Consider the following 144179-nt stretch of genomic DNA (forward strand, 5'->3'; position numbering starts at 1 on the left):
TGGATGACCATCAAATGGAGAATGGCTGAATAAGTTAGGGTATATGAATGTTATGGAATATTATTGTTCTATAAGAAATGATAAACAGGAAGATTTCAGAGAGGCCTGGAGAGACTTACATGAACTGATGCTAAGTGACATGAGCAGAGCCAAAAGATCATTATACATAGCAACAAGAAGACTATATGATGATCAATTCTGATGGATGGGGCTCTCTTCAACAATGAGATGATTCAAACCAGTTCCAATTATTCAGTGATGAAGAGAGCCATATATACTCAGAGATAGGACTATGGGAACTGAGTGGGAGAGTACAACATAGCATCTTCACTTTTTCTGTTGATGTTTGCTTGCATTTTGTTTTCTTTCTCAGGTTTTTTTCCCTTCTTTACTTGATTTTTCTTGTTCACCAAGGTAACTGTATAAATATATAAATATACATATATATATAGATATAGATATTGGATTTAACATGTATTTTAGCATATTTAATATGTATTAGACTACCTGCCATCTACAGAAGGGAATGGGGGGAAGGAGGAAAAAATTTGGAACAGAAAGTTTTGCAATGCTAAAAAATTACCCATGAATATGTTTTGTAAATAAAAAGCTTTAATAACATTAAAAAAAAAAAAAAGAACAGGGAAGGAAAAAAAAAAGAATAAGTCAAAATACCATGAAAATTAAAGTGTAGAAGGAGATAATACAGCATTCACTACAATTCAACTATGTGCAGGCAAATACTTGGGCCAGTAATTACTAGTCTTTTGGGGAGGTAGCACCCTTTGGTTGGATGATTATGACCCTCCTTTCTTTTAAAAATGTTGCAAGACTCATCTTTATTGTAAAATCACAATGAAATTAGATTAATTTTGCTTTGAATATGTTGCAAGAATTTCATGCTCAGGGTGATCATGTTGATGGTATAAAAAATGAAAGAAAACATGAAATTATTGCAGTAAATTTTTTCCAAATGGGGATCCCTACCTCTTCCTGATCAATCAACAAACATTTATTAAGCACCTACTGTGTACCAGGTATTTTATTAAGTGCTGGGAATAGAAAACCAAAGAATCAAGCAATCCTGATTCTGAAGGAACTCATTTTTTTTTTTTAGAGGGAGACAGCATCCAATTCAATCCAATAAATATTCATAAAGTACCTTTTATGTGCCAGGTATTATGCTTAGTGCTGAAAATATAATTAATAAAAAGTATCTGTTCTCAAGGAGTTTACAATTTAGTGGGGGAAGACAACATACAAAAGGAGATGGGAAAACAGGGAACTCTGGAGAATACCAGGGAGTTAATGGTAGGGGGGACTCTTAGTCTGTGAAGCTAAACCAGGCATGATGGCAGAAGCAAAATGGAGTGAGGCTGAGAGGTCAGTTTCTGCACTCTCTAAAGGGCAATGTTGGAAGACTTTAGCATTTCACAGTCCAGTCCCTCAGTTAGAAGGGAGAGGAAGCTGAAGGAAATGGTACCCATTAAGGTCATTATGGTGATAAGTTAAGATGTGGTGAGCTTATCCTAGGAAGAGAAACTTCTTCTGTGGAGTTGAAACAAGGCAGAGCAGCAGATGCAGAATGGAATGAATCACTAATCAAACTGTTTGGACTATTCCATGTCAAACAAGATATTTGATTTTTTTTTTTTCACCAGACTAATCCAGAACAAACCAAAATACTATCCAAGTTATGGAATGGAGGGTGATGACATAGCATATATTATATAGACAAGTGTGTAACATGTATGCATGTAATAAATACAAAATACATACAAAAATACATACAAAGAGCAAATATGAACAGAATAAATATAAAAATAAATAAATTCATTCAATAGCCAAATCTTGTCAATGTATTGTTACCATCTCTCTTATATGACCATCTCTCTTATATGAACTCTCAGTATTTCTACTTCATTCTAGAGCATTTACTATCCCTTTGAATTATACTGTTCAGACTCTCCCACAATTCACCCTTCAACTCTTAACCCAGAGCAACACTTTTGAAGAGGTCTTGTTTTATAGTAAGTGAAATCAGGAAGGGACTTTACTAGTCCTCTCACCCAAAAATGAAGGAACTGAGGCCCTGGGGTTTAAACAATTTGTACAAGGTTATACAGATAATTTGAAGCAGAGCTGAGATTCAAGCTTGGGACTCTTGATCTAGAGAGAGTGTCTCTCTGCAGAAAAATTGAAATATTTCAATTATTGAGGAACTTTGAGAGATATCCAGCTATCAAAATAGAATGATGTAAGATTCACCTCTCAATAAATTAAGTTCTGAAAAGGTTTTGCAATTGTCAATGCTGAAAAATTACACACATATATATATCTTGTAAATAAAAAACGGTAATAATAAAAAAACAAATTAAGTTCTGATAAACTATTTACTCATACTGAGTCTCATTTTCTCCTGGATCTCACTGACCTCACAGAGTTGTAAATAATAAACCAAATAATTGATTTGAAGCAAATCCAGGTTGATTGGAAATCATGTCAATATGAAAAGGTAATTTTGAATGGGAAGAGAAAACATAAGACGATTCCCCCTTATCTCTAGTTCTGATTCTTCACAGTGGCTGAGCATGTCTTTTCCTCCCCCTCTGGGCAGAAAGCTCCAAGTACATTATTTTAGTGCTTCTGCTTGTCTCTGAAGGTATGGGGTCAAAAGCCTGCCCTTACCAAATATCTGAGCTTGGGTTACAGCTTCCAGGGTATATTATGTTACTCTTTTGTTTAATTTGCATTCTGCTGAGGCAGCATCACTTGTCTCAGAATGTGAAATAATTTTACATAAGAAAACGTGGAGCTAATTAAAAGATATTATGAAATTTCTCCAAAGTAGGGAAGCATGACTATTCTAGGGTTTATGTGGATTCTGTTTCAAATTCTGAAAGACTAAGAAATTCCCCAAATTTGAAGCCCATTTGTCCTCTCCCAACCTTTTCTTCTCTTTCCTTTAGATTTTATCTATATTTGGCTACTGGACCCAGATGACACTAGAGGAGATGAAGTAGATGACCTCTTACAGGTCTCCTTCACTTAAATGCAATTCAATTGTATATCATGGCATCACTTCCCTGATGTCATGGTCTTTTTCAAGAAGGAAGGACAAACAACCCCTGTGAGTAGGACCAAATAATATAACTTTCTAACATAACTTTCTTCTCCCTCCCTCCCTCTCTTCCTTTCTTCATTCTTTCCCTCCTTCTCTCTCTCTCTCTCTCTCCTGCCTTCCTTCCCTTTTGTCTTCCCTTCCTCCTCCTTTTCTTTCCTTTCCTTCCTTCCTTTTTATTTTTCCTTTCCCCTCCTTTCCCCTTCTCTCCCTTCTCCTCCCCTTCCTTCCCCTCCCCTCCCTTCCCCTCCTTCCCCTCCCCTCCCCTTCCTTCCCCTCTCCTCTCCTTCTCTTCCCTCCCCTTCCCTTTTCTCCCTCCCTCTTTCCCTCCTCCCTCTTTCCCTTCCCTTCCTTCTTCCTTTCCTCCCTCCCTCTTTCCCTTCCTTCCTTCCTTCCTTCCTTCCTTCCTTCCTTCCTTCCTTCCTTCCTTCCTTCCTTCCTTCTTTTTTTTTTTTTCTTGACTAGATTTCTTTCCTAAAGATCATGCCTTAAAACCCAAAAGGAATAGCACTTTATTTTGTTTTGGGTCAGAAATCTTGGCTTAAAAAGGCCAAGATCTCCTATTGCATCCTGAGCCATTTCCAGTCATTATATCTACCCACTGGAACTGGATGGCTCCAGAGGAAAAAAATGAGGCTAGGGACTTTATACAGCCCTGCCTCATTTAAATCCAATTCACTTGTATGTCATGGCATCACCTCCCTGATATCATGGTCATCTTCTAGAACAAAGAACAACTTCTTTACTGAACTCATTCTACCTTTTCCTTGTTTTTCCTTTAAGTACTAATGGATCTCACTTTCCTCTGGAACAATCTGAATCCAGTGGTTCTCCACAGGCTTAAGGTAGGTTATAAACTCTCTGAGGGCAGTGACTATGTCTCATCTATTTTTATCTCTTCCTCAGTGAAAATACTTAAGTGGTAAATGAACAACTGACAATTGCTAGTGTTTTTGCAATCTTCAGTTTACAAAACACTTTCTTTACAACAGTCCTGTGAGTTAAGCCCTGCAAATGTCATTATCCTCATTTTGCCGATGAAAAAAATGAGATTCAGAGAAGTTGAGTTCTGTCAAGATTTTCTCCTACAACTAATAAGTGTCAGAGTTTGCACTGAAATTCTGGTTTTATGATTTCAAAAATAGTATTCTTACTAACATCTTTTAAATGAATGATCTTTCTTCTCTGACCCAGTGAAAATATGATGATGATTAAGTTAGAAGCTTAAATATTGTCATGAAAGAAACAAGCTTAGAAAAAACAATATGTTACCTGGACTTTGTAAGTGCCTAAATATTTTAACCATTAATTTTGATTTTCAAAACTTGTCTCTTATATTAGTGCCCAAATTCCTTACAAGGCTGCTAATGTCATCTCATTCATTACATAAACAGATAAATTGTATTAAGCAGCTTCTGGAAATCAAATTTATAAACTGGGTAATGGGAATTATTTGGCAAAAAGGAGGCATTATTTAATTTAAAATGTGATAATGATAAATTTCTTGGAAATAATACTACAGAAAGACAGAATCAGATAATTGCTTTAGAAAAGAAGACATCTTTTAAATTTTTTTTTTTCAGGGACATTGAAAGATTCTCCTGTTTAAAATTATTTCATCTGCTGACTTGATTAAGGGATGAATGTGAATTTCAAAAATAACAAAAAGTTGATGCATTTCCCTGGAAAGTTGATCTGTTTAGAGTAACTACTTGGTGTTAGGATGTGGCTAAAAGGCAAACCTAGAGTACAGGAGGGGTAACATATTAAGCCATATACATTCTTAAGAATTTAATCAAGAATTCTTTTCTTAGTTGGAAAGAACTGGAAGATTTTCAAGAAAGGGAAAAGTATTGGGGACAATACAGAGAATAGTGCACTGTTCAGAAGTATAATCTGACTAGCACAAATTGCTGGAAAATAGCTGAGAGATTACCTACTCCTACCTTCTTATTTTAGAGATGGAAAAATTGAGATGCAAGGAGAAAGTAATTTACCTGAAGCGATTCAACTAATTAATAATAGGACCAGAACCATAATCCTGGTCTCCTCAATCCCAGTGCAGTGCTCTTTCTTATACTCCATGATGTCACTAGTCTCCTGGATTACAGAATTTTCTAAAAGTAGAGGTATAGGCTCTGTAAATAAATTCTGCCCAATTCAGAAATGTTATTAGGGTCATCCCAATCAAAGGAGACATTCTTTATAGTCACAAAGGAATTACAAGTAGGGAGTTTTGATATCTAAACATATCTTATAAAAAAACTAAAAGTACAGAACACAAGCCTTACAGAGTTTTAAAAAATAAAACCTCCTGTTTCCCAACTATCTGGGGAGGTAGTATAATGTACTAGAAATTATGCTGCATGGAGAATCAGGAACCTTGGGTTCCAGTCAAAGTTCTGCTCCTTATTACCTGTGCAAACATTGGTAAGTCACATAGAATCAATGAATTTTAGTATCCCCATCTGCCAAATGAAGGAATTGATTAAAACATCATAATGCACTCCCATGAACCCTGGTACTGAAGGTGGGTACTTAGTAAATAAAAGAATTAATGACAAAAGTGAGAAGGCCCTTGTAACAGAGAAGGTCAGAGCTAGAAACAGATTTAGAGATAGAAGGAATCTTACAGGTCCAACCCTATCATTATATAGATGAGGAAACCAAGGCCACAAAGATGGGCATGTGGGGTGGTCAATAATTTAACAACTGTAAAAAGTATCACATATTCCTTCAAGATTTAGCTATTTATGTAAAAATAAGTAAACATCCATCTCATTAGTATAAAAATTTGAATTCATTTTTAACAAATGGAAAAATTATGTGTATACCAAAGAATTGTTTTAAAATAAATTTCTTTATGATTTATTATCTGTAAATATTTGGTTTGCACCCCTATTTATATATCTATATTGTTGTTGTATAAAAATTCCTTGGGGGGAAAAAAGTTGTGAGTGGAAAATGTTTAAGAAGATCTGTTCTAGGCATGTTGCCAGATAGAATATATAGAACAGTGAATATTAGAGCTGGGAAGGGACTTCAAGACCAGTCTTTAAGTCAGGAGGAGCTGAGTTCAAATCTGACTTCAGACATTTAACACTTCCTAGCTGTGTGACCCTGGGCAAGTCACTTAACCCCAATTGCCCAGCAAAACAAAAAAACAGAAAAAACCTCCAAAAAACAACAAAAAAGATATGGTTCTTGAAATAAACTTTGGAGATAGCTTGGGATTCTTTTTAAACAGTGATGAGGAAAAGGGAGTGGATGCTTTCCAAGCACATGGAATAATTTGTAAAAGAGATAGAGCTTGGAATGTCATGGGTTAAGAATAGTAAACAAGCCAATTTGGCTGGAACACTGAGCAGAGTAAAGGAAATTCATATGAAATGAAGATGTAAAGCCTATCAATGAATTTAATTTCCAAATGACAGAGTTTTGTTTTCTCCTAGAGGCAAGAGGAAGCCATTGGCTTCTTGAGCAGAGTAGTTACATGGTCAAGCTGGGCTATAGGAATATCAATTTGATAACTACTATGTAGAGAATGGATTGGAGAGAAGAGAGGCTCGAGGTAGAGAGATCAGTTAGAAAATCATTGCAATGATTTAGACAAGAAATGATAAAGGAAATAGGAGGGTGGCCATATGAATAGAGAAAGGTCTGATTTGAGATACATTACTGAGGTAGACTAGGCATGATAGCAACTGATTGCATGTAGGGAATAAGAGAAAGGGCTAAAGAAAACTGAAATTGCAGAATTCTATGAATACATTTTCTGGATCGTGTCTGCTACTCTATATTTTTCTTATCCCCTGCTTTTATTAAAATATACCTGTCTTATTCCCTGTTTAGGTCTTTCAGGCCTAACATTCCACGATACAGTTGATGTTGCTTCTTTCTGAATGTTCACCAGCAAATATACTCATAAACTTTCCCAAACAGGGATTTTTATGAAAACTTCAACAAAATAGTCAGAGGAATTTGGGAGGAAAGTTTATTGAAGGTTTCTGGGAACTAGCTCATCTACTTTGCTAGACCTACTGTGAGACTTTCTTTAAATTTTGCCTTCAGATTTCAATTATTCTGAATTCATGATTAATTGAAAGGGCTGAAGTCAAATGAGTTTGTCCATTGCACATTAAGTTCAAAATTATATGAGGTTATGGAGTCTCATACAACTCCCAGAAAGATTTATGCTGTATTAATGTTGAGATAAGGAATAGAAAATTGGGATGTTCAAATTTTGAAGTCCAATTCCTGGCTTCAAAGAACCTTGTCTTAATGCATGAAAATGAAACTCCACCCTGTATTCCTTCTGTTCTCTCTTTGTACCCTCTGCATTCACTAAGCATTAGTTCTATGTTGGCTTTTGAAGGAACATGTTGTTTGATTTGAATAACATGGAAATACACTACTGCTGGTAATTAGCCAACATATCAAAGAAAGCCAGGCATTCCATCTGTGGGGACTGAAGCTCAGGGATGGTGGAAAACTACAGAATGCATTACGTTACTCTTGCTTAGATTCAGTAAATTAAAACACACACACACACACAAACACACACACACACACACACACACACACACACACACACACACACACACCATGACAACTCTGCAAGGGAGTCATAGGGAAAATGAAGAGAAAATTTGAAAGGTTATTACTTCAATATTTTGAAAGATTGATGACTTTATCTGAGTTCAATGCTCCTGTCTCCTATTCAGATTTCAACTCCCCACCCTGGATATATTAGCAAATGATGTTCATGAGCTTATGTGACCTCCAAAATTCATTTTCTAGTGGTCAACCCCCTTGTGCTGAGTCCATGGTAGCTCTGCTGCCATATATAAATAGCAGGGTCATCTCCACGCCAAGATCTTGAACAAGGAATGTTCACCTAAGGTAAAATTCAGGAAACATTCTTAAGGAAGTTGTTTGTAGTCAAAATACATGAAAGATATTTTCACAAAATGACATTTAATAAGAGAGACAGAGAGAGACAGAGAGAGAGAGAGAGAGAGAGAGACAGAGAGAGACAGAAAGTTTTAGAGTTTTGTGGATAAGTTAAATTTTGAAGGAACTTTAAGGACCATCTACTCTAACACTGTTATTTTACAGAAAGGGAAAACTGAGGCCCAGATAAAGGAAAGAATTTGCTCAAAATCACACAAAATGGTAGTAAATCTGAGATGAGAATTGAGGAATGTCCTCAAACCTATCAAACTGAACATTTTGCTCTTTACACAAACAGATGAAAAAGAAACAGAAAGACTGAAACATTTGGCTTTTGCTAAAAACAGAAATACCTGTAAACAATTCCTTTTTTAAGTGCATGGGTGGGAGAAGTTGATAAGGATTAGTTTATTTTCATTTTACAAGTATTACATATTATTACACATAATTACATAATTCACATATTACATAAATCACATATGCAGAAAGGATATGACCTATGAACACATAATCAATATTTGAAGGGCTACTGTAGGACAGAACACTAATACCCTATTGGAATTGGTGGAAATTGGTCTGGCTATCCTGGGAAACAATTTGGAATTGTGAGAAAAGTCCTTAAAATTGCCACACGCCTTGATCTGTGGATTGCAATGCTGGGCACATTATCTAAAAATGTCAGACATAAAGACAGATCCCATATATGCTGAAATATCCAAAGCAGAACTTTTTGTGGCAGCAACAAACTAGAAACAAAGTGAATGGTAATCATTGGGAAATAGCTGAACAATTTTTTGAATAGAATTTGGTGGAATAGTACTATACTATAATAAACAAGATAAATACAGAAACTTGGAAAGACTTGTAGTAATTGATCAAAGTAAGATAAGCAGAACCAGAGAATTTATGTATATATATATATATATATACACACACATAATAACTGCATTAATATAACTGAAAATAATACTAAAAGACAACTGAACTAAAATTAAATAAGATGAAAAATCTTGCATCCAGAGGGCAAATGATAAAACACATTTTCTTCCTCATGTTAGAGAGGTGGGACATTATAGATGTAGAATGCCACATACATAGCCAGATATGGTTTACTGTGTTGGTGGTTGTGCATAATAATTTATCTTATTACAAGGGGGAATCCAATGATATATAAATATATACATATATTATATGTATATGAAAATTATTATGTTAATAAAACCAAACAGAGCCACAAAATTTTTTAAAATTCATGAGATTGAGGATTTAAGGTGAAAAGGAGATTGCTAACCTTATCTATTCTAATGGAAGAATTCAGAGACTTAGCAATTACAATGCTTTAATTGAATAAATAATAATGTATCAGACATTCTTATAGGGTCTGCTTTGAATGTCTAGGTTTAAAATTCAGAAGCTATAATGATTTCTGCTTCGAAAAGAGGTAAGATACATGCTACAGGATTTGGAAAGATTAAAAAATCTTATCATTTCTCTATGTGACCTTTTGTCAAAGATTATGGGAATGAGGGAAGTTGGCAGATTAAGAAGATAATTGTTCTTCATCAATATGAAGGAGAAAAAAAGACTTAGTTATTAACCTATTGCATAAATTAGTAAAATCTGCACTCATGTCAATGCTATTATTTTTAATTCTTAGTTCTGCTAATTTGGAAAATATATTGAAGTATAATTTGTGTGTCTAGTTAGTAGCCAATTCACATAAGATAACACAGATGTATTAATTAAAAGGTTTTTGAAGAAAAAAGAGCTTAAAAAGCAAAGGGTATGGGGTAAGACCCATTATTCTATCAAGAAAGAGTTTCTAAAGGGACAGCTAGATGGCATAGTGGATAGATTTCCAACGCTGAAGCCAGGAGGACCTGAGTTTAAATCTGCCCTCAGACACTTAACACTTACCAGCTGTGTGAGCCTGGGCAAGAAAATAATTTCACACACGGAACTGCACAATACATATATACATATATACATATACAACATATATATGTGTATGTATATATATATATAAACACATATATATATACATATATATATGTATAAATACAATACATACTGCATAGTATATACTATATACCAAATAGAACCTAACATCTTTCTCTTTGAACCTGTTTCTTTTCAGTTTGATGTTGTCTCTGGGTCTTTCACTTACCTGTTATTTTCAATCACCTATCAAGGCCTATTGATTCTGCCTCTCTAAGAGCTCTCTCATCTGTTCTTTTCTTTTTATTCCCAATTGCCACTACTCTAACGTTACCTGGCTGGACTATTGTAAAAACCTTCTAACAAATCTCTCTATTCACATTCTCTCCTTCATCCATCCTTTTATACAATTGTTGACATATTAATCTTTATGTACAGAGTTATATATATATATATACATATATATACATATATATAATATTCATCTCTTCAAAACCTTGTAATGTCTACCTGTTACCTCCTAGGTATATTTAGACATCACTTCCTAGGAACATTTCTAACTTGTCAGCCTATAATTTGATATTTTCCATGGTCTAGTGCCTCTTTAAACTTCCAGCATCATTGGACTCCCCAAAGTCATTGTACATGACTTGAACTTCTTTGTCTCTATATGAATAGAGCATCTCTGCTGACTGTTTCCTATGCTTGAAGTATGAACCTCTTCACTTCTTCTACTTATTTAATTCTCCTCTATCCTATCTTATCCCAATCCAAATATCACCTTTCCTGTCAAATGTGTTCTTCATCTTGGACCTCACATGGTGTTTTGCTATGACCTTTATTATGCATTTATTTTGTATTATTCACACTCAATAAAGCAAGTATTTATTAAATATTGCTATACTAGACATTGTGCTGAGACTGAGGATCCAAGGAAAAAATGACACACTCTTTATCCTTAAGGAGCCCACATTTGAGCAGGAAAAACTATATTTATATATGTAAACACATGTGATTTAGGGCCATTTCCCCCTCTATGGCATGCTTGTTAATTTTTAACAATCAACTCGGGAAGTGGGATGTGAGAAGGATATTCTCTTTAAACTTTTAAGTTTAATCTGCATTATTATGTTTTCTCCATCACTTCCTTAAGTCCAATCAATCAACAATACATTTATTGACAATTTAACAATGGGCTTTCTCCAGAAGCCTCCAGTTCTTCTCCTTATAATTCCAAATTGTTTTCAGAATGGTTGAACCAATTCCATAGTCTGCCAGCATTTCTGTTTTCTCACAGCCCTTCCAACACTAATTCCCTCTTTTGATGTCTTTGGTCATTTTCCAGGTGTGAAGTGAAATATTAGAATAGTATTAATTTGCATTTTTCTTATTACTGGTGATTTGGACCAATATTTTCTATGATTAACAGTTTGAAATTTCTCTTTTGATAATTTCTTATATCCTTTGACTTTTTTTTTACTGAAAAATAACATTTAGATTGTCCTTTATTATTGCAGTGAATATAATAATTCCTTATTATACTTTCCAAAGCATTTAAAAACATTATCTTATTTAGTGCTTATGATAATACTTTGTGGTGGGTAGACAGGTATAGCACAGTAAAGCAATTTGCCTGGGGTTGAATTGTTATTTTGGAGGACTAGAGTTTTGATCTCCTAATTCTGAATGTATTCCTTAGACCATGCCATCTTCCTTAAATGAAAATATATAATGATTTTAAAATAGAAATGAATGTGCTTTTACATCCCATAATTAAAATCATCTAGATAATTTAGGTTTAAAGTGATAATAGTGAAAATGACTTAGTTTGATCTGTGCTTGGATAGTGCCAATTGATCTTTCTCTTAAAATTTAGAGTTCAGTATCTTCATTTTAACATGGAAGAAACAAACCAAGAAAAGTGAAGTCACAGAACTGGAAGCTTTGTATTGGGGCTTGGAATGAGGAGGCTGTAAGGGGAATTGAGGAAGGCTAATTACTTAAAGGCAAAGCAGATCTGATTTGAATGAGATTCATTTTTGTGGGAAAGGTCCCCTCCCAGTGGCTAATATGAAGGAATAACTTTGTATTGCAGGATTATTTTTAACTGAAGAGGAGATGGAAAGAAAAAAAAAAGAGGAAGAGAAGGAGAAAGTGACAGTGGTTGATAATAATAAATTTGATATTCATATAATTCTTCAATGTTTACAAATCAAATCACTTCACATGCATTCTCTCATTTGCTCTTCTCAACAATACCATGATGTGCAAATTGAAGGTATATGTCTATTTTATAAATAAAACTGAGATGTAGAGGTCAAATGTTCTTTACATAGTCACAATAAATGGAAAGAGTGCTAACACTACAAAAATAATATCAATTGCCAAATGGGTGATATTATGGCCAATAAGGGAAACCACTTTCCTCAGTATCCTTCCTTTGTTTCTCCTCCCTCCATTTTTAAGTCCTGAGGCAAAGCCCCAGTTAATTCCCCACTAATAAACTTCTGCTTATTATCTAATAAGAATGCTACTAGAGTCAATGAAATCATAAAAATAGAATTCTAGGCAAGTCAAGGACAAAGAGGTAGATAGTTCATTGGTCTTACAATATCACAGATTATCACAATCCATTGAAAAGAAGTCAAGATAATTTTTTCTGTGTGTTTCTGCTACGGGGAAGTGTTTTTTGGACATGCTGTCCTTCAGTCTATTTGGATTTCAGCTTCTTCCTCTTCTTTCTTTCTTCTTCATTCCTTTCTTTCTTCTTTCTTTCTTCCTTTCTTTCTTCCTTCCTTCCTTCCTTCCTTCCTTCCTTCCTTCCTTCCTTCTTCCTTCCTTCCTTCCTTCCTTCCTTTCTTTCTTTCTTTCTTTCTTTCTTTCTTTCTTTTTTCTTTCTTTCTTTCTTTCTTTCTTCTTTCTTTCTTTTTCCTTCCTTCCTTCCTTCTTCCTCCTCCTCCTCCTCCTTTTCTTCTTCTTCTTCTTCTTCTTCTTCTTCTTCTTCTTCTTCTTCTTCTTCTTCTTCTTCTTCTGTCCTCCTCTTCTTTCTTCTTGTTCATGTTCTTCCTCCTTCTGCTCCTCCTCCATCAAAAGTTGTGAAATAGGAGAGTAGAGGAAGGATAGAAAATCAAAGGGTCATAGAATTAAAAGAGACCTTGGACTTCATTTAGCACAATCCCGCTTCCTTACTTCTGTTCCCTGATTTTATAGCTAAAGATTATTAGGCCCATATAGGCTACATATCTTTTTCCAGGTAATATCAGAACTTAGTGTCAGAGATTAGATTCCAATAAAGGAATGGTGACAAGATCACAGGGTTTCAATGAGGAATTGATTGACATTGTGGAAAAAAGGGCAAGGCTGCATCATCCAATATGTCCTTCAGCTTTTTTATTGCTTCCTGTCCTTTTCCTTCATATGTCTATAGGAGCCAGGCAAACAAACAGAAGCTAGAGAAGATAAAATCCAACCACAAGTTTTTGATGCAAGTAGTCAGAGTGATGGGAAAATACCACATAAAACTTTCAGAGTTTTTGAGTGAATATCTTAAGAAAAATTTCTCAGAATATATTTTTCTGCTTTAGGAACTCACAGCAGAAAGAGAACTAGATATAGCACTAAATATAAACTCAAATCCTAACCTTGATACTAATTGATATTATGGCTAGTAAATTAATTTAGGTCTCAGTTTCTTAATTGTCAAATTATAAATACTACCAGTATTACCAACTTCAGAGAGTAATTGTGCAGATCAAATAAGATAATTTGTAAAATTCTTTGCAAATTTTAAATTACTCCATATGACAATTATAAGTAGCAAAATGGATAGAGTTCTGGGTCTGGAATCAGGAAGACTTGAATTCAAATCCTGCTATAAATACTAACAGTTTAACCCTGGCCAAGACACTTAATTCTTCTCTGCCTCAGTTTCCTTAACTGCAAAATGGGAGAAATGATATAGTACCTATTTCACAGTGTTTTTATGAGATATTATTTGTAAAACACTTAATGACTTCTTGCTCACTTCCTCCCCCTATTATTATTATTATTATTAATGATTTTCCTAAAGCTTAGGTCTGGCCATGCTACCTTTTACTCAATAACCTTTAGTTGCATCTCCAGAATCATATATAAAATCTTCTGCTTGGCATTCAAAGCCCTTTATAATCTGGCCACCTCTATCTTTCCAATCTTCTTATATCTTTGCCCTATTTTTCCTCACCTCCAACTTACTTTTCAATTCAATGACCCTGGTCCCTTTTGCTATTTCTCAAACAACAAACTACATTTCCCAACTGGACATTTTCACTGGTTATTCTCCATGCCTGTAATATTGTTTCCCTCTTCATCTCTGCCTCTTTGTTTCTCTGGTTTCTTTCAAATACCAGCTAAAATCTCACCTTCTCTCCTAATTTCTAATTTCTATCCCCCCATAAACATAATTCTTCTGTTAAATATTTCCATTTATCCTCTATATATGTCTTGTTTGTACATGTTTATTTGCATATTATTTCCACCATTAGAGTGTTAACTCCTTGAGAAAAAGGATTGTCTTTTGCTTTTATACTTCTAGAGTTTAGTATCGTGTCTGGCATATAGTAGATACTTAATAAAAATTTATTGACTGAATGACTATTATTATATAAATTGAATTATAACATATACTTGTCTGTAACCAGATACATGCATTTCTTGAAGCTACTTTTTTTTGGGGGGGTAGGGGCTTATTATGAAGAATGCTAATAAGTGTGGAAGACAGGATTTGAATATTTCTATTCTTTGACACTAAATCTAGTATTACCACTATACCAGGTTAAAAAGAAAAAAAAAGTCCCTTTTCTTATTAGTACATTTATTTAGAAGTGATCAAGAAAAAAACCCTTTTATTTCTTTACACTTTCCAACTTTTTTTAATTCCAAAAAAGCCAGTGGAATTTAATGGCTTTGCATGTTTGTTTGCTTATTGTGATTTAAGAATGGACAGAGCAGTTGTTTCAGTTCTGTTGTCTTCAGCTTCAACTGGTCTTCTCAGTCATCAGAGGCATGCTTTGTTCTTGCCATGTGTGAAAACGTTGATTCACAGCAGGGTTTACACTGCACGAGACCCATCTGAAACAGAGGTGCAGTTTTTCTGAGTTTTGTATAACAGCTGCTTTATAGCCACCATTTCGGTGAGAATGAAAAAAAAATTGTATAAAATCCCCGAAAAACCGTAACCATTTACCTGATTAGCACAGTGACAGAATTTAGAAGAAAATGCTTTATAAACCTTTAGATAGTGTCAAAATGGGAACTACCATATTGTTGTTATTTTGTTCAAAATGGAAAACTACTTGTTTGGATGACTGTGGGGAAAGGCCTAGAAAAGTGTTTCTCATATATAATGTTCTTAATAAATATTTGTTGAATAAATTGAAAAAAAAAAGGATATAGGCAGGAAGCAGAGGTCCCCTCAATAGTTATCTGGACAGAATTCATAACTTTCTTGGAAATGTAGAGAATCCTTAACACAGAGATTCTTAACCTGGATACAGAGACTCTTAAACAATCAGTAGAAACATTTCCAATTGAACTTGGAGCTTCTAATATCTTGATACTTGTATTTCCATTGGTTCCCTTGTGATTCTATATGTATTTTATATGATGCATTTAAAAACATTATCTGGAGAAGTCTAGAGATTTCACCAGGCTTCCAAAGGAATTCATGACACAACAATGATTAAGAACTCCCGCACTAACCATAGTCTGTGTCTTTGCTTTTACCCTAGCTGAACTCAGTATTTGTTAGATGACTAACTTTAAAGACTTCAAGGGTCTTGGAAACTTGTCAGTGCCTTATATAAGCACAAGATATGTTCTCAGAGAAATAGGTGAACAAAGAAATATGCTTTTCTCTTTTTGGAACTCTATCTTTGACATCATGCTCTAAAATATCAAATAAAAGCATCTATACTTTAGGTTAAATATTAGAACATCATTTTAGCAGGGAAAAGTGCCTGTTCCATGACTGAATCTTTAACTTGGGGATCAACATGGTATAAAGGACATAGCATTATGTCTGGATCCAGAAGATCTGGATTTGAATTTCATCACTTCAACTGTCTGGGACTCAGTTTCTTTATTTTGAGAGAGGCTGGATTAAATGATAACAAAAATTGCTTAAACTCAGTCCCATGAAACACGGAACCAGCTAACTCTTGGTGTGTGTGTGTGTGTGTGTGTGTGTGTGTGTGTGTGTGTGTGTGTGTGTGTCTTTCCGGCAGCTGTCTTTGCTCAGACCCCCCGGAGCCCCCGCCCCCTTTCCCAGGCTCACTGTGCAGGAGAAGCACCGGGCCTCCAGTTACTAGTGTGCGCCCTCCTACTCTCCAAGCTTGTGGTCCTCGTCTGTGCAAGCCCGCCGAGTCCCGGAGGCAGCTGTCCTGGCAAGCTAGGAGGCGGCCGCGGGTGCCCCCGACTTTAAAACTCTGGCTGAGGCTTCAACTCATACTTGGGGGCGGGGGAGGTGAGGGTGGAGAGGGTGTGTGTTTGTTGGGGGGGGTAGGGAGGGACGGAGAGAGGGGGGTGGGGAGAGAGGGAAGAAAAGGAATATTTGCAGAGCGGCGAAGAAATGAGCAACTTCTTCTGAAGGTTTCATATGACGACTTCAGCGCCCTCCTGGGTTGATTCTGGACTAAGAAAGCCGGCACATATCCGTCTTCTCCGGTTGTCTCTAATAACATCTGGATCCCAAGGGCATTGGTGCACAGCGGAGCCCCCAGGAGCTCCGCAGCCTACTATCAGGGGCAAATCCCTTTAGATCAGGGCATTTTCCCACCTTCCTCTGACTTTTTGCCCATCGGCTGATTTGGGTTCATGGAGCTCAGGTTGTGGTTCCTCTTCGGACTTACAGTAACCTCCACCGCAGGTAACTGGACTTAGAGGAGTTACTCTCCTTTCCTTCTTACCTCCCTCAGTGCATACACTGGGACAGCAACCCCCAACCCTTGAATCACCTCGGGTAGCCTGGGTTCATCGGTGGGAATGAGACCTGGCTGCGAAGGGTTGGGAGAGAGGACCCGGTGTGGAGGTCTCTTGGGTGTCTCGAGCGGGACTGAAAACGATTTTGTTCGGTTTCAGTCTACTAGGCTAATGCAGCCCTCCAGAAACTCCTTGAGGTGGGAGAGGGAGATCGAAAGGGAGAGGGGATAGACAACTGCTTTCCCACCGACTCTGAAGCCGAGAACCAGACGGCTCCCTAAAATCTCCTGGAGAGAACCCCTCCCCCGTGCGACCAAACCTTGGAAACTTTGTCAAAAAACCAGGGTCAGCGGGCAAATTGGTGGTTCTGGGAGCTGTCCCTGCGCTGAGCCGGGGTGCATAAGGGTTGGGGTGGTTTTGTTTCCTTTCATTCAGGTGGGGGCAGAGAACTCCCTGGAGAAGTGGATGGGTTAAGACCCCCGGAGGGGGCGAGGTTGCTGGGAGAAAGAAGAGGGCATGGGATAGGAACCTCTAGGGGAATAGGGTGAGGGGAGAAAGACAGAAAGGAGTTAGTACAGGATGGGTTTCGGGATGAAGGAAGAAAGAAAAGAGGAGAGACAGAGAGACAGACAGAAACAAAGATACACAGAGAGACAGAAATGGAGGGGGAGAGAGAGAGAGAGAGAGAGAGAGAGAGAGAGAGAGAGAGAGAGAGAGAGAGAGAGAGAGAGAGAGAAAGGGAGAAGGAGAAGATCCCTAAAAGGAAGATACTGAGAAAGTGTAGTGCACTGGATCATAGAGTGGAATCCCCAGGCGGGGGACAAAGATGTTTCTGGGAGAGTGGAAGAGAGCAGGTCGTAGAATGGCTTTCCCCTCTGTGGTAGTGAAAGCCTCAATCTGAGAGCAGCTCTGCAGCTTTTTTTCTGTCCTGCAGGGTTCTTGCCTCCGACAGTTCCTCGATTGGAGCCAGGGGCAGCTGGAGGGGGTGGGGGCCCCAGGATTCCCGCAGCCCGGGAGAGAGATGGAGAAGAGAACGAAGCAGTGGCAACGGTCAGGGAGCTGAGCCAGACTGGGGCCGGGCAGGGGAAGGCCTCCGGTCAGCCCAGGGATCCCAGGCAGACATCCGTGGGAGCAGGAGGGAATCCTGCACGCAAGAGAGAAAAGCGCTGCACTTGCTACACTTACAAGGACAAAGAATGTGTGTACTATTGCCACCTGGACATCATCTGGATCAATACACCAGAGTAAGCCAGTTGTCCTGAGTGGGGCTTAGATGGGGGCTGCGGGTTTGGAGAACAAAGTGGGAACTGTTTGAAGGATTGGGGAGCAAAGACTGAGGGCCTAGGCTTCAAGTTCCCCTGTGCACGCCTTCCTCCCTCCCCCCATTGTTTGAAACATAGAAACAATTACTTGTCTCCCTTCCTCTTGTCTAGATCTCACTAGAAACCCTGCACTCTCTTCTACATAGGTCTCCTTCTAGGGCCTGAATTACCTACTCCTACAATGAATCTGTCTTACCTCAGATCATTAGACTATTGTGCCTTTCCAACAGCCCTTAGCTGTCTGTCAGGGACAAACTCACAGGGAGCCCAGAAAATACCTCTCGCTATAGTTGGAAGCTTAGTCTCTTTCCTTATTCATTTGGGAGGCCCCTGGATAGCAGAGGAGAAATTCAATCTCTAAGTTTCTGGTCCAGTGGAAGGGTGAGACTTGCCTTCAAGTGAAATGCAACTGAGCAGGAGGGGGTTAGATACCTGATAAGTCCCTCTAAGCCTCTTTTCTGAGAAAGAGGAAGTCCTGAAAGCTATCTCCTGTCCCAAAGGGTAAGTGGTACCTTCACCACTCTTGACCCTGGGGAAGCTCAAATGGTTTTTGAATTCTTTGAAAGGCAGCCTGCCATCCAGTGCATGTAGCACAATCAGTACTGGTGGCCTGGAAGCCAGGGAATGAATCTGAGTTAGCCAGCAGCATTCTGGATCTCTAAGTATGTGTTACACAATCCGGATATAGTTCCATTAGAGCATCTGAAATGCCTGATATCCAGACAAATCATCTTTCTTCAAGAATGCTTTTGCTTATATATAATAAGATCATTGATTTAGAATTTAGAGATCTTAGAAATCACCTATGTCAATTTAATTTAATAGACAAGGAAATTGAGACCAGAGAGATGAAGTGATCTTTTCCATGTCACAGATTAAGTAAGTAGCAGAGTTTGAATTTAAAATCATGTCTTATGACTTCAAATAATCCTTTTCATTACACACACCATTCTGTCTTCTGAATTTCAAATAAGGGAGTCACCAACTAGGCAATTCCCATATGGTTCATTCATCCAACAATCACCTATGTGCCAGATACTGCTGATACAAAGATAAAGGTGAAACAATACTTTGTTCTTAAGGAATTTATACACTATTGGGGAGAAGTATCGAATACTTAGAAAACTAAATGCAAAATAGATATAATGTAATTCCCACAGGGAGGAAGCTAGTGCCTGGGAGGAGAGCAACATACTATGACTAATATCAGAGAAGTTGGAAATTGTCAATGGTGGAATCTCAGAGTTTGTCTCAGTCTTTCTTTTTTTGATATTGTAGTGGGAGAAAACTTTTTAGAATCAGAAGTCTTGGCTTTGAATACCATCTCTATGTGATTGATAAATCTTTTGGGGTATAAAATGAGGAGTTTGGAATTAAGTCCAAGATTCAGTCAAGTACTAACATTCTATGATTCTATTTTTCCTGTCAACACTCATTGTATTTTCCTAGAATTCCAGCTATTGAATACCTAGCTAAATTGCCTTATATGTGTCTTTCATGGTTGTGGCATGGGGAAACCTGTTTATTGTTCTGCAGTTCTGCAATAAGTTTGCTTATTGTTCATAATATAACTTTACCAGGCCATGAATATTATTGATAAACTCATATTGTACCTAAGAAAACTAAGGAATGAAGATTTGTAGGTGACTCATCCTACCTCTTAATTCTCTATTTCTGAGCATAATTATTGTGCTGCACTATCTCTTCTATGTAAAAACAGTTGTTTGTCCTTCCTTTTAGAAAAGGACCATGACATCAGGAAGGTGATATGTAATTGAGTTGAATTTCAGTGATTGTGGGCTATGCAAAGTCACGAGATTCATTTTCTCCACCAGAGTCATCTGGGTCCAGTTAGCAAGATAAAGATCAGAATGACTAGAGCTGACTCTGAATGCAGTGGAGACCTTGGTTTTTTAAAGCTAAGGCCTTTAAGGAGTCTCATGTTTATTGAGGCATTGCCCAGTCAGTGATTAAGGTTAGATAAGAAATGAAGCAGAGGAAAAGGGGCACTAGTGGGTCCCAATGACTTTATTCCACTGGCCCTTCCTTTAATGTGTGTGAGTATGTATTGATGGGAATGGCAGTACTTAGAATCTAGGTCTAGCTTTGCAGAAATATAATGTTCTGTATACATGGTATTTATCTGAATCTTCTTGGCATTTTCATTTCCTCTATTTAGCTAATTATCTTTGAAATCCCACCTTTTGCAAGAAATCTTTCCTTTTCCCTCTTAATTCAAGTGCCTTTTCTCTAATACTATCTTCAATTTATACTATATACATAAATATGTATATGTATATCTGGTTTATACATAGTAGTTTGTATATAATGTGCAATCAATTATTTTTTGCACAATATCTCCTCCATTAGATTGTAAATTCCTTAAACGTAAAGCAGAGGTTGTTTTTATGTTTCTTTGTAAGTCAATATATAGCACAGTGTCTGGCATATGATAGGAACTTAATAAATGCTTGCTATTGACTTGACTTACTGATGATATTACTATGACTATGACTACAACTACTACTATTATTATCATCACCACTGCTACTAAGCAGAATGTGCAGAAGACTGGTCTTTGAATCAAGAAGAGTTGGGGTTTAAAATCTTGCCTATGATAAATGTAAACTGTGTGACCATGGGCAAGTGACTTATGCAATTTTTAAATACTTTGATAGTTAAGTTGCTATTCTCTTAACAATGGAACTCCTTACCTACAAGCAGAGATTATTTTTACCATTTTTTTTTTTTTTTGGCATTCTCAGTGCTTAGAACAGTGGCTGGCATACAAGAGGAACTTAATAAATGCTTATTATTTGATGACTTAAAAAAAACTACTACTTGTTTTTACTATTACTACTAATAATATGAAGGCAAAATGGCAGAATGATTGGAGTATGAGCTTTGGAGTCAGAAAGATCTGAGTTCAAGTCTTATCTATGAATTGATTATTTGAATTGTGTGACCATGGGCAAGGTATGTGACCAAGTAGCTCATGCACCTGAAGTTGTAGACAAGTTGCTGAACTGTATCAATGGAATTCTATACCTAAAATTCCCTAGATGGTGAAGCCAGAGCACTAGAACACTATGTTCACCAAAACTCCTAATAGTCCCATTGTGGCATGAAGGTGATTGTCTTGAGTCTATGTTAGTTGAGTATATGTCTTACAAGTTCTACCAAGCTGAAGTAAGAGTCTGATAATGGACATTGTATCTTTAATCCAAAAAAGTGACAAGAGACTCATTATCAGGAGAATGAACATTAGGTGGAATTTTCCTCTTTCAAACTTCCCTATTTTGGTTGAGGGAACCACCTAGTCATCTAGTTTAATAATCCTAGAAACTCGATTTTTCTCAAAACTCATATTCAGTAAGTTGACGAATCTGATCAATTCTTCTTCCATTATATTTCTTGCATATAGCCCTTTTCCTCCAATCACATAGCTACTATTCTAGCTCAGGCCCCTATCAACTTTTGTCTGTATTAGTGACACAGTCTTCTAATTGTTTTCCTGATTTCCAGTCTCTCTCACTTTCTCTCTCTCTCTCTCTCTCTCTCTCTCTCTCTCTCTCTCTCTCTCTCTCTCTCTCTCTCTCTCTCTTTCTCTTTTTCTTTATCTCTCCCCCCCCCTTTGGTCTCTTCTTCTTCTTCCTTCTCTCTCTCTGCTTGTCTCTGTCTCTGTTTCTGTTTCTCTGTCTCTCTGTCTTTTTTTCTTAGCAGGCAGACCACCTTACTATAACAGAAACTTCAGGGAATTTCTCTGATTGCATGCTCTCCAGACTTCTTCCACTAGGCCCTAGAATCTTCTTTATCCTGGAATCTCAGTCAGCACTGGAATTCAGAGGTTGGAAGTACCTTCTGGCTCTATAGCCTCTCTTGCTGATTATCCTATTCCTCCAGAATCCCTATTTAAGGAAGACATCCAGGCTACCCAGATTTTGTTCCTTTCCAGATACCCTGAAGATTTTCCTTCATTGGAATTTAAGCTCCTTAAGGACAGGGATTGTCTTCCTTTATACTTATATTTCCAATACAGTGCCTAGCCCACAGGAAGCACTTCAAATGCTTATTGATTGGCAATTGATCTAAATTCTCATTTTTGTTTAAGGCTCAGCTCAGGCGTTGCCTTCCTTATGAAACTTCTCTTTATACCCCTAAATTATGCATGTTCTTTCCCAGTGACATGGGGGTAAAGAAGCTGTACATAAAGATCTCTGAGGGTTACAGATTGACTTAGAAAACCATATATTAACATCATCTATGTTTTATTATATTTTTGTTTATTTTGTTAAATATCTTCCAATTACATTTTAATTTAGATCTGACCTCAGAAATTTTGTGTTTGACATCTCTGCTCTTTTACTCCTCAATTTACCTTTATTCTACTTATGTGGGTAAACATTTTATTCTCCCAATAGAATATTAGCTCCTTAAGAATAGTGACTGGTACTCACCCTCAGTGCCTGCCACAATGCCTAACTGATAGTAAGTTTCATTTGTGTTTGTTTTATTGAGCTGACTTGAATTTTCCTTTTTGAGATAAGGAAACTGAGTTTCAGAGGTTGAAATTACTTTCCCAGGGTCATACCACTAGTAAAATGATAACATTCTGACTTCAAATCCAGTCTTTTGTCCACTATATCACTCTACCTTTCCAGGAGCCTCAACCAGGGTCCTCTTACTTAGAATGCCAATCTGAACTTTAGTAATTAAGTATGAAATTGATCCTAATAGCGTGGGAAATAATCTGAAAGGAAGGGAAAAATTTAGTGTTTAAATCCAACTTGAAGCCCACTCTCTTATTTCTCTAAGTGAAGGAAGTCTTTTAAATATTACTGCATTCCCAACCTATGTACATTATTTTGCTTCATCCGAAAAAATTCCCTTATGATAACCTAAGTAGAGAATGATCCTTCTCCCCTCCCCCTGCCCCTGCCTCCCCTTGTATTCACACCCTCTATTCTAGTAGTGAAAAAGGCATGTGGACAACAGAGCTCTGGGTTCTAAGTCAGAAAAGAGGAACATATCTATTTTATTCATGTATTGGATTATAAAATCATTGGCAGTGATATCCGTTTTGATTATCAGGAAATTATGTATGTCCAGCCCCTCCTATCACTGGGACAGTCTGCTACACCCATTGGGTATATTTCCAGTGCCCTTTAGGTCACCTGAAATCCTGATTGCTAGGAACTCCTGATGTTCCAGTGGTTTGCAGCACTATAGCTTTACATAATGCAATAAAATATTCCTATAAAAAGTAGCTAGAAAGGCTAATAATATATTTCAACTCTGACAAGCATTTATTAAATGCCTATTGTGTGCTAGATTCTGGGAGATTGTTGTCTTTCAGTCTTGTCTGATTTTTATAATCCTCTCAAATACCAGTACTGTTCATGGTGCTTTTTTGGTGTGGTTTGCCATTTCCTTCTTCAGTGGATTAAGGCAAACAGAGATTAAAATGATTTACCCAGAATCGCATAGTTAATAAATATTTGAGAATAGATTTGAACTCAGGGCTTCCTGACTCCAAGCTTAACCCCCTATCCAATGGGTCACTTGCTTATGATTCAGGAGGGAAGTTGACATACATCAATAACTATAATACAAAATAACACAAGTTGAGGGGAAAGGTTGTTATGGACTTGGGCAATGGTCAGGGAAGTCTTTCTGAATGAGTTGTGATTTGAACTGGGTCTGTAAAATAGATATTCATTTGCATAATATTTGCATCTTCATGAATGTCTAGTATGTCTAGGTTATAATGATTTGGGGTGAGTCTTATTATTCACAATTTAGAGATTAAGAAAATCTTCAATCTACTGAGAAGTGGTGGAGGGGAAGAGAAAGAAATCCTGTGATTTTCTCTCCCTATCTTCTATCCCCTTAAAATGACCCAAGGCTGCTATGTTTTATAATTTTTCTTTCAAACTCAGACTAAATCTTCCTCTTGGCTTCTTTTCTTGTTTAGGGTTCCCTTTGACTTTCATTTTAATCTGATTTTACTGACTTTTCAAGGACTGATTCCATGTATGTGGGCAGTGGATAGAACATTGTTCTGCAGGAAGACCTGAGTTTAGATTTGACTTTAGACATTTACTAGCTGTGAGACTCTGGGCAAGTCACTCAGTCCTATCTGCCACAGTTTCCTCATCTGTAAAATAAGCTGAAGAAGAAAATCACTTCATTGTCTTTTGCCAAGAAAATTCCAAATAGAGTTATGAAGAGTTGGATACACTGAAAAGGGACACAGACAATCTAACATTAGTCAAAACTTGTTACTGAACATTTCTGTATGCAGGCAAAGTTAGGAGATAGATGTTCAGAAGAAGAATCCTAAGGTTAGGAGAAGGGGTAGGAAATTAAAGAAATCTAAATTCATCTGAATTCTTTACTGATCTTTATGTTCCCTGGTTTTCTAGGACTCACTTACAGAGGAATCAATCATTTTAATAATGTCAAAGAGAGTAAAGAAATATCCGGGGTGTATTTTAAATTCTCTTTTATCATTTCAGAGTATCTTTTTATAGCTGGAAATAAAATAACTTATTATTCAATGCATTTATTAAACTCCTACTCTGTGCCAGGCACTATGATAGGCACTGGGGAGTTGGTTCATAAAGGAAAACTCAATAGTTTTTTTTTTAAAAAAGTTGATTTACCTCTGCCCTTCTCTCTCCATCCATTTTAAATATTGGGGAACAGCAACAACAATAATAGACAACATTTATAGAGTTTTAAGATTTGCATAGTGCTTCATATATTATCTTATTTGATTTTCACAATATTTCTATGAGGTAGGTATTGCAGATATTATTATCCCCATTTTACAGAGGAGGAGACTGAGTCCAAGAAGCTTAGTAATTTGCCTGCTAATAATAGCTAATAAGCATGTGAGGCAGGATTTGAATTGAACTCTCTCTACTATAATCACCAAGAAAATGATCAGTCACCATTAGCAACTGAGCTTCTTGGGCAATGGAACCATACTAGTTTAAACAAAGTGTTTTAAAATGAGATAAGGCCACTTCCATCAAAAAACCTCCTTCTCAATGTTTAGTTCTCTGTGTCATGATTTGTGAAATAGCTAAAGAGCTAATCCTATCCTTAACATTAAATATAAGAAAAGTCAGTTCTGTCAAGAGGACTCAGAGATACATAAAGAGATGGACAGAAAACCTAGAGTGTCATTGAAAGATTGTTGAATTAATTAGGGAGCCTGTGTCTTCCCTTCTCCAACACCCTTCATCAGATATTCCATTTATTCTTAATCATTTGCTTTGGTAATGTGCTAATTTATGGACAGGATATTTACCAATCTATCAGTTGGGGGTGCATTTTTTACACAAAGATTCTTAACCTCAGGTCTATTAACTAAAAAAATATATATATTTTGATAACTTTCATTTTAACTGGTTTCTTTTTGAAACTTATATAGGGGGTTTAGGTACAGTTCCCCTGTGATCTGGAAAATCAGTGTAAAATTATCCCTTCCCTGCCTTTGCACCAGAGAAGAAGTCTAAATTTTTTCTTTTTCTTTTATGAGGTGTTTATAATACCTTATTGTAAAATTTGATTTAAGAATTTGGTCATAGATTACATGTAGGTCAAATTAAATAAAGGTAAGATACACATATTTTATGTATTTCTGAGTTCCTAAACTTTTTCTTATTGTATTTAGACCTTTGTGTGTTATCTGTGACTTTTGAAAAGTTCCCACTTAATTTTTTTTTTCCTGAGGCAATTGGGGTTAAGTGATTTGCCTAGGGTCAACAGCTAGGAAATATTAAGTGTCTGAGGTTAGATTTGAACTCAGGTCCTCCTGACTTCAAGGCTAGTACTCTATCCACTGTGCCATCTAGCTGCCCCTCCCACTTAATTTTTTATGCTGACTTGTGATATATTGAAACTGTGATAAGGAAGTCATAATGTAGAAGGGACAACTGTATTTTATTTCATGAATTTATTCTGAGAACGGATTGATAGGCTTTACCAATCTGCCAAAGTACTTTAGGACACACACACACACACACACACACACACACACACACACACACTATTAAGAACTCCTGTTTTATAAGAGTTTCCTAATTTTTTCCCTTTCTTTTCATTGTCTTCTTTTCATACCATCTTTCTCCCTCTCTAAATCCCAAATCCCCTTTTGCATTTCTGTCCATTTTATTTTCTCTCACTTTGGCACATTTCTCTTTTATCAGTTGATTTACATTGTGGCTCAGACACTAACTCACTGCTATGGGACTGGACAAGTCCTTTTCCTCTTCTGGGCCTCCATTTCCAGGATATAAAATGATATGGTTGGATTAGGTCCCTTCTGAGTCTTTTAGCGAATTCTAAGGAGACAGCAGTTAAGAAAACAAATTACCTAATAAAACATGTTTAGCTTTTATTTTAAAATGTTCTCCATAAATTGCTTCCTGCCTTACTGTCTTTTCCATGATGTGCTGTTCTACCTTGATCCAAATGGAAGTAATGAGTAAGAAAGTAAAAGAATACTTTCTGACAATGTGTTAGATGCTGGGCTAATTTCTAGTTTAAGTAGCAAGGATGGCAGAGCAAGAGGCAGAGAAAAAGGTCCTTCTCCTCAAACTGTTTTCCTACTTGATCAGCTTAGGTCTGAAATTTCACCCTTAAATTCATTCCTTTGGTAATAAAGACCAGAATTTTCTGCAATTTAATCACCTAATTAATTACATAAACTCAAGCACAACTGAGATTAGAGCACAGTTGTTGGAGAAGATAAATCGGACACTACTAACCATTCTCTAGTGGTTACTCTCTCCTTAGTGGGGTTTCTGTCTTGAGTTTTCTTGGGGGGTTCTCTTGATTTTCTTTCTCTTTGTTTGATCTTTGTTGTACTATCATTCACATTTTGTCTTCCCATTGTGAGTATATGCCAAGTCTTTATCTTGGGTACACTCTATCTTTACACAGTCTTTCTTGGAGACCTTTATCAGCTCACATAGATCTAATTATTATCTCTCTTCCAATGGATGGCAGAATGTATATATCTAATTCTAATCTCTCTCCTAATATAGTTCCATATTGCTAACTGCTTATTGGACATTTCAATCTAGATGTTCCACGTTCCAACTCAATATGTCCAAAATGTAATTTATTATTCCTCTCGTCCCCATCCCTAAACCCATCCCTCTTCCAAATTTCCCTATTTTTGTTGAGGTCACCACCATCCTTCCAGTCCTCCAGGAAAATTAGAAGTATCCTTAACTTTTTATCCCCTCTTGTCTCGCATATTTAACCAGTTGCCAAGTCTTTTGGATTCTACCTCTACAGTATATGTCCTTTCCCCTCATACAGATACAATTTAGGTGAATTTCACCTCCTGCCTAGTATTAGCCTTCTAATTGGTCTCCCAGCCTATAGTCTCATTTCTCTCAATCCATATTCCACATATCTGCCAAAACAATTTTAATTTTCTACTCAGTATAAAGCTTATGACATTCAAAGCCACTTTCTAGCCTTATTATACCTTATACCCTCCATAAACTCTTTTTGGTCCATCAAACTGGTCTTGCTATTCCTCACATATAACATTTTGTTTCTAGTTTCTGTTCCTTTTCATTGACTGTTCCCTACGCCTGAAATGCAAACTTTTTTTTCATCTCCTCCTCTTAAAAGTCCTAATTTCCTTAAAATCTCAGCTCTAGTGCTACTTTTTACATGAAGTATAGCTGCTTATGTTTTCCTCATTCTTTCCCTCTATGTCTGTCTCTTTTCATAAATGTGAATATATAATATACACATATGTATATATATATTTATATTTATTACATTTTAGACATACACATGTACATGATATTTTTCCTGATGGAATATAAGCTCCTTAAGGGTAAAACTATTTCATTTTTGATATAAAATTGAAAGATATAGATCTCAAAATAGATCTCAAAAATGACTCAATAAGCTAAAGCAATGAGTTGAAAATAATGAAGTTATTTATTTAATTAAAATAATTTTTACCAGTTACATGTAAAACAATTTTTTTCATTTGTTTTTAAAACTTTGATTCTCTTCCTTCCTCCTCTCCATCTCATTGAGAAGGCACATGTGAAGTTATGCAAAACATTTCCATAAAAATGTTATAAAAAGAAAACATATTATAAAAGAAAACATAGATTCCCCTCCCCACAAAAAAAAACCCTCAAGAAAAATAAAGTAAAAAAATGTATTCTTCAATCTGTTTTCATACACAACCAGTTCTTTCCCTGGGTATGGATAGCATTTTTCATCATAAGTCTTTCAGAGTAGTCTTGGATCTCTGTATTGCTGAGAATAGCAAAGTCATTCACAGCTGATCATTCCAAACATTGCTATTGCTTTGTACACAGTACATTTTGCTTTGCTTGAGCTCATGGAGGACTTTTCAGGTTTTTCTGAGAATACTCTGCTCATCATTTCTAATAGAACAATATTAACAAATGGAATTTAATGGGGATAAATGTAAAGTGCTATTTGTTAGTTCAGTGTGAAAAATTGATGTAAAAAAGATCTGGAGGTTTGGTGAGCTGTAACTACACATGAGTCAGCTATATAATATGGCATAATCCCCCTGCCAAAAAAAAAAGCTAATGAGATCAAAGAATGCAATCAATGGTATCTGCATAGTATCTAGAAAAAAAAGTAATAGTCCTGTTGTACTCTGCCCTGATAAGGCTGTGTGTGGAATATTATAGTTGGTTCTGATACTGCCATTGCAGGAAATACATTAATTAACTAGAATAAGTCTAAAGGAAGGCCATATGACAATAAAGGAACTGGAGTGCTTGACCTGTGAGCATTAATTGAAGGAGCAGTGAATGTTTAGTCTGTAAAATAGAAAATTCATAGGAAACAAAGCTGCCTTAAAAGCTAGGATCATAGTTCTGAACCAGAAGGAATCTCTGAGATTGTCTCATCCAGTACTATCATTTTATGTATGAGGAACTGAAGCCTGAAAAATAACTTGCCCAAGGTTCTACAGCAAATAAGTATGAGAGTAGGATTTGAACCCAAATCTTCTGACTTTAGAACCACTACTCTTTCCACTGTATCAAGCTATTTAGAGGGCTATCCTATGGAAGAGGAATTATAATTGTTAATTGTTCCAGTGGACAGAAACAATTTGCCATCAATAACAGCTGCTCAGAAGAGGAATGGACTGCCTGATTGGATAGAGCTTTCCCGACTACTAGATGTCTTCAGAAAATAGATGTTGGATGAAAATTATTGAAGAGATTCCTGCTTGGGTATGGGTTGGATCTTATTTTTTCTGGATGTTCCTTCCAGTCCTAAGACACTGGAATTTATTGAAATCTTGGCAGGTACTTGGTAGCTACTTGATATTTGTTTTTTTGTTTTTGTTTTTGGTATGGGAACAAGAAAGGAATTATCAATTTTGTACTACAATTATGTAAAATTTTGTGTGCTCTTAAAATAGACTAGGTCCCACAGGGGGGAAAAAACACACCACCACAATAGAACTCTAGCCTGGCATCTGCCCACAAAATGTATATTGTACAGGGCCAAACATGAATAATGTTCATGGTGCTATTTCTGGGACTGATAATAATAACAGTAAAATCTAACAATTATCACACATTAATATTTGCAAAGTGTTTTGCATTTATTATTTCATTTGAGCCTCACAGGAACCTTAAGAAGTATCTTGATTTCTTGATCAAGGAGGAAAACTGGGACAAATATTGTTGTCCCTATAATTTTTGTAAATTCAAGTTTTTGTCTTCAAGGATATCCAGACAGGATACTGTAGTTGGATTAAATTCACATCTATACCTATTGTATGCAAATGAACAACAAAAATAAATACTGGTCTGGTGCTACACTGGTAGTACCATTTTTGCCCTCAGAATCTCAGAATTTCTTGTGGTAAAGAAATTTTGAGGGTCTCTTGTCTGGCCTCTCACCCCCTGTACGAATCCTCTCCATAGTACTCCTGCCTGGTCTTTTGATTTCTAATTGAATATTTTCAGAGAGAGGAAGATCACTATCAAATAAGATACCTTGTTCTATTGTTGGACAGTTCTTGTGGGTAAGCATCTAGAGGAAAGCAACCAAGATTGAGGAAACCATGAAGTGTATGACAGGTGAAAAATGTTTAAAAGAATCAGGTATGCTTAATCTGGAGAAGAGATAACTCAGTGAGGACACAAATTGTAAGATCATAGATTCATAGATTTAGAGCTGGAAATGGCTTTAAAGTCCATTAAGTAGAACCCCTTAATTTTATAGATAAGGAAGCTGAGACTAAGAGAGGTTAAGTGACTAGGTTCTAACAGCCAGTACTGTCTTTGAGGAAGAATTTGAACTTATCTCTCTCTGATTCCAAGTCTCATTGTTTAACCATTCCAAATCCTGTGTTTTTCCTTTAGCTATAGCATATTATCTTTCACCTTTCCTGACTGTTTCTCTTTTATATGTATTATATATTATATTGTGGCTATTATTAAACTATAATGTACAAGACTCGTTTGCTATTTACCCATTCTCCATTCTTTGCCTGTTCTTATTCCTTCACTCTTACCACAGTAAAAGCTAGACTTACTTAAGCAAAACATTTGGGAAATGGTATATTGTAGTTAATTTGTCTGGCTAGCTGGAAGCCTTATGATATTTTCTTTTGTTTTTGAAGTTCATTTGTACAATTTACAATGTATGATTTTACCTTTTAGCTTAGAAAGTATCCTAGAGTGGTCATAATAGAATCTTAGGATATAAGGAAATGAAGGCAGCTATGCTTCATTGGTAAGAATACTAGAAATAGAATAAGTAGATCTGAATTTGAATTATAACTCTCAGTTTCTCAACTAACTAATTTACTTACTAAATAACTAACAAGATATTCAGCAAGTCAGCTAGTTTCTTGGGGCTTCTGTTCCTTCATCTGAATTTAAACACTGACAGCTCTTATTAATCTCTTCTTAAGATTGTTGTGAGGAAACAACCATAAAACAACAAATTATAAAATATTCTTTATTTCTTTTGTGATTGAATATCTTGAAAGATCCCAGGCTAAGAATTTTGAACATTAGTGAACAAGTGAATGTGGATGCATATTATTAAAAGGATCAATTGTGAGAATGTAGAAAGGGAAGTGGTCATCACTAAAAGACAGTATGATTTTATTAAAAATAGGTCATATTAGACTTAATTTCCTTTTTTTGAGGGACAAGTGATTAACTTGAAAGATCAAGAGAAGGCCTTAAATTGAATATTTGAATTTTATGAAAAGATTTGAAAGTCTCTCATAATATCCTTTTCAATAAGATTCAAAGATTTGGGCTAGATGATAATGCAGAAAAATGGATTTATCATTGACTGAACAACTAGATCCAAAGAAAAATTCAAATTGATGTTAATTAATGTTTGATAAAAGCTCTTTAGTGAACTAGCTCAGAAATTTGATTCAACCTCTTGCTATTCAGCATTTTAATTAATGTTTTAGATGAAGGCATGATTATCAAATTTGCAGTTGATATGTACCTAGAAGGTATAACTTTAATTTGAATAACAACCAGACTCTACAAATCTTTACAGATGGGAATTATAGTTTGGCTATATCTATAAATACACTGGCCATGGTCATGCTTAATATGTGCTTTTCATTTATTCATTCTTCTACTAAGATAATTTTTTTTAATGAGGACAGATGGAAATGTAAAATTCTACATGGGTTCAAAAATCATTAAACAAATATAGGTTGGGGAAACAAGTCATTAGAAGCAGAAGTTTCTATGAAAATTTTCTGGGGATTTTGGTGAACTGCCAATTCACTGTAAGTCAACAGTATAACATGGTAGGCAAAAGAATAATTGCTTTGACATTGGAAAATTAGAGAAAGCCTATGGAAAGTTGTTTAAGATGACAAATAGACTAGACACCATGCCAGACAATAACTGTTGGAAGAAAATGGAATATTTTCTTTTTTTAGCCTAGAGAAGAGAAAACTTGGGATGGAAGACATGATAGCTGTCTTCAAGAATTTGAATTTCTGCAATAGAGAAGAAATACTCATTTGATTTGCATATGGTTCCAAAGTGCAAAAATAAATACAAATAGGAAGAAATTACAGAGGCAGGTTTGGAATATTGTAGAAATTATATTTTAGGATATTGTATTTTTTTAAATCTAACTATAGTTTGCACCAGATGACCACTGAGGTCCCTTCAGCCTCAGAGCTTTTGTGATTCTTTGATAGATACAGGAAATTGGAATCAATATATGGTAATGCTCTGTAAAACAAATTTGTGATATGAACCTATATGAATAGATCCTGTATAATTGCAGATTTTGCTTAATTGATGTTTTGTTATTATGTTCATAAATCATAGTGAGTTTCACTCTTATACCCCAAGTGACTCCCCTTTCTTGCCTAAGAATATTGAATTTATTCTTTGGTTTGGATTCAAGGTACCATGGTACAGAAAAAAGGAAATGAAATCAGTAGGCTTCTATGTTGGTTCTAACAAATTTTTAAATAATTGCTCACTGTGTGACCTTGGAAAAGTGACTGAAGGCTCCATAAATCTCACTTTCCTTCTCTACATAATGGGAATAATAAAAGTGTTATAGAAATATGGATTTTAGTTAATATTACTTATGACCAGTTAGGAGGTGCTATTTCCTGAAATTATAGGTATTATTGGTGGCCATAATTGCAACTTAGAGTTGACTAGACTTCAGAGTTTGTGGGAAGACTTCCTAACAAGGCTACACATTTTTGTCTTGGATCACATAGACTTAAAAACCCAGTTCTTTTCTTTAATCTCCGTTCACCATAATTAGATCTGGAAGTGCTCAGGAGCAAATATGAAGCTTGGCTCCAGTACAACAAATTCAACATTGCATAATAGTAACTGTCATTTATATAACACATTACAGCTTAAAAAGAGCTTTACATAAGTTATTATTTTATTTGATCCTCAAAACAAACACAGAGGAGGAATCTGATGTTCAGACAAGTGAAGGGAGTTGCTCATAGTCACACAAGTCAGTTGCAGACTCAGAATTCAAATTCAGGTTCTCTGATTTCAGATGATCTTTTTAAATTAGGCAGCAAAGCAGTTTCATGAATTTAAACAAAACCTGGCCATAGAGATTAGGACTGATCATGACCTCTAAAGGAAACTTTGGCTCTCTCTGAGTATTAAAAAAAAAATTGGTAATGAGTTAACTTGGTCTTAGATCTGAGGTCAAATAGAAAATTCTGATATCTCTTGTGTGTTTTCAAGCCACCAAAATTTCAAGACAAAGGAAACAAAGTTTCCTATTAAATAGTCGTATAGTTCTTGTTGGTACTAGGCAACAGCTTTTCTTTATATTGTATTACATCCTGCCATGTGAAGAGCTCAGTTGTGGAACCAAGCAAACTGATTTAACACTAGAGCTTAGCTTTCTAAGCCATATTTGATTAATTGGCTTAATTTAACTCAAATGAGGGAGCTTCATTAATTCTGTGCCAATATTTTTCCTTTCTTTTCTTTTTCCTTTTCCCTGAAGGGTTCTTTATGAAAGTCAGACTTTAGGAACTAAAAAGGCACTTAGAATCATCTCACCCAATCCACTCACTATACAGAAGAGGAAAATGAGGCTCAAAGATGAGAATTTGCCCAACTTTAAGCAGAATGTCAGAATGAAGACGAGAATTTAAGCTTCTCTATTCTCTGGCATTATTTCTATTACTCATCCTTTTTTCCACACCTCATTTGCACTTTTCCTTAGAAGGAAACTAAAACACGAATCAAAAATCATCCAATTAAAGTAAGGCAAATGAAACACATGTTCTGTAAGAGGTAGTAAGTGTGGTACAATGGAAATGAACCCTGACTCTAGGTTAGAAGATCTAGGTTTGAGTCTGAACTTTAGAATGTCTGAGTTATATGACTTTGGGTGGATTAATTAGCTTCATTGAAGTGGGGGAGGGTTTAGACTGGTGACGTCTAAGATCTCTTCCAGTTCCCAAATCCTCTGATCCTTCTTGTTTGCCATTGTTCTCATACAGTTTGTTCCTTACATGAGTTATGGCCAACCTTGTGATTTGAAAAGGCTAGAAATCATGATTAGTTTTTTCTTCATTTATTTATTTGGAGCAGAATTAGTAGTAAATGCCCAATCAATAATTCTGGAAGGGTAAAGAACACAGAGTTATAGTTGGTGAATTGTGTATCTGACAAAGTACTACAAACCATTCTTGGAACATAAATCATATATTTCATTTGTGAGAGGTGCCATCCAGGGGATATAGAGAACCTGGGATATTTGCATAGGATTCTTGAGACTAACTTCAGCCTTCCTGTAGCTTTCCAGTTGAACTATTTTTTTCCCTTCTTAACTAAATGTTCATCTATTGTTTCTACACTGCTGAAGTACTACTTGTTCTGAATATACCCTCTAAATTTAGCACAGTGAGCCAAGGCTCCATCACCCTACCCTAGTTCCACCTCTATCAGACCCAATATGCTACTTTACTAAACAAAAATCAATCAACCAACAAGCTTTTTATAATGTTTACTAAGTACCAGTCATAATGTTAGATACTGTGGATACAAAAATAATATAAAATGATTATTTGCCCTGGAGAAAGTTACATTCTATCAGAAAGACATATTTCATTGTGGAAAAAACCAAGCGAGTAAAGAGTCATATGCACTAAAGACCCTTTACCTCATCTTACATAAGCAGTACTCTGAGTGTGGCTTTTCTTTCTTTTTTTTTTTTTTTATGAGCATGTCAATGCTACAATCTATCCAGTCCCACAAGTGTGAGAATGTGATATTGTCACTTTATCAACAATCTCCCCTCCCCTCCCAAAAGAGTAAAAGAAATCATTTTAATGTCACATTTTGAGAATTCTATTTTTCTGTTTCCTTGTAGCTTGGCATAAAGTCTAGTTTTTCCATATGGAAGTGTTTTATATGAGTTGAATGTGGCTAAGTGATGAATTTCCTTCTTTATCTCAATCTCTTACAATCCCTAATTTTTTCATCAATGCTCACACTAACTTCAATGTGAAGTCTTTTTGTAGCCCACTTCACTAGCTGCTAGTATCTTTTCTTCAAAACTACCTTGTACCTATTTTATGTGTGTGTGTGTGTATATATGTATATATAAATATATACATATATACACACACATGTTGCTAGATTTTAAATTCCTTGAAGCCAAGGATTTTTGCCTTCAATTCTGTATATAGTGTCTAGCACAGAGTGGTACTTAAGTACTTATTGATTGGATGATTGATTACAACATGCCAAAGATAAATGGAGAAAGGACAAGGACTTTATAGAATTTTAGAATTGGAAAGAATTTTTCACTTTATAAAGGAAGAAATTGTACCCCCAATGTGACTTGGCCAGGATTACACAATGAATATGATTTGAGTCAGGATTCAAAACTAGATCTTTTGACTTTAATCCAGTGCTCTTTTCATTGTGTTGCTTACATATTAAATCATGATCCCAAAGCTATGGAATATATCTTTTTTATTTGAATATTTGAGAGTTTATTTTGCTGGCAGAATATCTAAAAATAAGCAATATGGGGGTATCTCAAAAAGTAAATATGAAAATGACTTTTTAATAAATGAGAACTTCAGCCCCTAACAACTTATGTTGTTCTCTTCTTATCTTTTCCTAAGAGAGAAAAACCTGAAAAAAATCCCAATTAATTTTTTTTACCAAAATATATTTCTAGTGATTCAGTAATTAATAAATTGATTGTATCAAATATATCAACATAGATATTGAAATATATTTTAAGAGAAAGAAGAAACAGTAGAATTTTTTTTGCTTCTAGTTTATTTTTGCTTTCCTTTGTAGTGATTTTTTAAAATGGGTTCTCTAACATTTTAAAGAGTTTTTAATCTTTTGCAAAGTCTTTAAGTGGGGAAATATGATGGCATATATGTATCACATAGAGTAATGCACATATGGTTTCATACTCATCCTCTAAAAAATACCTGATCCCCATGTTATCCTTTGTTTCCATTGCTGGGAACTATTTTGAGCTGCATCTGTCTGCAGCTTTGTATAAAGTTATAATGAGTCCATACCAGATAGGAATGAATGGCTTATGTTCGACCTGGAATTCTTAAGGGTCACTGGGGGTTGGGTAGAGAAACCTTAGCCTAACTCACTGAATTACATTTATGTCCTAGCAGATGTAAGGAAAAATCAATTAATGTGTAGAATTCAGTTGAAGAACAATTTTAAAATTCTTTCCTTCATAGTCATAAACTATTTGTGTGTGTATTTGTATATATGTGTTAAACTTTTCTTTTTAATCTGTAAATTCTCAAATAATTTCACACTATAAGATGAAACAGAAACATTTTATTATCGTTTATGTCTCTTGTGGATTATGCCTGATGTGCCTCCAGTTGTCATTGTGTGATCTCAGTGTTTGTATCCTTGGGCACCAGGGAATTAATAGGATATTAAATTCTGTGGCTTTGAGATATTTTCACATTCAGTCATAGAGGTCTTTGGTAGTAACTACAGTATAGATCAAAGGTTCTTGAGCTGTGAATTATGAACCCATATAGGGTCACATAATTGAATGTGGGGATCGCAAAAATATGACTTATTATCAGTAAATGTTTGATATGCATATCTATTTTACATACCTCTATATCTAAGACCACACAAACATTTCTTGGATGAAAAGGGGTTGTGAATGGAAAAAAATTTAAGAAGCACTGGGTAAGAAGCATAGGTTAAAATTTCCAAATATAGAAGTGAAGTTCTGTGGTGGCTATCACTGGAAGTATGTTGGAAAAGCAGCACAATCTTATTTAGCCATGGCCATAGCTTTTAGTGTCATAAAGATTTAGCTTCAATTTCTTTTGTGAAGATTCTGTCAGTGGAAGATCCTAGATCCTTGTTAGTCTAGTCAGAACTTGATTGGTGACTTTACTGACCTGGGATACTATTATCATGCTGTTGCTTACTATTGTCATTGGGGGTAGATGGTATAGTGAATAAAGTTTCATCTCTGGAGCCAAGAAGACTTGAATTTAAATCTGGCCTCAGATACTTGGTCCTTCCTAGCTGTGTGACTCTGGGCAATTAATTAACCCCAATTGTCTCGTCAAGAAAAAAAAAGTCATTGGATAGATGTTTTCCATTTAAAGCCATTTTGAGACCAAATTAATTTGAGACAGACTCCTGGAAAGTAGATGATTATTAAGAAATTAGTGACTCAACTATTATCAGAATCTATCCATTTAGAGAATTTGTATGAAGATGGGGAAAAAAAGCAATTTTGACCCATGTTTCTATCTCCTCACTGAAGGAATACTAATAATTCTATCTGGAATTAGGTAGGCAAGGGCACAAACAGCAGGGCATTCTCTGAGTGCCAGCATGCAACAAACCATTCTCTGCTTTATAGAGAATGCAATTTCTGATTCACATCCCTTTTTAAGAAAAACATCTTATGTTTTCTCCTTTCTTCAAATCAATCCTACTCTCCTCCTATCCCGACTAATGATGAGAGGTAGAGGTGAATTTTGTTAAAAAACCATTTTAAAAAGTACTGATTTTGTGTAAAGAGCAAAATAATAAGAGGCTCCAGTTTTGTGATGGAGTAACATGACTTGTTTGAATTTGATTTATGAGATGCAGAAAAAGAAAATGTGGTTTTTGGAGGGAATGTCTGGGACACAATATCTTGAGGATATGGGAGAAAATCAGTTAATTCCTCTCTTCAGTTTTCTGGCATGTTCTGCTGAAAGATGACTGAGTTTTTCAACAGCACTCTAGGAACAGTGCCCAGGTTCACAGTGAATAAGAAGACCCTGCATGCCTCTTGCTAGCTTTCTCAAAAATGAACACTGAGCATCCTAGAAGGTTGTTAATAGTAAGGCAGCATGGTGCAAGGGAAAGAACAGTCAGCGGCTTGTAAGCCCAAGGAACTGAGTTCAAATCTCATCTCTGATGCTTGGTGCATGTATGACTTTGAGGAGCTCAATAAATTACTTTGGGCATCCATTAACTCATTTATAAAACAAGGAGGCTGGACATTATGAATCCTATGGATCTCTCCAGTTCTATATCTGTGTTCTTTTTCATCATGTGTATGAGGCAATTGGGGTTAAGGGACTTCCCCAGAGTCACATAGCTAGGAAATGTTGAGTGTCTAAGGCCAAATTTGAACTCAGGTCCTGAGCTGGTGGTCTATCCATCGCACCATCTAGCTGCCCCCTACACCTGTGGTCTGTGAGTATCATAGGAGGAAACTTAGCAGGTTACAGCAATGGGAGATCTTAGATTGGGTCACATATCAGATGGGGTAGTAGACAGATTCCTGAACCTAGAATCAGAAAGAACTGAGTTCAGATCCTGAGTCAGTTGCTTACTAACTTTAATGACCATGGACAAGTCACTTAACCTCTGCCTGTCTCATTTTACCTATCTGTAAAACTGAGATAATAATACCTAGGGGTTTTTGTGAGAGTAAAAATGAGATAATATTTTTTAAGTGCTTTGCAAACATTAAAGTGCTATATAAAAATTATTTGTTGATGTTGTTGTTTGCAGGAGATGATCCAGAAGTTTCTGTTGATTTCAGGGCAATTGAAAAAAGCAGCTGGGGTTTGTGAGTGGGAGGATGCTGGCTGATTGTTTGGATAGTTGGTACCAAGCTGCAGCTGACAAGTATTTAAGGAAAGAAAGCAGAATGAAGGGGGCTGGTGTTTTTGGAGAAAGCTGGTTGATGATATGAAACTGCTGTTTGCTAAGAGATAATGTTTTATTATAGGGCCAAGACAGGAGTTGGGAGAGTTTGGTGGGTATGTCTTGGTACCACAATCTCTTTGGTTTAGATTTTTAGTATATTTTACTTTCCTGGGCATTTTTTGGACTCTTTTGATCACCTCCTTTGGGAATGACAGTCAGGGGAGTTATAGTATTTGTCTGCAGGGCATCATGTCACCATGCTGTTTGCTGTCCTGGATTCCCTGAACATTTTCTTAGGGGTTGGGTTGTGATAAAAGATATTGACACATCCTTAAGGACATTATCTGAACCACTCCCTTTCCTAAGAACTCACCTGTGCTAGAGGTCACTGGTCCTAGTAGTCTGAGGCTAAGTTACCCTAGCAGGGGAATCAGAAAATAAATGTTTGCCCTATTCCTTTTTCTCAATCTCCATGACTACGAACTTCTTTGTAGAAAGAAATAAAAGGATCCCAGTATTATTTTATAGTGCAGAGAAAAAGAATGCTAGATTTGCAATATCAAGACCTGGCATGAAATTTTGACTCTTTCACTTTCTAGCTATGTGATCAGGGACAAGCCTCTTAACCTTTAAGAGCCTCTGTTTTCTCATCAACAAAATGAAGATAATAATACACTATTTCACAAAGTTCCTGTAAACACAATACTATATAATTCTTAAAGTACTATGTAAAAGTGAATTATTTAAAAATGTGTACTTGTCTTAGAATATAGGAGTGTAGAGATTGGTTCAATTTGTGCCTCAAAAACAATTTACTTCTATAACATATACTTGAGAAATGGTCATCCAGCTTTGCTTCAAGACTTCTAATGTGGAAGAATCTTCTCTTTCTATCTAGTCCAGTCTAGATAGTTTTCCCTATATCAAGACTAAATCTATCTCTTTGCAATGTATAACTGTTACTACCAGTCCATTCTTCTGGGGCCAATTAGGACAAACTTTTCCATATGACAGTTCTTCAAATACTTGTAGATAGCATGTTCTCCTTCTCTACCCTCCCCTCCTTAATTTTTTTCTTTTGCAATATAAGCATCTTCATTTTTTGGAACTATTCTTATATGGTATATCCTCAGGGCCCTTCATCATTCTAGCTATTCTCTATTGGCTCCTCTGTATTCTTATCAGTATTCTTCCTAAAATATGGCACTGAGAACTGAAAACATCACCCCAGATGTGTCCTGACCAGGGCTGAGTATGGTGGAATTATCATTTCTCTGGTTTTGAGGAACTGTGCCTTTCTTGATGCTGCCTAAAATTCTATTAGCTATCTTGGCTGCCACACTACACTATTGACTCAAGCTGAACTTGTAGCATACTAAAATCCTCCAGATCTTTTCTCAGGCAAACTTTTGTCTATTCATGCCTCCCCTAGCTTAGGAAAAAATATACTTGAGTGATTTGGCCATGGAAATTTACCATGTGTGTCTAATAATGTTTTTATTTGACTGGATGGCCTATTTTAGGAAAATTCAATAAAAATGTCTTCACTATCTTCAAAAAATAGCATATATGAAATCAAAGACAGCATGATGTGGTGGGGAAAAGCACTGGATTTGAATCTAGGAGACCTAAATGTAAATTCTGACTCTACTATTTAATACTGATATGGCTTTGAACCAGTTAATTTCTCTGGGCCTCAGTTACTTCTTTTTTTAAAGTAAAATGATTGGACCAGATAACCTTGAAATTCTCTTCCAACTCTAGATTTATAACCTAGTATATTAAATGAAGACCCACAGTTGTCCATCTGGGTACTCCCTTTACAATTCCTCTGCTTTCTTGGGTAGTCTGGTCATCTTCCTCTGATGATGAACCTTTCTAATCATAATAAGGCTAGTCTTTGATGACAGAAACATGTTCTGTTACTAAGTCTGGCGAGTGTTTGGATATGGCAGAGTTGATAATCTGCTAGTATAGCAGATCACCAAGGTCACCATGTTACCATGAGGAGGCATAAGGACAAAATATTAGTGGCAAAAGATACTTATAATTGACAATTAAAGATATGTTATTTATATACACTCATATATGTGTATATAAATGCATATACACACACACACACACACACAGACACATCCACACACTTATGGTTATATGTGTGTGTGTGTGTGTGTATGTGTGTATTTCTTTTGCTATATATCACTTCTATATATTTCTCTTGCTATATTATATCACTTCTATATATATCTTCCTATATTTATATCACTTCTATCTCTGTCTCATCTCTTTTTCTATGTGCTGTCTCTCTCTCTCTCTATAACATCTCTGTCTCTTCTCTCTATCATCCATATGTCTATTGCTATCTCTATTGCAAGACATTTATTTTACACAAAGGCTTTTATTTTGTCTTTTTTTTTGGTTCATTTCTATTTTCTGTTTACCCTAGATACAAGTAATTCCAAATTTGAACAGATATGGTGATCCAAAATTTCACAATCTGCATACATTTCTAGGACAGATATGATAGCATGGGATAAGGAAGAAGAAGAAGAGGATTTACTTGGAGTTTGAATTCCTATTCTGCCATTTACTATGTGACTTTAGGTAAATCAGAAGTAGGTATATACATATATATGTAACATATAAGTATATAAACATATATACATACACATATAACATGTATAAGTATATAACATATATAATCATGAATATATAAACACACACACATATAAGTAACAAACATCTTTCATTGTCAATTGTTGGATATATTTTAGCTTCACTAATTTAATATCTTGCCCTGATACTTCCTTATGGTAACAAGGTGACATTGAGTTCTCAAAAGATGCACCAGCAGATCCAAACACTTCAAGTGTTTCCAGGTCTATATCTGAACATGTTTCTGTCATCCAAAGACCAACCTCACTACAGTCAGAAGTATTCATCATCAGAGGACTGACCAATAACTCATAAAGATCATCTGTCTAGTAAATCTCTGAATCTGTTTTCTCTTGTATAAAATTAAGGTGTCGATCCAGATGCCTTCTGAGGTGCCTTGCCCCTCTAGTTCTATTTAATCCTATCCTAAAAGTGAGGAGCTACTTAAATGGCTGGTATATACTTGCAGTTACTTGTTTGACCACTAGGTGGTGATTGGAGCCTGGCAAGGGGAAATACTGTTAGCATTGATGTTTGTGGCTGTTCAATTGGTAGGCAATCATTAGGTAAGTTGGAGATCAAAAAATGAAAAGTGGTGGAGATCAGGGACATCCATATGCCAGGCTCTGTGTCTGGTCTGTTTTCTCAATCTTCTTGTTATTTCACTTCTTTGTTTCACAATGAGAAACTAAAGCCAAAGAGAGAGGTAACTTTTTCAAGGCAACATGATAGCCAAGCTGGGATTCAAAATTAAATTTTGAAATTAAATCCATTGTTCTTTCCATCACAAAGCATTTGTTTTCAGTATGATTTATATCCAGCCACTCATTTGAATATATTTCATTTGTATGAATGATAAAATGCCAAAATGATAAAATGCCAAATTAATTAATAGCATATTTCTTGTTTTTTCCCTTGAAACACATGAAAAGGTTTTGTTCAAGTTCATTGACTCTTAGACTAGCATTTTCAAAATTGTAGTCCTCTTTGCTGATTGCAAAATGGGTGCATTGTTGTTTTCTTTGTGATATTTTCAGGTGGAAATGGGGGGACTAGGTTTAATGTCAACACTTAGAGATTTAATATGACCCCTATCACTGGAAAAATATATGTTTAGCCAAACCTTGGCTTGTCACAATGTCTTCATTGTTTCACCCTTCCCTACCCTGCTTAGCCTTTTCATCAGGAAAAGTGGCGTTTCTTAGTAAAGGCTCAGGGCTGAATAGAACCCATGTTCTGCTTTCAGTCTCCATTTTATGATCCCAAGATGCTAAACATCTGGAGGCTGCCTGAATTAGAAATTCACCCAGTGTAGCCCTAGTTCTTAATAATCTGGGAGGAAGAATGGGAGGAAGGAGGGAAAAGAGTATAAAGTTCTTTAATTCGGTGACTTGAACCCAGATCTTTATGACATCAAAAATGATTCTCTCTCTCCCAAACTACACACACACACACACACACACACACACACACACACACACACACACACACATTCACTCTCTCTCTCTCTCTCTCTCTCTCTCTCTCTCTCTCACACACACACACACACACACACACACGCACACACGCACATACACGTAGAGTAGAATAGAAAGCAATGGTAATTGGAGCTAGAAATCTTGGTTTGGCAGTCTATTTCAACCACTGGCTCTTTGCTTCCTCCTATAAAGCTTTGCCTGAGGTTTTTGCCTTACTTCTTTGGGAAATAAATTATGTCATTTCTTTGTATCTCAGTTTTCTGGTCTGTAAACCAGGGGTGTTAAAACTTGCATGTTCTACCTCACAAAGCTATGAGAAAAAATACTTTGTAAATCTTGAAATACAACACAAAAGTAAGCTATTGCTATAAAATCAAAGTGGAGGAATATGGTATAGGTCCTTCCCAACTCTGAGATTCTTAGATTCTATGAATTCAGTTTAATCTTTGCTTTTTTTTTTTTTTAATACTGGGTTTTCCTATTTCACAGAGCTGGAAGTTTGGTGCTCACTCATGGATTGTTCCCAGTCCTGATTAAAATGGAGCTTTAACCTGATCTGTTTTTCCAACTTGGGGGTGGGGTGGGGTTGGCCTCTCCTCAGTCTGGTGGACTTCAGATCCCCTAGGAGCTCACTATATTGGTACCAGATTTAGTGTGAATATCAGCTTTAGCTTTACTATTGCTCAGAAGTCTGAAACTCAAATAATCCACCAGTTTCAATCTTTCCTATTAGCAGGAATCACAGATATATTTCTCACCACACCTGACTTAATTTTAAGAGGTAGAGTCTAGTGTTTAATACAGGTACTGAGCCAATCTAAATGCCAGGAAGGCCAGCATTTAAGTTGTGTGTCTGACACATATTGGTTGTGTGACTCCAGGCTAGGCAATGCCTCAGGATCCTAAATAGTTTCTAAGCCTTTGCAAGTTGTAGAGAAAGTGTCAAACTACATTGGTAAAGGAAGTTCTTCATCTGGAAGTTTCTTGTAGCAATGAAATCGTAGGAACTAATCCTAGTCCCCTATTTCGTATCACTGTAAGAACATTTGAAGAATTTCATGAAATCCCTTGAGATAATCTGAGATACCCTGGAGTGTCACAACATCGGGAATGGGAATCCCTGGTAAAGAAAAGCAAGATATTTTTGGAAGAGCCATTTCTGACTGTTCAGCCCTCTAAATTATTAGCAATTTGTCACAAAATCGAGTCACATCCTTTCAAAGCTAACTTCAATTAAGCAGCATATGATTTAAACATTTCTCCACCGAACAATTTGGCAGTCTTTTCTCTTGTGTAAACCTCTTGTGGTTTGGGCATAGACTATAATAGCTAGCAACTGTCTTATTCACTGTCTTATTACATTTCATAACACTAGCATCTATGTACCAACATGTATCATCAGCTGGATCAGTAAGTAGGTCAGAGTTTTATGTGACAAATCTTTTCTTGAGACCAGTTTCCTCTTTGAACAATGCATCCTCACCCACTAGTCAATAACCTCAAAAGTAAAGATAAAGTAAGATCTGATGAGTAATTCTAGTGTGAGATGGGTTGGTCTGAATGCTAAATTCTTTTTTGTTTTCTCTTTGAATAATTGCAATTGGTGAGTTTTTTTTAAGATCCTTTTTAGCTTGAACAGTAACTCACAAAGGGTAAACCCCTTAGAATGGAAAAAAATTCTCTCATATGGAAAATACCACAGATGTCTGCCAGCTTCTAGAGTTTGTAAGGAATTTTATCTCATGATTCAAGGCAATTCCATTAGACCTGTGATGGAAAGTGCCATCTATAGCCAGAGAAAGAACTATGGAGACTAAATGTGGATCAAAGCATAGTAGTCTCACCTTTTTGTTTTGTTTTGTTTTTGTTTGTTTGCTTGTTTTTCTTTACTTTCTCGTGTTTTTTTTCCCTTTTGATCTGATTCTTCTTACACAGCATGATGAAAATAGAAATAAGTTTAGAAGAATTGTACATGTTTAACCTATATCAAATTGCTTGCTGTCTTGGGGAGGGAGAAGAAGGGAAAGGGGAAGAAAAATTTGGAACACAAGGTTTGCATAGGTGAATGTTGAAAATTATCTTTGCATGTATTTGGAAAAATTGATTGGTTGTTGTCCTTCATCCTTGAAGGACCAAAATAACATAAAATACTATTTTAAAAAAGGAATTTTGCCTCTTTAGTTTGGCTACTACACAGGTGTTGAAGGTGGTAGGGACCTTTCTGGGATTAGAAGACCTGTCAATTGAAATGTCCTTCTGACACATTTTGGGCTGCCCCTTTCTCCCTCCCTCTGAACTAAGTCAGGAATATTAACCTCTGGACAGCAAGCTCCAGTTACTGGTAATTACTCCTCCTGTTTCCAGCAGCCCGTCAGGGTGGGGGCTGGGGGGAAGAGGAGGAATAAGCCCTAGGCAAAATTTACAGAGGGAAGCAATAGAAATCTGTAGAAAAAATTGACTTGAGATGTTGAGGGTAGAGGTGGGAAAGGAAAAAAGACTTATTAGAATCACATTTAGGTTTTCTCATAGTTGTCTTAACTCTGGCTTGAAATAATTAGAAATGTAAACAGAAAAGTTTCCTGATATAGATGGTGTGAGAATGTTGAGACCTTTTGCATGCTGAAGCACTTATTCCTCCCTAGTTCCAGGCACAGGAAGCCATGCCATTAGGCAAAGAGTATAGAAGACAAGGAGAGTGAACGTCCAAGTTCCTACCCAGTAGTGTTCAGTCAGAATTGCACAGAGTACACATTATTCTGGATCAAGCTTTTTAAAAGGAGCCCCTTGCATCCAATTTCTCCCACATTTTCTAAACACATCCTAAGAAAAGATGCTTCAACCTTTTCATAGAGCTCCAATCATTGTGAGACATAACTATGTCTACACTTGATAAACAGCTGGTTATTCATGCAGTTCAATTCAACCAATATTTATCAGACACTTAATGTGTACAAGATACAAAAACAACAATGATAGACCCTGCTTTCAAGGAATTTATATTCTGATGGGGAAGAGAGACACACAATGGACTCATGAATAACTTAAACTAGGACTAGTTGATTTCTAAGCCTCCTCATTTTCCAGAGGCAGAACTGAAATTCAGAGAGAACAAGTAGACTTGGTCAAAATCACAGTTTTTCAGTTGCAGAGGTAAGCATCAAAACCCCAAACCACCATACACTAGCTGTTTGATCTTAGACATGCCATTTTCTTTTTGGAACCTCTGTTTCCTTACCTGAAAACAACAAACCCCCACAAACTGGAAGGTAATAATCTTTATAGCACCTTTTTCGTAGGGCTCAAATGAGACAATGAATATAGAGCTCTTTGTTATCAGAAAGTGTTATTGTGTGATGTGAATTTTCCTGGTAGCTCATCCCCAGCACTGGTTTGTTATTGGGTAAATTTGGCAGTAGTTCTCTTGTGGTAGTTGTCACTCCTCACTGAAATATACATCACACAACGTCTCTTTTCTTTCTTTCTTTTCTTGACATAGCACTCATGTATATCGAGACATGAATATACATAGTGATGGGAAAACATATGTTCTATTTGTCTTCCAATTCTTTACAGACGCACTGTGCCTTATGGGCTTTCCAATTACAGAGGCAGCTTCCGGGGCAAGAGAGCTGCAGATCCTATAAGCAGGAGCTCACCACCATTTAAAGGGCCACCGAACCGATGTTTTTGCACAGAACAAAATGATGATGCCTGCATTCATTTTTGCACCAGAACTGAGGACAACAGAAGGTAAATAACTCTCTGGGAAGTTTTAATCATTCCATGAAAAGTGATTCGTAGTAGCATATATTAATAAGATACTATGTGGCACTATAATAATAGCTAACATTTATAGAACACCTCACTGCCAAGCACTATGCTAAGCACTTTGCACATCTCATTGGATTTTTAGAAGTAGCCTGAGAGGTAGATGATATCTTTACTCCTTCCCTCCCCTCCCTTTTACAGAGGAGGAAACTATGGAGTACATTCTGGCAGGGGTTTTCTTGTGGTAATTGTGGTAATGGGGGAAATAGAAGTTAAGGACTTGCCCAGAGTCACATAATTAGTAAGTACTTGAAGCTGTATTTGAACTTCAAGCTTCCTGACTCCAGGCCTGCCACTCTAGCTACAGTACTACCTAGTTGCTTGTTATAGAACATAAGTAATGTAGTTCTCTGATAGGTCTGTGATTTCATCAACCTGGATGCTTTCTCTACCAGTCTGTATGGCAACTTACTGGACTTTTTTGTGTGATTTTGTTTATGTTTTCTTATCAGAAAAGGATAAGATTTTGTCAATGGAAAAGGTATTAAAGAAGATTTATTACATGATCAATTGATTATTTATGGGCCAGAATTCTAAACTTGAAACAAAGGATTCTTACAAGGTACTAAGTCAGTGGAATCAGTAGAGACAATAGTTATCTAATTTAGTGTGGTTCAGTATGATTGATTTAATCCTACAAGGCGACGTTATGGGCCAGAACTTGAAATACTAAGTGGAATTGAGGAGACAATGGTTAAATCTAGTTTAGCATTGATTTAATCATACAACAAATAATGGTTTCCTAGTGATATAATGATTGGTGTATACTCAGTGTGGGGCATATAAGCAAGGAGCCTTAGCCAAGATTGACAGTCAGGGAGATTCAGAAGCCAGAGAAGGTGGCAGGAGCTTAAGCTCTCTGAACCAAGGAGAGAGATAGGCCTCTAAGAAAGGACCCCAAGAAAGGAGACAAGACTTGGAAAGAGACAATAAAGAATTTGGACTTTAATCCCTGCTGCACTTGTGGTGATTACTGAACTGAAAGGAAGGTTGCCTCCAGGAGCTCAAGGAAACCCCAACAAGAGAACATTACATTTTTAGAGAGAATATTACAGATTATTACATGAAAATTTAATGGACCAGGTAGCTGGTTGAAGGCTGAGAAGACTACTAAGTGTTCCTCATGTTTCACTTGTGTGGGATGGGTGCTAGATCCCCTTCCCCAAATTAACTAATCAGAGACATCTTCAGGTACAAAGAGAAAGCATTTATTTAGTCCCTTCAGAGAGAGACCCAACACACCTGGGAAGCATCTCAGCTCCCAACATGTGCCTGACCTGACAAGCTAGAAGCAGGAAAGCTGGTTAAAAAGCAAAAGACCCAAGTCTTTTCAGTGGATAGACTAAAAAAAGTAACCACCATTGATCAATGGTCCCCCATGTTGTCTGCTTCCTATGGGTCACATCACTTCTTATCATTGAATTAGGATCTTAGACCTCTAAGCCTAGAGATCATGTGACTTCCTGCAATCTGGGCCCAAGACCTGATCTTTTGGCTCTACAGACCTTTGGGAATAGGGATCACGTAACTTAGGCCTAGTCTCATAGACTTCTTGAGAACACTTCACTTGTCTATATTACTCACACTGGTCTTGTTTTTAATCTTGAATGAACTTCTGAAAAAAAAGTCCAAGAAAGAGTTGGCATTGGCTGTGTCCCAACAAAAAGACCACTTTAAAAGAGCAATTATGAGAACTTCCTTGATAGATAAAAATAAAATTAATTGGAACATTGTCAACTGAATATGTAATTACTTAAAAGTAATTCCTGTAAGCAAACATGAAAATGGGAATACAGAATATCAGAGCTAGAGGGTTCCCCTGAGATGATCTAGTCCCCTGAGATAATTTTGTTTTATTGAGAGTAACAGCTGACTTTTATGAAAAGCTGTAAGATTTATAATGAGGTCCAGAGAGGTCAATTCTTGCTCAAGATCACACAGCTAATTAACAGAGCATAACATCATCAGTCACTCAATTAAAATTTATTAAGCACTTATTATATCCAGACACTGTTAAACACTGGATTAGAACTCAGGTCCTCTGACTTCAAAGTCAGGGTATTTTCTACTACTTTATATTAATGAAAGAAAAATACTTGTGGAAATCAGTTTCAAGTTTTGTAAGACTAGGGAAATTCAAAGTTGACTATAAATCTTCCCCTCTTCTCCCAGATGACCTAATTGTCAACATACAGAAACACAGTAGCATAATATTGGAATCCTCCTTGGCTAAATGTTCAAAAAATAAAAAGGGATCTGATTATATGTACATTCTAGAATGTACCAATTTGTTCTTTATGATTAGAGTAAAGATCAGTTATTAATGAATTCCTAAAAATCTCAAGCATTTTCTAAAAGGCAAATATTGAGTATGGCAATATGGACTGATTATTGAAATTAGCCTTCTCTTTATAGTAATTCGAGGACAGTAGAAAAACATCAAGACAAAGACATGGAAGAGTCTCCTGAAACATGGCCCTGATAGCACAAATATTGCACGAACAGAGGTGAGTTGAATTACTAGGTGTATCATTTGTTACAATATTTGAATGGGGTTCTTGAATATCTGTTTAGTCAATGCATGTAGCCTGATCTCAGGTAGAATTACAAATCTAGGAAAGATTAGAGGCTTCTTTTTGCTAGTTGGATTCTTGGAATCGAGATAAATAATTTTGGTTTGGCTTTCCTTGTCATAAGGTCATAAATTTATAAGTGAAAGTTTCCTTAGAGATTGTGACCTCATTTTTCATTGGAGGAAATTGAAGCTGAGGGAAATGAAGCCAATGGTTGAAGGTTGCACAGATAACAAATGGCAGAGCCAGAGTTTCAATCTTCCTTTACTCTTTGATTGTCAGTCTAGTCTTCTTGCTATATCACATTGTCTCACAAATAAAACAGTGTTAGAACACCCACTCATTTGGGAATCATTTGTTATAAAATTCATTCTTTGTAGTCTTCCATCACTTTGATCACCATCTGTTCATTCCTTTCTTACTCATTCATGAATGAAACTTTTGATGAATCAAATGAGTTAAATAAAATAAAGGGGTTAATTAATTAGTTAAATGTAAATATGGAATCTGGGAAAGCTGGGGCTGCTTTAATGGAGAAAGTTGAAATTTCAGATATGCACTTTGCTTCTCATTTCCCTACTCAGCTGTGAAAATTCTATCTCCTGTGTGATTTTGTCTGCTGGAAGTTTTAAACCTTTGCTAGAATTTGTGGTGTGCCTTATCACAAAATAAATACCTTTGTATCATGGAAAGTAGAATTTCCCAACAGGAAAATATTTGTTAAAATTTGTTTTAAAAAAGTATAAGAAAATCTGTTTATGTTTCCTTTGTGTCCTTGACAGTTATTTACATTATCTAACTTGGCTACCAGGTGTACCAAGATGTGGTTCTAGTCAATCACTTTATAGATATTTATTTTTTAAAAAAATCAATCAATTAATTAAATTTAAACTTAAGCAAAATGAAAAAAATTACTATGTGCACAGCAGAACATGAGAGGATTCAAAATATAAAGCAATACATTTCCATTTCAAGAAAATCTATATAACAACTACTATATACTATGTTCAGAGTTATTTGTGTGTATCTCATTATTATATTTTATGGAAGCAACATTGTTTAGTTGAAATTTTTTTTAATGTACTATCTCTTTCCATTTTATGGGCAAATTCATTCAATTCACATTCTAAGCCATACTTACTTTTTATTTTCTTCCTTTCTATTTTCCTCACTATTGTTCTCATTTTATTTCTATTCTTCCTCACTCCTCTGCTTAGCTTCTGAAATAGGCATTTATTAAATACGTACTGTATGCTAGACCCTGGAATAAGCTGGATATTCTAAGATAAATGCTAAGATAAAAGTAAAATAGCCCTTGTCTTCCAAAGATTACTTTCTAATGGGGGAGTCAACATTTAAATACATAATATTGAATACATGCAAAATGAATACAACATAGTTTTGGGAAGGAGAGCATTAGTTGCAGGGAAGATCAAAAAAAGACTTCATTTAGGAAGTGATGCTCCAGCAAAGTCTTGGAGGAAACTAATGTTTACACAAAATGAAAGTGAGGAGGACGTACATTTCAAGAATGGGGGAATGAAAGCAAGAAGCCTGTGCTAAAGCATCCAACTTTTTGATATATTTTCCCTTCATTCTAGCCAAATTGGGATGCTCACTGCTCTTCAGGCTCATTCTGTCATGTCCAGACCCCATCGTTTTGCACATACAAACCCCTGCAGCAGGAATGGTATCTTCCCTGCTTTCCACTTGTTGACATCCTTCCTCTTCCTCAGGACATTCATGTACTCCCTCAACTAGGAAGCCTTCATTGATCCTCTTAGCTATGTGATTCCCACCTTCTCAAATCTTTCAAACAACTCTGGATTTCTCTAATATATGAATAATTTTATAACTTATACCTTAACATTTGTTTTTAAATCCATGGTTTGACTGTAAGGCACTATATCTTGTTTAATTTATGTATTCAGTGCACAAATAACAGTGCTTTGACCATTGTCGTTCAGTCATTTTGGTCATGCCCTACTCTTTGTGACACCATTTGGGATTTCCTTAGTTTACTGGAATGGTTTACCTTTTTCTTCTCCAGCTCATTTTACAGATGAGGGAACTGAGGCAAATAGGGTTAAGTGATTTGCCCAGGGTCATACAGCTAGTAAGTATCTGAGGCTAGATTTGAACTCAGGAAGATCAATCTTCCTCACTCTGTGTCTGGCATTCTATTTACTGTACCATTTAGCTGCCCCTTTGCTGGTACTTAAATACTTGTTGAATTGATTAAAACTGAATTAACTTTTCCTATTGATATGTGTGTGTATATATATGTCTATGGAATTTCAATATTCCAGGGAAACCTGTGATTTCATCTCTGGGGTTACTCTTTCCATAGAAAATATTGCAATTAGCCTACATCTTCACCTTCTATGATGTTCTGGTATATAGACAGTCATTGCCCTAGTTTGAATACTTATCTGATTTCTCATATGTGTTCCCTTTTAATTGGTGTTCCTGCTTCAAGTTTCTCCCTACTCTAATTCATCTTCCATTTATGTGCCAAAATGATTTATCTAAAGTCTAGGTCTGCCTATATCACTCCCCTACTCAATAAATTCCAGTGGCCCCCTGTTACTTTTAGGTTCAAATATAAAATCCTTTCTTTAGGACTTAAAGTTCTTTACAACCTTGTTCCTTTCTAGACTTTACCCTGCTCTAATGTATTCTGTGATCTTGCCATAGTGGTCCATTCCTCATATTTTATATCCCTTCTCCTATCTCTCTGCCCAGAATGGTTTCACTCCTCAATTTTGCATCTTAGTTTCCCTGGCTTATTTTAACACTTAGCTCAAATCCAAACTTCTACAGGAAGTCTATTCTGGTCTTCTCAGATTGTAGTACTTTCCTCCCTGAGATGACTGATTTACTGATTTAATTTTATATTTCTTCTATATACTAGTTATTTACATGTTATCTCTCTAATTAGAATGTCGAGTTCCTTGAGAGTAGAATCTTAAATAAAACCCCCCAAACCCTCACAAATCTTTTTTTTTCTTTTATACCCAGCTCTAGCAGTCCTGATAAAAGATAAGCACAATAGCAAATGCCTATTGACCAATAGAATTCATGTATTCACAAAAATTATCTTTAGCGAATTATCTGATATTTCATCTTTGAATAGTGCATGGACTCCAATGTAGCCCTTAAGATTTTTTGTCTTTGACTTTGATCATAAGATTAACTATGCGTGATTGTTCTTTTTTGGATCCCTCTTTTATGTAAGTTTTCTTTGGTAATATGCTGCAGACTATTTATATTCAGCATATCTTTTTATTTACCTTTGAGTCTTTTTGCAATTTTGAGGACTCTTGGATCATTATGATTCATAATATATATCCATATAGCATTGCCAGGAGAATTTTGGTGTAAAAGATAAGCTTTTTATCAAGGAGAAGTTTAGGATAATTGAAAACACTATGACATTTCATAAGAATGATCCAACTCATTCTTGTTTTCCTATAACAATTTTGGACTTAGCTTGTCATCCACCAGAAAATGCCTGTCCAAGACACATATCCTAGTGGACTATCTCAATAGTCTGCCCATATAGCTGTATTTCATCATTTGGAAAATATGCATTCTTTACCCATCTGATTTTTTTTTAGGTGGATAATTAACTCTGTTGATCTTTTGAGTGAGTGTGAATCTCATAGAGGAGGCAATATGTATTGTTTCTAAATTGAGACTGAATTGGAAAAGGGAGAAGTTTAAACAATATTCATATGGTCAGTCACTCAGTCAACATAAATTAAACATTTACTATGTGCCAGACACTGTACTAAGCATTGGTAATATGAAGGAAAGGAAAATTCAGTCCTGTTATCAAAGAGTTCTAAGAGCTCACACTCTAATGAAAGAGACAACATGCAAACTATGTACAAATAAGATAAATTCAGGACAAATAGGATATAATTAAAGGAGGGGAGGTAGAGTTGTTAAGAGGAATCAGGGAAGATTTCTTGTAACATGACTTGTGCATCACATACACTAAATAATTGTTAAATTGAAAAATTACATACATTTCTAAAATAATGCTATTCTTTCTTTTCTTGTGTTTAAGATTAGTTGAAGACATAAAAAAAAAGAAACAAGAAGACTCTGTATCTGCAATAAGAGAAACAAATGAATGCTTCAGAAGCCATCAGATTTCACCATGTGGTATCCCTGCATTCATGCTATTCCAAAAAGAAGGGAAAGTTGCTGAAGAATTTTGCATTCTGTGATACCTTATTCTCCAACTGTTCCAACCACTGGGACAAGTAGGATTCATATTTCCATTCTTCTCAGCCAAAGGATGTTTCACTCAGAAAACTAGCCAGTTTCCTCATCAAAATGACACGCCCCAATCCAAAGAGTAGCAAAATAAAACCAGACAAGTTTCTCTAATGGATAAAATACTCCAAGATGTGCTTGGAAGGGCACGGGATTCAACAACTCTGATTTCAGGCAGAAGTTGCATTTGGAGTACAGCAAGTTAGAAAGACACTCACTTGCATCTGTATACAGATTTACATTCTAAATAAGTAGATAGCAAATTATTTACAAATGTAAAGAAATGTTCTTACTATAATAAATGCCAAATATTTATGCAGAAAAATTACAGCTGATAACTTGTATTTGAAAATATATCAGGCCAGCATCCTATGGAATTAACCATTTTAATAAGTTATCCACATTAAACACAAATCAGATCTACCCTGGTGGTTGATTCTGAAGCTCACAGTACTTAATGTAAAGAAATCTGGAAATTACAGTGTTGCTCATCAAAAGAATGTATCTTACGGATGAAATTGCATTTTGGGGGACATTAATACTATTAAATTAACATATATAATCTTTCAGCTATGCTAAGCTCACATGTAGCGTATTCATATTTAACTGGCCTTTTCATTTTCAACTTTCTCAGCATAAAGATAGCCCATTGGAAGATTAATTTAAATTCCCAGCATGAGTTGTTCTTGGAAAAATGACTACAGGGGGTGGGTGGGAGAGTTTTGGCCCATGATGTTCACGTTAATTTCTTTTTAAGGATCTTCTGGGGATGACTTCAAAATGAGCTTCCCTATCCTATCCTGCCCCATCTTTGTAAATTATGTAAATTCGTATTTAACTATATAATTGAAAAAACCCCCAACAACTTGGAATTGTAACTTGTGGTTTTGTCTGTTCTGTTCCCTCTGGACCTCACTGTAAGCTGCTTTCACTACAAGCATCTTAAAATGTAACTTTTACTCTATGTGAAGATGTTTGGTGGAGAAAATTGAACTCCTACTATGTGGTACTGACTTTGGAGTTAGTGTTGAAGTAGTTTAGAATGGAGCATTGTTAATGCATTGAGCAAAGGAGGGTAGGTCTTGACTAAAATGTTATATTCTATATGAATATTATGTAAGTTATTATAGTTGTAAAAGTAAATATCTTTATCACAAGTAAATGGTAAGTTTCTGATTTCATAGCAGATTTTGTACATTTTAGAAAAGCAGATTATTTATTTTGAAAACTATTTACAGCAACTATTTCTTTGGGTGGGTTTTTTTAAAGTCACTGTATATACATATATATATTTTAAAAGAATGTGTTTTGAATAAAAAAACCTGGTAGATCACAAATTATTTTTAAAATGCATATGTGCCATTTGGCTATATGCTGTCTTTGGAAGAAATTCTCAGCATTATCAACACTTGGAAAATGGGAGCAGTCAAATGCACAATAAACTCTCCAAACATTATCCTGCTATTTTGATCATTATAAGTTAACATGTAACTATTCATATATTTCACTCCAAAGAGGAAGTGGCAAGGAAACATTTCCGATTAAGACCCAACTGCAGACCAAGTTAAGGAATTATTTGGATAGTGGAGAAGCCGGGATTGTGACTATCAGAGGAAAGGGCTTAAACAACTAAAGCATGTTAAGAATTAAGTTTGAAAAGGGATTCTGCAGGGGACACTTCTTCCTTGTGATACTGTATCTCATTCTTTACAACCAGGCAAAACATCTTTTTCCTGGATCATAGTCAAATAGATTGTAGGATTACAATTAAAAGAGGCCACAAAGATCATCATATATAGCCCCATAGTATATCTTAAGAACCATATCAGGAGGCACAGCTTTTTCTAGTAATTACTGTAATTAACTATACAGTTATCCCTTCTAGATCGCAGAGATTATGAGTTCTGATTTCTTAAATTTTTTGGCCCTTGCTTTGTACCACAGAAGTCTGAATTTTTTTCCTTTGTCTTTCATGGGGTATTTACAGTACTTTATTATAAAATTTGGATTATTTAATCATAGGCTCTGTGTCACCTGCTGGCCTTTGTATGTCATTAGTGGCTTCCACAAAACTCTCTAAAAATTCCCACTTAATTTTTTAGGTCAACATGCAACATATCAAAACTGCAATGGGGAAAGGTGCAGGGTGGAAGGGATATCTGTATTTACTTTTTTGAATGGGCTCTCCTACATTTAACATGTTACTTACATTGTTATTTTCTCTATATTTCTTCATTTTCATATGTGGAGTGGGGAGTTCTATCACAGCTATTAGAATTAGTAAACTTTAGGAGGGATTTTTCCATTAATTATAGTGTTTTTATTTCTTTAAAGCCATTTGCTTGCTATGTGACCTTAAGCATGCAACACTTTTTTGTGTTTCAAGTCCCTCATTTGTGAAATTGAGGGACTGGACTACATCACCTTCAAGTTACTATTTAGCTCCAGCATTCTAAGTTCTTGACTTTGGCATTCTATGTAACCAATGAAATTCTAATTTTTAAAGATCTTTCCAGCTCTAAGGTACATTTTGGTCCTACCATTCTCTGACTCTTTGTAAGGTCTCTATGTGTATCAGAAAGAAATTTGGTTTCTTTAATTTTCTCTCCTTGGACTTTTTTCATATCAAGTAGAGAACTTACCAGATGAGGAAATGAAAATCTAATTCTAATGTTTGATCATTATCTAAGCTAAAATGTTCCTCATTTTAATAAAGAGTATTACAAAATTGATATATTAGGGTACTGATTCATTTTACAGAACTCTAAAGGTTTCAGTATTGGAAATCTAGTAAGAGTAGTCCAATAAGAACATGTGAAACTCATAAGTCAGAAGCTGGTAGATCAAAACCATCCAATACTAATTGTATTTTAAAAGCTTTAAGGGAGGTTGGATGGTATAATGAATAGAAAGTTAGCTTTCTTGAGCATTACACATTGTTAAGGATGGGACTGTTTGGTTAGAAAACTGCTAAGGTTCATTTTAGATCTTAATCTTTGGTCTTGTGAATATTCAGGATGAACTAATTTCTATGTTAAATGATGATGGCATAGAAAACATTATGACTTAGCTCTTTTAGGCATTAAATATTCAAATTTTAAAAAGAGATCTTAAAGCCAAACTATGAATGTGAAATTAAAAATGAAGAAGGATAACACAATAAGAATTTGGGCACAAACCCTCTTGTGGGTTCTGTTCCTACTATAGTGTATAGGGAAAAGGAGGTCATAGGAACAATAATGAATGATAATAATTCATAATTGTGTAATATTTCAAGGTAAAACATATACATAGGATTGAAACAATTGCAGTTTTAAACAAATGAGGATAAAAGCAGTATCCTTTATATTGAAGATAAAAAACCCAACAACTATACTTCTTAGGCAAACCTTTAAAAACGGATGCTTTCATATATATGCCATAAAATTAAATATAGAATACATAACACTCCAATTTATAGCACTACTGGTTCCTATTGAATTTTCAATGTAATAGTCATTTATTAAATACCTACCATCTACTGCACTGGAGAAGGAAATAGCAAACTAATCCAGTATCTTTGCCAAGAAAATTTCATGAACAATATGATCCATAAACAATGTGCTTGGCTCTGTATTATATCCTTTAGGAGCTTATAGTCTGTGGAAGGTGAGGGCAGGATGTGAAATGCACATAAATAATATAAAGCACATACTTTTGTGTATACACATATATATACAAAGTGTTACTTGAAATCAAAAATTTTGAGGCTTCAGGGATTCCTAGATTTTTTCAATTAGTCACAGAATTTGGTAGAAAAAGGCAAATAATTTCTATCTAGAAAGTTATTTTATAAACTATGAATCTAGATAAGGTGAAATTAAACAAGATTTTTGATGAAATCTCTAATTTTCTGACAATCAATTAATTAATTAATAAAGCATATGTCAAACCTAATGCTTAACCTAAGGAGGATATAGAAAAAAGTAAAAGAAAAATTCCCTGTTCTCTGAGAGCTTATTGTCTAATTAGGGATGTAACATATATTGCATATTTTAATACTTTGCTGATTTTATTAATGTCGGTCCTCTCTCCATTTATTGCAACCCCATAACATTAATAGAATCTTTGTGAGTTACAGTAGCCAAAATATTAATCATGTGGCCAACATTTTGGTGATGATCCTCCCTGAATTTAGTTAAGGTAGTCTTCAGGTAATAGGTATCATCTCTCACCAGTCCTAAACTCAAAAAATTTCCAACTTGGGAATATGTGCCAAAGCTTTAACTCTACCAAGACTTTGTAATTGGCATTTGATCTTTCCCTTTTATGCCTTACACAAGATGACTCCTTTGCCTAGAATGCTTTTTCTCCTCATCTCTATCTCTTCAAAGAAGCAAATTTTTCGCTTCTCTGAAGGTTTATCCCAAGTGCCACCTCCTTCAAAAGGCCTTCCCTGATTTTCCAAACTTGAGTCCACTTCAGATCTTCATCCTATTACTCTATCTGCTGAGAGAAATGTACAAATTCTTTGGGCTTCACTTTATCCCCCAGCATTAGGAGGTTTACTATCTAATAATTTCTCTCAGTCTTACTTGTCATCCTGGGTCAAGCAAATACTATGCAAATGCACCCTTAGTTGTTATTAAATACTGTCATTATTATCATTATTACTCAATAAAGTAAAATTGCTTGCTTCGTTGCCTCAGTATTAAATCAGTTTTCTATTTAAGATTAATATTATTTTTGTAAATTTTTTATTTTACACTTAAATGCAAAATGTGTAAGAAAAAAGTTGCCATGTTCACAGCAGACAATAAAAGAGGATTTAATATAAAAGAATACCTTTCCATCTGAAGAAAATATATAATAAATAGTATACATTGTTTTTGAAGGTGCCTAGTTTTTCTTTGCTTTCTTTTTAGTTTTCTTTTGTTCTCTGCTTTGCACTTTTTTACTTTATTACCTCTCTCTCCTCTACCACCACTCTAAAGAAGACTACAATTAGCAGAGACAGATATAGATATAGGCGTATATATAGATATGGATATGTAATATGCATCTCTAAACATACACATATATACTCATATACATATATTTATAAAACAATACTATGCTTATTTTCTCCTGTCATCTGTTTCTCTGAAGGTATATATCTTCCTTCATAAGTCAAAGTTTTTCCATGCTTTTCTAAATCAACTTGCTCATCATTTCCTACACCACACATTATTCCTTTCTGGATTCAAATAGCATATTTCTTCATAGGATCTTTGAGGTTAATCTGGATATTTAATATGATTTGGTCCTTCGAAGTTGTTTTTAAAATAATACTTTTATTATTGTGAACTTGTTTACATGCTTGCCACACTGATGGTAAATTCTTCAACTTGAAAAGGCTACAAACCAAAACTAACATAAAGGGAGTGTTGGTGTATGATTTTTTTTTTGTTTTCAGGAGACTGCACTCATGCAGCCTCCAAGCTTAGATGCAGCAAAATATGAATCAATTATCTGATGCTTGTGCTAATTTTGGCCTAACAATACCAAGAAAACTTGGGTCCTCCATCAGCCAACACTACACTATCCATATGTGGAACCATCAATCACAGTAAATGGTGAGGTTTTGAATGCTGTGGATAAATTCTCTCACCTTGGCAGTATACTTTCCAGGGATGTCCATATCGACAATGATATAGACACATATATTGCCAGAGCTCAGTATTTGTGAGGCTGAAGAAAAGTGTGGGAGAAGAGAGGTTAATACCTCTACCAAAACTGACTACCAACTACGAAGGTCTATAAAGCCTTTGTGCTGAGCTCATTGTTGTATTCCTGTGAAACCTGAACAGTATACTAGTGCCATGTCAGGAAAACTAATTGCTTCCATTTGAATTATTTAAGGAAGATTCTAAAGATCACCTGGCAGGATAAGAAACCAGACACTGGGATCCTTTCTCTAACTAAACTGCCAAGCATTCCAACTCTATTGCAGAGAGCAGATCTCCATTGGACTGGCCATTTTGTTCGAATGTCAAATGTATGTAAAAAATAATAATTGTATGGAGAATTCACACAAGGCAAGCAATCACAAGGTGGTAAAAAAAGCAATACAAGAACACTCTCAAATATCTCTTAAGAATTTTAGAATCAATTTTATGACATGGGAGACACTAGCACAGGATTGCCCAATATGGTGTACCCTTTTCAAAGAAGGTGCTATGCTCTATGAGCAAAGCAGAATTGAGCTAGCCCAAAAGAAATGCAAGATGTGCAAAATTAGAGAAGTTACCCCAAATGTTCATAAGGATTATTTGTGTCCACCCTGTGGCATAGTATTCTGAGCTCACATTGGTCTGATCAGCCACAGTTGGACACACTGTAACTCGACTCTTAACATAGTGATGTGATTTTGGTCCTCTTTGAGAACAAAGGACAACAACCACACCAACCACTTCCATTTTTGTATAAAATGTTCCCTTGATTCTGCTCATTTTGCTCTTCATTATTTCATGGAGGTCTCTTCATGCTTTTGTAAAATCATTGAGCTAATCATTATTTATAGCAGAGTAACATTTTATCATGAACATACACCATAATTTGTAATAGCCATTCCCCAATTAATAGGCACTCCTATAATTTCCAGTTCTTTGTCATGACAAAGAGAGCTGCTGTAAACATTTAAGAACATATAGGTTCTTTTTGATTTCCCCTAATTCCTTGAGAAACAAATCTAAAAGTCGTATAAACAGTTAAATAAATCTGGACGTAACTTCAAGTTTCTCATCAAAATGGTTGGATCTGCTTTAGATTAATATTTTAATAATAAATTGAGTATCAAATCGACTGTATTGAACCATATTTTGCCCATAACTCTAAGAGACTGAATGCATAGTGCAAGTATTAGAGACAGAACCACTTTTAACCAAATGACCATGAGCATCTCATGCTTTGAACTAGTGGCAACCTTCTAATATTTAGCTAATATGAATTTATTAAGCACTTACTATATGCCAGAAACTGTGCTAGACATGGAGAATATAAATACAAACCTAAACAATGACAACCTCTGCCTTTAACAAGCTTATATTCTAATAAGGAAACATGGTACACAAAAGAAAAGAATAGGGAGAGGAATGAAGGTACCCTGTATATAGAAGCCTAGTAATGAATTTCGCAAGTCATAACTTGGACAAGGAAGAAAAAATATGTGATCTGGATGTCCTCCTTAAAAACACATTCTGGAAAGAGCCATCAAATCAGAGGGAGAAACTGCAGGGATAAAAGATACATCCCAAGTATAAATCTCAGGGCTATAGTGAGTTTCAAAATTAAGAAGTTTGGGAACATACATGATAGAGAAATCTAGAATTCAGCTCAGAAAGAGATGAGTCATGATTAGTTAGTACCATGAGGAATAAAGCCAGGCTGTAATTTGCACATGGGAGGAATTTCCCCCATGTTGAAATCACAGGGCAGCTGGATGATGCAGCGGATAGAGCACTGGTCCCAGAGATAAGAGGATCTGAGTTCAAATGTGTCCTCAGACACTTAACACTTCCTAGCTGTGACTCTGGACAATTCACTTAACCCAAATTGCCTTGTTGAAAAAGAAATCAAGACAGTTATTAATGAACAGTTTGCTAAGTCTCTTTTCTTCAGTATTAGTGTTTTCTCTTTAATTTGACTGTATACCCTGTAAGTTATGAAGTATTAACCTCATTTAAAAGTTCCTGAAAAGTTGTCAGAATGATATGAATTAGCAAATTAAATGGGCATAAAATCAAAAATTCCCATCTCCAACTAACTTGAGCAGTTCAGATATTGTCAGTTTTTGCAGGTAAATTCTCATAACTTTTATGGAAACCAAAGGCACAATTAAATTTTTGAGAGGCAACAAGATCTGCTTTTCAGGGTGTAAAATTTCTTTCTGCTCCCCTTACTCATATAATATGATGATAGAGTTGTTATGTAGCTAAAAATGAGTTAAGGCCTGGGAAAAATTGTACCTACAGAGAAGACTTTCTGTGCACAATTATGAACTGCTTCATTTCCCTCTAAAGGAGAAATCTGTAATGACAGCCAATCTTTCTGAATATCAAGAATGGGTCTAAGCTTTTTTCAAGACTTCATTACCATGGACAGAGTCTACCTGGTGCCCTCTCTCTTCTTGGGTCAATTCAGCAATGGATGATGGATAAAGCCTAAGAATTGATGAGATGAGGTAGATTACAACATCTTGGGAAAGCAGGCACGGTAAAATGAGTTCCATTTGGTATGTTAGAAATGGAAAGTTTTGGCTCAAAGGGAAATCTCTAGGCAGTGATATTTACAATCCAGATGGTGGGAAAATTCTCTGAAAAGTGTGAGTTTGGGTGCCTGCAGCTGGGAAGCAGCTGTGGGACTGGCAGCAGAATCAATCACTGGTGGTCCCACCTGTTTTGTTCACCAATTTTTTACTTCATTGCAAGGTTAGTCAGTCTTACCTTCTAAGATACTACAGGGGAAAATGGAGGAAGAATTATCAGGGCATAACCATTAAAAGGATTTCATCAATATGGGTATCTAATAAGTTCCAAACTTTCTCCTAGAGTTTCAGGACTAATCACCAAATAGGTCTTTAGTAATAGTGAAGTCCACACTCCCAATTAAAAGTACCCTTTAAGAAAATATTTTATGGGTCCCAACTCAGAGTATTTTAAAGGGACCTGACTAATCAGAATTTAGTCTAGAGATTGGGCTATATTTTATCTTTGGTCTATGCAAAAACATAGGTCTAATGAAAGATGCTTAACTTATATAGCAGAACAACAACTTGAAAAATAAGTTATCAACAGCTATTGGCATAGTAAACAAAAATGCTAGCTATAGATGGTTCTTACATATTCATTAAAGCAAACCTTTCAGTTGAAAATATTGCTAGTTACATGTATTTGAAAGAAGCAAATTAAATTAATAAATCAACATTTTGAAATTCTCTTAGGATATTAGAGTTTCTTTCCTTCTAGTTAGTTAAATTTAATTGAACAAGCATGATAGTTGTTTTTGAATAACAATCAAAAAAGTATTTATTAAGTATTTACTAAATACCAGGGATTATATTAGGCACTGGGGATATAAGGACAGAGTGTTAAAAAAATTCTTGAGCAATAGGGGAGATAATAAGTACATAAAATTTAAAGTTAATAAATACACAATATATATACATCTATATGAGCACACACACATACATATATACACACAGTAGCTAAGTATAAGTTGGTTTGGGAAGGAGGGCACTAGCAGTGGGAATTAGCAGAAAGATAATATTTGAACTGTATCTCAAAAGAAAAAGAAGCTTTTTAAAAGTGGAGGTAAAGAGGTAGTGAATTCCAAATATGGGAGAGGGTATATAAATATTTATTAAGTGCCTATTATGTGTCAGGAATTGTGCTAAGTGCTGAAGACACAAAAAGAAGCAAAAATCAGTTCTTTCCTTCCTGAAACTTATAACCTAACATAGTAGACACGCAAAAACTACATACAATCAAACTGTATATGAGAAAATTGAAATAATTACTAAGAAGAATCAAAAATTAAGAGAGGTTTGGAAAAAATATTCCAAGCTTGGGGTTAGCAAAAGTAAATTCTCTGAGTTAAGGGATGGAGTGTCATGTTTAGGAACAGCATAGCCAGTGTCACTTAATGAAGAATATGTGGCCAGGAGTAAGCTGTAAGAAATGGCATATTTGCATTTTAACAATAATTTGTGATCTACTGGTTTTTAAAAGTTCAAAACACATCGACAAACATCTACTTTTTAAAATCTTTTCATGCTTAGTCAAATGATGAGAATGAAGGAAAAGGTTCAATATGGTGTTGATTTGACCTTGAATATAATGAAGAAAATCTGGGAGGTCTCTAGATATGAGATAGAGTAGGAGAAGAATTTGGTAGAGCAAGAATTTTAACCCGAATTGTATCACAGTCTAAATATCTCAGGATGATGTTCATTAAATTCCTGGTGCTGAAAGAAAACTGAAGAGGAATGTTAATGAATAGGGTCTTTGGGTTCATTTATGTATGGAGGAAACATACCTTGGAGCAATACAACATCTGTACTCAACATGCCTAGACACAGCAAATTTATTAGAGAAGAGTCTGGGTTAAGGCAGTGGAAGGAAAAATGTTGATAAAAATGACTTTCAAGACTTCCTGTTAAGAGGTAGTAAAAATAACAACAACAACAAGGATGATGATGATAGTTCATATATTGCTTCAAAATTAAAAATAAAACAATTTTATATCCCTTATTGCAATCGATCCTCATAATTTTCTTGGAGATAGAAGCATCACCTTTGGCTGTCAGTTAAATATGTAGGCTGAGAGTGAAGAGTCAAAATGACACCAAAGTTGTGAATTTGAATGACTAAATAAAGGGTGGTAACTGAACAGAACAAAGAAACAAGGGTGGGTTTAGGGGAGAAAGAATAGAATAATATCTGAGATGCAAGCATGACCCATTCATCCTGCTTATCCTGTGGTATTCACTAGGATCTATCTCAATGTGCATTAGCTGAGCAAACTGATGTGCCATCTGCCCATGTGCTAGACTTCTATTACATTATGAATTGGGTTATTCATCTTTGACTCCATCATTTAAGTCTTTACTCATTTTCTTAAGTAAGCCTGTGCCAAAGGTTGCTGGGTTCCTATAATTGTGATGTGGAAGTATCCCTGAGTTTTCAAATTTATGCCAGGAGAATGCAAGTTTTGGCAGGTCTACTGAGCTGGAAAGGATCCGAATATAGGACTGGCAATAGGTCATGTGTTTATTATCTGAGGACCAACCTGATTCAGAGATGCTCATTATCAGAATATTGGCCACCAGTCCTTGAATTCTTTTGGTTGTAACAACTCACAAAGCATTTAAAAATTCTTTTATTTCATTCATTTATTAAATTATAGAGGTATGATTTGCATTGGTGGAAAGAATCCCCACACTAAAGAAATCAAGGTTTTTTTTTTAAGTCAAAGTAAGTACAAATAAGGAAAAACATGTGCAACAGATATAGCATTTGATTTGGAAGATAATGGGAAAATACAGCAAAGCATTTTTAATATTTAATTTTGTTCATTGTTTCTGAAGAAACTTCTTCATAAATATGAAGACAAATTATAAAATGACCAACTGGACTATGAAAAATTCATTAAACTTAAGCTAGTTATCTATACTAACAATGGTTCCTATATTATTCCATAAAACATATGGAAAAGATCATGGGAGACATTCTTCCATTAGATTATAAGCTCCTTAATGTTTTATATGATTGTACATGGATATCCTATATTGCATTGTTTATCATCTCTCAGATAGAGGAGGGGAGGAAAAGAAAGAGATAGAATTTTGAACCCAAAACTTAAAAAAAATCCAAGTATTAAAAAATTATTTCAATGTATAATTGAGAAAAAAATAAAATTGTATTTAAAAAAAACCCCAACAACCATAAACTCCTTGTCAACAGTTATATTTCTTGCTTTTCCTTTGTACTCCCAGAACTTAGCATGGTGCCTAGTAAATAGTAGGTATTTAATAACATGCTTGTTGACTGATGTTGTGAAAATGATAGTCCAAGGGTAAGGTTGAAACAACTTCATTTAACTCTCATGGCCTTTATTAGGCAGAACATTTTTTATTGGATTAAACAATCACGATAGAATGAATAGGGCCTGTGTATCTTGTTGAACCAATTAAAGCCATTGTTTGATATTTACTGTTTTATTGTCGTGGACAAGTAATTTAACTTCTCTTGGTCTTAGTTTTCTGAGGATGATAGAACATACCTCAAAGGGATATTGTGATTATTTAAATAAAAAGCTAAAACATAAACAAATATTGGCCATTATTACAGGAGTACCCCTGAGATACCAAAAAAGGAAAATTTCTGAAATGTGGGGCAGATTTACAAAGGATTTTTGGGAAGACTTACGGAACTTTGTGGGAAGAACAATACAGGATGATAAAGTATAGAGAGGAGTTGCATTCTGAACCATTAAGAATAGAACTGCAACAGATTCTTGTAAATACCCAAAAGACAACACATCTTATTGTCTAGGCAGATTGACTATATTCCGAGTTGCAAAAGAAATTCTGATTTTTTTTTATTATTATAGCTTTTTTATTTACAAGTTATATGTATGGCTAATTTTACAGCATTGACAATTGCCAAACCTTTTGTTCCAATTTTTCCCTCCTTCCCCCCACTCCCTCTCTTAGATGGCAGGATGACCAGTATGTGTTAAATATATTAAAGTATACATTAAATACAAAATAAGTTTACATGTCCAAACCATTGTTTTGCTGTACAAAAAGAATTGGACTCTCAAATATTGTACAATTAGCCTATGAAGGAAATTTTAAAAATATGCAGGCAGGCAAAAATATAGGGATTGGGAATTCAATGTAATGGTTCTTAGTCATCTCCCAGAGTTCTTTTGCTGGGTGTATCTGGTTCAATTCATTACTGCTCTATTGGAATTGATTTGGTTCATCTCATTGTTGAAGAGGGCCACGTCCATCAGAATACATCCTCAAACAGTATTGTTGTTGAAGTATATAATGATCTCCTGGTTCTCCTCATTTCACTCAGCATCAGTTCATGTAAGTCTCTCCAGGCCTTTCTGAAATCCTCCTATTGGTCATTTCTTACTGAACAATAATATTCCATAATATTCATATACCACAATTTATTCAGCCATTCTCCAATTGATGGGCATCCACTCAGTTTCCAGTTTCTGGCCACTACAAAGAGGGCTGCCACAAACATTTGTGCACATGCAGGTACCTTTCCCTTCTTTAAGATCTCTTTGGGATATAAGCCCAGTGGAAACACTGCTGGATCAAAGGGTATGCACAGTTTGATAACTTTTTGAGCATAGTTCCAAACTGCTCTCCAGATTGGCTGGATGTGTTCACAATTCCACCAACAATGTATCAGTGTCCCAGTTTTCCCATGTCCCCTCCAACATTCCACATTATTTTTCCCTGTCATTCTAGCCAGTCTGACAGGTGTGTAGTGGTATCTCATAGTTGTCTTAATTTGCATTTCTTTGAGTAATAATGACTTGGAGCATCTTTTCATATGACTAGAAATAGTTTCAATTTCTTCGTCTGAGAATTATCTATTCATATCCTTTGACCATTTATCAATTGGAGAATGGCTTGAAGAAATTCTGATTCTAGGTGAACTCTTGCCTTGTCTTGTCCAGAACCTCGCCTCATTACTTCTGTGACATTTCTATGTTGTGCCAGAATATGAATATCTTGCCTCCTACCAATCTTTCTAGCTCACTTTTATATGGTGTCTTCTATTAGAAGGTAAACTCCTTTAAGCTTGCTTTGTATCACCTGCACTTATCATAGTGCCTAGTACATAGTAAGCACTGAATAAATTCACCTTCTATTTAACTGATAATGGTCATACCTTTTCCCATAATTTGTGGAAAGTAGTCCTATCTAACACAATGGTCTCTTAAGTGAAGGCTGGGGTTCCCTCAGGTCTATCTTGTTATTCTTTGGGCATTTCAGTCATGTCCAATTTTCCACAACCTCACTTGGGATTTTCTTGACAAAAATATTGCAGTACTTTGCCATTTCCTTCTCTAGCTCATTTTATAGCTGGGGAAACTGAAGCAAATGGTTTTGTGGCTTGTTCAAGATCGCACAGGTAAGTATCTGAGGTCAGTTTTGAACTAAGGAACTCTTATCTACTGCATCAGCTGGCTGCTAGCAGATATGATCAGCTAATCATAGTGGGAAAAATAGATCACATTTCACACTTTCCCCAGTAGCCAGTTATAGGACTCCTCTCCATCACATACAATAGTCTTCTACTAACTTTCCTTCCTTTCTCTGCTGTGCATATTCTTATACTACTCCCATTTCTGAAATCCACCCTTCTCTATTTCTGTCTAGTTACCATCATCTTTTTAGTGACTTGGGTTCACAGCCTTGATATTGTTTTTGACAAACACTTCACTGTCACCCCGAAAATCCAATCAGTTGTTAAATCTTGTTATTTCTATCTTTCTTATCCTTCAAATATATTCCCCATTTCTACTCATAGTCACAGCCTATTGCTGAATTCCATCACCTATCACTTGGGCTATTATGATAAGCCTTCTAATTGGGCCCATAGCTATAGGTTTACCTTTGCCTCACCGCCTTTGAATTTTTTTTGCTTTTATAAGGAAATATTTACTCTAGATATATAATCACAAATATAAATATGAGAGGCATAACCCTTCCCTGTCCCCTCTCATACCACTTCACTCTGAGGGAGGAAGGGGTTTGGGTTCACAATTTAGCACAGTTCCTATAGAGCACCGCCCCACTTCCAAGTCCAGAATTCTCCTCATACTCAAGTTCTGAGCATCTTCTTCTCTCAGAGTCCTTATGCTAAACTAGCAGCCAGTTCTCCTCTGCAATCTGGAGTCCAAAGTTGTCATGGCTGAAACATCCATGATGGTACCTTGAAATTGGGAAAGAAAATTATCAGAGAACAGAAACAAACACTCTTAGGCCATGTCCCTGAGTCAAGGTTAAAAAAGAGAGAGCAGGAGAAAGAAGACCTCACTTCTTACCTGCTCAGTTCAAGATAGGATAATCCTTGCTTGAATCTTTACCATCTGGGACAAACACAGGAAATAATGTAGCAGGATGAGTAACTAGAAAGAACTCCATTATGTTTTCTACATATTTGCCAAAGCCTGACCATGTCAACTCAAAAAACTCCAGTGATTCCCTAATAACTATAGGACCAAATGTTATTTTAACTTTAATCCAGCTTTTCTCATTCCTTTTATTTTTATTTAGATTTCATAATGTGCATATAATGGCGATCTGGTGCATGCACAGTGTGTCCAGGTGTTATAGATTCCTCCATAGGGGAGAGGTGGAACAGAATTGTGATGATGTATAATGAAAAAGCTTTGTTTGGAGAAGATAATGGAGCATACATAGCATTTTCTTACTGTTTCTGGTCTGCTGATCATGTAATTGGGGTAGCTAGGTGACACAATAAATGGTGCACCAGACCTGGAGTCAGGAAAACCTGAGTTCAAATCTGACTTCAGACACTCAATTCAAGTGGGGCAAGTCACTTAACCCTGTTTGCTTCAGTTTTTTCATTTGTACAATGAGCTGGAGCTAGAACAGAGAAATAAATGGCAAACTACCTTAGTATCTTTGCCAAGAAAATCCCAAAATGTGGTCACAAAGAATGGGACACAAATGAAATGACTGAACAACAACAATATGAAATTAGAAGCCTCTTGGAGTAGTAAGGGCCTTGGTCATTTTGCTCTTGGATAATCTGCTCTCAGTTTGTCTGCTTACTGATAATGTCCCAGGAGAGGCAATGCTTTAAACAAAGAGACCTTGGGGCCTTCTCCCCTCTGAGACCATGTGGCATGTTAATTAATCTTGGTCTTTGGCCTTGGAATTTGTCCTTTTGTCTTCTGAGTGAAAAGATTGGAGCCTCTGATCTTAGGAATTTTGGAAGGTCAGAATACTGAGGGTCTAGCTATGTTTGTGTCTGGGTTTTGCAGCTAATTCAGCATTGGTACTCTCAGAAGAATAAGGAGTGACCTTCAGAACACAGTGATAGCTGAAACACCTTGAGAAGCTATATTTAGATTTGAACTTGGTAGGGCCAATACTATGCATGAACTAAACTAAAAATGAAGCTACTTTCCCCAGAGAGCAAAATGAGATAATCAAAATGTTGTGAGATATTGAGAATTTTTTTTTCTATTTTTGTAATTTTTGTGTCTTCTAAGTAAATACCCCCTTATAAAGGCTAATTCTCATGAAATGGAACTGCAGTAATAGTGACACTAAACAGTGGAAGAAATAGAGTAGGAGTTAAAATCAATGGTATTAGAGAAGAGACACTCCTAAACCTATGAAGGATGAGTAACTAGAAAGAGCTCTAATATGTTTTCTACATATTTGCCAAAGCCTGACCATGTCAACCTCCTACTCAAAAAAGTTCAGTGATTCCATAATAACTCTAGGATCAAATGCTATTGTAACTTTAATCCATCTTTTCTCTAGAAAATCCCAAAATGTGGTCACAAAGAATGGGATACAAATGAAATGACTGAACAATAACAATATGAAATTAGAAGCCTCTTGAGACAGATGCTGCTTTCCTGGATCTGGGACAGTGAAGACAGAAAATTTCAGCTACATATATATTATTAATACAGTAATATGGATATATGATTGGATAAATATACATATATTGGGGCAGCTAGGTGGCACAATGATGTCATGTCTGGAATTAGGAAGATTAAATGTAGTTTTATTTGACTTCAAATCCTACTTGCTATGTCATCCTGAGAAAGTCATATAATAGCTGTTTTTTTCAGTTTCCTCATCTATAAATTTGGGATAACAAAAGCCCCTACCATTTAGGGTTGTTATGAAGAGCAAATCAGAGAATATTTGTAACAGTAAACACTATGTAAAGGCTTGTCACATAGTAAACACTATGTAAAAGTTATCTATTTCTTGTTCTTGTTCTTCTCCTTTTCCTTCTCCCTCATATTGTAATCATGCCACATTTTTTCTAAAAATATAATTTTTACCAAATATATAATTTTTGTTTTAAAAACACATACGCACATAATCAAAGTTTGGGGACCACTTTTCTAGCAGATAACCTGGAGTCACATAGAGGTAAGAGTATTAATTTTCTCTTTCCTTCTATAGAGCTCATAGGGTTTAGAGATAGAAGATACCTTAAAGTGCTTCTGGTCCAAATATTATAATGGAATTGAAGAAACTGAGGTCTAGAAAGGGGAAGGGATTTGTCGCACAAATAATAAGATTATGGGATCCTAGATCTGAAGAGACAAGAAGAGAAGTTCAGGAAAATCAAGGTATTCAGATCTCCTGACTCCAAATCCAGTATTTCTTTTCTTTTTTTTTTTTTGCTCTATCAAAATGAAAACAAGGTGTTTTCTTAACTAGGAATAATTAGGAATTATATAGTGCATGTGCTTTGAGTTGTCCCCTTGTCATTTTACCAAAAGCTTCAGAACCTTGCATGGTCTTATTTGAAACTGACATATATGTAGGACTTAGGGAGTCACAGTTCAGCCCTGGTCCTTCTCTGGGGTCAATGCGGATTTTTCAGGGAAAAGCTGAGATCAGTTCTCATGGTTCCTACATACCCTTTGAATGTCTAGAATTCCCTGCCCTCCACTCCCCCACTTCACTCCTCCCCAGCTCTGTGAAAACTAATTCACATAGCTTATCAATTGTTGGGCTGGGTGCGTGTGCCTCAGACAGGCAGGAGGCAAAGTTCATCCAGAAATTCAAACTTTAACATACCTTTCTAATCTGTATTTTGTTTCACTGGCTTGACCTCAAACAGAGAATGTGAGAACTTCATAGGGTTTAAACAAGCCTTCAACACCTTCATGTGTCACTTTATCAAGTCACGGGTCATATGCAGGTCACTAATGCTTTAAAAGTTCTATAAAGGACCAGTTCATTCATTCCCTAAAACTTCTCAACATGCATGGTCAGGGAAGGGAGACCCCATATATTGCACTTGCTTTGTCAGCACCTTATCAGTTAGAACCCTTATCTTTATGTCTAGGTGAAGTTTGCCTCTTTCTGATAGAGTAAAATTTCCAACTGGTATCTTTGAAAACAGCCTGGGTATTTATAAAGAAATAAAACAAATTTCCTTTAATACACCCAGTTTCCTCAGATGCTCAAAGAGCTCAGTGGTAGCACACAAAATGCTTCAAGAAGTAGGATTATTGTAAACTACTTGGTTATCTCTCTGTGATCCACCCTTCCTCACAGGGCCTTAGACGTCAGGAAATAAAGATTGTAATCCTAAGATATAATCAACACCCAGGGTGAAGGTGACTGATCTCTGATGCAAAGGTCATAGTAGGACAACAGGAATGGAGAAATTGTGGCTATAATCTCAAGGGAAACATCATCATAGTGAACTAGAGAGGTTTTTGAGGGGAGATAAATTTGGCTTGGTTGACAAGAAGGCAATAGTAATAAAGATATAGGGACAAGGTCAAGAGTACATTCTTTGTGTCAGTCACAGATTCCACATTGCTGAGCTGGGTGCCTGAACTGAAAGACACCATGGAATACAGACTAAAATTGAGAAGGGAGTTTTAGAACATTTAAATTGCAAAATATCTTAGAACAAATAGTACAGAATTTTAAAATGGAAGGTACCTTGCAGATGATTTTGTTTGATTTGCTCATATTATAGATAAGGAAATTGTGGCTTTTTGATTCTTTCTCTGATATTGGATTTGAACTAGTTGATTTCTAAGACACCAAACTCTGTGATGTGATACTTTGAAATTTTAGCCAACTATAGAAAACATGTTAAAATCAGAGCTCAGTAAATTCTATTTAACAAAGTAAGAAAAGATACATTTCTATACTTTTACTATTTCAGATACAAATGGGAATTATATTATTTATCAGTTATCAAAATCCCTTTCTTCATATATTTGAAATATCATATAATGTTAATTGGGGGGGGTTTGGTCACTAATATATCTCATGTTTATAATGGGCAGCCAGTGGATAAAACATAGAGCTCGAAATCAGGAAGACTCATCTTCCTTGATATGTTTAAATGAGTTCAAATCTGGCCTTAGACACATACTAGAAGTGTGATGCTGAACAAGTCATTTACTCATGTTTATTTCAGTCCTGTAAAATGAAATAGAGAAAGGAAATGTCAAACCAAACTCCAAGTGGGATCACAAAGAGTTAGATACAGATGAAATGACTTAACAGTACTGGAGTATATGAATGTTCAGGGAGGGCTAGTCCTTTGGTGTGAGGGCTTGCCCAGGTTGCTCGTTCACCTTTGGGGTCCACTTTCATACAACTTTCACCTGTGACTCCAAGAAACTATGGCTTATGCAGAGAACACAGCCTGGTAAAACCAGGTTGAAGAGAACAGGGCTCAAGCTGTCATTGAGTTAGGGAAATGTCTACCCCAAGCATGTAAAGACTTCTCCCAACATAATGGGCTGATGAGAACAATTTATTCTATTGGCCATGAAGCAGATGTTGTGGAATGGTTAGAGCTTGGTCAGACACCAAAGATGCCATGGTCATCCATTGTATCCTGGGTCACCACCAGTCATCCTGATTTTTGTCTTGCCACTGGACAAAATTCTGCCTCACTTAAATCCAATTCACAGCTAAGTCAAGATATCGCCCTATGATGTCACTGATCCTCTTTTAAATAAAGGACAAATAACATGTTTTTATAATATTATTTTCATAATAGTAGTTTTAATAAAAAATTCTTGATATAAATCTAACCATTTATGGTATGTAATATTTTGATTATAGATTACTATATATAGGCATATTCTGCCTACCTGGGATTTACTTTTTGAAGAAAAATCACAAGGAAGAGCATATAATCTGAGAATTTAGCTGCCATTGATTTCCTCACATTTGTTTTTAAATAGTAAGAAGACATGAAAATGAAATATTGTATTCCAAAATTTACTCTCCTTTAAAGTTGTTGTAGCAAGTCTTATGTGATCCTAATTGTGGTTCTTGACATTTGAAATTTTTATTTTTGGCTTCTTTAAGGTCATTTGTCTTACCTGGAAGTTATGCACACACACAAACACATGCAAACACACATATGTGGGTATATATATTATACTAATATTTGATTATATTAACATTTTGTTAATATTTTATTAACTTTTTTGCATCTGTAATCATTACAGAGATGATTTTGTAATTTACCTTTTCTACTTTATTTCTAGTTTAGTTTTCAGGACTGTTTCATAGATAGAGTTGAATAAAATACCTTCTTTTTTTTTTTGGCAAAGTTTATATAATTTTAGAGCTAATTTCTCTTTAAAAATTTGATATAATTCATTTGTTGATTCTCTGGATTTGTTTTTTTCCCCCCTTTGGAAGTTTATTAAATTTTGTTTGTTTAATTTCATTTTGTTTACTTCTTTTTCCCTGAGACTGAATTTTTAAAATATTCTATTTCCCCTCTGTTAACATAAGTACTTATGATTTTATTTTATTTATTTTTTTGAGAGACAATTAGGCTTAAGTGACTTGCCCAGGATTACACAGCTAGTGTTAAGAGTCTGAGATCAGATTTGAACTCAGGCCTGCCTCACTCATCTATGTCATTCATCTATGTCATTTATCAAATATTTTCTGAAAATTTCTTTTTTATTTATTATTTTATTTATATTATTATTTTATTCATTATGAATTACCTTCCTCCTCTACTCCCAGTTTTAAATGTGATAATTTTAACTATTTTAAAAATTGCATCTCTGGTTCGTTAACCTGTTCCTTATTTTCTGTTGATAAAGAATTTAGAAAGACAAAATTTCCCCTAATAACTACTTTGGTTGCATTATCAAGTTTTGTTATGCTTGAACTATCTTTAATTTGTTCATTTACTATGTATTTAGGATTATATTGCTTAGTCTCCATTTAAATTTGAATCCTTTTTTCAAATATCTTTTATTCGTCATAATGTTTAGTGCATTGTAATAGAGAAAGATATATTAATATTATTGTTTAACACCAGTTAATCTATAATTCTTTTAGCACACTCCCCATTTATTCTGCAAAGTTGAAATTTTTTTTTTTTGTTTGTGTTTTTTTTCTCCTTACTTTCTTCTCCCTTCAACCTCCTCTTTCCTCATCTACTATTTTTTCCTATCCATATATGTGTTCATATATCCTTTGCCTGGTTCATTTATGAAAGAGGATTATGTGAAGCCATTCTTCCTATGCCTTCCTTTATGTTCTGTAATTTTCTTCAAACTATTTATGAGAAGTTGTAAAATCATACTCCTTCTCTTTCCCCTCCTAACATATTCTTTCCCCTCCTCTTTTTTTCTTTTAAACTAACAAAACCACCATATTAATGTTTACATTTCTTTATCCTTTCTATGAACCTTGAAGACCATGGGTCTTCTCCTCAATTTGAATATAAGATCTTGATCATCCTCTTCTATTTTCTCAAATATATTTGCCATCCGTGGCTTTTCTTGTTATTGTGTTTGCATTCAAAGAATTTGCCAAAACATTTTTAATGAAAAGTTCTATTAAATATTAATTTTCTACTGCAGGATTATATTTAATTTATTTCCCCAGTATCACATTGTTCATTGTAAGTCTTTTTTTCTTTTGCCTTTTGAAATTACTGTTGAATTACCTAGAAATAAACTGTGGAAATTTCTGAATGTATATTCTTCTCTTTGAGGATAGAAGTTTCATGAATGAATAAATGATTAAATGAACATTTATTAAGTGCTATACTACACACTATGAATAAGAACTTTGTGTCTCATTCACTTTCTTATTTTCCATAACACCTAGAACAATTGGTAGTTCATAGCAAAGCCTCAGTACTTATTTGTTGAATGACTGCCTAATTATTATAAAACTGGTTTCCTGTGAAATTTTTAAACACCATCTCTGGCATATACTGCCTACCTAGGATTTATTTTTTGAAGAAAAATCATAAGGAAGTACATATAATCTGAGAATTTAGCTGATATTGATTTCCTCATATTTGTTTTTAAATAGTAAAAAGATATGAAAAAGTAATATTATATTCCAAGATTTACTCTCCTTTATAGTTGTTGTAGCAAGTCTTATGTGATCCTAACTGTGGTTCTTGACATTTGAAATTTTTATTTTTGGCTTCTTTAAGATCATTTGTCTTACCTAGAAATTATGCACACACACACACACAAACACATGCAAACACACATATGTGGGTATATATATATTTATGTATACATATATGTCTATGATATAACTCCATATATTAATCTTTTTCTCCAGAAGATACACAGTAGATCTTGTTTTCAGTTTACTTTCTTCTTCCTTTTTTTTTTTGGGGGGGTGTTAATCACTTTATTAATAAGACCAACAGGTTATTAAACAGAATGATCATTTGGCCATTTTTTTTAGACCAGAGATAAACACTTCATCAAGACTTTGTGGGACTCATGAGGGGAAACGATGTAAAAAAAAATGGAAAAATGAATGACGACAGAAATCAGAGGCCAGTCCCCTTTCATAAGTAGACCTTACAGATAAAAGATGCAAAGGAAAAAGTAGATGTCTAATTTTCCTCTAGAAACCTCTGATATAATCCTGTAGCTCTGGTCTGTTCTTCTCCAGCCCAGGTCACTTGTAGAAGTTTCTTACAAAATTGATCTCAAAACAAACTTCCAATTTGCTTTGGCAATAAACAGGTAAAATAATGAAAGTTAACTCAAATCTTAAGGAATCTTTTATTAGACTAAGGAATTCATAATTTCACCTATTATCTATATCCATTACCTATAGTATTTATCTATATTTACAAACAGAAATCAGAAGCCAATATTATAAAATGTATTCCAATACAAAAAAAATTCATCTAAAGTTGCCAGACTTATTTAAAGTTAACAAAATATTCTGGGATGGATACATAAATACATTGAGTAACAATGTACAGTAATCCCAGTTTAAAGTTTATTTCTTTCTTATTCTAATAGAACAGGACAATTTCCCTATGTGATATCTTTGAGATATAATAAACAAGTATTAATTATTATATATTATATATGATATACTAACAAATATTAAAATAAAAACATAATAAACAAAAATTGGTTTGGCTGTGATTTTTATTATCTTAATTTCACATATTATCTCGATCTATTTTTTCAGATGAGTTGTTTTGGTTAGTATATAATTTTGTGTGTCACTTCTCAGACTGGCCATATGCCTTTGATCATTTTCTTGTATTGTCCTACATTGGATGCGGGTGGTTATGAATGTTTCTGTTTGGTCTTCCCAGTGATTATTTCACCTAGTGACTTTTAAAATATTTGTTACGATATCTGTTTGGGGATCAGAATTTCTCTAGAAACTTTCACATTTCTATCTTTAGTAGGAACCTCTTTTTTTTCCCCTGAATCATTTCCCTCTACTTGTTTACTAGCTACCATTTATATTACACTTTAAAGTTTGCTAAATGCATTACAAATATTATTTCATTCCATCTCCATAACAACACTGGGAAATAGATGTTATCCTAATTTTACAGATGAGAAAACTAAGGTAAGGCTGAAGGTCACACAAATAGTTACGTATGGAAGCTGGATTGAAATTTAATTTTTCCTGATTTTAGGGTCAGTACTCTATCCACTGAACCACTTAGCTGCTTTAGTCAAGAACAGTTTTACTTTGGGAGATTTGTACAGAGAATTCCATTGTACTGAATTATCCTTAGATGTTTTCCTGATTCCTGGAAATTCCAAGGGCAGTCTTAGTGATAGAAATATGACTCTCCCAAATTCCAATAGCCCTCAAAAAGGTGTAACAACAAAATGAGAAGTTTCAGGCAGCATCCTGAGAGGGACAATAATATCAATTATCTCGCCAATAGAAGAATTTGGGTTGTTTTCTACAGTTTAGAAAAGGTTCCTGATTACTTTACTTTTTTGCACTTCAAATTCTTTTTCTTGATAATTTATTCCTTATGCCTTCAACTTTCAACTGTCCAGATTCTTTTTCTTTTACAAACAATGCATTTTTATTCATTCAATTGATATTTAGATGTAAAAAGGTTTTAAAATATGGTTATGCTGCAAGGAATAAGATTTAAAAACACTATTTTAAATATTGTATTGCCTTTTTGTCTTTATATTTCTGTGTTCTTTGATTTGTTTCATGTTCTAACAACCCTCCTTTGTAAGAAAGAAGTAAAATTAAGCAGAAAAAACCCAACTTAGTCATGAGAGACATTGTATGTCTCTGTATTTGTAGTTCCCCATTCTACTGAGGGAGGGAAGTAAAATTGATTGTCAGTCCTTTGAATCCATCAATCAACAAACATTTATTAAGTACTTACTATATACTAAGAGCTATTATTTTAGGGAGATACGAATGAAAAAATGAAGTAGTCCCTGAAAGGGGCTTATCTTTTGTGGGGGAAGACAGTATACATCTTTATAAGTTTTTATATGACAATTTTTTTTTGGTAGAGAGAAGTGGGGCAAGGCACTATATCTGGAAAGATCCAGAAAGGCTCTGATATCAAGATGTTCACTATACTGATCTGATTTCTAGTGCCTTTTAACATTTTCATTTGCATTATTGCCATCGCTATGTAAATTGTCCTTTTGAGTCTATTTTATTTCATTCTGTATAGGTTGATGCTTATGTTTGAAAGTTTCTTTGCATTGCTCTCATCCATGGCTTCTCCACATTGACATAATGTATATGCCACAATTTGTTCAACTATTTTCCAACTTTTGGAACCTTTTTTCCTAGTTGTTGTTTTGGTACTACAAAAAATGCTTCCCTAAGTATTTTTGTATAAATTTTATCTTCTAGCTGGCAAAAGTACTCAGGTTACATAAGTCTTTTGCCTTTGAGAAGGCTCCAAATCCAGTCAGGACAAACAATTAATGAAAAGGAAAGACTAAAGATTAGTTAGGGCAGAGGTCTTAGGGATTGTGGGACATTTGTCATTGTCTACACTCAGAAGCTCTCCATCATAAACATTACTTCTTCTTGTAGCAAAAAATGTTTTTATTGTATAAGCTAGTCTACTTAAATTTTAAAACTCAGTTTTAAGCAGACTCAATTTTAAAAATACCAATAGCTATGAATCTGCTGTTAAGAGGGCCACCCACAAAATAAGCTTAGTTTTTAGAAAGCTTCAGAAAGTTTAACATTAGAGTACATTTTTATCCCTTTCCAGGCATTCCTGATTTGAGTTAGAAGGAAGAACAATTGAAAAATTACCCACGTGCTGAAATTACAATTTTATAGCTATCCTTCTTTTCTTTGAATTCCTAACCCCGAACCAATAAAAGAAAAATAAACAATCATAATAAAAACTGAGCCTGTAGAACACCTTGCTGGGTGGTCCTTCCATCCATCAGTAAATTAGGGCTCCCACTGCACTTTGAGGCATTTTAGGAGACTAATATTTCAGTGATTCCCAAGTGCATAAATTGGAAGTTTTGGAACTAATGCAGATCGAAAGTTCCCCTTTTTTAGTAGAGAGGAATTTGAGTTTTTGTAGTTCCCCAAATTCATCGCTTCATGGCCAACCTTCTGGTGATGAGCTTCCCTAAATTAGCCAGAGTTAAGCCTCCCTACTCCTATTTGTTTCTATAATATTAGGTCTGTATTCAAAGCCTTTTCAGGTCAGTAAGATGTTCTGCCAGCATAGCCTTTGAGAATCCAAATAAGCGGTATTAATGGAATAAATATTATGGAGGATTAGTGTAACATGCTTCAAGAAAACAGGGTCTAGAAAAGAAATAGAAAAAGCTACAACTAATTAGGAGAGGAAGTTTTCTTTGTTCCTATGAGGATATGGAACATATCTGATATTTTTATAGTATGAGCTAAGTGATACTTTCTCTTGATTGGGAGTATATGTATATATGTAGGGAGTGCATATAAATGGTGGTGTGAGGTAGAAAATGGTGGCAGGTCCTTAAGTAGAAGTTATTTGGGAGTGTTAATTATTCTGTTTACCCTTTAAATCTATTTGTGCTATTGCCTTTGTTGTTTGTATAGGTTTATAGTTACTACATCATTCGTTGTTCAGTTGTCATGTCATACTGTTTTCTTAGGAAAGATACTGGACTGGTTTGATGTTTCCTTCTCTGAGTCATTTTACAGATGAGAAATTGGGGCAAACAAGTAAGGTGACTTGCCTGGAGTGACACACTTAGTAAGTGTCTGAGGTAAGATTTGAACTCATGTTTTCCTGATTCCAGATCTGGTGCGCTATCTACTGTGCCACTTAGATGCTCATTATAGTCACCACATCCTTTTTTTTTTTTCTGATCTCCCCTTATGACACTCTGGATACTTTTTTCTCTTCATATTTTGTGCATTATTTATGTTTATAACTTTTTTATAGTATTGTAGTATTTTGTTACATTAGTACCATAACTCATTCAACCATCCGATAAAAATTGCATGTTCTGGTTGTTGTTTCAAATTTTTCTTTTCCCTTATACATAAAGTAGCCAAAAACATTTTTGCCTACATACATTTTTTTCCTCCCTAATATTCTTAAGGAAATTTCTTCAATTCCTTGCTGGACTATTTTTCTTTCTTCTTTTTTTTGGAAAGGCAATTGGGGTTAAGTGACCTGCCCAGGGTCACACATCTAGGAAGTATTAAGTGTCTGAGGTCATATTTGAAGTCAGATTCTCCTGACTCCATGGCTGGTGCTCTATTCCCTCTGTCACCTAGCTGCCCCCTATTTTTTTTCGTTACCTAAAATTTTTCAGATCTTAGGAAATGGCAATTAGAGTAATAATCAGACTTTTTGAGTATCCTATTCATAGCCAAATAGTATTAAATTTCAAGAACAGAAATCTGAAGATAAAGACATAGCACCCAAAATGTTTGTGGCAGCCCTGTTTGTAGTGGCTAGAAGCTGGAAAATGAATGGATGCCCATCAATTGGAGAATGGTTGAGTAAATTGTGGTATATTAACGTTATGGAATATTATTGTTCTGTAAGGAATGACCAGCAGGATGAATACAGAGAGGACTGGCAAGACTTACATGAACTGATACTAAGTGAAATGAGCAGAACCAGGAGATCATTATATACCTCAACAATGATACTGTATGAGGATGTATTCTGATGGAAGTGGATCTCTTCGATAAAGAGAGCTAATTCAGTTTCAGTTGATCAAAGATAGGCAGAAGCAGCTACACCCAAAGAAAGAATGCTGGGAGATGAATATACTGTAACCTATTCAACATGTAAAGGATTGCTTGCCATCTGGGAGAGGGAGGGAGGGGAAAAATCGGAACAGAAGTGAATGCAAGGGATAATGTCGTAAAAAATCACCCTGGCATGATGTTCTATCAATAAAAAAGTTATTAAAAAAAGACATAGCACCTCTTCCTTTCAAAATTGCAGCAATATCTCAGCGTTCTGAGTACAACACAGAAAGTAGGAATTGGTCTAGACTTCTCTCTTTTTTTTTTAAATGGAGTGCTGTATGCTTGTATGTGTGTGTGTTTGTGTGTGTATGTGTTGACAATACTTCTCTCAAAATGTCTCATCTGAGGAATATGGCTAAAACACTAATACTTCCTCTTTCTATAATCTTTGACATTTGGGTATTATTAGCCATGATTTCAGGATTGAATTGGTGAAGAAATAGTTGTTTCTAATGGAATGAATCTAATTAGCAATTTGGTGTTGTGAGGGAACACTGTACAAAGAGGCTGGTTTTTCTTTCTCCAAATATTCATAGCACAGCATCTAAATAAGAATATCAGATTTGTTTTCAGGCTGTCTTTTATCATTTTCTATTTCAACAGTTTTACTCTTGGTTCTTCAGTTAGAATGTGATTCCCCTTGTGGGCAGTGATGGAGTTGCATACCATCAGTTCCTGACATTAACATTTATTTCCCACTTCTCTGCCTTTGCTCAGGCAATCCAGGGATGCCCTCCTTCCTCCTCTCTGTCTCTCAGGATTCTTCTCCTGATTGAAGATTCAGATCAGGCACCCTCTTTTATATGAAGAATTTGCTGATCTGCCTGTTGTTTGCATTATCTCCCTTCTCAAATGATTTAATCTAGGTACCTGTTGCATTTCCCTAGAAGAATGTAAGCTCCTTGAAGACAGGGATTTTTGTTTTTTGTTGTTGTATTTCTAAGACTTAGAGTAGTGCCTAACCTTTTAAATTTTTAAAAATTTACTAAATCAATCAATTAATTGTATATGCGTGTACCCAGATATGATTTTATGATAATAGGGAATTCTAGATGAAGAAATATACTTTATTAATATACATCGGCACTTGTTCTGCAATTTATAATCTAAGAACTGCTTGGGACACTGTGAAGATAAATAACTTATACTGGGTCACACAGCGTGTGTCAGAGGCAGCACTTAAATTCAGCACTTTCTGAAGCTGAAGTCAGATCTCTATCCACTAGCCCAGGGATTCTTAAATTTTTCCCACTTGTGATCCCTTTTTGCCTAATAAATTTTTATGTGACCAAGTCTTGAATCTGAGTCAAGGTGTTTCTGGAAGTGTTCACGCATGCATAGTGCAAAATGTGTATATTGTGTGTTCAGAAACAAGCCACGCGAAGACAAAGGCAAGCCTGCCAGAAACACTTTGGATTCATTATGTATTAGATTTGGAATTAATTTTTGATTGTTGCATTCAGAAAGCTTTTATTGTTGCCAAATTTTTCCCACATTCACCACAATTTAAGTAGCTTTGCACTAGGCTGTACTGCCTCTCACTTTGTAGATAGCAGATACTTCAAAAATGTTTAAATTGACATATAAAGACAATTTGATAAAATAGAGAGTCATCCTCAGAGTCAGAAAGAGCTGAGACCTTGCCTTACAATGATAGCTGCTCTGAATTAATAGGATTTCCTTCCAATATCAGTGATTTCATAGGTATACATATACCTGCACACACACACACACACACACACACACACACACACTATTTTCTGAAGTGCCCAACAAAGGAATAAACACATATTAATAAATGAAATGGAGATAGTCAGCAACTCAAGGCTAAAATTGTATTTTTCTTTTATTCTCGTGATTCCCTTATTCCATATATCTTTTAGATGAAAAACATAATTAATGATAAATTTGAAGTATATGACTGCTATTTCAAATGTTTAGGATGCCTAGATTTTTTGTGAGGCCATTCTGCCCCATCTAACCCATTACTCTGATGTTATTCTGCTATCTACATTCCTCATTTTTCTTTGCTTCATTAATCATGTCTTAATACTGCAGACAGGAGACAAAGCTGCAATAATGACTAGAGAAAACATTTTGTGATACTGGCCAAAACAATAATCTCATAGTACAGAGTCTCCTAGTCAGCCTCCAGGTTAATTCATTCAACAAACATTTATTAAACATCTGTTTTGTGCAGATTATTGACCTAGATAGTAGATGTTGAAGAAAAAGATATCAGTACTGCTCCCTGCTTTCAGGCAAAATATGTGCAAAACAATTTTTATTAATTTAATTTACCATTATTCTGAATTCAAGAATTTTTAGCTCAGAGAGATAAAGATGTCAACCAGCAGAGGGAAGGCAAGGCACAAATTTATGTTAATTGCCAGACACTGTGCTAAAGTCTGGGAATAAAAAGACTAACAAAAGACAATCCCTTAAAGTACATGCAATCTAACAGTGGTAGAGGGGAGGGTTGAGAAAGTAGAAGCAAAGGGCCACACTCTTGAATTTTAGAAAGATAGAAACACAACTAAGAAGGGAGGCCACAAAACGAAGGCCCTGGAAAGCCCTCACCAGTAAAGAATGAGTGTAAAAAATTATTCTAGGATAAAAATCCTAGAATAATGAGAAGGCTCCAAGGAACGGTGGATTTTCCAGGATGAGACAGTGTTAAAGCTCAGAAAGACAAAAATATGGTTAAGAGGGCAACAAAAATTGACTTGTTTGGGCCCTTGTCTAAAATGGAGGACCAAGAAGAAGCTCACAAATGGGAAAAGTGGACTAGGATAACAGAAGGATGTTTCAGGGGATGTTAGTTTCTAGTGTGAGACTGCAGATAAAGCATGATGTTGAAGTCTGGCTAGTTAGAAAGACAGCCAGGAGGAGAAGGTCCCTTCAGTCCTTGTCCTAGCCCAAGGGATTTCAAAAATGAATCTTGAACAAGGAAATTGTTTTGACAGTTTGAATCAAAATATGCTGGAGCCAGCTCATATCTTCTCACAAGAGGTAATAGTTAAATTTCAGGATTTACCCTTTGGAAATTAGCTAATACTACATTTTTATTTATTGTTTTGTTGAAGATTTAGACTTAAGAAAACAATGGGAAAATGTTAATAATGCATTTTAAACCTTAAATAATGCTGTGCATTTTCAGAGGGCCAGTAATTAAATACTAGTACATCCCTCATCAACATTCTACTTCATAAATACCATTTAATTTTGTTCCTTTTTGAATACTCTTCTTAATGACTTTTATCAAACCAGTCATTGTTTGAAGTACTCAAGGGGACCACCTTTCCCTGATCAATCCTTTAAGGAAAATGGAAAAGGTACTACTTTGGGTGGTCATAACTACTTCTATAGAGAGGGCAAAGCAATAATCTTGACTGGACAAGAGGTATTTGTCACTCTAAACCTGAATTTTCAGCCCCATTCTTTGAATTATGAATTTACTTATTTTTTGAAAAGAGAAAAATCTAGCAAAGATTTTAGATTGAAGAAATATTTATCTCTTAATTTTTATGTGCACATGGGGAACGTAGAAAACTAAAATGTCATTTTTGTCTCATAAAATATGTACATAAATAATTATAAAATGACACATACTATATTCTTTTGAGTGTTAAAGAAATTGTTTTCTGAGATCTGAGGAGAAGATAGATTTTAGCACTGTTGCTATTTGTTGTTTAGTCATTTTTTAGTTATATTTGACTCTTCATTACACTCATTTGGGGTTTTCTTGGCAAAGATAATGGGTTGGTTTGCCATTTCTTTCTCCAGCTTATTTTACAGATGAGGAAACTGAGGCAAATAAGGTTAAGTGATTTGTCCAGGTTCACATAATTAGTAATATATGAGACCAGATTTAATTCACGTCTTTCTTTCTCTAGGTCCATGCTTTATCACTGCATCATCTAGACTGTGAGCATGCCCAATTTGGAAAGCAGCTAATTGTATATATAATATAAAAGAGGCTTGCAACTTCCTGTCATAGTTAATTACTTCCTATAGACTATCAGAGAGACTATTTTTCTTTATTGTGGTGATTGTTATTTGCCATAGACTTGGGAGTCTTATTCCTGGAGATGGAGCACAGACAAAAAGTGACCACAGAATAACAAAGCTGATACAAAGAGAAATAGTGACTCAGAGGGATTCAAATTCAGCATGTGTCGGTCCACAGTGGATTGTAGCAACCATACCTAGTTAAAGTGATCTCAGCCTACATGGAGGGGATATTACTCTGCCCTTATCAGACATCATGTGAACTATTGCGTTCAGTTTTGGGCACTGAAGTTTAAGAAGGGTGATGGAAAAGTGGAGGGTCCCAGAAAAGGACAATCACAATGTGAAAGGTTGTCCTTGTCATATGAAGATGAGTTGGAGGAATTAGTCATGTTTAGCTTGAAAAATAGAAAATTCAGGAAGGTGAGACATGAAGGCTATTTTTAAATATGTGAAGGGCCATCTTTGGGTTGCCTGATGAGAGGGTGGGTTCCCCCTTCCTGAATGTCTTGCAGCAAAGGATTGGATGACTATTTGTTGGGCATATTATAGTAGGGATTCCTTTAATGTTGGACTAAATGGCTCCTGACATTCCTTCTAACGCTCAAATTCTGTGATTCTGTGAGACAGAGAAAAAAGTATTAATAAGTGAGTGAGATGATTGGCTGTGAAGGCTTGTCAGCAACTCCATTGTGTGTCTAGATCAGAAAGCCTGGACCTCAGTTTTGGAGCCCTAGTGGATTGTGAGTGAGGACGAGTGTGACTGATTGGCTCCACTGGTGTTCCAAGCTCTAAAATTTTGTGGGACTTGGAAGCCCCAAACCCATTCAGTAGCATCAAAATTTGGAGGCCAGTGGGAAGAGATCCCTAAAAGATGTTATATCCAAAAGCCAGAGGGCTTAGCTCAGGGTAGCCCCTTAAAACAAAGGAGTATAAGTAGAGCTAAAATTTGAAATGAGATTAAGATTACTGGGATTGGGAATGGATCTCATATTTAAATCTTTATGAGGACCTGGGGCAGCTAATTTCATTTCTAAAGTTCTTAGTTACTTCATCAATAAATGAAAGTGTTATATTAGACCCCTGGAGTTCCTTCCAGCTTTACAATCCATTTAACTTTCAGATTCTAGGATTTCTACAATCCTCTCTTTAAAAGATGAAAGTCAAAGTTCAAAGATTTTTGGTTGGAATTAACTAAATATGTGACAGAGAATACATTAGTTTTCTGTTTGCAGACTTTGATAGTGCAGGATACTTGAACAAGAGGAAGGGTGTTTGTTACAGTCTGTTCCTTTCAGATGCTTGTCCTAGGACACTGAAGAGAAAGCTTCATGACCTAGGAGTGTCAGGATTAGGAGGCGGGGGTGCACTTTGCATGCAAAGAGAAACAAATCTCTCAACTCACAGGGCAAATATACACATACTAATGAAAAAGTAGCTGTTAACATCTGATGACTTCAAATTAATAGCAAATTGGGAAACTAATGCACACCAGGGATTTGGCTTCATTTTTGGAGCTGTTATTAGAAAGGTCACAGAGCTTCATAAATAAGGAGAATAAAATGTGTCTCCTTTTGTACTTGGGGGATAGTGAGGTTATTATTACTTGTTAGAAATGAATCTTTTCTAGGAATTAAATCTTCCTTTCCCTAGCAGAATTTTTTTAAGCTTAATTTTTTTTTAAAGCCATAGCATTTCAAATGACCATGTCTAAAGGAGCACTTACTTGCTAAGGCTTAGGGTAATTAAAGTCAAGAGGATGAAATGGTCAAGAGTTCAAATTAGTCAGAATCACTGAACAAAAATACCTCATGCTCAACAGTCTTTGGGGAAAAACTAGAAGCTTTAGGACCTGGTCTACTTGGTCCCCCTTTAACTTTGGAAATATGTCATGTGATTACTTAAGAATTATGATTTAAGCACATTAAAGATGCTCAGCTGAATGAGGGGACCCAGTTTTTTGTACTGCTGCTTCCTCTCTGGTCTGTTCAGTGTTACATTCACGTGTGCGGAAATGAGAGTCACTGGGGTCGCACCTCTCCAACTGAGCAGGCTACAAGCAGATGCTGCAATTCCAATCCATCTTTGGTTGTAATAACGAACATTTCTGACTTGAGCCCTAACTGACATGGAATAGCAGTAAGGGCAGACCTCACCAAGTGTAACTCCTGTGTCCCTGAAAAACAGCATGAGTAAAACATTTTCTTTTTGATAGACATGAACTTCTCTTAATTTTTAACAGATTTTTAAATGTCCCTCACTCGCAAACTAACCTCTTTTTCAGCAGAAGTATTTCTGTTAAGCAATTAAGTAATTAAATGATTTATAAAATAGCTTAATACTCTGAGCCAAGTTCTTGCCATCAAAGAAATAGTTTTTTTTAATATAAAAATTTTTAAAGTTATGCTTGTATAACTTCACTTTATCTCCCAGGAACATATAAAATAACAGATGAGTTCTGACATCTCTCCTAGCTTTAAATTTGTCCTCTATGTACTTTAGATTTTCATATATTATTATGAATTTGGGGCTCATTTGATTGAATGGAGGTGAATTATTTTTTTCCAACAATCAGTGTCACTTAAGCTACAAGCAGAGAGAAATAGTCACATACCTAAGCTATCACTCACAAATCTCCTCTTTCCTTGTTTAAGAATTCTGAAATTTATCTGATTCTTTTAATCTTCTATTATTTCATCTTTCTCTTTGTTTTATGGCCGTAATTTTTTTTTTTTACTGGCTATCACTTCTGACAAATGCCTTCCCTTTTCAGATTCCTTCCATGTACTCTGTATGCATTTTATATGTACTTAGTTATTTTCAAGTTGTCACTTGGGAGTTTTTACAAATTGCCTAATGAGAAAAGTCACTCCCATTAAAATGTGTGTCCTTGAAGTTAAAGACTGTGCGTTTTTGCCTTTCTTTATATTCTTGGCATTTCTCAATGTGCCCATCATATCTTATATTTACTGAGATGTAAAAATAATTCACATTTCCATAGCTTGTTTTAAAAAGGCATTTTCTTTTTCTTAAAAAGCTTTTTATTTTCAAAACATATGTACAGATAACTTTTTAACATTGACGCTTGCAGAAGCAACAAACAGGGGAAACATTTTTACAGTCAAAAGTTCTGATAAAGGCCTTATTTAAAAATATATAGAGAATTGATTCAAATTTATAAGAAATCAAGCCATTCTCCAGTTGATAAATGATCAAAGGATATGAAAAGACAATTTTCAGATGAAGAAATTGAAAATATTTCTAGTCATATGAGAAGATGCTCCAAATCATTATTGATCAGAGAAATGCAAATTAAGACAACTCTGAGATACCACTGCACACCTCTTAGATTGGCTAAGATGACAGGAAAAGATAATGATGAATGTTGGAGGGGATGTGGGAAAACTGGGACACTGATGCATTGTTGGTGGAATTGTGAATGAATCCAACCATTCTGGAGAACAATTTGGAATTATGCTCAAAAAGTTATCAAACTGTGCATACCATTTGATACAGTTTATATCCCAAAGAGATCTTAAAGAAGGGAAAGGGACCCACATGTGCAAAAATGTTTGTGGCAGCCCTTTTTGTAGTGGCTAGAAACTGGAAATTGAATGGATGCCCCTCAGTTGGAGAATGACTGAATAAATTGTGGTATATGAATGCTATGGAATACTATTGTTCTGTAAGAATTGACCAGCAGGATGATTTCAGAAAGGCTTGGAGAGACCTACATGAATTGATGCTTAGTGAAATGAGCAGACCCAGGAGATCCTTATACATGGGAACAAGATTATATGATGATCAACTCTGATGAATGTCCCAGAGTGCAATTTCTCCATCTGAAATGCTGTGGCTTTAAAAAAAATAAGCTTAAAAAAGTTCTGCTAGGGAAAGGAAGATTTAATTCCTAGAACAGATTCATTTCTGACAAGTAATAATAACCTTACTATCCCCCAAGTACCAATTCTTCAACAATGAGATGATTCAAACCAATTCCAGTTGTTCAGTAATGAAGAGAATCAGCTACACCCAAAGAGAAAACTATGGGAAATGAGTGTGGACCACAATATAGCATTTTCACCCTTTCTGTTATTGTGTGCTTGCATTTTTGTTTTCCTTCTGAGATTTTTTCCCTTTCTTTCTAGATCCCAGTTTTCTTGTGTAGCAAGATAATTATATAAATGGTATACACATGCTGGATTTAATATATATTTTAATCATATTTAACATGTACTGGACTACCTGCCATCTAGGGGAGGGAGTGGGGGGAAGGAGGGGAAAAGTTGGAACAGAAGTTTCTGCAAGGGTCAGTGTTGAAAAATTACCCATGCATATGTTTTGTAAATAAAAAGCTACATAATAATAATAATAGAAACATTGACCCTTGCATAGCCTTGTGTTTCAGATTTTCCCCTCCTTCCACGCACTCCCTCCCCTAGATGGCAAGCAATTCAATATATGTTATACATGTTAAAATATATATTAAGTCCAATATGTATAAACATATTTATACAATTCTCTTGTTGCATAAGAAAAATCAGATCAAAAAGGAAAGTAAATGAATAACAAAAAAATGCAAGTGAACAACATCAAAAAGAGGGAGAATGTTATGTTGTGATCTACATTCAGTTCCCACAGTCCTCTCTCTGAGTGTAGATGGCTCTCTTCATCACAAGATCATTGGAAGTGGTATCAGTCATCTTATTGTTAGAAAGAGTTACGTTTATCAGAATTGATTGTTACATAATCTTGTTGTTGCCGTGTATAATGATCTCTTGGTCCTGCTCATTTCACTCAGTATCAGTTCATGTAAGTTTCTCCAGGCCTTTCTGAAATCATCCTGCTGGTCATTTCTTACAGAACAATAATATTCCATAATATTCATATACCACAACTTATTCAGCCATTCTTCAATTGATGGGCATCCGCTCAGTTTCCAGTTTCTAGCTACTACAAAGAGGGCTGCCACAAACATTGTTCACATGTGGGTCCCTTTCCCTCCTTTAAGTTTGGGATATAAGCCTAGTAGAAACAAAGGATATGCACAGTTTGACTGCCCTTTAGGCATAGTTCCAAATTGGAGTTGGTCTTTGGAATCAGTATTATGCAGGCATGGAAATCTCTTCTTTTTGTAATATCCTTTTATTTTCCCCTACTCTAGGTAACCATACAGACCCTGGAAGGTGTTGCATTTAGTGAGAAAGATCTAGTAAATGGGTTTTCCTGCCTTTGCTTTATCTGGCTCCCATACTGGGAATGAATGAAACCTTTCCTAGTTCCAAACAAACAAAAAAACACAATGCAGAAAGGAGGGCAGTCCCAGCTAGTTTTCTAAGTTCCTCAAGCTAAAAGCTGAATACATCTCTAAAATGGAAGAGGTATGAGATCAGAGAGATGATCCGAGAATACAGAAATTTTGGTTCATCTTTTGAGGTCTTCTTTAGCTTTCTGAAGTTTCTGTTAAAGAAATGTTTCCCCTTTGACCCAGTAATACCACTATCAGGTCCAAAAATTATTTGAGGAAAAGGAAAAGGACCTAGATATTCTAAAATGTTTATAGCAGCTCTCTTTGTAGCATCAGTGAATTGGAAACTATAGAGATACCCATGTAGGAATGGTTGAATAAATCATGGTATATAATCATGATGGTATATAATCAAGTACTGTTCTATAAGAAATGATAAACTTGATGATCATGGAAAAACATGAAACATGGATGCTCATGCATAAGATAATGAAGCAGTGAAATGAGCAGAACCAAGAGAATATTGTGTAATAATAATATTATCTTAGGAATAATTTTGAGTGAATCAATCATTTTGTCTATTATAAATACTCCAATAAACTGCAAGGACTTATGAAAGAAGAAACTATTTACATCCAGAGAAAGTTCTGATAAATTGATGTATGTATAGAATAATTTTTCATATACAGACAGATATATTCATGTATGATGGTTGCCGTCTCTAGAGTAAGGGGGAGAAAAGAAAAAAGGAAGGAAAGAAGGTTTCAGAATAACTTTCATATATATGTCAAAAGGGGAAAAAACATAAATGTTGGTAGCATCATAGAACACTATAGCTAGGAGGAACTTGCGGCAAACCCTTTATTTCAGAGATATAGAATTTAAGGTCTGAAAAAGCTGGTGAGTGACTGAGCCAGAATGAAACGCTGTATCCCCTGAGTTGACACAAAGATCATTCTTCTACACATGCTAAAGATATTTCAGCCTTTCTTCTTCTGTCCTCCAGAATTCACCATCAAGCACAAATTGTCCCTTAAGTTGGATGTTTAATCTGTGGAATGATAGTTATATTGCAGTCAGTAAAAAATCGACCAGAGGTTTGGCTTGAAGAATAGACATCTGGCTTCAGAGGCTTCATATCTTGACTCTGACATGTACGATCACCATGGACAATTCTAAGATTAAATCTGTAATTTACAGATGAGTTCCTGATCTTTTTCTGCAGAGGGAATTAATGCATTGGGAATCTCTTATGCTAGAAAAAAAATCAGAGAACTTTTGATCACTGGATTAAAAAAAATAATAATTGTATAAAATCAACAACTCCAAGTCAGATTTTCTTAGGAGAAGAGAACCATTGTCTAGAGCCAGAGGCATCCAAACAGCAGGGGTCAAAGTTGTGAAGATGAGTTTATGATGAGTCACAGTTCAGGGTAGATTCTTTTGAATGAATAGCTTCTTTGAGCAAGTTGCCAGGAATCCAGAGGTTCTCACCCTTACCCCCAATTTGCTGAAAACCACTAGTTGGAGAGAAACACCAGACCCTGGTGCTGACATTTTTATTTATGCTCTTTTTCCCTCTTCAATTTTTTTCTTTGTTATGTCTCAGAGGTAGCCACTTTAAGTTATTTCCCAATTTCCAGGAAAATTTTGAACAATCCTCTGGCATACAAACAACATGTGTCCCCCACATGAAAAACCACCTCTGCTTTGGGGGTATATGTGTGCCAAGGATCATTTATTTCTCCTCTCTCTTTCTTCCTTACTTATCTAGAAAGTTAAGAGTTCATACATCTCCCATCCTAATACAAGAAGGTAGTTAATGTCAGAATGTTCAGCTAGGGTAGCAAATTTGGGATTACATGTGAAGGACTGTCCATCGGGAATAGAATCCTAAAATGTTAGACCTATAAGGAAGTTCAGAGATTCTTTAGGTTAAGGTCTTTATTTTATAAAAAGGGGAAATTGAGGACCACAGAAGGCAAGTTACTTGCTCAAATTCACACAGCAAATTTATTGTAGAGTTGGAACTTGAACTCGTAACTCTAGATCAGAATCCTTTTTAGTATATCTGATTACATTTTCTCGATCACCACTGTAAATACTACCTGTGATCCAACCTGTGTTGCTGCTTGTGTCATATTGTTGAACTTTTAAAGCATGACATCATATTTCTTTGATAAGATGCAAATTCATTGAGAGATTAGGAAAATGTCCTGGACTTCTTTGCATTATTCACAGGTCCCAAAAGATTTCTTTTGTGTAGCAGGTACTCAATAGTTATTTCTTTAATTCAGAGTTATTTGGGAGTCATCTTTAACATCTGAGGTTTGTGTTATGAACAAATGAGATTAACCATAACCACTGGCTTTAGTCCTTTCTCTGAAACATGGGACTAACCCAATGGTGGCGAGGACAATTCAAATGCCTTAAGTATTATTAGTTACTCCTAACTCAGAAGACTTATCTTTGAGTATTAAAGGCAATGAATTATACAGTCAATGCAATTGTTCATGCTAAGGGGAGCTTGACAAGAGAAATAAATAATAGAAAAACTCAAGGATAATAAAAAAATTTTATTTGGCTTTGGAACACAGTGATTCATATTTCAATTATACAAGTACAGAATTGTGGAGAAATGGCAAGATAGTACTTTATGTTCAAAAGACTTAAGGATTTGAGTTGATTGCAATTTCAATATGAGTTAATATGACATGGCATCAAAGGAATATAATCTCAGTATAGTCCTTCTGTACTGTCTGTCAGGGTTTTGAGTTCCAAATTAGCTGCCATATTTTGAGAAGCATTTGGAAAAGCTGGAGTATGATCAGAGAAGAATGAAGATTATGAGGGTGAAAACAAAACATGGGATATTGATAATCCCATGAGGAAATAGGGAATAATTAATTTAGAAAAGAGACTATTTGGAGGAAGAGTAGAGGGACTAGGATTGTGTTAAAATGTATAGAGAGGTATGACATGGAAGAGAAACTATTTGCTATGTTGCTATTGTTCTTATTTGCCATGTTCTTAAAGAGCAGAGCAATTAATGAGTGGGACTTGTAAGAGGAAGACTTGGAGTCAAGTTAAGGTATAGCAGCAGAAGCAATTTGCTCATATGCTGCTATGGGGTAATTAATCTGTGCTGAAGTATCTGCATAAGGACCTACACCTGTTAGTTGGTCACAGGTGATTGGAATATTAACTCCAGTTTGCCTTTTTTGTTGGGCATGTATCCTACAGAGCTCACTGTACTCAGAAAGCCACAACAAGTTTTGTCCAGATTCTAAACATGTCCTTGTTATAGATTTCCAGTCACTAGAGGTTAAAATTTCATAAACCAAATTCTGTAATAACATCTTAACATAAGATGATGTAGCCCCATAAAGAGTGTAAGCCTTTTTCAGATCTTTGATAATTTCTAGATTAAAAGGAGTGTATCTTCTACTTTCTTGATCTGAAGAGTTAAGCTGTTCAATCACAGGATAAGTTTCTATTCTCAAATCAGGTGTATTCTGCCCTTCCTCTTTGGCTTTAAGTAGTACCTTTTGCAATCAAGTCATGGAGGGTGGCTTGGGGGGAGGTATTGTGGTATCACTACCCTTCCCACTCCTCCTTCTGCCCAGGAAGATGAAGTTGATGGGGGAGGATCGAGAGCTTGCTCTGTTGTAAGTGGAGGTAAAGCTGAGTTGTAAAAGTGAGAATCACCACACTCTTTAAGTTCACTCAACTCCCCGTGCCTTTTGGCGATTTTTTCAGTACCCTTGTTTATTTATTTGTTGTTGTTCAGTCTCTTTCTGACCCCATTTGTTTTCTTGGCAAAGATACTTGAGTTGTTTGCCATTTTCTTTTTCACTTTTTTATACAGATAAAGAAGGTGAGACAAGCAGGGTTAAGTGAGTTGTCTAGGATAACACAGCTAGTAGGTGTCTCAGACCAGATTTGAACTCAGGAAAATGTCTCTCCAAGTCTAAGCTCAGTGCTCTATCCACCATACCTAACTATCCAAAAAAGGAGAAAAGAAAGACAAAAAATTCATAGAGTGAAATATGCTCATGGTTGCAGGGGTCCTCAAACTACAGCCCACGGCCAGATGCAGCCACTGAGGACATTTATGCCCCTCACCCAGAGCTATGAAGTTTCTTTATTTAAAGGCCCACAAAACAAAGTTTTTGTTTTTACTATACTCTGGCCCTCCAACAGTCTGAGGGACAGTGAACTGGCTCCCTATTTAAACAGTTTGAGAACCCCTTTTTAAAGCATGAAGGGGCAGCCTGCTCTACTGCTGAAATTGGATCTAGAATCGTAAGACAAGAACTCAAATATACTGTCACCTGAATCACTTAACTTTTATGAAACTAATATCTTTATATATAAAATGAGGAAGTTGAATTAGATGCTCACCAAGTTCCTTTTAATCAGCTGAAGATTATTAACACTGATTCATCATATAAAATTTATTGTCTTTTAGAGGCTCTGAAAATATGCTACGCTATTCTCTCTTTAAGCTAAGGCTGATGAAAGTAAGGAGTCATGTGCTTCCCCCATTCACTGTAAAAGCTCATCACCTCTCCTATGTCAGATATTTTATCTAATTCTACCTCTCTCTTTCACTTTATCCAGGGCATCCCTTAATTCAAAAAAACTTATATACCATCTCATCATTTCATACCCCTGCCTTCTATCGATATATATATTCCATTTACCTGTCCTAATAATAAAGTTTTAGTAGTTACAAGTATTATTTTCCCATAGAAGAACATAAATACTTTAACCTTATTGAATACCTTATGATTTCTCTTTCCTGTTTACTTTTTTATGCTTCTCCTGAGTCTTTTATTTGAAAGTTAAATTTTCTATTCAACTCTGATCTTTTTGTCAGGAATGCTTGAAAACTTTCTCTTTCATTGAATTTCATTTTAGCCCCTGAAGGATTATGTTCAGTTTTGTTGGGTAGGTGATTCTTGGTTGTAACCTAGCTTTTTTGTTCTGTGGATATCATATTCCCAGTCCTCTGGTTCTTTAATATTGAAACTGCTACATCTTGTGTTATGCTGTGGCTCCATGAGATTTAAATTGCTTCTCTTTTGGCTGCTTGCAATATTTTCTCTTTGACCTGGGAACTGTGGAATTTGGCTATATTATTCCTGAAAGTTTTTGAATGGTGGGTTCTTTTACTTTCTAATTTACTCTTTGTACTAGAATATCAAGATAGTTTTTCTTGACATTTCTTGAAAGATAATATCTAGGCTCTTTTTTAATATTGGTTTTTCAGGTAGTTCAATAATTCTTAAATTATTTTTCCTGCATCTATTTTTCAGGTCAGTTGTCTTCCAGTGAGCTGTTTAACATTTTCTTCTATTTCTTTATTCATTTGGTTTTGTTTTATTATTTCTTGATGTTTTATGAAGTCATTAGCTTTTACTTGCTCAATTATAATTTTTAAGAAATTAGTTTCTTCAGCAAACTTTTGTAGCTCCTTTTTTTCTTAATCAATTCTACTTTTTAAAAAAATTCTTTTCTTCAATGAATTTTTGTGTCTCTTTTGGCATTTGGCCTATCCTGTTTTTTAAGTTGTTAATTTCTTAATTAAATTGTTTATTTTTCATGTGTCTCCCAAGCTGTTGAATCTTTTTTTTTCATAATTTTCTTGTATCAATCTCATTTTTTTCCTTAACATTTCTCCTACCCATCTTATTTCATTTTTAAAATTCTTTTTGGGCCTGAGATAAATTCAAATTTTCTTTTGATGCTTTGGATGTAGCAATTTTGAATTTGTCTTCTGAATTTTTTTAAATCTTTCCTGTAACCACAGTAACTTTTTAATGGTCAGGTTCTATTGTTGCTGTTGTTTGCTCATTTTTCAGTCTATTCCCTGACTTTTAACTTTACATTAAAGTTGAACTCAGGTTTTGTGATGGAAGAAGCACTGTCCCAAACTTCACACCTTTCTTGTTGCTGATCTAAGAGCTAGTTCTGACTGTCTGTTTTCGGTTCTTTCAAATTAATAATCTTCTACTGTAAAAAATTGTATTAATTCACATTCCAAGGAATTTCCATTTGGGGATTTCTTTCAGGAGTTTATTGTTTTCTTTCAATTTCTATGTTTTGCTCTGATTCTAGAGTCAAGTCAATTTTCCTTGATAATTTCTTGAAATATGATGTCCAGACTTTTTCTTTGGTCATGACTGTCAGGTAGCCTAATAATTCTTAAATAATCTTTCCTTAATCTGTTTTCCAATTCAGTTGTTTGTCTGATTAGATATTTTACGTTTTTTCTATTTTTTCATTCTTTTGACTCTTATGGGGAAACATTAGCTTTAACTTGTTCCATTTGCATTTTTAAGGAATTATTTTATTTGCTGAGATTTTGTACCTCTTTTTTCCATTTGGCCAATTCTGCTTTCTAAGGAATTCTTTACTTCAATGTATTTAGTATCTCATTTCCCATCTGGTTTATTATGCTTTTCAAGGACTCTTGCTCTTCTGCAGCCACAAGCATTAGCATGCCTTTCTGCCTTGGAACTAGAACAAGGATTTCTGCTCTCTTATGACAGACGGTAAGTATTCTTCTCTACCTTGGAACTGTGACCTAGAACTGCTTATAGGCAAAGGAGTTGCCAATCAGTGCTAGCTGCACCCAGTGCTAACAAAGGGTCATTTATAATCTCTCTCTTACTAGTTGCCCATCCTTTTCCCTCCCTACTCTTTGATATGAAATCAAGTAACTCATCTAGATTCCATTTGAACACCAAAATTACTCACTAAAAAGTGCATCAGCTCCTGAAATGGGTATGAGGCAAAGGATAAAGAACCTGAAAAGACCTGTCTCAGAATTACAAGTTGTAGCCCTACTTGTAAATGACTTAAATTTTAGGTTTCATCTTTCCAGAGATATTTTTTGCAGCGTGAACTCTTATTTCTGATTTTGTTGTAATACCGCCTGAACTGAGCATGTACCAGCCTAGAAATAAATGGAAGGAGAGAAGTCCCTTTATTTATTTTTAATTTCTTAGTAATGAAACTTATGACATGCTTCATATAGTCCCAGCATTAAACACCAGTTGCCCTATGGACTTGATCAGATGAGGAAAGAATTACTTGTGTTGATTTCATATACAACACTGTAACAGTAGGGAATTTCAAGGGTCCTGGAAAGTCTTCCTGAGTAAAACATTACAATTCCACCTGCTGCCTAAAATTGCTTTGACAGTGAACTAAGCCTTTCATTCCACAAGGAAGGACTCAGGCTTAAAATGGAATATCCATCTAAATGGGGAAACAGATTTTGAAATGATCACATTTAAGTATCAAAATATTAGCCTTTTTTGGAGAATAATAGGCATTAGATTTGGGAAAGGATAAACTTTCCTTCATTCACTATTTGGAAAAAAATATAGTAGTGTGAATGCCATATAATATTTTTGCTTTCTTGAACTTATTTGTTGCAAAGGAACACTTTTTTTATTTATTTTGTAGGGGAAAATTGGGGAAGGGTGAGAAGACAAGGATTAAAAAAAAAAGAAAATAATGTCCCCATGAAATATTTTAAAATACTGTATATAGAAGTGGGCAGAAGCAAGGAAATTTAGGCACTAAGATATTGACATATACTATAAGAAAAGTCATTTATATGTAATACTCAGTTTAGTGTACACTTCCGTTTTACTTCCAAGATTCATACATTTAAGGTTCTTCACAACTTCCTACCTTTCCTACATTTTACTTCCCTCTACTCATTTCAAGGTCTAGTAATACTGTACTTCTTATTCCTCACAAGTAACAATCTATTTTCCATCTCTTTGTCTTTCATTGCCTGTCCCCCATGCTTGTAATACTCTTCCTTATAACTTCTGCCTTTCAGAATTCCTACCTTCCTTCAATATTTAGCTTAAATGTATCTCTTCCTCTTCTAGCTTCTCTACTACTGTTGAGGGAAATACCATCCTTTCAGTTCCTAAAGCTCACAACCCAGAACTGTTTCCTTCCAATTTGATTCCTTCCAATCTCTCACCACCCACCTCATCCTCAACCCTATATCCAATCTCTTGCCAAGGTCTACCTGTTTTGTCTTTGAAAATTTCTCAAATATGCTTCCTTTTCCCCTGTGATACATCCCTCCACCCATCCACCCTGATATAGGCCCTCATCACCTCACACCTGCACTATTGCAGTAGCCAGCTGGGTCTGCTTGATTTAAATCTCTTCCCACTCCAATTCATCCTCCATTCAGGGACTAACGTTTTTCCTAAAGGGTACGTCTGAACATGTCACCTCTTTATCCCCCACTAAGTAGTGTTCAGTGGCTCCCAATCACATCAAAGATTAATACAAAATTCCCTGACACTCAAAGCTCTTCATAATCTATCTATTTCCTACCACATAATCTTCAGTCTGGTGACACTGGCCTTCAGGCTGTAGCATGAATAAAATGTTTCATCTCTTGGCTCCATATATTTTTTCTGTTATGCCCTGGTCTTGGGATGCTCTCCATTTTATTTTTGCTTACTGACCTCCCTGGCTTCCTTTTAAGTCCCAGGTAATATCCTACCCTCTACAAAAAGCCTTTTCTAATCCTTCTTAATTTTAGTGCCTTCTTTCAGTTAATTATTTATTTTTCATCCTCTATATAGCTTGTTTATATATGTGTTTGCTTGTTGTTTCTCCTTGAGCTCCTTTAATCTGGGGACTCCTTTTTTTTTTTTTTACCTCTTTTTGTATCCTCATCATTTAGTACTCTACCTGGCAAGGAGTAATTGCTTAATACTTAGTTATTGACTGATTGACTCAAATCCTACCATCTGTAGTTGACTTTTACCAGTTGCCTACCCACTTGGAGCTTCTACTCTAAAGGTATTTTCTTTCTACTTTGTATTTTATATGTACTTGTTTATTTATATGTGCTTCTCTTGAGGGCAAGGAATATTTTTGCCTTTTTTTTTTTTTTTTGTTACCACAAGTACTTAATACACTTCGCATGGTGCCTGGTTTATAATGCTTAAATGCTTGTTAATTGATTGGATAGTTAGGATGAAATTTCTTGAGTGATTACAAATCTCATTTTGTAAATTCTGAAATATTTTAGACTTGGTATAACCAGGACAATATCATCTGAAGCATTTGGAGGACCTCATTATTTTAATTTGGATTACCGGATTTATACAGATTTACAGCTGGAATGGACCTCAGAGTTCATTCATTCCAATATGTTAATTATGGAGATGAGAAAATGGAGGCGCAGTGAGTTTTAGTGCTTTGGTCAAAGACACATAAATAATGAATGAGTGGTTAAGCTGGAATCTAAACCTATGTCCCCTGATGGCAATTCCAACACATTCCATTATGCCACACTTACTTATTTAGTAAGAAACAGAAGGGAATGATTACACATACATTCATTCATAATGACTTTTTAAAATTGAACTTGCATAATTTTCAGGGGTTTTTGTCTAAAATTGGTTTTGTATGAACTTTTTTTGTTGCTGATTATAATTTTGCTAGTATTACGTCTTTTTGATTCTCATTCATATATTCAAACTCGTGTAACTGTCAGAAGAGGTTGCAGATACAAAACAACTAAAATATAAAGGATTAAGGCAACTGAGACTTAGAAAGATGAAATAACGTGGTCAAATTAATGTAACTAATAAACAGTAGAAGAACTGGCACACAAATTTCTGGCTACCTGGTACAATGCTCTTTATTTGATACTATCTCTACTTTCTAAAGGAGCTAATTAATCCATATCTGCAAGAGGCAGGGCAAGAATTCCCAAACATAGAAAGTGTAAAAGAAGAAGGGGTGCCTTGAAAGCTAGATTTCCGAATTTCACAATTTTGTGGAAGGAGAGCCCTGGGCATTTCATCCAAAGTAGGCAGTATCCCTGTGCAAATAATGTGGGATATGTTGGCAAACACTGTAGGCAAACAAAACATTTAAATTATGATTAATTCCTGCTGGATGTAAAATAGAGTCCTTGAAATAGGACTTGTGTGATGAATTAATTCTTCCTGAGAGTGAATATTATTCTCTGTCTTTGCTAACAAAAAATATGAAGGTGAGAGCTAGAAGTGGTAGTTGAAGATATCAGGAAGAGTACTAGATATGACTAAGAACCATTGCTATCCCGAAGTAGTTCGGATTGCTCTAGAGTAATATGTTTTTCCTCTTGAAGAAGACCTTCTGAGATCTTCAAGCAAAGACTGGATGACCACTTGTTGACTTTATTGTAGAGTAGAGCCCTTATTTGAGTAAAAGTTGGGCTAATTAATTTTGGTTATCCTTTTGACTCTGAGATTGTGACTCATGAGACCTATATTCATATCCTGGCTATAGCAGTTATTGGCTTGATGTCATTACACAAGTCAATTTTCCTGTGGTCTCAGTTTCCCCTGTAAGTAAAATGGAAGCATTAATTTGTAAAGGGCTGAAACTCTGAGTTGATGCACTGGGGTTGGACAACCGAGCACTTAAGACTAATTACCAATTGGACAATATTAGCATATGCTTGGAAAATGGCCCTTCCCATGATTCTGTGCTGGTTCGATCTTTTGGTGTATACAGAGAATTGTGGGAAGGATTAGGGAGTGGAGTAAGACAAGCCAGAATCACTTTGGAGGTAGACAGGAGAACGAAAGTCATGGAGATCCTGTGTCCATTCCCTTCACTTCTACCCCTAACGATCAAGAATAAAGACCAAGGACTTTTGCTTATCCTTACTCTGGCTAATTCTAAAGTATCCAGGGTGCTAACTCGGTCTTCACATTAATTCTTCCTCACAAGGGAGCTGCTGGTGGAGATGATTTGCATAACTAAAAAAAAAAAATCAAAGTTTCAAATGGGTCTTTGATTTAATTGATTTAGATATACTCTCTTATAATAGCCAATACCTAACATTTTCATAAGGCTTAAAGGTTTGCAAACTATTTTAGACAAATAACAACTCTAGGAATTATGTGCTACTCAGAAGTAAGTAATAATAACTCACTTTATAGAAGGGGAAACAGTGATTAAGAGGTTACCCAAGGTCTAAACTCAAATTCATATCTTTCTGACTATAGGTCCAATAGTCTATCCACTAATACAATTCAATAAACATTTATTAAGTACCTACAATGTGTCAGGTACTGTGTTCAACTCTGAGATAGAATTAATCAAAAGAAAGATGATCCCTGCCCTCAAGGAGTTCACAGTCTAATGGGGATAGACAATATGAAAAGCATAGAAGAGGAGACCACACACACAAAAGGAAGAGATATCTTGTTCCAAGAACTGAAATGAGGCAGAACAACAGATATTGAGCAGAATGAACAAAGATCCAGTTTCAGTATTCTATAAAGGAAAGTGGGGCAATCCGGTGGCAAAGGGGATAAAGTACTAGGTCTGGAGTCCGGAAGACTCATCTTCCTGAGTTCAAATCACAGGTTCTAATGCACAGGTTGAATGATTCTAATTGTTTGTTCTAAAACCTTCATTTTCTTCCTATTGCTTAGGGAAAAAAACAAAACAAAACACATTGACATGATTTTGGAGGCAGCTGGGTGGTGCAGTGGATTTAGAATTGAACTTAGATTCAGGAAGAATCATCTTCATGGGTTCATGGGTTCTAACCTCAGACACTCACTAGGCTATGTGATTCTGGCAAGTCACTTAATCCTGCTTACTTCAGTTTTCTTATTTATAAAATGAGCTAGAGAAGGAAATGGCAAACCACTTTCAGTGTCTCTGTTAAGTGAACCTCAAATGGGGTCACAAAGAGTCAGACATGACCGAAATGATTCAACAAGAACAGCAACATGGTCCTTAAGGCCCTCTGAATTCTAATTCCAATTTTTCTTTCCAGCCTAATTTCATACTTCTCCCTTCTTATCCTCTACCTTCTGGACTACCAGTTATCTTCCACTCCTTTTACAGATTCTACCCAGTGTGTTTGAATGCCTGATTCCTCATCTTTTCTCTTCTTTCAAGGCCATCTCCTCCCTGAAACTTTTCTTGATACTACAACAATCCACATCAGTCTGAAAATGATCTTCTCCTCAAATTTTCCTTGAGTCATTTGTCCTTTGCTCTTTTGTTATTGCAGTAATTTTTGAACATGTACAATCCCCTGCAGTAGACTATAAGAGCCTTTTGTCAACTTTCTATCCTCAGGACCAAGCCTTTTGCACATAATAATTGCTTAATTCATGGTTGTAGAATTGAATTATTGGCTCCTCATTAAATGTTTGATTGCCTAGAAGAACCACTGTTTTGTACTTTTCTGTGGACTGTGTGTAGACTCACTAAAAGGACCCTATATTCTATTAAAAGTTTGGAGGAGGAGGGTTAGTGAAGGCCTCCCATGGTTGCATGTTTAAAAACAATAGCTTGTCCTCCTTTTGATCCTTGTTCTCAATTCCAATGTTGAAAAGTTAAACCACAAAGAAAGTAGCTGCTTCTGGCTCCCTTCCCAGGAAGTAGAGCTGTTACCTCCTATCTGGCCAAACAGCTGAGCAACCAAACTATGCTGAGCCTGGATTTCCTTCTGGCGGACTCTGATCTGGGTCGAGGCCCCAAGTCTGGGTCACTGAGCTGTAGCCCTGAAACATAGCCTCAAAACCCTTTCATTCAACTTCTAAGGTTATTTGGCTAAAGAGACTAATAGCACTTTGTTCTTGGCAGTTCTTTGCCATACAAAAGTTATTGCCTTTGTGGTCACATATGGGGGATGTCTTCCCAATACCAGATCCTCTCTTTTATTTAAATCCCATAGAAGAACAACAAAGGACATTAGGCTGGACCACAAGTTCAACACATATTTTTTAGAGAATAAAAATAAATGGAGATAAGGAGACCACCAAAGATCAGGAGGCCCCAGGAGTAGCTTCTCAAGGTATAATCCGTCTTTTCCAGGGAAAAAGATCCATACTTCGCTTACGGGATTAACTGCTGCTCTGATAACTAACTACACAGAGCTGGAATGCTTTTGACCTGAATGAGCCTCTTCTCTGACTCACATTTTTTCTCGGGGAAATGCCAGCCAAAGTGATTTGGCCTGTCATCACTCTTGTTGGCTGGCACGAGGAAGAAACTATCCAGCAAAATCAGATCTATTCTATCAGGTCTTTTTTTCTTCAAATGTGAACAGTTTTCATCAACCCTCCTTAAAACTGGTCAGTGTGACAATGGTAGCTCTTAAGTTTAGTTGGCAGGATTGTGGTAAGATAAATGATGTACAATTCTTTGCAAAACTTAGAATACCATATACATGCCCAGTTATCAGCATTATTACTAATCACATGCTCAATAATAATTGTTTATTTTTCTAAACTTTTCAAGCTTAATAGGATTATTGTATATGATATCTGATATTGATATAGTGCTTTCAGATAGATATATTTATTATTCTTAATTTGTAAACGAAGAAATTGATTTGTCCATCCAGAATCAAAAAGTAAATGCTTGAGGCAGAATTTGAATCCAATTCTTCCTCACATTGAATTCAACCTTTCATTCTGATACCCCATGATTCCTTAATAGGGTAGCATAACTAACATCACTCTGGCTTCTTAGGTGAGTATCAGATTTCTTTTTCATTCCTCCATGTGTGTTCCTTCTAAAGCAGTCACATCAAGTCAAATGGACAAGGTGCATTTATTATGCACTGTGTGCCAGACACTACACATAACAACAAAACAGTTTCTTCCCTCAGGGAGTTTACAGTTTAATGGAGGAAGGGAAAGGGAGTCAGTATGCAAACTATTATTTATGAGCAAGATCTATGCAAGACAATTTGGAAATACTTTCAGAAGGGAGGCACTGACAACATTGGGAGAACTGGGATGCACAAAGTGAGAGTTTAGTTGAGATTATAGAATATATGAATATGAGTAAGATATGGAATGTGAGTAAAATACAGGACAAATAGGAAGGAGGTAGGTTAGGGAGAGCTTTAAAAGCCAAACGGTATTTTATATTTAATCCTGAAAGTTAGAGGGAAACACTAGAGGTTAGCTAGGTGGGCACTGTGGATAGTGTGATATGCTTCGAGTGAGAAAGCCTCATCTTCCTGAGTTCAAATGTTACCTCAGACTAACTAAAACCACAAATAGCTCATAATTATGCTGAGTTTGACACCTTGTCAGAAAAAAGCAAAATGCCATATTTTTGTAAAATTTGACAAAAATGATATTTGAAATTATACAGTCATCAGAAGTACATTTATTCAAAATTCATAAGCAGAAGGAAATGGGGAGGGCATTTAAGGGTAGCAGGGGCAGGGAGAGCAGAGAAATCCCAATACTATGAGCAAAGACTCAGTGGTGAGCTATAAACCTTTGATGTAAGATCAACCTCAGACAGAACATCTGACTTGTTGAGCAATTTCATCAGTCACCTGTGAGACCTCTTGAGCATTCATTTATAAGTTAGCATAATTGAAGCTTTCTCACTATAAACAAAATTCCATGGCTGATAACATGAAATCTACCACTACGCCAATACATTTCTTTTCAAGGAATTCTAAGATTAGGAAATTGTATATGTATCTTTTTCCTTTCTTGGTAAGAAAATTCCCAGAAGTGTTAATGTATACAGAACCTCTCACCATGTCTATTTAATCTCCAAATAGGCTTAAATTATTCTGAGCTTGCTGCACACAGTAAATTGCTCACACAGATTAAGACTTTTCATGTATTAATTTTGCATATGGAAAAATCTTGTAATACACAATGCCAAATAAAGGCCATTTCAAATTTGGAGACTTCATCAGAGAAGCAAGTTTCAACTTTGAACCCTGGAAATACACTGTCTCAGGTGGACCAAATGCATTTGACTCTCATAGTACGGGCTTTACATTTTTTTTTTTTGAGGCAATCAGGGTTAAGTGACTTCCTAAGGGTCACATAGTAAGTATCTGAGGCCAGATTTGAATTTAGGTCCTCTTGACTTCAGTACCACCTAAATAGCCCCAGGTTTTATAATTTTGATAATTATTTTATCTAGATCTATTTCACTGGTGTGGGAAATTCTCTGATAGAAAAAAATGAAACTCTTTCTACCAATACAGATGAACATATATTCAATTTATTGTCTAGGAGTTACCTTGGCCACTGATGAGTCAAGTAACTTGACTAGGATGGCATAATCATTATGTTTCAAAAATTTGATTTTAATATAGATTTTCCTGATTCCAAGACCAGATCTCTAGTTATAATATGATACTACCTCTTCAACTTCACATTTATATAGTACTTTTAATTCTCCTAAGCAGTTTTTCTTTTCTAATAGATGAAACTAAGGCGATAATGTTGAATTTGCTCACAGTCTACCTTGGCTGTTGGAATTTACCTATTTATCTATCTATTGTCTTTTCTCCTCTTAATACACTGTCATGTCTATGAGAGTAGGGGATACTCTTTCACTTTATACCTTCTTTAATGTCTACTATAGTTCTTTAGGAGATGTACAATAAGGCATTTATTAAATGAGCTGTAACTGGGATTCGGTTATTTTGATTCCAGATCCAATGCTCTTTGATTTTTATTATGCTGCTTCTTTTGAATTGTAAACATAAGTATAAAATGAGAAATGATATTGTCATATAGGGAGGTAGAGGTGAGATTGTTGATCAACTATGTGTTTCACTTCTAAAAAGAGCAGAGAGAAAAAGAAAAGTGAAATATTATTTCAGATGTATCCTAGGATTTGGAGCTAGAAGGAACTTTGGGAACTTATTTATTCATTCATTTAATAAACATTTACTATGTACAAAAGACTGTTCTAGGTGTAGGACATACCAAGACAAAAATGAAACAATCCATGCCCTCAAGATACTTGCATTCTTTTGGGGAAAATAAAACACACATGTGTTAATACAAAGCATGTCCAAAGTTAATAGCTGTAACCTAACCCTCTAATTTTAGAAAGAATCAAATTTAAGACCTGGAAACATTAAGTGATTTGCCCACAGTCTCACAGGTAGCAAGTAGCAGAAATGCAATTTGAAAACAATCCCAAATGGGATTGAATGGGGGAGGGATTTCTACTTTTCTGTTATTTTATGCTTATATTCAGGTAACTATTTGAACAAAATAGAACTCACTGCTAAATTGGTACATTATACCCAGATTCTATAACTTATCACCAAAAGTTCCATAAGCAAGAGGAATATATCTTTAAAAAAGATGATTTAATGGGCAGCTATTAATAGAGATAGTGGTAATCAAAGTACCTTTTCATTGCATATAAGTTCACTCCAAGTTAAAAATGTTTTTATTTATAATGCAATAGGCAGCTAGAAGATCCAGTGAATAGAGGAAAGGACCTAACTATGGATATCACTTCAAATCCCTCATTGTATGACCCTGAGCAAATGCTTCATTTGACTTCTCAATACCTCAGTTTCCTCATCTATAAAATGAAGATAATACGAGCTACTTTTTCATAGGGTTGCTGTGAAGATCAGATAAGTTTATATACATATATATATATGTAAATATGCTTTAAAAACCTTAAAGTGTTAAATAAATATTCTTATTAATATTGTTATTCAGTTCACAATTAATCAGTATTGATTTAATCCTTGGCATTTAATCTCCCTTCCAAATCTGGGCCTATAATCCCACAATTTCAAACCCTTGAACTCCATAAGTGATAAATATAACAGCAGAGAAGATATGACCTACTAGTTATTCACCAATCTACATTCCTTGATAAGAGCAACTACAAAATATATTAGAGTAATGCAATAAGGGGTGTTTGTCTAATATTTAGAACAATCTTTTACTTCTCAAAATATCAGAGAACCTCAGAATAGAAAGGGATTCTAGTTCTCACCTAGTGGATCTCTACCTGTTCTCATACACCATCAAAAGTACATTTATCCAAAATCCATAAGCAGAAAAAATGGGAGGGCATTTAAGGGTAGCAGAGTCAGGGAGAACAGAGAAATCCCAATACTAGGAGAATGCCCCTTCTTCTATCCTCTACAAGTTCCTTGGTATTTATTTAATTTTACTTATTTGTGAACACATTGCTTCCCTTCCCACATCCCTTACCCCATATCAGTTATTTAAGGGCAGAAACTGTTCCTCTTTTGTCATGAGATCTCCAGAGACTACCACAGTGCTTGACACATTTAATGAATTCTTCTTGTAATTGGAGTAGAGAGGACAATAGGACAATGTGTAAAAAAGACAAATGGAGTGGTTTCTGTTAGCTTTTAGACTGTTCAAAGCAGTTTAAATCCTTTTTGTCTGGGGATGGGGAATTGGTGAAAAGAAATTCAGAAGCTATGGAAACATTTCTGAAGGCAGAAGTAAACTGGAAGCCTTGGGCCAATAAAATGGAGACAATCTGAGTTTAAGGTCCGGGGAGGAACTGAAAATTATGTTTATACTTTTCACTGATGGAACTGATGTTTGAACAAAAGGGCAGAGGCTTGCTGTTCAGTGAATGCTTTTAAAGTTTGTCATCTGGAATAAACTATCTGTATGTAAGATAAAAAAAAGGTCAAAAGTTGAACATTTTGCAAACAATTGAGAAGTGTAACTCAGACCTCTTTCCTCAAGGATGCTGGACATTGAACTTAGGGCTGCCTGTACATATCTTGGTTTACTGTAATAATCCTTAACAGAGAATTCAAAACATATTGGAATTATAGCAGATAATGATTTTTAAACTGTCAATCAGGGCTTTTTATCCAGCTTTATATAGACTCTTCCTGGTAGAAGGGGTCTGCAGAAAACACCTTGAAAGGGAAACAGCCAGAAATACTAGATTTAGACAGAGGATGTCGGGGTTCAAACCTGAGAGCTGATATTTACTAATTACTTGACCTTTCTGAGTCTATATCTTCTTCCAGAAAAGGAGGATAATGCTAGTGCTATTTAATTTGTGGGTTATTGTGCAGGGGAAGACTTCATAAACCTTAAAGTAGGAAAATATGAATTATTTTTGGTTAAACCTCTCACACAGTGCTGGAGTTAGAGCTGAAATTAGGGGCAGGCAAGAGAGGTGAATTTTATTATTTAGATAAGGAATCAAGATTCTCATATATCCTAGATACTTTTCTTTTTTTCAATTGAACACATATCTAGGCTTGCTGTTCAGTCATTTTTTTAGTTGTGTTTGACCCTTTGTGACCCTATTTGAGCTTTTTTTGGCAAAGATGCTGGCATGGTTGCCATTTCCTTCTCCACCTCATTTTACAGAAGAGAAAACTGAGACAAACCGGGTTAAGTGATTTGTCCAGGATTATACAGCTAATGAGTGTTTGAGGTGTGATATAAACTTGGGAAGATGAGTCTTCCTTACTCCACTTTTGATACTCTTAACTGCTGTGTCAAATAGTTGCCCCAGACATATAAACTATTCATTAATAACTATGAGAAAAAAAGAAAAAAGAAGTATTCATGAATACAAAGGAATTACAGATGATCACTACAGAGAGGTTGAATAGAAATAGCTTCTTTTTGAGATAAAGGACCTAGATTTGAATTTTTGCTCCACTATCCTTGATCATCACTTAACCTTGCCAGGCCCTCTTCTCATCTGTAAAATAAAGGCATTAGATCATCTGATTTCTGATATTTCTTTTAGCTCTGATACTTTAGAATTAAAATCTAGTATTCATCTTCCTATCACTTAGTCCTACCAGAAAATAAATCTATGCTACACCTGTTTAACAATGAAAATTATGGACATCTCTTTGTATCTTTACGACAAGGTTTTGTACTATTTTAGAGTTGCTATCTGATAGCTAATATTAGCAACCCTTAAAATTATTTTTAAAAATTTTAAAATATTTTATTCTATCTTCTCAGTCTATCTGAAGCTTTGATACAGCACCTGACTTTATTTTCTTTGTTTTAATGTTGTTGTAGTTATTGTGCATATGTTTTTTCCTATTGATTTCATTTTACATTGTTTCATAGAAGTTTTATATTTTGTTGTATTTTTTGATTCATCCTTTTTTTTAGACGTACACAATATTAATGTATGAAAGTCCGTTATGTTAATATAACATTTATTCAGCTACTTTCCAATTGTTGCATACATGGGCTTTTTCAGGTTTCTGTTTCTGTTTTGTTTTTGCTATTATAAAAAGAACAAAATATAATATTTATATAAATAGGTTATTTTCCCCTTTTTATTGTGTTTTTGGGATAAAGAAGTAAAAATGCAATTACTGGATTGAAATATATGCTTAGTTTTATGAGTCATTATATATTGCCATATTGTACTACAAAAGGTTTGTACTAGGAAAAAATATATGAGTACATGTTTCTCCAGAGTGCTGCCAATCTGATTTGGTGATTTTATTGTTGTTCTAAAGGATGTAAAAAGGAGATATTATAAGGCTGCCTCAATTTGCATTTTTCTACTTATTAGAAAACTTATACCATTTTTATGTCATTTAAAAAAATTGTACTCCTCCTTTTATAAAGTATGTTCCTATCCATTAGGTAGTATTATTAAAAATATATGTAGGCATGCAATCCTTTTTCAAGGCTCAGGCCTCAGCAAGTCAATCCAACTAGACTTACTGATTTAAAATTTGTGGGAATTTGGATAGAAGCAGAGGCAGAAATTACTAAATGAATTGATATTATAGCTACAGCTATTGGCGCATGGATAGAGTGCCCAGTCACAGTCAGGAAAACTCATCTTCAAATCTGGTCTCAGATACTTAATAGCTGTGTGACACTGGGCAAGTCATTTAACCCCTTTGCCTCAATTTCTTCCTCTGTAAAATGAGCCACAGAAAGAAATGATAAACTACAGTACTATCTTTGCCAAAAAGCCCCAAATGGGATAATGAAGAGTTGACTACACATGATAAAAAATGACTCTACAAAATAAATTTTATTGAAGGTAGGATTGCTTATTCTACTTAAAAAATAGATTTAATTATGATCTTATCACTGCTATCGAGCTATTTCTGACCCTTGAATAAAGTAGAATTACAAATTAAATATGTCTATTTTGCTTAAGAAATCCATTCCATTATGGTAGGGAAGAGAATAGGGTAAAAAGATAGGAAAAGATGTATAGACTGGGAGAACTTGACAGGAGAACAAGCTGTAGTTTTCCAAGGATCTGTTATGACAACTTGGCAGAGAGAACACAAGTGAGAAGTGGCAAACAAGGAAGATTTGATCAGTTAGCCAAGTGAATTCAACCAATTCACTTGGGTTCTATGGAGTTGGAAGCTGGAATGGTATTTCAAATGGCTCCAAGGTGTCATGAACAATTGACTTCTCAAGGCTACTAATATGCCGAGGAGGATCACCTGGCACTGAGATCAACTTACATAAAAAGAATTGATGTGCTTATTATAAATCTTAATCTGATTCCCCAATAAATCTAGGAAGGATTTATACTGAAGTATTTTCTTATTATTCTGCCTTATCTTTGAACACATGAGATGTCTTTCCTTTTAAAAATGAGGTTTAATATGGCTGTTTCCCAGTTAATTCAAATTTCTGCCTTTTGACTGTATTCCTCAAGTTTGGACATTTCTCTTTGCATATTTAGGTTGGGAAGTAAAGTGTAACTTTTTGGATGAAAGTGAGTGGGAGACATTTTTAAGGAGGATCAATGTAATTACCCATGTACTTAAAAGGATTAGATAGATGGCTTGGTTAAAATGCATTTTCCTAAAACAACACCTGCTGGGGAATTACTCAACTTTAAAAGGAGGAGGATGGGAAGCAATTTGATTACCATCTCTAAGTTCCTTAAAGGGTTATCTTTGAAATGATTGTGACCAGCTGTCCTCTTTCCTAGGCTTTAAAAAAAAAAAAAAAAAAAGAGATGAAGCTTTATCTAAAGACTTTGTTTAGCTATAAGAGCTTCTTGACGGTGAAGACTGTTAAACAGTGGAATAGGGGACCAAAGAATATTGTGTAATATTTCTCCAGAAGATCACAGAAAAGGATATACTCTCATTCCTCTTGAATGGAAATGCTTTGTATAGAACTGAAATATTATTAGATGACTGCTCGGAAGCTTTTCTTGGCTTTGTGACTCAGTAATTTATTCTGTTGCTTATGTATCATCTGAGAAGGTTGTCAAATGCTTATATTAGTGTAGTAACTTGCTCTAGAGGTTGTGCATTGTTTAATTTCATTATATGGTTCATTAAACATATAATTTAATGAATTTTTAACATTATCTTCATTGTGGAAAACTAATCACAGGGGAAAAGCTCTTGATAATTAATTCAAGTAAGTATATTGGCAGTGCTAAAACAGAAGGAAAATGTATGGGAAAATGAGCAATAATTTTTCTATTATCTGTATGTTTGGAGAATGAACTGGTCTAGATAAGGGATCTTTTAGCTGACTGAAGCTTAAAACTTTAAATACCAAAAATTGTTAAAGATTTTTTGATTGAAATATTACTAAAATATATTTATCTCTTAAGAAAGAATTTTACTTTAAAATTTAAATAAATGTGAATTATAATTATTATTTTCTTGGTCTTAATTAACTTGGTATAGAGAAAGTTTGTGATAATAATAGTTAGCATTTATAGAACTTATATAATATATAGCATATATATAAGTTTTTCAAGGTGCTTTATAATTTTTTATTTTTTATTATAGCTTTTTATTGACAAAACATATGCACGGGTAATTTTTCAACATTTACCCTTGCAAAAACTTCCGTTTCAACTTTTCCCTTCTTTCCCTCTACCCCCTCCCCTAGATGGCAGGTAATCCCATACATGTTAAATATGTTAAAGTATATGATAAATGCAATATACTATACATATTTATACAATTGTCTTGCTACACAAGAAAAATCAGATTTAGAAAGAAGGTAAAAATAACCTGAGAAGAAAAACAAAAATGCAAGCAAACAATAACAGAAAGAGTATAAATGCTATGTTGTGGTCCACACTCATTTCTCAGTGTTCTTTTGCTGGGTGTAGCTGATTCTTTCATTACTGATCAATTAGAACTGATTTGGATTCTCTCATTGTTGAAGATAGCCACTTCCATCAGAATTGATCCTCATATAGTATTGTTGTTGAAGTGTATAATGATCTTCTGGTTCACTTAGCATCAGTTCATGTAAGTCTCTCCAAGCTTCTCTGTATTCATCCTGCTGGTCATTTCTTACAGAACAATAATATTCCATAATATTCATATACCATAGCTTATTCAAGCCATTCTCCAATTGATGGGCATCCACTCAATTTCCAGTTTCTAGACACTACAAAAAGGGCTGCCACAAACATTTTTACACATGTGTGTCCCTTTCCCTTCTTTAAGATCTCTTTGGGATATAAGCCCAGTAGTAACATTGCTGGATCAAAGGGTATGCACAGTTTGACAGCTTTTTGAGCATAGTTCCAAATTGCTTTCCAGAATGGTTGGATCCATTCACAATTCCACCAACAATGCATCAGTGTCCCAGTTTCCTCACATCCCCTCCAACATTCGTCACTATCTTTTCCTGTCATCTTAGCCAATCTGATAGGTGGGTAGTAGTATCTCAGAGTTGTCTTAATTTGCATTTCTCTGATTAATAATTATTTGAAACACCTTTTTCATATGGGTAGAAATAGTTTCAATTTCATCATCTGAAAATTGTCTGTTTATATCCTTTAACCATTTATCAATTGAAGAATGGCCACATTTTTTTTTTTATTTTTACAACCACCCTAGGAAAGAGAGATGCTATTATTAAGCCCATTTTACAGATGAGAAAACTGGGGCAAGCTAAGGTTAAGTTATTTGCTTTGAGCCATATAGCCAGTAAGGTTCTAAGACAAGAGTCAAACTCAGGTTTGTTCTGATTACAAATCCCATATTCTATCCAAATTGTACCACCAGAACATTTTCAAAAATCAATAAATTGTTGAATGATGCTCTTAGTGCCTATTCAAATGTATAAGGAAGAGCTTCACAGAATACTTTGATTTTAAATTTGAAACCATCATCTACTTCAATGTATTTCCCCATCTGGAAATCCTTCCTCTAATACCCCTAAGAATGATCATTCAGCCTTTGGTTGGACTTTTCTAGGGAGAGGGAACATGTTATTATAGAAAGAATTTTAGATTTCAGATTTAGGAAGCTTGTCTTCTTACCTGGTTCTGGTATTTGAACCATCATGCTAATGGTGTCTCAGTTCCTTGCTTGTAAAATGGTTATTATACATTACCCCTAAAAGGATGATATGGGAAAAATGTTTGTAAATCTGAAAACATTATGGAAATATGAATTATTATTATTGTTATCTCCAAAAATAAGGAAAGAGACCCAAGTGACTTTAGTATATTGTTCTTATTGGGGGTCCTCATAGTGTGATGGGGTGGAATGGGGTAAGCTCTTGAATGGTAACCTTGACAATTATTTCCTCTGAAGAGTTCATGATAAAGAGCTAAAGAGGTCTAAAAAGTTAAATACTTCTTATATTTTTAAATTTTTTTTATGGTTATTACTTTAATTGCTCTAGACTGGAGAGGACTTTACTATAACTTTTCCCTATGCACAAACAAACAACAAAACTTGGGTATGAAAACAAAGTATATGTAAAAATGTGTGTGCAGAGGTAGGGGACATTCTGTCGGTCCTTTGCCTGATTCTGTTCAACAGAAAGGACCAGATACTAGTCATCTCATATGCACCACAGCAGATAAGTCCTCCATTCACTATCAATATTTGTGTAGAGAAAACTATCAAGCTCTCTACAATTCTCAGATAGCTGGCTACCTCTTTACTCAGAGATGTTGTGAGACCCAAATGAGTTAATAGATGTAAAGCACTTGACAAACCTTAAAGTGCTTTATAAATGTCAGTAATTATTATTATTACTTGCCTCCAATCACCAGGCCTCCAGTCTTGTGATGACTTCAATCCCTGAACATTCTACTGCAGTTTTGCTGAACTCAAGCAATGTTTATAGAATCACACAGCAGTGTGCTGGCAAATGTTTAAGAATTGGATGGGGGGAGAAGAGGAGGAAAGAATGTACACATACACATACAGAAGATTAATCTGAATAATTAAAATTGTCTTAAGTCTAGGTGTGTGGGATGGAGTACTAGACCTTCCTTACTCAAATTGACTTCTCGGAGGTCTTCAGATACAGACAGAAAGCCTTTATTTGTTTCTTGCAAGAAACAGGCCAGCGAACTAACTGAGCAGTCCACCAAGGTGTGACACAGTGCAGAAGCAGAAGCTGAGTTGCTTATACAGCTGAAAAACTATGAGTCCTCCCTGCCCCTTAACTTCACTGGATGGACTGAATTCTTCAGGAACATGGAAAGAGCTACTGATCAGTGTATAACAATGCTTCCTTATTTGGCATGAGCAGTACTGATGTGGATATGGAGATTCTGCTTTGTAGGGATCTCGTGGCTTCCTGAAACTCAGGCCTAGGGGCTGCTCTACTTTACCCTACAATCTTCTGAGAAATCTTCAATTGTTCCATTCATAGGCAACCAAAAAAAAGTCTCAATAAACCAATTTCTGAATTATAAATGCTCACACTGAAAATTTAACAATGTGCTCTTGCAAGACAGTCAGAGCTCCCTGGGCTACATCCCTATCTATGTTCTAGACTTAATCTTTTTGTAGGTGATCATTTAATGGAGTGATCTTTGTTAGAATCTTGGATTGGCATTTGTGTACTTTCCCCCAATCCTGTGCATAATATAATGAAGACAATCAAAATGTTTAGTTATATACTGGTTGGCTATATGTAATTTTTTTATATGTACCCATTTAAGGAAAACAATTAAGTAAAATATATTCAAGCAAATCCATTATTATCTATTTTCTTGACTGATAGGGTGATTTTTTAGGCGTAGGAATCCCTATTTGTCTAGACAAACGATAGATATACATAGTTTTTGCACCTACATCCTGAATCATAGTTCCATATTCATCAGGATAATAGGGTAGTTGCTGAAGCTCTGAAAGTACCCCATATATATTAGAAAAAATTGCCTGGACCTGGTTCATGGGGTATCAAAAAAAGAAGGGACAGAGTCCTAAGTCTTTCAGGAGCAGATTTATTGGTAATGGAACATTGATACCACAACTTATAGTCATCAGTGGGATCAGCAAGGTTCACAGATAAGTAGGGCAGGTTGAGGAGGGAAAAATGGTGGTGATCAGGGAAACAGCTAGGTGGAACTCAAGGTAATGCCTATAGGAAGCATAGAAGTTCTCCTGGCACATAACAAAAATAGAGAGCACCCCCCCATGGCTCTGGGGTGAGAGGTAAGAACTCTCAATTGGAGGGAGACCACAGGAGGCTTTTAAAGTTTTGTTATGGGTGGAGGTCAAATTCTATCAGGAGTAGCAGACCAGATATGGAGTCCCTGTGGCTGGTTCCTGAATTGGTAGGACCTAACATTTCCTAAAGGAGTCCAAGGACAAAAGTATTCTTCTATATCAGTTTTCCTATCCATCTATCAGGTGATTTGTGTTATTTTCACCTTTGTACCACTCTGGAGGCTTATTACAGCCTCCCAGAAGAGCATAATGAGATGCAGGGCATGTCCTGCTGACTCTGGGAACAGGCACATCCTTGCTTAGGTAAAAGGAGAAGTCCAAAGTAATCTGGGGATCAGGCATGTCTTTGCGGGGGTTATTACCATTCATAGCATGCTAGTTTCAAAGAATCCATTAGGATCCTTTGCATACATTACATCAATGTAGGCTGGCATCAGCCTAACTCCACTTAAGCTAAATAGCTATATATACATACATTCAAACTAAGGAATTTAGTTTAGTTCTAGATTTCCCTGGGAACCACTTCAGTTGCTTTTCCACATATGGCTTCCTGTAGATCACTCACCAATCTGTGGGAGCTTGATAACTGGGTCCTGCTTCTTTCTTTGGTCACCTTTCCTTGATTATATCTTTCTTGTCAGAATCCCCTATTCATCCTTCTAATTATTTTCCAATGCAATACATTCATTGATGAGCTTTAGGGGACTGAAATTGCTCCTTTCTGTTTGTTCATATTAGTGGAAAGGGGAAGTAAATGCAAGGGTAGAATCTGCCACGGGGAGAGATATGTCCTTTAGTTCAACATCTCTATCTGTCTCTTTCTGTGTCTCTGTCTCTTTCTGTCTTGTCTATACGTCCAATTGTCTCTCTCTCCTTCTTCAAGTTCTACTTCTGGTTGTGTATTAAATTTTTTTTCAAACTACAGGTTAACCTACCTTTTCTCCATTTTCCATACAAATGTTAAGAGCATTTCTACTTTTTGAAATATTATGGGTGAACCTATCTAAAATTCTTGGGCCCATATTTTCTTCCTTCTTCTTCCTTAAAAAAAGTAAAAAAGAGCCAGAAGGAAGTTACTGAGAAAAGACATATTATTGTGAAAGTGGAAAATACTGTACATACTTGGACTGTTCCCTCAGCAAATACTCATTGTAGTAGTGAAGGATGGTGGTGGAATATTTTGTTAAACATGACATTTGTTCAACAAAAAGAATGTTTCTCATAAATCACAGATAAATGCTATTCTAAAACAACATTTGAATTCTATCATTTTTCTCAGAAAAGAAAAAAGATAGCAAAGGAGGTTCAAAGAAAACTTGCAAGGCAGGGACAGGTAGTGACAAATTTTAGGGAGTTACGGAGGTTACTACATGAGACAAAATTACTAAGAGAGCTGAAAAGGAAGTTGGAGGGAAGGAGACTAAACCAAATACTAAATGAGAAGGGTAGAGATGGAAGGGTGGAGAGAGAGGGAAGGTGATGGAAAGAACATAATTTTCTCTCAGGAAAGGATTATAGCAAAGTTCTCAAGGAAGAAAGAGAAAACAATGTAGTGAAGAGATAAGCTCAAAACTTCATCTGCTTTTGACTCTTCACTCTGACTCATCCTTCTATTTATGCAATCAGTTACTAAGTTCAGTTGATTTCTCCTTTGCTATATATCTCTTCCATCCATCATTTCCTTTTCATTCCAATGACCACCACATTAGTTCAAACCCTCAACACATCACTAAATTACAATGGTCTTTTAATTGATTTTTCTGTTCTTCTCTAACCCAACCTACATAGCTCTAAATAAACTTCTCAAAGTGCCAATTTTGTCCATTCTCTTTTGCCCCAATTCATTTCCAACTAGATAAGATCTCGACTTCTTTATTTGAAGTTTAAATCCCCTGCATAATCTATAACTTTTCCAACAAATTTTCTTCCATGATACCTCTACATATAGTTCATATTCCAGTTGAACTGGTATCTTCACTATACCTCAATGATATTCTTTAATTTTTTCCTTATTTTATTTCTTTGAAAAATATTTCTATTAATAGTTTTAAAAAATTCGAGTCCCAAATCTCTCTCTCCCTTCTGGCCCTTCCCCATCTACTGACACAAGACACAGACAGAAGTAGACAGACACACACATATTATATTAGTGTGTATATAGGTATACCTATACCTTTCTCAATAGACAACATGATATAATGACAACATAAACATAAATAACACACGATATAATATATGCACATGTGAAATCATGCAAAGAATTTCATTTTTAGCCATATTGTTTAAAAAAAAAGAAAAAGGAAAAAGTGACAAAATTATACTCTTTTCATAATTTTCCTGCACACTCTCATTTCTTTTCCCAATTTTCCATCTACCACTCTTATGGGCTTTTTTTTTTTTAACTTTTCCAGGAATTCTTGTGGGGCTTGTGTCCAATTTTCCTTTTTTTTTTTCTTTTGAGGCTTTGTTAGTTCTCCTTACATTATTGTTTTCATCTTTATTTGCATTTTGGTTTTCTCTAGTACTCTAGTAACTTTTTGTGTAAAGTTATTTTCTTTTGTTTTGTTTTTTCCAGCCTATTTCTCGACTTGGAACTTTACATGAAAGTTCACTTGGGGGTGGGGAGGCTTCAAGCTTTTGTGTATTGCTGTCTTCAGGGCCAATTCTGGGGTATGCAAGATTTCAATGCTTCCAAGGTGGTGTGATCTGGAGAAATAGGTGGTTTCTGCTCTCCTGATGTGCTCTGTGATCTGGACCCAAAAAGTACCTCTGTTTTCCAGCAATCTAAGTGCTAATGATTCAATCTGTTTTGAAATTGTGACCAGGGTCCCTGTTCCTTTGTGACTTTCTACAAATACTTCTCTCTACTCTGAAACTGCAACGCAACATGTCATATGGGCACACAGTTGCCAATCAATGCCAGCTATACCCAGTGCCAGCAAAAGATCCCCTTTCTGACACTTGTCCAATTCTCTTACTGTTTCTGGAATGAGAGCTTCCAAACTTGCTGCTGCAGTTGTCTTCAAGGTCCACTGCTGGTGCTTCTATCACATGTAGTCCAGGCTGACATTTATTGTGTTGTTATTAACCTCTTTTGCTGATGTAAAAAATGTCTCAATTGAATTGTGCTTGATCCTAGTATTCCAAAATTTGATTTGGGATGTAATTTTAAAGTTGTTTGTAGGGGGATGTTAGGAGAGTTCATCTGGATTGGTGCCTCTAATGCGCCATCTTGGCTCTATTTCCCCTTTCTATTCCCTACACATTGTATTGCACTTTCTAGACTCTTTGGCTTTGATTAGGCTTTTCCTTAAGGAGAATTCCACCCCACTCCACTCCCCCTGCCTAAACCTTCCCATCCATTTGAAGCAAAATTCAAATCTGTCTCAATGAACCCAATACTATGACCTCTCTTCTGAATTCCCAGAACTCTGTTGCCTTTGTTTGGGTTGCTTGGCTTCCATGTTAATAATCTCTTTTGTGCATCATTTTGCATATAACATTATTTCTGACTATAGCATATGTCTACATTTGAAATATAATCTTTGGTACTACTCTCCCTCTCTCATCTGTTAATGATACTTGATTCCATTATTATGATAGTTTTAGAAATTAGTTTTTCAATGGAATATTTTCCTACGAAAAAAGAACTGGATTTTTGAGATGGTTGGTTTAGATGCTAACATGTGTGTATATAGAGCTGAAACTAGAGTGTTGACCCAGAGTATTGGGCTTTTTGAGGAAGGGGTTGATTCTTCCCTTCACTGATCCTATACCTCAAAGATTTTGTGTTTCATGGTTCATGCTAGTCATGAACTGTGACTTCTCTCCACCTAGCCCTAGACCATTCCACCTCCAGATTCCCATCAAACGTGTATATCTCAAAAGGGTTGATTTGATAATGGGGTGGCAGGGTAACAATGAAGATTGTTCACTTTTCCATGAAAGCACAGACAGAATCATAGAATTTTTGGAAGGGACCCTAGAAGCTATCAACTCCAATTTAAGCCCATAAAAAGAATAACTAATTTAACATAATTGATAAGTAGTCATTTCACCTCACTCCCAGAAAGGGCATTCCAATTGTTGATAACTGATTGTTACAAAGTTTATCCTGATATCAAACTTAAATTTGTCACATTGTAACTTCTTTTCATTGCTAATATCAGTGGTTCTCAAAATGTAACCCAGCAGTTACTAGAGGTCTTAAAACCCTTTCAGAGTATCTATGAGGTTAAAACTTTAAATAATAATGCTAAGATGTTTTCATTTCTGATACAGTAAATATTGATGGATACAACTCATATAATTAAAAGCTCTTTGATGAGAGGTGGGTCTTCAATAACTTTTAAACATATAAAAAATCCTGAGACCAAAAAGTTTGAGAATCTTTGCTAAAGATTTTACTTTGCTACAGTGCTACAATGCTAAAGTACTGCTTTTATTTTCTTTATCAAATGATGTTTCAAAATATCAGATAAATATTCTGGGTCCAGATCACAGAACACATCAGGAGAGCAGAAACCACTTATTTCCCCAGCAAGCAAAGCAACTTTTCCATAGGACAATCTTTAAATACTTGAAGATAGTAATGCCCTATGAATTTACTCTTTTCCAGTCTAACAATCTCTAATAAACAATTCTCATATAGCAGGGATTCAAGACCTTTCTTCACCCTAATTTTTCTTTTCTTTTCTTTTTTTTAATTTTTGGGGCAAGGCAATTAGGATTAAGTGACTTGCCCAGGGTCACACAGCTAAGAAATGTTAAGTGTCTGAGGTCAAATTTGAACTCAGGTCCTCCTGACTTCAGGGCCAGTGCTCTTTGCCCTCACATTTACTGTACCATCTAGCTGCCCTTCTAATTTTTCTCATAAGAACTCTGGTTTTTCAGTATCTTTACTAAACTGCAATACTCACAATATAATATTATTTCCAGATAGTCTGACTAGGGAGGAGTACAGTAACACATCAACTCCTTTTGCCTGGAATCTATGCTTCCTTTAATGTAGTCCAAGACCACACTAATTTTTTTTTAATTGCCACATTATATTGTTGACTCATATTGTCACTTACCATCTACTCATACTTTTCACACAAATTGCTGTCTAACTATGTTGAACTGATTTTTTGGAACTTAGGTATAAAACTTTACAATAATCCCCTTGAAATCCCATCTGATCAGATTCAATTCAATTTTATAGCTTGTCAAGATTATATTAGACCCTTGCTCTATGGGGGGATGGATTGTCCCATATGTAATTATTATACCTGAAGAATTATCTTCTTTTCTTCCTCCCTTTATTCCCCCAAGAAATTTTTTTTTTTGGGGGGGAGGAAGAGGGACAAAAATTCCTCCTGAAGACTCTGGGGGAAGAAGGTAAGAAGGTCGAAGGAAAATGAAGAAAAGTATAGAATCAGGAAACTGAGAACCAGAAACCAAAATTCATCTCCTTCAAAACTTTTATGTAGATTGCCCATCTTTTCTTCACTTTTCAAAGATAAGGACAGGGCAGATATCCTAGAGGAAACATTCTAGAATGGGAAATCATAGATGTTTCAAAACCTCTCTATCACTCCCTGGAGCATGGGAAGTCAGAAACTCAAACCCATGATGACACAGATGCAACATCAAAAAGGATACAAAAGGGTCCTAGTCTCTTTCGTGCTTACAGATCTGTGGGTGCGAATATGTAGGTACAAGTGGCCACTTGTGGCTTCCCCTCCAGCTCTAATAACTATATCAAAGGCAGTGGCTCTACAGATCTCTATTTCCAGAGCCCAGGACACAGCCCCACACTACCTGGGAATCAGCCTGGGTAATTATAATGAATTTTAATAAAAGAGGAATTATAAAGACCACTTCATAGCTACAGATTGTGTAATTCTTTCTAAGTTCTTTATCAGCCTATCCTTCAAGTGTCTAGACTTAGGGTTATAATTGTGACAAAATGAAGGGATACAATAGAAACTGGGAATGATAAATATGAAATAGAGTTGGGAGAGCATATGAAAGACAAGTTTCTCAGTGGAACTCACAATTACTCAGTAGAAAGGGAGAATCCCATAAGGTTGGGACATGCCCTTAGTTGGCAGGCTAACTCCTAGAAGGGACTTAGCAGCCTAAAAGAGTTATATGTAAGGAGGAAAAACGGGGTAAGGAAGCACAGTGGAGTTAGGGGAGATACCATGTGGCACTGGAGAGAGAGGTAAGGATAAAGACACCATAAGGCAGAGTGTGGTGGTGATGGGCAGACCCAATAAAAGATAGCAGCAAAGCCATGGGCCAAAAGTTATTTTATAATGAAAATTTAGTGTCAAGATCTTGATATGACTTGAATTTCTTCTTTAGAGGTTGGGACTGAGAAACTAAACTGAGGTCCATTATCAGAATGTTCTTCCTGCTTACCTATGGGATTAATTTTTTTCAATTCCTCTGCTAACCACATTTAACATTGAAGACCTCATCAATTAGCATTTTATCTCCCTCATTAGATTGTAAACTCCTTGAGGGCAGAAATGCTTTTTTTTTTTGTATCCTAACACTTAGCACAATGACTTACACATAGTACACATAGTAAACATTAATAAATGTTTATTGATTGATTGATTAAGTAATAAAGTTCTTAGAAATATCAGCTTTTGCCTTCTAGAATTTAGCATATAATAATAGTTTGCAAAGGCTTTACATATTTCCTTTTATTTTTGCAGCAACTATAGGAAGTAAGTGGTTTCATTTTCCTCATTTTAGAGTTGAAGAAACTGAGGCAGACAGAGGTTATGTGACTTACCCTACGTCATACAACTAGTAAGTGTTTGAGATTGGATATAAATTCAAGCCTCCCTGACTCCAGGTCCCCTGCTCTGTCCATTTAGCCAACTAGAGCTATCTATGAAATAAAAAATATAAAAGACATGGTTGAAGCCAGATTGGAATTCTTGACTGACTTGCTCTAAAGTATTCTTGTTTCCATGTAAAAGCTAATTAAAATGAAAGACTCAGTCTGATGTTGGCAATGATGGTCTCAGAAAAGAGTAGTTTAAATTGAGATAAACCTGGCTCTGGTTCTAATGATCAAGTTCCCTTTAATCAAAGTATGAATAGTTTTAGAGATTTATCTTTTTATACCGGTCTCTGACCATTTTTTTGAATCCTACTGTAGTGGTTCTTAACATTTCTTTTGTGTAATGGTTCCCTCTGTTAGCCTAGTGAATCAGTGTTTGGAACCCTTCTCAGAATAATGTTTTTAAATAAATTCATGGGACTATAAAGAAACCAATGTGATTGACATATAATTATCAAAATATTTTTTAAAACCAAATTATGAACTCCAAGTTCATAACTTCTAGGTTAGCTGTTTTAGAACTTGTTATCACAATTTCACAAAGACCTCAACAATAAGAAGTTCCATGTGGCATTAGAGAAATAGAATTCTCACACTCTCAAGAGCTATAACTCTTGGAACATTTAGAGGTTCAAAAGAAAACATTTCAGTTTTGTTTCTGACTAGGAATCTTAATTGTCATTGTAATTTATCTTACTAAGTAGCACAAAAATGTAGCTGCAAGTTTATTTTACTAAGACCTTAGATGGGCTGATATTTATTAATGGATTTGCTTTCCATGGCTTAAAGTAATAATGTCCTCTATACTCATCTCTAGTCAAATTGGTGTCCTTATCTTTCCCATCATCTAGTGTTTAATATTATCCGTTTGCCTTGGCTTATCTTATTAAATGCCTTTCTCATACTTTAATGTGGTTAAAATCTTTTGAAATCAAGCTTGAACTTTATCTTTACCACCAATCTCTCTGGTCCATGGCAACTTCCCCCTTTTTTCATACTGCTCTTGTACTTATTTTGAACAATATGATTTAGCAATTCATTACTTTCTAATTCTTCTATTTTTGTGAGTCTTATGTTTCCAAATAGACTCCAAATTTCTTGAGGGCAGGAACCATCCTTCTTGGTTACTAAACTGTATTCTCAGGTACTCAGTAAGTAGTAGGAATTCAACGAATACTTTGTGAAGGAATTTTTGCAAATTTAATGAGATTTTAAAGTTCTTTTTGTGAACTGAAATATTTTGGGGTAGCTCTGTAGCCTTTTACATAATGAAACTGTTCAGCCATGGGCTACAACCTTCTTAGGTTGCCCAATTCCATTGATTCTTGCTCACACATGTTTTCTTTGAAGATTTTGCTTATTTGCTGAGGTTTGTAAACTTGCCAAAATATCCACCCTTGTTTGAGTGGCACCAAGTCATGTAATGCTACACATGAAGTTTCAAGCCTTGTTGGAACTTGGCTTGGGTTTCTTTGGTCTTGAACTTGGAAGAAGACTATTTGAGTAGGAGAGAAGTTACTAAGTGAAAAGGGGGCTGTGTCCATTTTGCAAATCAATCATCTTTCTTTCCTTTTTTTTTTTTTTAAGACAAAAAGAAGTAGGCATTTCTCTCATTCCTTGGAATGGGACTTCAGAAATCTGAAGTCTCAACACAAATTGGAATATTGAGTCTTGAGGAGCACACACATCCTTGAGGAGAAATAGTGGTGCAGACTACCCTCACCTACATAGAGTATGCATGTATGGACATGCTGTGTTGTTTTGACTCTAGTTAATTTGTCAAAATACCAGCTCATGGCAATCTCCTACTCTCCCACACCCTTCCAGAATGTCAGACCACTAATCCTGTCAGATTCCTGTGGAGAAAATCTGCACAAAGTAAGAAAGCAGGTACATATTTAGCTAGGATTCCCTTAGTCTTTGTAAATGATTTGAGTGCATTGAGTTATCTTTTCTTTACCCCTGTGTCTCTTTAAAATCTTTGAAATTTTGATTTGATTAAACTCACACTTTCAAAAATGTGAGGGTCAGAAGGCAGGCTGGAACAATACCATAGATTTAGAATTGGAAGGGACTTTGTAGATCCTTAGGTATAACCTTTTCATTTTATAATTGAGGAAATTGATGTACAGGGATGAATGGGACTGATTGGATGTTTTCTCAGTTTGAGACTAAGTTACATGATCCCTATTCCTAGAGCCCAAAGATGAGGTCTTGAACCCTGCGTTGCCTGCATGTAGAGACTCATGTAGTCTCTAAAGGTCAGACTCTCAGGAAGTGACATGATCTGTGGATGCAGACAACATTGGTGAGCATTGGTCAAGGATGATTATGTCCTTTTCATCTATCTAATGAAAAGGCTTGGGTCTTTTACTTTTTATCCCTGACAAGCCAGAAGCTGGTCAGGTTCCACAGTACATGGTGGGAGCTGAGATAGCTCCCAGGTGTGTATCTGGGTCTCTTCCTGTAGAGACTAAATAAATGCTTTCTCTTTGTACCTAAAAATATCTCTGATTAGTTAATTTGGGAAAGGAGGTCTAGGACAGGTACTTTATGATCTCATTTCGAGTTTTCTTAGCAAATATACTGAAATGGTTTGTTATTTCCTTCCTCTAATTCATTTTACAGATGAGGAAATTAGGACAAATAGGGTTGAGTTATTCAGCTGCTACATGTCTGAGGTCAGATTTGAACTCAGGAAGATGAATCTTCCTGACTCCATGACCAGTATTCTATTCATTGCACAACCTAATTGCCCCAAGCTAATTGTCTAATCTTTTAATTTCTCTGTATCTCAGTATCCTCATTTGTAAAATTTGATGATGAATATGGGCTATCTTGAGATGTAAAAGAACTGAATGGTATGTTCCCTCTGTAATGTTGACCTACCTCTTTTAACTTGAGGAGACTTTGTCAACATCCTCTGTCAAAATCTCATGATAAAGAAAGGACTCTGCATTCTTAGTCGTTGTATCAGTGAATCTTAAGCTATTCTAAGTTCTCTCTATCTGGAAAACTTTGATTGTGGGCATGGTGATATCTTGTATTCTAAGACCAACCTGACTAAGGATGGAGAAGGTAACACTGGAATTTAGGCCAATAATAAATTTGTTTTGACCACAACTCTTACAAAGGAGTTATAATTGGTGCTTTTGAAGTATCAAAAACATTTGATGAAATTAATGAGCAAACTGCCTAGTTAATTCAATAGATATCTTTTATTTTCAGTGCTTCACTTGAGATTTTCATTGCTTTTCAAATTCTTCATGTTATGTTCGTATGTATAGCTGATGCAAATGAGTTAGAGATATTATTATAGGGATGATATTACTATTTCTCTTATTTTTCCTACCATTTCCTTTTTACAGCATTCATTCTTTCCTCTCTTTTATCTAGTTAGGTTCCTTTTTCATTCTCATCCCTTTTCCTCTCCAGCTATTTAAAAAAAATCCCTTCACAGGGAAATTTCCATCTAACTATAAAATCCCTCTTTGTGGTATTGATATTTTTATTATTCCTTGCAAATTGTGCTCCATTTTTTACCAAATCCTTTTTTATTACCTGTCACCATGTCTGGAATGCTCTCTTTCCTCACTTTGATCTCTTCATTTCCATCTACCCAATGGGCTGGAAGTCCAGTGACCTAGTACCAGCATAGCTCTTGGTTGCCTATCTCTTAATCTTGAAAAATGACTAGTCCAAAATAGATTTCTCAAGCATTTTTCAATCCATTTTACAGATGAGAAAACTAAGACTCAAAGAAGTTAAATGACTTTCCTGAGAGATAACATTACTGATAGGTGATATAACCAGAATTTGAACCCATCTCTACTGAATTAAAATCGAGGACTTGTTCCATTCCAATATTTAGTCTCTGATCCTTGTAACAGAAGTTATACTATTATACGGCCTATACTATTATTTTTACTTTACAGATGAAGACAGAATTTTACTAAATAAATTCTGAACCACTATCAATATGCATTTGAAATTCTCCTTTTTGGTCACAACGTCCAGTTCTTCCACCACATTAATCTACTCTCTTGCTTATTTCTGAACTTCCTATCTTATAATGTAGTTCCCCCCCATATAATTCCTTATTTTGCCCCCCTTTTTTTCTCAGTCCATCACTGATACTCTGGTTTTACTTCTCCTTATTTCTTAATCTTGATCATTTTAGTGATGATTTTATTGTTTTAATCCCATGACTCCTTGTCCTTCTATTGTGCCCATTTTATTGATTTCCAGTGGCAACTGCATTGCTAGACCTCTCCAATCCTTTTCCCAAACAAAAGAGTTCTGCTAATGAAATTATACTAACCAAGGCCATTACAACATTGTGCTATTTTATACTTACTAGATTCTGATGTTGCTTAACATTCCTTTTATTCTTTTATTGTTGGCTTTTTGATATGTTCTGTGTTCTAAACCTTCTCTTTGCACTCTCAATTCTATCCCATTCCTCATACTTTATTGAGATGATTGAGACTATTGACATAAACTCTTTTGTTTTAAGTGTAGAGATTCATACCTACTGAGTAGTGGTATTGCTTGGTCAAAAGATATATAAGCATAATTTTATTGTTATGCCTTTGGACATAATTCCAAATTGTTCTCCATAATTTTTGGCAACTTCACCAACTGTGCATTAGTATTCTAATTTTTCCACACTCCCTCTAACATTTGTCATTTTCCTTGTCTATTATGTTAATAAAACTGATAGATAGGAAATAGTATCTCATAGTTGTTTTAATTTGTATTTTTTTAATGAATAGTGATTTAGAGCATTTTATATGATTAGAGAAAGCTTTGATTTGTCCTGAAAATTGCCTATTTACATACTTTGACCATTTGCCAATTGGAGAATGACTCATTCTTATAAATTAAACCCAGTTCTCTACATATTTAAATAATTAGATCTTTATCCAGAGAAATTTCCTATGAAATTCAGTCTTCCCCTCCAGTTTCCTTCTTTCCTTTTCTTGACTTCCTTAGTTTTATCTCTGTAAAATCTTTTTAATTTAGTACAATAGAAATTATCCATTTTAATTCTTATGATTCTCTTTATCTCGCTTGATCATAAAGTCTTCCATAGATTTATAGTAAGATTTTCTGCACTTCCTTAGTTTGCTTATGATATCACCTTTTATATCTAAATCATGTATCTCTTTTCACCCTCTCTTGGTGTACAGTGTGATATGCTGGTCTATGTCTAGTTTCTGCCAAACTACTTATCAGTTTTCCCAGTAATTTTTGGTAAACGAGTTCTTATCCAAAAAATTTGGATCTTTATATTTATCAAACACTAGATTACAATGGTCATTTACTACTTGTGTACAATCTATTCCACTGATCTACGCAATTTCTTAGCCAGTAATCACCTGTCATTATTAATTCCCTTGATATTTTTGACTTTTTGTTTTTCCAGATGAATTTTGATATTGCTTTTTCTAATTGTATAAAATAATTTTGGTAGCTTAATTAGTAAGGCACTAAATAAATTAACTAGTTTAAGTACAATTATCATTTTTATTATATTGACTTAGCCTACCCATGAGAAATTAACATTTCTCTAATTATTAGATATCTTTATTTATGCAGAAAGTTTTTTGTAATTGTTTTCATATAGTTCCTGGTTCTGTTTGGCAATTATTTCAAATGAAATCTTTCTTTTTTTCTCTTCCTGTTGGATTTTGTTGGTAATATATAGAAAAACTAATGATTTATGTGTTTACTTAATATCCTGCAATTTCATTAAAGTTATTAGTTGTTTTAACTAGTTTTTTTAGTTGATTTTCTGGGTGTCTCTATATCATCTGGGATATACTATATCATCAAATTGTCTGCAGAGAGTAATAGTTTGGTTTTCTCATTACCTATTCTATTTTTGTCTATTTTTTCTTCTCATTGTTAAAACTAGCATTTCTAGTGCAACACTGAATAATAATGATAATAATGGGCATCATTGCTCCAGCTCTGATGTTTTTGAGAAGGCTTCTAGCTTATTCCCTTTACGATAATGCTTGCTGATGCTTTTAGATAGGTTCTACTTATAATTTTAAGGAAAGTCCTATTTATTCCTATGCTTTTAACAGTTATAAGTATAACTTATTAAATTTATTGAGATAATCATATGATTTTTGTCATTTTTTTATTGATATGACCAATTACATTACCAGTTTTCCTAATATGGGACCAGGTTTGCACTCCTGGTATAAATTCCATTTAGTTATAGCCCATGATCTTTATGACATATTGTGCAATCTCCTTGCTAGTATTTTATTTAAAAATTTTGCATTAATATTCATTAAGATAAATTTCTATACCCATCTGAGTAAGTTATTCTCTCTTTGAACCAATTCCAATGAGAATGAAGTAAATAAGAATGAATTTGAAGGTCAATTTTTCTATCCAGATCTACTCTTTTCATCAGGAATGATTGAAAGTCATCTATTTCATTAAATATACATTTTTCTCTGAAGGATTATACTTAGTTTTGCTGGGTAGGTGAATCTTGATTAGAATTGTAGCTCATTTGCCTTCTGGAATATGACTGAAAGTCATCTATTTCATTAAATATACATTTTCCTCTGAAGGATTATACTTAGTTTTGCTGGGTAGGTGATTCTTGATTAGAATTGTAGCTCATTTGCTTTCTGGAATATTATAATCTAAGCTCTCTCTGCTCCACTAACATAGAGACTGCTAAATCTTATGTGATTCTAGCTGTGATTCCATGATATTTTAATTGTTTCTTTCTCACTATTTGTAGGTCTTTTTTTACCCGAGAACTCTAGAACCTGGTGGTACTATTCCTGGGAGTTTTCATTTGGAATCTCTTTCAGCATGTTATTGTTGGATTCTTTCAATTTCTATTTTATTTTCTAGTTCTAGAATATCAGGGCAATTTTCTTGATATTTTCTTGAAATAAATACATTATTTTTTCTTAAATCATAGCTTTCAGGTAATCCAATATTCTTATATTACCTCTCCTAGATCAGTCATTTTTCCAGTGAAATAGTTCATTTTTTTCATTTTTTCATTCTTTAGACTTTGTTTTGTTGTTTCTTGATTCATTATGGAGTTATTAACTGTTATTTGTCCAATTATAATTTTTTTTTGAGGCAACTGGGATTAAGTGATTTGTCCAGGGTCACACAGCTATTAAATCTCTGAGACTGGATTTGAACTCAAGTCCTCCTGATTATGATATGAACTATCTTTTCCCATCAGGAAGAAGTCCATCTAATTATATAACAATTCTAATAATAGTATCCTATTTTTATAGAGTGATTGGGAGGTGGAAAATCTTTATTTTATTCCTCAAATCTCTCTGCATCTTTAAATAACCTTTGAGATACTGATTAGCATATCTTTAGATAGATCTGAGACCCTGTCTGCCAGATGCATTCCATTTGACTCTTTGATTCCTCCACCTTCAAACTTCCTGGCTTTTTGATCCTTCCTCTTGAGTTCATGCTTTTATACCTGAGGAACCCCTAAAGCTATATTTCCCCTATGAATGATCAGATTATGATGAAAGTCTTGGCTAAGTTTTCAGGGCTAAGCCCACAATGAGGTTATTCTCTCTTCCTCCAATGGTATCTTTCTCCTTATTCTAGCTAATTTGGTTAGTCTGCTAAACTCCTTAATGTAGCTAACCTGTTAATCAATGTCTTATTCACACCTCATGAAATATTTCCCTCCTTTCCCCTTTAACTGTTCCCCTGGGAAACTTGCTTTTTCCTTGCTAACAATATGTTCTCCCAACTTTATCTTATATTTGCCACTCCTGGTGCCTATTTTGCCTCTTATTTTTGTCTATAATCTTTTCCCCTAAATAAACTTGCCTTTTGCCAAAGAGAATGGCCATTGTGAATATGTCCATATTTATTTCGAGCTAGCAATTGTTACCTCGACTCCATCAATTATAGAACCAGTGCTCTATTAATTGTATCACCTAGCTGCCCTGCTCCATTCTAAATTTTATTGAATGACTTTACTCAGTAAATTTTTGTATCTGCTTGTCCATTTGACCAATTTTGCTTTTTAGGAGTTCTTTTCTTCACTGAATTTTTATGACTTTTTTTCCCATTTGGTCAGTTCTGTTATTTTCATTCTCTGCCTCTTTTGCCTAGATTTAACTATCCTCTCATAATTTTCTTGCATCATTCTCATTTCTTTTTCCAATTTTCCTCCTACCTCTCTTATTTTATTTTTAAATGGGGAGGGGAGGGAGGAGAAGAGAATGCTCCTAGTAATTCTTGTTAATTCTTGTTGTCCAATTCACTTTTTTTCCTCATTGAGGCTTTGCTTTTAGCTGTTTTGATGTTGATGTCTTCTTTTCATTTTGTGTCTTCATAGCTAACTTTTATATAATGCTTATTATGTGCCAGGCACTATCATAAATACCTTACAATTATTATCTTATTTGATCCTCCCAAAAGCCTTAGGCTGGATTTGAATCAGGTAATAATAAAAATAATCAAAATTTATATACTGTACTAAGTGATTTACAAGTATCATCTTCTTTATTCTCCCAACAACTCTGGGAAATAGATACTATTCTTCCTATTTTACAAATGAGGAAACTGAGATAAATAGAGGTTAATTGAGTGTCTCAGGGTCACATATCTAAGGATATCTGAGGATAGATTCAGAACTCAGTATTGGGTATTTATTCCATTATATTACTCAGCTTCCTCATAGATTTAGATCTGGAGAGGTTGTTAGACATCACTGTGTTGCTTCATTTTATAAAAGAACTGAGGTCCAGTGAGACTAACTTGTTTACTCGAGGTGACTTGTTTACAAGTGTGCAGAGAGGTAGAATTTAAATCTAAAGCATTTCATTCTAAGTCCAGCATTCTTTCCCATCAATAATGAATGTTTTTCTCTCTGACAACAGATGCCTTTACTTTTCCTAAGAAAATTGGTGGCCAAGGAGTGGCATCTTTGGCAGGAAGCAAGTGGGAACATTTAGGTAAAATGTAATATAAAAAATTAACCAATATTCCTCCCCATAGATAATACCTTGCATAATAATGACACTTAAGAGTTGAAAAGGACCTCAGTGGTGATCTGGGTGCCAGCTGAAAGGAATCCCCAACACAACATAGCCAAGAAGCTGTTATTTAGCCAAAACTAGAAATCTTCAAGGTAAGGGCATCTACCACATTTCAAAGCATCATGTTTCTTTTCCCATTCCAACAATTGTTCCTCATTCGGCCTTCTAAGGCTAGGTAGAATATTAGTCTGATCATTCTATATGACAGCTTATAGACTGAAGACAGCTATCATTCCCCATTTTATCTCTGGGTCTCCTTTTTTTCTAGACTAAGGACCCTCAGCTCTGCTGATCTTCATAGAACACATGGTCAAGATCCTTCACAATCCTGGTTACCTTCCTCTGGAAACTTTTCAGCTCATTAATGTCCTTCCTAGACTGTGACATCCAGAATTGAACCCAGTAGTTTTAGGAAAGAGATTTAACGAGGCATAGGATTTGCCAAAAAATTCTCTTACTTAAGCTAAAGGAAAGGGTTGCCATTTTTGTCAGAAAGCAAGTGGAAACATTTAGATAAAATGTAATTCAAACAAAACAAACATTATACCTTTCTAATACAAGCACAACTCAATAGTTTGAGCATTAATTTGTTGGTGGAGTGTAAGGGGTGCTTAGGAAGGATTGGTACCTCAATTTTTTATTATTATAGCTTTTTATTAACAACATATGCATAGGTAATTTTTCAATATTGTCCTTTACACTCACTTCTCTTCCAGCTTTTCCCTTCTCTCCCTCCATCCCATCCTCACCCCTTATTGGCAGGTAGTCTCATACATGTTAAACATGTTAAAAGTATATCTTAGATGCAATATATGTGTGCAGATCCATACAGTTCTCTTATTGCACAAGAAAAATCAGATTCAGAAGGTAAAAATAACCTGGGAAGAAAAACAAAAATTCAAGTAATCCACATTCATTTTCCATTGTTCTTTCTCTGGGTGTAGCTGATTCTGTCCATCATTGATGGATTGGTACCTCTATTGTGTGAGCTTGCTGAGCCCTTTTCAGGGTTGCTTCTCCATCTTTGGTGTCCACCTGTGACCCAACTCTCACCTGTGACCTCAAGAAGCTGGAACATGTACAGCAGCCACATCCTAGCAAAAGTGTCTCTGCAGATGGGCTTTATAAACTAGGTTGAGGGTAATTTAACTCTTGGTGAGTTAGAAGAGGGTATACACTCAAACATATGAAGAATTTCTCTTGCAGAATTGGCCAATGAGAACAATTTTATTTCAATGGCCATAAAGGCAGCTGAAGATGGCACCATGGAGACTCAAAGCAGATATCAGACAATAAGGGTATTCACTGCATCCTGGGCCAGTGCCAGTCACCCTGATTTTTATTTTGCTCCTGGATTTTGATGATCATGAAAAAAAGAGTGAGTCTGAGGGCTTTGTGCATTTTTGCCTCACTTAACCCTAACAGGTAAAATGCAGACAAGATTAGAAGGGAAGTAGAAAACTGGGAAAAAAATTTTACATCCAAGGGTTTTGATAAAGGCCTCATTTCTTTCTCTGTTTTATTCAAGTAAGCCTCTAAAGATATAAAATTTCCCCTTATTACTGCTTTGGCTGCATCCCACAATTTTGATATGATGTCTCATCATTATCTTGAATGAAATTATTAATTGTATTTATAATTTGCTGTTTCACCCAATCATTTTTTAAGATGAGATTGTTTAGTTTCCAATTACTTTTTGGTCTATTTACCCCTAACTTTTTGTTGAATGTAGTCTTTATTGCATCATGATCTGAAAAGCAAACATTTACTATTTCTGCCTTCCTGCATTTAATTTTGAGGTCTTTATGTCCTCATTTTTGTGTAGGTTCTATGAACTGCTGTAAAGGCCTCATTTCTAAAATAGATAGAGAATTGACTCAAATTTATAAGAATTCAAGCCATTCTCCAATTGATAAATAGTTAAAAGATATGACCAGACAATTTTCTGATGAAGTTAAAACCATTTCTAGTTATATGTAAAAATGCTCTAAATTACTATGGGATCAGAGAAATTAAGACAACTCAGATTGGCTAAGATGACAGGAAAAGATAATGATAAATAATGGAGGGGATGTGGAAAAACTGGGACATTAATACATCATTGGTATAGTTTTGAACTGATCCTACCATTCTAGAGAGTAATCTGAAACTATGCCCAAAGGGCTATCAAACTATGCATACCCTTTGATCCAGCAGTCTCTCTACTAGGCTTATATCCAAAAGAGATCATAAAGGAAAGAAAGGGACCTGTATGTGCAAGAATGTTTGTGGCAGCCCTTTTTGTAGTGGCTAGAAACTGGGAACTGAGTGGATGCCCATCAATTGGAGAATGACTGAATAAATTGTGGTATATGAATATTATGGAATATTATTGTTATGTAAGAAATGACCAGCAGGATGATTTCAGAAAGGCCTGGAGAGACTTACATGAACTGATGCTGAGTGAAATGAGCAGAACCAAGAGATCACTGTACCCAGCAACAACAAGATTATAAGCAAGATTATATGATGATCAGTTCTAATGGACGTGGCTTTTTTTCAGCAGCGAGATGATCAGGCCAGTTCCAATGGTCTTGTGCTAAAGAGAGCTATCTGTACCCAGAGAGAAGACTGGGGACTAAATGTGGATCACAACATAGTATTTTCAAATTTTTATTGTTGTTTGCTTGCATTTTGTTTTTTTTTTCTCATTTTTTCCCTTTTGATTTGAGTTGTGCAGCATGATGATTGTGGAAATATGTATAGAATTGCACATATTTAACATATATTGGATTACTTGCTATCTAGGGAAGGGAGTGGGGGAAAATGAGGAAAAAAATTGGAACACAAGGTTTTGCAAGGGTGAATATTGAAAATTTTCTATGCATATGTTTTGAAAATAAAAAGATTTAATAAAAAAATCTAACAGATGAGTCAAGACATCATCTTGTGATGTCATTAGTCCTCTTCAAAACTAAGGACAATCAACAATTTATTGGTACAGGTATTCTGCCCACCAGTGTACCTTGTAATGCTTCAGTGGACCTAGTTTTCAGGAGTTAGCAAGGTTTAAAGTATCTATCTTTAGGTGATGGGCTTCTCTGTACTTAGCTGAGTTAGCTTTGGACAATAAACAGACTGTTGTCAGAGTGGTCAAGCCTTTTCAGCCTGTCAGATCCTTGCCTGAAGCCCTAACTCCTATATTATAGTCAGAGTCTCTGAGAAATCAGGCTCCTATCCAAGCCACAAGAAGGGTTCAAACTTGGACCTTAGTGGAGGAATTATGTATAAGCCCTAGCAAAGTAACAAATTGCTGAAGTCTATTGCCAATGATGTTTATCTCTCTTTGTAAGCTTGGCCCATCTATAGTTGTAGAATTATCTTGTTGTTTTACCTATCTTGAACTAATATCTTCTAAGGGAGGATTGTAAACATCTGAGAGCTTTTCTAGGGATGTGTGACATAGTTGCCACTTTACTGTATATCTTCCTCCAATCTTTCTCTTCTGAAAGTCCTTCCTAATAGCTAGGTATTGTGGCCCATACTTATGATTTCTTTTGTCAGAAGACAGAAGTTGGTGGATCTCTTGAGCTTGTACTTTCCAACCAGGAGTCCACATTAAGTCTGGAACAAACTGATATTTTTTCAGAACTGGGAAAGGAGAGATAAACACTAGATTGCTTAAGGAGGAGCAAGCTGCCCGAGTCAGAAATGATCTGCCAATCAGAATAGGACATAGGCCTAGGAGTCTCCAGGTACAGATCAGACACATTGTGAGATCTACACCTCTTTCCGTGGTTTTAGAAATACTTGTATTATAGGACCTTATCTTCCTTTTTTTATAAGGCCAATTTCTCTAGTAACCCTTGAACTGATGTGAATTAACCTGTATCCAAAGAGTTTTAAGAGAAGATAGAAGCACTGTGACATTTACACTTTGAAAAAGAGGAATTAAGGAGGTAAGTGGAATTGCCTATTTAATGTGGGTGAACAGGAAGAAGATTATTAATAGAAAAGTCATTAATTCCACAACAATTATGCCATCTAAACTTTTCTTTATGTGAATCTCAGTGATAAACTCTTAAAAGAAGAGAGACTCTCTGATGGAATGAGTTATGAATTATAATCCTTTCATGCTTTCTCATTTTGTGGAATTTATATCCATGTCATGAGGCAGCTAAGTGGTACACTACACAGAGTACAGTATAAACCTAGAATCAAAAAAAAAAAACCCTGAATTAAAATTTGACCCTAGATATTTAGCTGTGTTTCCACATTAAACCTGGCACTGATATGTTTATCTCTCTTCCAAGAATGAAAGGGAGAGAGGACACCTGAGATTGCTATGTGAACCTAAGCAAGTCACTAATTCTCTGTTTGCTTCAGTTTCCTCATCTGTAAAATAAGAATAATAACTATCACTTAATTTGCATGGTTGTTGAGAATCAAATGAGATATTAATCATAAAACCCTTAGCACAGTGCCTGGCACATAGTAGGAACTATATAAATGCTTATTCCTTTCCCTTTCCTCCCATTTATTCTCATAAATCCTCTGTCAAATCAACATTCTGGAGGTCTTCCTTTAGATGTTTTAACTTTTCATGGGTACCAGTGTAAGATTTGTGTTATCTGTCCATCTGTTTTCCCTTGTTCTCACTACAAAACTAGTTTATCTCCTTTTCCAATTATACATTTCTAAGAGGATATATTTAATAAACTTTTTGCCCATGTAATTTGTGGCATCAAATTGAGCTTACATAGACTGGGTTCAATAGATGGCTTCAACAATAATTTGTTCTTTGGGTCATTCCCCTGGGAATCACAACCATGTCTAGAGCTGGGGCCATATATGGCTTTGTCCTAGGGCAGGAAATTTATACATTTATATACATATAATTTTATATACATATATATATATAATTTTATATCTATAATTTTTATATATAATTTATAATATAACAAATGAATTGCTGAAGAGAAGAAGGAAGTAAGGGAAGCTGCCCAATGAGTACAGAAGATATTTTTTTCACTCTAGTCAGCTGTGGTAACAGTAGATCTCAACCTGCTCCCTTCTTCCTTCTCTTTCTCAACTACAAGAAGAAATATCCAATCCATTTGACCTGTCTACTACCTGGTTTTTCCCTTTATTTCCTCCTTTCCAGGAGCAGAGATGAATAGCAATTTGGCAACCTCTTCACTCTTATATACTATGTAAGGAAGCTTTAAGTCTTTTCTTGTGGAGTAGAAAACGTAAAGAACTCAAAATGGCTTGGATTAGAGCATGTCTGAAATTCCCTCTAACTGATCTTCTCCCTAAGCTACTAGAGAAATTATCCTTCCCTATCCATCTGAATTTGTTTTAATTCTTTCTTGAAGTATTATTTACTACATTAATAGAATAGTTGATTTGAGGGCATATTTCATGCTTCTTGCTCCAGTTGGTATTGCTTGACATAAGTGCCAAAATTATTGGTTTATAGATTTTCTGGATCATCAGAAATGTGGCTTGTGTCCATCTAAGGCCTTTATTCTCTGTTTGTTTATAAGCAGAGACTTACAAAACAATAAAACAAAGAATAAATTTGTTAAGATTGCAATAACTTAAGAAGAGTAACACAATAGGGCTTTTCTGGGAAGGTCCTATTTACCTAATGTTCAGTCACTGTCAGCCTTTCTTCATTTTCTAGCATTTAGTCATGGTCTGTTAGTGAATAGACTTGAAAGCCTGAATGAATGAATAGCTTCTTCTAGGTACTTACCTGCTTTCTACTGAATTCTTTTTGCTCACTCCCCTCCTGCTACTTTTACTGTTATTACCTCTTAGTGATATACCTTAGCTCCCTTGGTTTGTGGTCCCCATGCTTCCTGACTCAACTGTCCATCTGAAGTGTCTTTCCTGGTTATGTGATTGTTTTTATCTGGCTAGTTCTTTTGTTCTTTGTAGCTGTTTGGTTCTACAAAATCTTTGGAGTCTCCAGGGACAATATGATCTGCTTCTAGATCTAAATAGTTCCCTGTGGTCACACAAAAAGTAATCAAATGTCTGCCCCATAGTTACTCCTCTCATTAACTTCCACCTGGGTAAAGGCCACACATACTTTTCTGTGATGGTCCTAGTATCCTTGTCAGTTATTACTGGCATACTGCAGTCTCCACAGGTCCACCATTAACCTTTGGATTTTATATAATTCTGATACTCTCAATATATTAGTGTTTCATGGTTAGCAGCCAATACATCACCAAGAAAGAAAATAGGAAAACAGGAAGAAATGTCTCCTAGAAAATATTAAAAGAAAATAAATTCAGCCCAAATGTAAAATCTTGATCATGCTTAATATAATAAATACTTGCTAGCCTTAAGAAGAATAAGCTGTTTTTCTTCCCTAGGGCAAAAAGGTATGAGGCTGGAATTGATCAATAGTGCATGTTTTGGGTAAAGCAGGTCATAGAAAAAAAAGAAAAAGCCAGGGAAACTATCCTTTTTGAAATATGATTGGAGAAAGAAAGTATATCAGCTCCAAGAGAAGTAAATTATATTTTGGCTTCAAGTTATTTGGAAAACTATCAATCAAACCCTTCATCACAAAGCAGACAGCAAAACCATTGGAATGAATGATAAATGATCACTGGTAAAATGCTGCTTAAGAAAAGTAAGGGAACAGTTTTCAGTCTTGTCTCCCTCTCAGAGTTACCCTACTTAAAGATGGAGACTCTCTAATCCTAACAGAGGCAGTGACAGCTGAGATGTGGATAGTGATGTTCAAATTTCTTGGACCAAGTAAAATAATAAAATTTATTGATTTAAACTATAAATCTTACAGCTTTTTACATGTTTAAGAAACTTTTTATTTATAATATGTCTTTCTTTGCTGTAATTATTTGATTTTCATGCCTTAATACTGATTGCCCAAAATTTTATTAAATAATCTTTAATTTTTCATTAGAAAATAATATTTAACACATTGAATACTAAGAATAACTGATGAATAGTCTATTTCCCCAAATCTAGTCTTCATTAAAGCTCACAGATTTTCAATGGGGCTTAAATCAACTGGGTTTCAAGGTCATTGAAGAATGTCCCCATCTCTTGTATAAAGTTCTTCAACTTTTGTAATGTGTGGACATTGTAGATCATGTTGCAGTTTCCATCTTTAACTGAAAATTTCTGTAGTTCTGAAACAATTCTATTTCTCAGTTTAACATATACTTATTAGAGGCTATCATTCCTTCAATGAGGGCAAAGCTTTTGGTCACATTAAAAGAAAAAGAAAACATTTATTGATTAGATTGAAAAAAAACTTAATTAATATGTCTAGATCTTACAGGTATATTTGGATTTCTTTGGGTTATAGTTTTGATATATTCATGAATGAAAATGTGAGCTTTGTTAGTTAAAAAAAAAACTTTTCCTAATCTGCAGAATTCTAGTCTTTCTGCCATCTTTCCAATAACAATTTTTTTCTTCATACAAATGGTTGGCAGGGTTTTTTGTTGTTGTTGTTGTTGTTGTTTTCTACTGGTCCTCATATTGTTTTTTGAACTTTGAAAAGCCCATAGCACACTATAATCAGTAACAGCTCTTAAATCTTTCAAGTTTCTCTGTAAGACTTTGCTTGTTTATTGAAGATTAAATAGACTGTTTTGAAGCAATAGTTGTAAGTTCTTAGTGTTATTTCTTTTTGTCTCTTTTTTGTTTGTACTTCATTGCAACTAACTGTTTCACTGAGTTTACAATGATTCTTGAAACACTAGACTTTCCACATGAACAGTTGCTGTTACATTTGTAATTGTCATTGAATTATGATCTTTCAGAGCTACAACTTTGGCACTTTTTAAAAATTGCATCTACTCTTACATACCATAGAATTTAAAATATAACAAAAGAGATAAATTAATGCATGTGTGTCATGAAATTTAGTGTTTAAACGACAGAAAATTAAAGATAAGGAAACAATCTTCATATGCCTTCTTGTGGTCCAAGTAAGATACTATGAGTCAGACTAGTATCAATAGAAATATCCATGCTATAGTGCTGTCACAGACTGAAGCCCATCAAAATCAAAACTCGTTTTACATAATTTGCACATGGTTATTTATACTATTTTAAAGCTCACAAAAGGTTTTGAATAAGTAATCTTATTTGATCTTGTGGCAACTTTGTGAGATAAGAATTACAATTTCATTTTACACATGAGCCAACTGAGGCTGAGTGGTTAAATGACTGGCTCATAAACACCTACATAGCAATCATTTTAGTTAGGATCTAAATTCGTGTTTAAGGACTCCAAGTTTAGAGTCCTTTCTACTAAGCTATACTACCTTCCAAAAATCTTCAAAAAGGAACAATAAAGGAAGCAGGAGGAGGGGACATTGCTTGCAATATGACACATGCTCTTGCTCTGCCCCTAGACTAGACTATGTGAGCTTGGATTGAGAATTTGTTCTTTGCTAGAAAAGAACAGTATTTTAGGTGACTAAAATTTGGACAGCTTCACTAATGTCCTCTGATGCCTCAGCTTTAAGCTGTAACTAGGTCTCTCAGATAATAGTTCTGAAAACAGCTCATGTAGAAAGTGCAAAAGATTTCATACTTTTGCTGATTTGTGTTATTTTTCTACATCATATCATGGGGGAAACTTTGCATGGTCTTTTGAATGTGTAAAACCAGTACATTTCTCTGTGGAGGTAGAATGGTCCATTTGAGATTCTATCCTGTCTGCTCTTATTGGAAAAGAGCTGGATGATTCCTTCCCAGGTCTTTCTTATTTCCACATGGTATGTGGATATATTTTTCTACTGTCACCAGCCTTACCATCTCCTTTCTCTCTGGAGGGTTGATTATCCTCTCTTTGGCATAATAATTAGTTCAGTTTTTCCCTCTCAGGGGTAGTATATGTGGTACTTTTTTCTATTTTATGGATTTATATTCAAATAATTATTAATTTAATCACAAAAGCTCAAAGCCCCCAGGTAGGAAAATTCTTGGAAGTCAAAGATTTGGCTTTCTGCCCTAATTTCACTTTTTTTTGTGAATGTCTAGCTAATAATCTCTAATTTTTATGATGGAAGTTAAAGAAAAACAAAATAAGATGTTTTGGGAAAATAGAACAAAGTAAAAGAAGGAATAAAGAGTATGGTACCTTGTTTGTTACTGGATAGGTAAATAGAGATAAGACTATAGGAAAATAGACATCTTTTTTGAAACTTTTCTTAGGACCTGAAAAATTAGCTTTGGCAGGAAGTTTCAATTTGAATCCTCTTCTGCCTATAGTAATTACTTTGATCTCTCAGTTTCTCCTTTTTGTTTCTACTTCCAATTTCTTCTTTCTCTTATTGCCCCATATTCTTCATTCTTTCTAGGTTAAGTGGTTAAGTCCTATTTGGGAAGAGGATATTTTCTCCCTACTGCTGCTGATTTAGAAAGTGAATATTTTGTTAAGAATATGGTTTTTAAAAATTTGAATTTTTATATCCTAAGTTTCATTATAATAATAGGTTCTATCCAGAGTTGAGCATGATTATTTATAGTAAAATACACATTTAACTGGAATCTTGCAAAACTTATAATAGATTCACCAATTTAAAGTTAGAAGGGAGCTTATAAGTTATCTAGCCCAATTTCTTTATTTTAGAGGAGAATGAGGTTCAGAGAAGAGAGGTGACTTTTCCCAACAGCACTTAGATATCAAAATAGATTTAATAAAATGACTTTTAAAAAGATAAAAAATTGTTTTAAAGCAGACCTACCAAGATGGATATAAAAATCATTAGTTATCACATATAGAAGAGGAGTGGAGGTGCTTAGTAATTCCCGGGACAGAGACTAACAAAGAAGCCAGAGATAAAAGTAGGAATCAGTTAGTCCAAATCCCATATTTTATAAACGAGGAAACAGAGGCCTTAACAAGTTAAGGGAGTTTTTCAAGTTCAGAGTTAGTGGAACCAGCTTTTGAAGCTAGGCTACCTAAATACATTTCTATTATATGACTAAGTCTCTTTCAAAGCTTTTCCAGCGTGGTAAAATCTGTGAGAGCTTAATTTGACCAATTGACTTAATTTTACTCTACTATTAGAGTCTCTATGAATCTGGGGCAACCTCTATACCCTCTTGAATCAGAGAAGAATTTTATGTGGTTAACCAAATTTGTTCACATTGAGTAGGATACTTTTGTTGTTGCTGTATTTAACTTAGTCTACTCTTTTTAAATCAGATAGTACAGTTTATAGTCTCCTATGAAATTTTCTTTTCTGTTCTTTGTATAATTAAATATTCATACTTGTTGATTCTTAAATTTATAATAAAAAAGAAAATTATATTAAAATGTAGTCATTTAAAAGTACAAAAATTACTTCATGTTAGGGGCAGACCTGACTCAGACTATTACCATATTAATTCATATTTGAAGTTGGGATGAATTGAGCACTCATAGATCATTCTACAGTCAAACAAATGAGATTTACTTAACTATAACATAGAAACAGGATATTTCAGGACTTAGCTCATGTAGGAAAGGTAGTTTTCAACTCCATATAAAAACATGTCCCTTTAACAGTTCAGGATGAAATAATTCAAATAGTCTTGAGATATCTACCAAGTCTTAAATGCCCTAATTTATATGATTAGAAAGCCATATCATTAGGATTAGAGATTACCAAGGGAAGTACAATCTGAGTATTGAATCACTTTCCTCTATCCTAACTAGCCTAACCTATGTCTGTAGTGGGGAGAAGGTAAAAGGAAAACTTGGTAGATATTAGTCCTAATTCACCCAATAAATAAACACTTCAATATTTTCAGCCCAACCTCACATACATTAGGCTTAAGGAAGAATCACAGGATCACAGATGTAATCTAGGAAGGGAACTATGGACTAGTTTTTTATTTTGTAGATAAGGAAATTGATTCTGAGGGGTTAAGTGATACCTAAAGTCACATAGATAGTATTAGAGATAGGATTCAAAAACAGGAGTTCTGACTGTGCATGCTATTTCTTTGAAAGGTGAAGGTTTTCATGTTCATGCTTTTAAAAAATTGTTTTGGAAAGAGAGAAACCATATGTGTGGTTTGGTTTTTATTGAAAGAATGGGCAGATCATCTAGCAAGAGCACATGAGAACAGTCCATTAAGGGTCATCAGCATTTACTTGACTTCACCCAAAGGCTCACTTTTTGTTCAAACATGTTTCTTGGGAGGATGTCTGACAGAGAAATGATTGGCATTACTCAGAGCAAAGAGCAGGGAATGTACCAGTATTATCCAGACATTCCTGGAGAATTCCATCAGACCACAGAATACCACATTCCAGGTCCAAATGAGTTATTTATTGCTATCCACACTGATGGAATCATCATATTTCTAGGGCAAGGAGCCCATCTCACATTTGTGGGACATGAGGGATGAGAACATGGAAAACCAGGAGAGAGGAATTACATGTGAAAAGGTTGTTGTTGTTGTTTCTAAGTAAGCCCATCTTGTTATAGGAAGGAATTCAATTTGGGTCTTTGGTCAGACCCAGGTAAAGGCAATGGTAGATGTAGACTTCAGCAAAAGATGGACCTCTGAGGAAAGGTATGTGCTAAGTCTTCTCAACAGTATCAAAGAATCAGAAAGCTTAAATAAGTTCTACAAGAAAATATTGGCAACCAGTGTACTTAGACCTAGTCCTAAGGGTTGTGGAGGTGTTACCTGTAGTTTGGATAGTGGTGGTGGTAAAACACACACGTTTTGTATCAGAAGATTTGAGAAAGATATTTTGGTGTATTTTTATGTAGAAAAAGCTAAAGTGATTCAGGAAATGCACTCCCTCCAACTTCATTTATCTCAGATTTCTACTAAAACATTGACAAATATTAGAAGAGAAGGGACCTTAGAGATTATCCAGTCAGGCAGTCAAAAATACTTTTTAAGAAATCATCATGATGATCAATTCTGTTGGACGGGCTCTCTTCAACAATGAGATGATTCAAACCAGTTCCAATTGTTCAGTGATGAAGAAAGACATATACACCCAGAGAGAGGGCTGTAGGAACTGAGGGTAGACCACAATGTGGCATTTTTACTCTTTATGTTGATGTTTACTTGCCTTTTGTTTTCTTTCTCAGGTTTTTTTCCTTCTTGATCCAATTTTTCTTGTGCAGCAAGATAATTGTATATAAATATGTATATATATATATGCATATATTGGATTTAACACTTATTTTAACATATTTAACATGTATTGGACTACTTGCCATCTAGGGGAAGAGGTAGAGGAAAGGAAGGGAAAATTTGGAAGAGAAAGTTTTGCAAGGTTCAATGTTGAAAAATTACCCATACATATGTTTTGTAAATAAAAAGTTTTAATAAAATAATTTTTAAAAAATCATCATGGGCAGAATTTGAATCTAAGTCCCCTGATTCTAGAGTCAGTAATCTTTTCATTGTATCAAAGTTCAAGATCATCTATGACATCCTCTTCCTCAGTGCCTGAGATATTATGTTCTGTATAAAAACTTCTGAATGGGTTGGAAAGCTCAGGGAGAGCATCTCATTTTCTGATCTTCCTTCTTCCCTCTAGGCTTTCCCTTGGACAATTAGCTGGGCAGGATAAATCAAATAACTGCTTCCTGAAATTTTGAGAGCGGGAGGAAGCAGAAACAGTGCACATCTCGATGTTCCTGTGCAAGTGATAGGAAGATCTGCCACCCCCCATATATCTTTTTAAAAGTCCTTTTTCTGATACATTTAGCTGTTCTGGATAACTCTTTTAAGATTATGTAAGTTGCATAGAATGTCTTGATCTGCATTGATAGAAGGAAATTCCTCATTCTAGAATTCTATATATTAATTAAAAAAACCTTCACAAATCTAGTTTATGTTCCCATCTTTAGCCCTTCAAATATATAATTAATGCTCACAAACCACAATGGAATCAGACCATTGTTTTTTACTTTCCTAAAATCTCCATGAAATTCCCAGAAAATATTGTGTAGGCAACTTTTTGCTTTGTGTGACTTCTGAATTCCAATTGTGAAAATTTCTCATTAAATGCTTATATCCATGTAATAGCTCCTGAATGCTTCTTTCCCACTAAAGCATGCCTGAAGACAATGACCATTGACATCTTACAAAAAGAGCCGTGGTCCATGGAGTTGTAGAACAAAGCCATCCCATGTTCAAAGGACTTCCCATTG

General features: G+C 35.3%; 1 protein-coding gene across 3 annotated transcripts; it reads left to right on the forward strand.

Moving 5' to 3' along the window:
- Nucleotides 1-16599: 16599 nt before the first annotated feature.
- EDN3 (endothelin 3) lies at nt 16600-58507 on the forward strand. 3 transcript variants are annotated; one of them, XM_051976672.1, is made up of 5 exons: nt 16600-16916; nt 17904-18213; nt 46745-46888; nt 49382-49473; nt 53615-58507. In XM_051976672.1, the coding sequence occupies exons 1-4, from the start codon at nt 16865-16867 to the stop codon at nt 49446-49448; spliced, it is 573 nt and encodes a 190-aa protein (XP_051832632.1). In that variant the 5' UTR covers nt 16600-16864; the 3' UTR covers nt 49449-49473; nt 53615-58507. The 3 variants fall into 3 exon arrangements, with proteins under 3 accessions (XP_051832632.1, XP_051832631.1, XP_051832630.1); XM_051976671.1 differs by having other exon boundaries at nt 16613-16916; nt 46712-46888; nt 53620-58507; XM_051976670.1 differs by having other exon boundaries at nt 16615-16916; nt 46712-46888.
- The last annotated feature ends 85672 nt before the right edge of the window (nt 58508-144179 follow it).

This window comes from Antechinus flavipes, chromosome 2, assembly GCF_016432865.1.
Source record: "Antechinus flavipes isolate AdamAnt ecotype Samford, QLD, Australia chromosome 2, AdamAnt_v2, whole genome shotgun sequence".
NCBI lineage: Eukaryota > Metazoa > Chordata > Mammalia > Dasyuromorphia > Dasyuridae > Antechinus > Antechinus flavipes.

What these genes read in the sequence shown, in the direction of transcription:
- EDN3 (XM_051976671.1), top strand. Translation starts at nt 16,865, where the DNA reads ATGGAGCTCAGGTTGTGGTTCCTCTTCGGACTTACAGTAACCTCCACC. An exon ending in ATCTGGATCAATACACCAGA is followed by an intron (nt 18,214 to 46,711) that starts GTAAGCCAGTTG and finishes AATTCTTTACAG; the next exon opens with ACGCACTGTGCCTTATGGGC. An exon ending in AGAACTGAGGACAACAGAAG is followed by an intron (nt 46,889 to 49,381) that starts GTAAATAACTCT and finishes TTCTCTTTATAG; the next exon opens with TAATTCGAGGACAGTAGAAA.